This window comes from Chanodichthys erythropterus, chromosome 15, assembly GCF_024489055.1.
Source record: "Chanodichthys erythropterus isolate Z2021 chromosome 15, ASM2448905v1, whole genome shotgun sequence".
NCBI classification, from domain to species: domain Eukaryota; kingdom Metazoa; phylum Chordata; class Actinopteri; order Cypriniformes; family Xenocyprididae; genus Chanodichthys; species Chanodichthys erythropterus.
This window is the reverse complement of record NC_090235.1, coordinates 7,536,433-7,654,697: the sequence shown is the minus strand read 5'-3', so window position 1 is coordinate 7,654,697 and position 118,265 is coordinate 7,536,433. Positions and strand designations below refer to the sequence as shown.

The window sequence follows — 118,265 nt, the reverse complement described above, 5'->3', positions numbered from 1 at the left end:
GATCTTACCAAATGGTGGCAATGTGTCCCATGGCTTTGCTTTCCTGAAAGTACTGCTCCACCCCCAAACAAAAAGCCACACCAACTTCTAACAACCCCTTATTTCACTGAACAGACATGTCAGGTGATATTATATATATTAAAAAAATTAAAGGGGCGGTCTGAGGTCCAAAAAAGTCGAACACCATGCCATAGATAGAGGGTTAAACTAATTAAACATTGAATTAAACAAAATATCTATATAAATAGCCTAATTATGGCTGTTCTCCAGTACAAAGCTAAATTTTGGCTGTTATATTAACACTGAAGTTGAAATTATATATATATATATATATATATATATATATATATATATATATATATATATATATACATATACATATATACACACATATAAAAAGACATATCAAACGCGGGGAAGAGGATAATCTGGCTTCTACTGACTCCTAGTGTCAAAATGAAAAATTTCTTGCACATGGGTGTAGCACTAAAGGAACAGTAGGCAATATAAGGAATAGAGTTAGTAATTGATATTAGGGATCTGACTTCAATATCATTAAGGGAGTTGTTAAAGAGAATGGTTTTTGTAATCAAAAAGCAGTACTTTTCTGTTTTCCTCCATCGAATGCAACAATCTCTTGTCAATGTCAATTAATGTAATTGTATTATAATTGTAATACATTAATGTATTTATATTCTCTCTTACTTGGCATCATGAGAGAAAGTATTTTACACTACTTGCAGCTCTTTACCTCCATTGACTTCCATAGTATGGAGGGGAAAAAAAATACTGTGGAAGTCAATGGGGCCCATCAACTGTTTGGTTACCGACATTCTTCAAAATATCTTCTTTTGTGTTCAGCAGAAAAAAGAAACTCATACATGTTTCGAATGATCAGAATTTTCATTTTGGGGTAAACTATCCTTTTAAACAACAACAACAACAAAATATTTTCTTAGTTTTTGTTTAGGAACATTTGAGGGTTCATCTGTGAATTCTATATTGTGTCTGCCCACCTGCAAGAACACCTTACAGAGACAGATGCCTGTGAAATACATGACCATCTATGAACGTTTACAAGTGTTCATACTTCTTACAACGATCCCCTGGAGAGCTGAATGACAGTGGAACAACACTGCTGGCAGTTCACTAAAAACAATTACCTTAAGATAACACATTTTTCCTACCACTTTCTGATTTATGTCTACCCCCAGCTAATAGCTGCCCAAGGGTGTTGCATATGGGAACCGAGCGAATCGACTTGCCGTCACATGTTTTCTTATCTAGTACAGGGCCCCAAATTAGACATATTTTACCCTCCAGGAAAAAAAAAAAAAAGAAAATTCAGGTTAATACACATTTTGAAACGTGTTACTGCTGAAAGCTGTCAAAAATTCTTGGCCAGCTGAAAGTTGTCTATATTATATTATATATTTTTACAAAACATAGATATAGTTTGAAGAGCTACTGTCAGATGTGCCGATTAAGGGATAGTAAGGGATAATGCAATGCCATAATTTTGGGACAATTTATGGAAAATTATTTGTCCAGCTCTCAAGAATTGTCATTTTGACTTTGATTTTTATTCAGGATCATTATTCAGATTTACCATTTCTTTTATTTTTTGATTAATCAGGATTCTTCACATCTACCTCTTCAGTTTCTGACACATCTAAGATTCTAGGACTAAGAAATAAACAAAACAAAAAGAAAATCATGATAGTACCTTCTGTCAGAAGTAGAATATCATAATACCATCAAATAACATTGTCAATTTTTCACCACTTCCACAAGATACATCAGGGACATCATGCATCTATTTCATTGGAGGGGTGACAGGAAACAAGATACAACATGACCAAATGGGAGAAAAACTTTAAAGCTGCAATATGTAGATTTTCACAGTTAGATGTCACCTATTCAAAACAAAGAGTTTGAGCGCGAATACTTGGGAAATGTCATCTTCAACTCACAGTCGGTGGAAAGGAATCGGGTTGGGACTCGGCAGAAATCATGCTCATGGATGCGATTATTAACGTCACTGTAGTATGAAGCAGAGCAGGGCAGAGTGGTCTGCAAGCAGAAATGAGGCCACATTACTGTTAGTAAAAATAAAGCTGCATTTTATTATGCTATGGTATGGTATGGTATGGCATGGTAAATCATGCATGGTACTCTCGGAAAATTAGGAGAACTAGATTTAAACAATAAGACTAAACGTGTTGAGCTATATAACAATAATCTGTCTATAAATGTAACAAACTGTTGTTCCCTTGTCTAATAAAACATGTAATATTTTAAAGTGTCTTTGGTGTTTCCATGGTTTCTACAAAATAAAACCGGAAACCGAGGATAACGCGGATGTGACGCCATTTACAGGTGACTCCCGGACATGTCCCGTACCCTGGGTAAAATCATGATTTTCTCACGATTTACAAATAGTTGGAAACATTTTGATATTGTAAGTACTCAACTGAACAAAATATATTACACTGGCCTAGTGGTTTTTGGATATTTTACTGCAAAAATGTTACATATTGTGCCTTTAACTACTTATTTTAATTCAAATTTAAGCAAATGTAAGATTTCCAGTAGCTAGAAAATGTTAGGTCTATTGTTTAATTTTGTAATAATAATTTTAAAAAATCAGCTATAATTGGCCGCCAATTAATTTTTCTATCCCATGGGAAAAATGCAACAACATTTACAGTGGGCTCCACAAATACTGACACCCTAGTAAATACGAACAAAACTGACAATTTGTTTTTGCAATTTCTCCATTTAGACTTTCATCGAAATATTCACAAAATCTAACCTTTAATTAAAGTCAAACAGTTGAAAGAAAAAATTCTTATAATAAAACAAATATTTAAATTTTAAATATTAATTTTAAAGTCAGAGCATTTTAGACAAACACCTTTTTACATAAAAAAATACATTTTAATTTGTTTGAAAGTTTCATTTAAAATCCACTCGACAAAAATGTTAAGGATCACATCAGGAGCACAACACGTCTGTGGTTAAAATCATGATTACAGCATCTCTATATATATACTGTTTTGTCACTTCATTTTTAAAAATAGACTCTCATTTTGTTCTTTTCTGTATTTTCCTCTAAGCCAGCCTGTGCTTCTATGTTTTCTCATTTTGCCTCAGACACCCAAAACATCACATAGGAACACTCTGTATTAGCCTGAGAACATCTCAATGAATGCATCATCAGTGGGGTAATGCTTCTGCCAACCACTGGAAGGCAGTTTTGTACAGTTATTTCAACCACTTTCTCTCTGTCGCATATAAAAGCACAAAATCAGGACATCTGCTCTGTTTAGTCATCTTATCATATCCCCTTGGCTGCCCTTATGTAATTCATGAGCAAATGTCAAGTATTCTTAAGAATATGTGTGGAAATGCTTTAATATCGTCTTTCCTGGACATCTGAAAATGTGTTGAACAGGTCGGTGACACCTGGCTAGTGCATATATTTGGTTAAATAAAGTTTAAAGTGTGAAGTATAGTGTGACTCACCTGTGCTTGTCCTTCTTAGAATGCAAACATTTAATTGTTGAGCATACGGATACATTCGATTATGTAGGTACATGCACTGAGATGCAACAACAATTGTGCCCAAACCCGGCGTGACAAGTAATTTGCCAACCCACAGTGAAAGTGAAAATGCTGCACGGCATGAAACAAACATGGGCAATCAAAACATGTCTGATGTTCAAGCTGCGTTCATGTCCTGTAAAAAAGAAGCTCACTAGCGACTAACTGATGGTGCGTGAGCTGTCATGAATGTAGAAAGAGAAATAACGTTAAACGTCTTGTATGAACCCTCCAAAAAATGTATAGGAACTATTAAAACATCTACTATAATAACTCAATTATGAAGTAGTTGATGTTTATATCTTGTTTAGTTACAAAGAATTCAATGTTGCGGAGAAAAATTGTGTGGAGTGAGCAGATCATTTGTGTGTGTGACGGATGGAATTTCCGCCGGTGTTTTGACTACTTTACACATTTTATAAGCTCTTCACGAGTTTCCAGCTGGCCAAAATACCATCACATGCAGGCTATGCCCCGCTACGCACACACAACGAGCGCATTTACCTCAGAAAACAGCACTGTTTTGGATGTTCGGTAAGTTCCGTCTCAAAATAGGCAACACGTCATAAAATCCGACGAAACACGTTGTGAATGTATCCCTATGCCTTAAGGTTCGGTATCTTTTGGTTCGGTGATAAAATTGCCAATCTGAACGCTAACCGGACCAGGACTAAATGTTTTTTTTTTTTCTTCTTTGGTCCGGACCAAATGAACCAAACGAACCGAACTACAAGTGTGAACGCACCCTAAAGTGCCACAAAACTGTATTTATTATTCGAATTTCTTTAATAACTAACGTAGGCTACACAGTTTGAAAGCTGGGACTTTAATATCATAAGTAACCTGCTCTGTCTTGTCTGTCGACATGTTGTCAGTATCCTCTTTGCTCCGCGATGTATTTTTCACTCTGCGTGGCGTGACAGCGCCATGGCTTGTTGGACAAAGCAACAGTAACTAAGGGGGGCGGCCTTGGCACTTAAAAAAGTGGCCGACAAAATGTCCTGTCGTTTATCGAATGTTCGTGGTTGCAGGTTAGTACGAAAAAAACAATTTTGATTTATAGTTTATCGCAGAATTGTCACGTCACACAGTGTGAGGATTTAACGTATTCGAAACAGATTATGTATGATAAATAATATAAGTTAGTGAGAATGATTTTTTGTTAAAAAAACGATCAAACCGCTTCAGAATTTTTAACCTAATAGAAACAACCATCAAGTGCAAAAGTCACAGTTTGAATCACTCTGATTTATTCCAAACATGTGTCTATATATTTAACGAAAGAGGGTAACAGCCCTCCTACATAACCCCACAGTTTTATTGGAATATTAATAACAATACAATCTGAATCGTTTGCTTAATCGTGGGTGTGATTCTTCAAGCACTGGTATAGAAATCTTTGAAAATTAATGAGAAAAAAAATCAGCTTTGAATTAAAAAATGACTATCATATTTTCGTCTCTCTTTGACACAAACACCCACACACACACACACACACACACACACACACACACACTCACTCACACATACAATCATAAAGCACCAACATACAAATGTTATAATGCTGCAGATTCTAAACAGGGCTGCTATGTTTACACTTTGGATATAAATGGATATTGGCATCTCACAAGCACCCAGACAGCAACTTCTAGTGCACTTCAAAAAACCATTCATGATAGAGGCTCATTTAGTTCTGTAATGAAAAACATCATTAATTGTCCTCTCACATAATCAGATAAATGCCCCTTCAGGTTCATAAAGGGTTTTCTGTCTTGTCTTGTTGTTGTTGTCCTTGTTCCAGGGATGAGAAATATTTCTCTGTGTACTTACGATTTGCAAATATCGATGGAGAGCTTGTTAAAATCAACATGAAATCAAAACTGATCCTATTTAGTTTCCTAACACACATTCTTGGTCTTATTGTGAACGATTCACCAGTGCACGTTATTCTAAAGGGAAAAAAAAATTGCTTGAATATTATAACTTTTAATAAAAATGTAACTTTTCTCATTTCTGAAATGACTTTCCCGTTCGGCTGACAGCATCTGTGCGGGCTATTAGTTAATGTTAACCAATAGCCAAACTGGCATTATTGTAGACTACCGTACTAGGTACAATAACGCAGCATTTCTAAAGTCTTGCCATTAGTTAACGCAGCAATTTAATGCCAGTTTACGTTACAATAAAAGTTGTGGCAAAAATAGTAAATAACTCTAGATTTGAAAAGGCAATGTTACCACTGGGATTTGCTGAGATTCCACTGACATTCAGGTCTGACACGCTCACTTAGCGTGATCCTATCAATTCCTGATGCATAAAATCAAGTCCCGCCCTTCATTTTCATTCTTGAATATCCTGTTTTACCTGGAAATGCATTACATTATGGAAGTAAACTGTTTTTATTTAATACCGTTTCATGTTGATTTTAACCTTTAACAGCTGGTGTTTTAATTAAATAAGACAGAAGATGAGAGACTGAAACCAGGTGAGTAATCTTAGAGGTTGAAGAACAGAAAATCCAATTCCCGACCCATCAAAACTTACAAAAATCCATATACTTTGTCCTCAGAGAAATTAACAAGAGGGAAAAAACAGGATATCCTAGTTTTAAAAAACAGGATCAAAAGAATGAAACCAAAGAAAACAGCTAGAAAGGAAAACAATGAAGTGAAATTCGGGAAACTGAACTGTAACCCTTCCCCCATATTTAAAGAAAGAAAAAAAATGAATTCGCACCAAAGTCATTTCAGTTCAACGTGCACACATTTTAGGTTCAGACTCCATCGTCCTCTCACAGAAGTGTAGTCCCCCATTGCAAATCATGGAGAAGATCTGTACTTCTATGCAAAACTGATAGTCGTCTTTATAGTTTCCCTCCATGTTTCCCTTTATGACATGTTGCATAGCATACTTTCTTGGGATATGCATTACATAGTCTCAACAGTATGCCAAACCTCACTGGCTCTCTGTGTGCCACTGAATGACGTGGTGTTAAACCAGACACTTGGACAGGAAGCGGATGGCTGAATCATCTTTCTCTCACTCAGCGTCCATTAATGTAATTTTGCATCCAAAAATGGCCTTTATTTGCAGTATCCCAGAGGTCACTTTGACTGGAGGTGTGGGTAGAGTCATTCCATCTGTCCTCCAGCAATCATTTACATTAATTATTGTCCAGACAAAAGCCGGTCTCAGTCCTGCTTGCAGAGGAGATCAGTAGAAGGAGTTTTAGTGGGTGGCACTGGTCTCGGAGGGGGTGCAGGTTTGGCTCTGCGTGGGCTGCCTGAGCTCCCACCCTCGCTGTCGGTGTTTGTATTGGAGGCAGAGAGGGGTGGCGGCGGCGGCAAACGTGGGAGAGATGATGTGGCGGAGGCCAGTGGCGAGATGCGTGAACAAGAGGACGTGGAGCGAAGGCTCTGGATCCGCCGGCACTCCTGGCACACCCGCACATGCGTGCAGCCGCGGGGCGCCGCTGTGGGGACCAGAGCGGGTGTGCTGCTTGGGACATTGGCACTGAGAGGGTCCTCCAGCAGTCGCTGAGGGCCCGGGCCCATTTCCGCAGCGCCCCCACCAGGTCCTGGTCCTGGTCCTGCTGCGGCACCGGTTAACGGCCCCGTCCCACTGTAGAGTTTGCCGTTGCTAAGACGCATCTCCCGCACAAGCCGTATGGGCCGGGGAGCGCCTAAAGGGAGACGGGCTGGGTGCCGAAGGACGCCCTGTGACGAGAGGGGTCGGCGGCGCCGCAATCGAGAGTTCTTTTTACAGGAGATAACGTTCCTGAATTCAGTCATCATTTCCTGACATACTGACACCTTAGTGAGGAGGAAGAGAGAGTGGAAAGAGAGTCAGGAGGGAAATATATAAATAGAAAGGACCAAATGAAATGATGGCACTGGAGTAAAATGAAAACAGAACATTATTTTCTCATTTACCTAAAGTGGGCATCACTATCACTACATACATTGAGATACATACATTGAGAGTTAGGGCAGTGCTTTTCAACCTTTTTGATTCCAAGGACCCCACTGTCCACAACATTATTTGAAGGCCCCATTATTTTAATGGCTGTTTTATCTTATTTTAAAGCTGCAGTTTGTAAGTTTTCCCTCTTTGTCGCCATCTCTGTTCAAAACCTGCAATTGCAGTTATTTGCGGAATTATCATCTTTACATGGGTTGTGCATCGGCACGGCTCCTCAGAATGGATGAATCTAATGCTTTGAGGAGAATGTGTGGCTGTTAGTCACCACACCAGTGGATACTGTACACATACTTCGGAATCACAGATTGTAGTTAGGGCTGGGCGATATATCGCATGTGATTGTCACACGCATTTCGTCAGTTAAGCCGGTTCCCTGATTGCCGCTAAAACGCCATCACCTGCTTTCAAATGGAGCGGCATTTAATAGACAGAGCCGTAGATCACTGATAAGCCACGCAATATCGCATTCATTATCGAAGGCGATACATCTGCGATAATGAACGCGATATTGCGTGGCTTATCAGTGATCTACGGCTCTGTCTATTAAATGCCGCTCCATTTGAAAGCAGGTGATGGCGATTTAGCGGCAATCAGGGAACCGGCTTTACTGACAAAATGCGCGTGACAATCGCATGCGATATATCGCCCAGCCCTAATTGTAGTCTTGGAAATACGACCAAAATAAGAATTTTCACTGGAAAATGTCACCTGAACAATAAGTAACAAATCTGCCAGAAAAAAAGCATTACAATAAATCCCGCTACCAATGGTGATCAAATCTAACGATCGCTTAGCTCATATCACATCAAACCGTCCAAGTTATTATTATTGTTATACTTTGCTCTCAAATTGTTAATATTAATAACATCAGCATTGCGTGACTATGTTTATTTAGTGTGTATTAGCGTTACCTGTAGATTTCAGTTTCTGTACAGTCTAATCTCTAATTATCCATTTGTTATACAATACAATCCACCATCAAAATGATGAGTTTAATTATTCCAGTTGCCGTGTGAAAAGGCTGTAAATGATGCGCCACCTGTAGCATCCTCACATGATATAGCCTACTAGCTGAGACTCATTCTTTATGTGAACAGACATGACGCAATGACGCAAAGATGAACGGCTGCATGCTCAAATTTACCACAGAAACCTATACAATTAGAAAACATTATTACAAGCTTACCGCTGTGAATCAGGCTAAGGTAAGGAAATAGTTTTAAACAGTGGCTGGTTATGTACTTGCCAAAATAATAATTTTTAACCAAAAAAAGTTACGGACTGCAGCTTTAAATCATTTCAAGTAATCTTGAGGGCCCTTAGGAAGTTTGCTGAGGCCTCATAGTGGGCCTTGGCCTCCTGGTTGAGAACCACTGAGTTAGGGGTTTCTCTGGTGGACTAATAAACAGGTGTAAAAATGCATTTGGAAGATGATTTTATCGAAAGCGACTTACAATGCATTCAAAATATATTTGATTTCAGTAAATGTGCTCACAGGGAAATCTAACCTATGACCTTCGCGTTACTAATGACATGTTCTGCCACCTGAACTACATAAATTACCTATATTGAATAATGTATGCAAAATAAAACTTTCAGAACAAGAGCAACCATGTTTTACTTTCCCATTTATCTAAAATAAAATGAATATAATATGTTTTGTTTTCAAATATTGTGAAACTCAAAGACTGTGATACACTATTATGGTAAGTGTTGCATGGGCATGCATTTTCTTTCAGTTTTAAAAATATTTAATTTTCCATTAAATTAAATTAACATGCTATAAAATGGTCTACAGTAGCATTCATTCATACTCTAAGCAGCTTAATACTTTAAGTAAATTCACATACATGATTCCGGCAGATGTTTTTATCCAAAGCAACTTGCACACACTGCATTCACGGTACATATTTTACAGAGGCATTCCTGGAAATCGAACTAAGGACCTTGTTTTTGCTATCACTATGCTCACTGTTTGAGCTGCAGAAATATGTACGATAAATTGAAAGCTATACAACAGTTACATCATAAACACAGACGGCGTGACTGGTTGGCATTGTGACCTACTCGTGCATGTCTGTGGTTTCGGGCGGGGCAGTACCCAGTACGGGAGTGAGGGCGTACCTCATCTGTCTCGGCTGACCGGCGCGTGGACCACACAAACTCCATAATGGCTACAAAAACAGCTATTATGAGCCCACATATCAGAACCACGAATATCCCGCCGATATTCTCCATACCTAGACCTGAAGGGAAAACATGGCAATGTGAGTAACACAGAGAACCGTCCTTCAACAAACACACTGTGGATCTGATTAGAGATCTGCATTCCTACAGGATTCCAGAGGGATCCTATTAAACTACATTTCTGAGATGTAGGTGGGTGTGGGTGGTATTCCTAAGAGTTATCAGCGGAAAGAATGAAGTCTGGTTCTGAACTGATTGGTTTTGATGAATTGGTTAAAAAAAGCACAATGCAGTGGTGCTTTTACACCACCATGAATAAGTTTCATTTGAGCAAGTAACATCTGTATTCTGTATTTTGAGATATGTTTTTTATGATATTAGGAAGAATAAACAGCGTTGTGACACTAAGGGGAAAAAAAATCTAATCTGGGATGGAGCCTAAAATGAGTCAGGAGCCACTGGGAGTATAAGAGGTAAGAGAAATATCTTCTTACCGTCTATTAATTCTACGTTAATAATAAAAAAAAAAAATCAGTTTCATTTTGGTTTGATTTTGTACGATGATCAATTTTTGTTCTCTGTTGGGTCACTATTAAAATTTGGATCTTGAAGCAAAAACAGTTTAGAACAGGAACTTCTGGCCATCTTTCAACCAGAAATCAGGTTGTTTAGTTGCCAGTGATGCAGAGCATTAATTCATTTATAGAAAAACACCAACTAACAAATTTTGTGTGTGTGCAAGAATAAGAGGAAACCCAGAATAATCCTTGGTTTAGAAGTACCGAATTGCAAAAACATTCATATTATTTTGAAGCTCTATTATTTGACATTTTCTTACAGACCTGTAAATAACCCTGAGAGACTGTAAATGTCACTATCTGGTAAAAAAAAGCTTTGCAAACCACACTAGAGAAATTACACTCATAGGCACACATGCGTGTACATGTCTGCGTACCAAATAGCTACCATTTTCCCTCCATTCCCCTGGGTCAGTGTGAGTCTACAACACACAGAATGCAAATATCACCAGACCACATAAATAAACACTCACAGTATTGGCAGAACTGTGGAGCATCTGTCATTTGAAACAGTTGGATGTACTCCATCCTATATGCAATAATACATCAATATAAAGAACGACAGGAAATCAAATATCCACTGCAAATATTTGTGTGATTTGAGTGAAAGTATTTTTTTTTTTTTTTTTTTTTTTAGATTTAACAAAAATAGATGATTGTTGAATAGCAAAATATATACTTGGGTAGGCTAGGTAAGGCCTACACCTACATTCAGGATTACCACCCTTTTATGACCAATGAATTTCCAAGATTTAAATCAATGTTTATGTTTATAAAAATAATTTTTATTGATAATGCACTTACAAAAAGTAATTTATACACAAATAAATAGTTAAAGCTGCTGTCCGTAAGATTTGCCTCTTAGTCGCCATCTCTGTTTGAAACCTGCAATTGCAGTTATATGCGGAATTATTATCTGTACGTGCGTTGTGCATCGGCACAGCTCCTCAGCGCGGATAAATCTAATGTTTGCTGTCAGTCACCATGCCGGTGTGGATACTGTACTTCAGAATCACAGATTGTAGTCTTGAAGTATGACCAAAATAGGAATTTTCACTGGAAAATGTCATCTGAACAAGTAACATGACACTTTTGTTCTGACCAACTGAGGGGAAAAAGCATTAGCCTACAATAAATCGAGCTGCCAATGGTGATTAAATCTAACTCATATCGCATCACTCATATTGCAAATTATTATTGTCGTTATACTTTGATCTCAAATTGTTAATGTTAACAACATCAGCATTGCTTGACTATGTGTATCAGCGTTACCTGTAGATTTCAATTTCTGTAGCCACTCCGCAGTCCGAAGTCTTTTGCTTTTTGACCACGGATGAATCTCCAGTTGTCACTGATGATTGTCATTTCAGTTGCTGTGAGAAAAGGCTATAAATGATCCACTATCAGCAGCATCCTATATGCAGGGACTGCTTCCTTCTGTTTACAGACGTGAGCTAATGACGCAAAGACGAACTGCTGCATGCTCGAATTTCCCCGCGGAAATTCCACCAGTATAATTTTATTATAAAACATTATTACAAGCTTACTGTTGTGAATCGGGCTAAGGTAAGGAGATAGTTTTGAACACTGGCTGGTTATGTACTTAATCAAAAATTGATTTTGGATCATTTTTAACCAAAAAAAAAATTACGGACTGCAGCTTGAAAATGAGAAAAAAATTATATTGACTTTATATAGAGAAATTTCCATGACCTTTTAAGATTTTATTAATTTCCATGAGTCTCAGGCCTGGAAAAGGACCTGACAGGACAGGACTATCTGTGTATTCGTATTAAGGTTGCCAGGTCTGCACAACAAAAGTAACCCAACGGCCTGTCAAAAGTAGCCCAAAAATAGCAAAATGCGATTTTCTTCATCGGGCGGCTGATTTGGGTGTTGTTTTAAGGGCGTCCGAAATTGTTCGTACGTTGGTGGAAATCAACCCGTGAAAAAAAAAAAAGTCAGCGGTAAAACCGTGGACTTGGCAACACTGATTCATATATCTATCCCTAATCAAAAAATACATTGGTATTCTGATATAACATATGATATTATATAATCTCTTTTAAATATCTTTTCCTTGCATTCATCAGGTTCTAGTATTCTAAAATTGTAGGTTAAAAGGAAAAAAAAAAATAGGATAAAACAAATAGGATACATTTTTGTCCCTGTGAGAATAGCAAAACTTGCTCACACAAATACACACTTGCATACTTGAGATTATAAACATCCAGGGTCGTACCAGAACCCACATATTAAACCAGTACTGTCGGAATTAAGATGTACAGTAACAGAACAGAACATTTTGGTGTGTTGCTAATGAGTATAATAACAGTGTTTCACTCACCTTTGGCTCGATGGTCTTCTTCTTTAGGACACTTCCCCCCCTCCCACCATCGACGCTTTAGGATTTCTAATCTGTTATTCTCTTGCAGCTGGAGCACACCTAACGTGATCTCATCTCTGAATGGTGAACCTGAGAGAGAGACAGAGAATGAAATTAGCTAGTTAAGCTGGCTCCCAGGGTTACCAGCTGACAAGTGTCCAAAACCATCTACTGTAAAACTTTGGCAAGGCTGAGAAATTAGATAACTACCTTAACATAAGAGTTACAGAAGTGAAGTCAGGCTAAGGCTAGCAATGCTACAGGTAGGTTAAAATTAGCAATGCTTCACAGTAAACAGATTTTGGCCTTTTAGACACTTCTACTGACAGGGACAGTGATAGGAAATGACCCAAACTAGTGTTGCCCTCATTAGCACTAGGGTTCAACGTGCCAAAACACATATGCTAACAGATAAGACATGACTCTGAATGTCTTAAGTTAACTGATGTTGTGCAAATGAGTTAAATTAGCCAGCATGTCAGAATGAAAATTAATATTATGATAGGTTAATTCTAAATTATTGGTCTTGTTAGAATAACATCATCCCTCATTAGACATTACTGTATCACAGCTAATCATATCCCGCTCATAACAATGTGACGTGAAAGGATGTGTTCATCAAATTAATAGATGTTAATTTAAATTAGACACTGCAGATATGCACTGGAATGGATCAGCTGTCACTGAATGTTACTTTATTATTCATTCAAAGGCTGTGAAAGTGAAGTATCTTACAGGTGCATGTTTTTACACCTCAGTATAAGCACAATTTTATGTGTCAATATCACTTATATAAAGCCCTGTATTTAACGTTACCATTTTTTTTCTCATGTCATGTAGACTAAGACATTTTTTTGTAACAACCCAGGAAAAACATGCCTGTGGCCCCATTTCTGCAAAATGATAATACGTTGCTTCTTTCACGTTTCGTAATACTTTTTCAAAGTGAAATGTCAAGTGAGTGGGCCTGAAAGCACATTCAGTTTTATCATAAACAGATAAATGTGAATCTGGCAACATTTTAATATGTGGGTTGTTGTATGTATTTCTGCAGTTCGGAAATGAAATAGCCTATGAGTGGCGCTAAAAGGTTAATGTATTAATTGTATTTTAAAATGAATGTACCACCTACTAAACCCTTAAACCTAACCAATAGCAAAAAGCATAGCATTCGCTGAAGCAAACACAGTAAATTATATCTACACGCTGTGCATAATTATTACGCAAGTTGATTTTCTGATCAAATTTTTTTTTCCAAACACATTTTACCAATTCCAAACCATGTCAATCTTAATAACTACTATTAATTTTGTATTTATCATTTATAAGTGATATAAAAAGAGATTTAACTCAGACTGAAAAGTAAAAAAGGATTAAATGCTCATGAAAAGGATGCAATACTGGAAATTGCAAAGTTAAGGCATTACCAATGGATGCTCCACCACAAATGCTCATTGGGTCAGACAAAAACAGGTAGAGAAGAGTGCAAAAGAATTAAGATTAATAATTAAGTGTGAAACCAACAGGAACCCTCTAGTCTCCAGCGCCACCATTTTTCAGAACTGCAACCTACCTGGAGTCTCCAGAAGAGCAAAGTTTCAGGATCTCTGAGACTTAGGTTAGCTAAAGAATCCTAAAAAAATACATGAATACTGTTTTATATAGGCTTTATAGACAGACAGATTGAGAGTGACTCTTGAAGGACCAGCACCACATCCTCTTGTACCATTGTTTGAAGAATTTATCTTCCAAAATCTGGCAGTAAGTTTTGGGAGTTAATTTTTAGTCCATCTCATACCCTGAAGCCTTCTTGCAGAGATGAACTAAAAATTAACTCCCAAAACTTATTCATATTTTACAACACTTCAGCTTGTGATTCTTATTTAGTGGGGGTCAATTTTTAGAATTATTTACCTAAATAAAGTGTAATTTTAACTAACATGAATTAAGTGAATATATTCGAAAATAATATCAATAAATGTTGCAAAAATTGTTGTTCTTTGTTAGTTTATGTATTAACTAGTATTAACAAATTGAACCCGTAAGGTGTTATAAAAGGAAGAAAAATAATCAACTAGTGACTCAAAAGGTAATTTCACGTTTTACAGTCTAAGGGCCGGGACACACCAAGCAGATGGGTGGCTGTCGGCCAGTGATGCTCAGTGAGCATCGGTCGGGCTAGTTTTTGCAGTGTGTTCTACACGTCGGCTTCAATTGGACCTCCGTTGGCTTTAGTCTGGACGACTGAGCATGTTGAATTGCGTCGGGAAAAGAGATCATTCTGATTGGCTGCTCAGCCTTGTAAACCAGCGCACAAGAAAAATGAAATTTATAAAAGCTTAGAAATGTACCTACATCTTTATCTTTTCAGAGCATTCCAGTGCGCAAATAACAGCATGGCTGTACGTAGCTTAATTAATATAAGTGAAGACAAACTGAACAGCATGATTCATATTCAAAATGGTAAGCGAACGCTGCTTTGTTTACAGTTTGTATATTCGCATTCCCAGTTCACGTTCTCTTTTTTGAATGACGAATACAGACTATTGTCATCTGCTGTTGTGCTAACAGTTATTATCATGCAGGCACAGTAGCCGTAGGCTGTAGTTTTTACGGTGTGTTCAAGTGCAACGTTTTTGTCCAAACAAAGTCGACGTGAGCCTACAACACCGTTCCACGGTTCTTTGACATTGGTTTGGTGTGTATCAGCCTTAACCCAGTCTAAGGATGCTGTTTTGACATCATCTACACTCCAGGTTGCTATGGAAGCAGATGGGGGTTGTCCATGGTGACCAGCCTCTTCATGAATGAGTGGATGAGAGGATTTTATCGATTGGCACCAGAACTTTGGAAGGCGACCTGAAGAGATGTGTTAGAACCAGGAGGAGGGAATGAATGTTTGAGCTCCTGGAAGACGTTCTATGACCTGGAGATAGACTTTGAAGACGAATGCTGCTCCTGGGTTCTCATTTCAAATCTAGTTACGGGTTCATGCGATTATGAGCGCATGGTGATATTTTGGAGGACAGTTTAGCTTAGTGGTCATGAGGTTGTTGGACTGATCTTCCTGGAGGACAGAAGATCAAAAACAGCACTGGTAATTTCCTAACCACATCAATTAACCTATTCCAGGTACAAGTTCCCCACCTATGTTTGAAAGTATTTATTAGCATCCCTCTTTTATATGTCCTCTCTCTTATTCTCATAATCTTATCTGCTAAAAGAAGACTGTACTCATTACTTCTTAAAGTTTTGGAGCCATCATTTCTTTTTCAGGGACCAAAAACAAAAGGTTTTTGTTATTCTTCATGCATCATGGGAGTCTACAGCAGCCCATATTGGCACATAGATTGGGCATGTTTTTAATATCCAATCTGCCCCTCAAACCCTCTAACACCACCAACAGTTTTTAGGTGACCAAATGAAAAACAACAAAAAATGATAAAGCTCATAACAAAATGACCAATTCCTGCACTGAATTTAAAATGAAACATAATATAATAGTATATAAATAGTACTAAAATATCAGGATGTGTTATTCTCATTTATTTTATTGCTCCCAGTGTTTTCAATTTCTGTCCCATTTGATTTCCACCATTTTTAATCCTTCTTCATGTTTCACCAAATCCTCCCCAAATTTCATCATAAATATCACAGTCCATGTCAGTAAAGAGCTATTAAAAGGTTTCTGATATACTACACTGTTCAAGTGTAACACATCAAAGACACTAAACATGAAGTAAGGTCATATCTTTACAATTTTGTGAGAAATTGACATGAAACTTGCTATGTATTATTGCCAAGAGCATTTGGTGACAGTTCTACTTCATAAATAAAGTACTTTTTAGTTTTTTTAATAATGTTTTTTCAAGATTAGTTTTCCCCCCTCATAAATATAACCAACACTAAATACCCTGAAACTGCTCGAAACGATGCCACACATGCGATGAGGCTGTATTTAAGCGAAACTTTTTCATATTGACATATGACTTAGAAAAGTATAAATAGTGGAAAATCTACTGTACTAATGATTTCATTTTAATAATCTACTAATGATTGAGTCCAGAACAATGACATTTTAAGCTCTTCTCTCTGTTCTTACAAAAGTTAAAAGTAGCAAGTAGGGATCAAAATTACAGGACAAAAAAGCAATACAATTGCTAACTATTTTGACTGAACAACAATGGAGCTGAATTAAAGAGATTTTGCATTTCAGACATATGCTGATCAGCTTCAAAAGAATGTTGAAAAATATTACAGAATTATTAGCTTCCTTAGAAGTCTTTGGGAATTGGAGCAGTAGGCCTACTGTGCGAAATCACCACATGACGCCAATAACACTTTTACGGCCTATTTCACTTTCACAGCTGGATGTAAGCTTCTTAAATTTTGACTTGACAAGCCCCTTTGCACTCAAGTCTAGAAAACCCTTCTGCATTTTTTCAGTGAATACATTGGCTCAGTGGTGGCCATTATCTCACCCAGCTCAATCCTTTAGCCACAATTAAGACCCCATGTTTTCTCTTTTCCAGCCTTCCACATTGTAACACCCAATATTGAGCATTGAAAGCCTCAATGCAAAACACATATGCCATAAATTTTCCCTTTTCTCTCCCTCATATTTCTGTATGTCAATGAATAATTGCTGGAAATGCCAAATGCCAAAGTCGAAGTCAGAATTGCTTTTTATCAAGCTTTGTGGAAAGTGCCAAGCCATCTATCCAGAAGAAAAATTAGATATGTGCAATATCAGAGCGTGAAGAGATGCTATCATTGTGACATCGGCTTTCTTGTCTGTGTGATGTTATGTGGGCCATCATCATGTTTATTTCTGGCAGAACTAAAACGTTTTTTTTTTTTTTTTTTTTTTTTTATTCAGAGGGATAATGGACAGAGAACAAAAAATGTTCACATTCAAACTCACGCCATACACTTGAGCACCATGGCACCACATGTCAGAGTTTGTGTGCTAATACTGTAGCTAATAGTTTTTGTGCTAATTAGTCACATCTCAGACAGAACTAAAACAGAAATTTTGCCTAATAAACAAACAAATAAATGCTGATTAAACTGGGAGGGCTGTCACTAACTTTTATTTTGCTGATTAATCAAGTAGTTGATCATTTTATGTGGTAATAAAAATAGACAAAGTGAACAATAACCATTAAAGTGACTTAAAATACATACAGTATCTCACAGAAGTGAGTACACCCCATTTTTGTAAATATTTTATTACATCTTTTCATGTGACAACACTGAAGAAATTACACTTTGCTACAATGTAAAGTAGTGAGTGTACAGCTTGTATAACAGTGTAAATTTGCTGTCCCCTCAAAATAACTCAACACACAGCCATTAATGTCTAAGCCGCTGTCCAAAAAAGTGAGTACACCCCTAAGTGAAAATGTCCAAATCGGGCCCAAAGTGTCAATATTTTGTGTGGCCACCATTATTTTCCAGCACTGCCTTCCCCAGAGCTTCACAGGTTGCCACTAGAATCTTCTTCCACTCCTTCATGACAACATCACAGAGCTGGTGGATGTTAGAGACCTTGCGCTCCTCCACCTTCTGTTTGAGGATGCCCCACAAATGCTCAATAGGGTTTAGGTCTGGAGACATGCTTGGCCAGTCTCTTTACCCTCAGCTTCTTTAGCAAGGCAGTGGTCATCTTGGAGGTGTGTTTGAGGTCGTTATCATGTTGGAATACTGCCCTGTGGCCCAGTCTCTGAAGGGAGGGGATCATGCTCTGCTCATTCAAGCAAACTGTAAACTGCAAACTGTATCTCCCCACTGCCGGCAGCACTCATGCAGCCCCAGACCATGACACTCCCACCATCATGTTTGACTGTAGGCAAGACACACTTGTCTTTGTACTCCTCACCAGGTTGCCACAACACACGCTTGACACCATCTGAACCAAATAAATTTATCTTGGTCTCATCAGACCACAGGACATGGTTCCAGTAATCTATAGCCTTAGTTTGCTTGTCTTCAGCAAACTGTTTGCAGGCTTTCTTGTGCATCATCTTTAGAAGAAGCTTCCTTCTGGGACGACAGCCATGCAGACCAATTTGATGCAGTGTGCAGCGTATGGTCTGAACACTGACAGGCTGACCCCCCCACCCCTTCAACCTCTGCAGCAATGCTGGCAGCACTCATACGTCTATTTCCCAAACACAACCTCTGGATATGACGCTGAGCATGTGCACTCAACTTCTTTGGTCGACCATGGCGAGGCCTGTTCTGAGTGGAACCTGTTCTGTTAAACCGCTGTATGGTCTTGGCCACCGTGCTGCAGCTCAGTTTCAGGGTCTTGGCAAACTTCGTATAGCCTACGCCATCTTTATGTAGAGCAACAATTCTTTTTTCAGATCCTCAGAGAGTTCTTTGCCATGAAGTGCCATGTTGCACAAGATCACTTTCACAAACCTTTACATTGACTGTTCCATGCTGATGGACTGACCCATGCCTAACTCAACCCGAGCTGCTGAGTCTTTGGCCATTTTCAAGAAACGTCTGAAGATGCATCTTTTTCGTCAACACTTGACCCATTAATACTAACACTTACTATTCTATATATATATTTGAAAAAAAAAAAAAAAAACACCTTGCTACATGTACTGCAAGAAGCGAGGGTTTAAACTTTTATTTTGAAATTGCATGTTGCGTACCCAAATGAACGTTATAAGCAACCCAAACCTACAGCATGCAGAGATGGAGTTTGGTAACCAAGCTGCGGAGACGGGCTCCATGCATGTAAATGATAACAGTGCAACACTTTGCATGAAACACAAAGCACATCATACGTTCCCAAATGCACATTTCTGGAAGCCCAAACAAACAGTACATGCTGAGTTTGTATGGAGCAGCATTTACTGTGAAGGGAGCCGCTCAGAGGAATTGAAAGAACTGGTAACCTGCATGCATTTAAATAATTAAAACATCACTGAAACCCTCAGCAGCATCCTTTGTGATTTCACAATAGCACTATGATGTATAATGATTTTAAATGGTATTAATATATCATGCAGCCTTTGAAAACGGTCTAATAATGCAGTTTATGGATTCTCGTCCATGGAATGCGCTACTTTGGGTATTTTGCCGGTTAATCGACATGGGCAAATTGCATTTGCATTTAAATCAAGTACTCTAATTTAAATTAAGGAATCGTGACAGCCCTTGAAAAGAGAAAATATTTTAGCATTAAACAACATGACACAATACAAGCAGGAATATGTCTGGATACCAATTAGTCTTATTTCAAAATAAGAAATAAAATCACTAAAGTGTGAAGTCAAAAGTATTAAACTTTTCCCCCGTTTGCTGCCACTTAATGCTAACGGCTGTCTTGCATACTGGCCAAATACTGTATTTTAGACCTCCCTGCTGGACTCTCAACAGTATTTCTACTTATATAACAAGGTTAAAATCAGACCTGGGTTTTATTTAAATCTTTATATCCCACCTGAAGCCTTTCTTTCTTTCTCTTTCTGTTTATTTCTCTGACTTTTACACTTCCGCCCTACTCACCCAGAGGCATGCCGATGCCGTAGCCCTTGGTGTCCAACAGGCCTCCTATCTGAGTGAGGTTGCAGTTGAGGCGTCGGTGGTACTCGTTCATGGTGCTCTCCAGAAGAAAGGCGTACTTGGAGTTTAAAACCCGCGCTATGCCCTCCTCTGTGCTCTTCACGAACACACTGGGCTGCTTGGAGTACATGTAATTCCACATGCGCTGGTATGTCTGGTAGCGCGAGTTCTAAAAGCGAGAGTGCAGAGTGGGTTTGTCATCACAGATGTCATCATTGAAAAAGACAGAAAGAGAAAAGAGAGGTGAAACAGACATAGTATTGGAAGGTGGAGAAAAATCAAAGACAAAATTATATTTGCGGTGACATGAGGACAGGTGAATTAATAAAGAGACATTTTATTGGCAGACACTGAGAGTGAACTAGATTGAGGTAACATATTGAAAGAAAGTGAAAATGTAAGGGAAAGAAATATGGATAATACATTATTAATGTAATAGGGGAAGTGAACTTGGCCTCCAGTGTGAATATAGATGTGGCTGTGAGTCACTAAGCCAACTGCTTGCTGCCATAAACAGGACATGATGCATTATGACATCATTTAAACCACATGCACAAACTAGTCGATTAACTCTACTGCTAATTATTAAACCATTGGATCCATTTTGACTAGTCGTGTATCACTTGATTTCAACTCCAATTGTTTTGTTTTGGTTTTTCATTCTGTATTCAAAATTATTTACATAAGGTAAACACTGACCCGCAGACTAGTCAACCACTTTTCTGAGCAATTAGTCAAAATGAGTAGTCGAGAAAGCTGTATTGGGAACAGATCTACCTACAAGCAAATCTAAAAGGCCTGATTTAAACAGAGCCACACTGAAAGTATTATAAAATTAGTCAAAATCATATAAATATATATACACTCACTGGCCACTTTATTAGGTTCACCTTGCTAGTACCCGGTTTGACCCCCTTTTGCCTTTAGAACTGCCTTAATCCTTCGTGGCATAGATTCAACTAGGTGCTGAAAACATTCTTCAGAGATTTTGGTCCATATTGACATGATAGCCTCACACAGTTGCTGCAGATTTGTCGACTACACAGCCATGATGCGAATCTCTCATCCCACCACATCCCAAAGGTGCTCTATTGGATTGAGATCTGGTGACTGTGGAGGCCATGTGAGTATAGTGAACTCATTGCCATGTTCAAGAAACCAGTTTGAAATGATTTGAGCTTTGTGACATGGAGCGTTATCCTGCTGGAAGTAGCCATCAGAAGATACACTGGGGTCCTGGATGGTCATGGTCCGCAACAATCCTCAGGTAGGCTGTGGTGTTTAAACGATGCTCAATTGCTACTAAGGGTCCCAAAGTGTGCCAAGAAAATATCTTCCACACCATTACATCACCACCACCAGCCTGAACCGTTGATACAAGGCAGGATCAGACTCATCAGACAAGGCAACGTTTTTTCCAATCTTCTATTCTTCCATCATCTGCTGCTGTAGCCCATTTGCTTCAAGGTTCGAGGTGTCCTACATTTAGAGATGCCCTTCTGAAGACCTTGATTGTAAATAGTGGTTAATTGAGTTACTGTTGCCTTTCTATCAGCTCAAACCATTCTCGCCATTCTCCTCTGACCTCCGGCATCAAAACAGCATTTTCACCCACAGAATTGTTGCACACTGGATATTTTCTCTTTTTTGGACCATTCTCTGTAAACCCTAGAGATGGTTGTGTGTGAAAATCCCAGTTGATCAGTAGTTTCTGAAATACTCAGACCAGCCTGTCTGGCACCACAACCATGCCACGTTCAAAGACACTTAAATCACATTTCTTCCCCATTCTGATGCTCAATTTTAAACTCCAGCAGATCTTTTTGACCATGTCTAAATGCAGCTGTCATGTGATTGGTTGATTAACGCAAATAACTAAAGAGCAGCTGAACAGGCGTACCTAAAAAGTGGCCAGGTTTTATACACTACCGCTCCTAAGTATAAAGTCAGAGAGTCTTTATACTTAGGAGGCATTAAATTGATTAAAACTCATGGTAAATACATTTATAACATTACAAAATATTTCTATTTCAAATAAATGCTTCTTTTGAATTTTCTAATACTCAAAGAATGAAAAAAAATCTACCATGGTTTCCAAAAAATAAAAAATAAAATAAATAAAAGGGTCATGTGACACTGAATACTGAAGTAATAATGCTGAAAATTCAGCTTTGCCATCACAGGAATAAATACATTTGAAAATGTATTAAATAGTTATTTTAAGCATAAGAGACTTCTTTCAAAAACATTAAAACACCTTGCTGATCCCAAACTTTTGAACTGTACTGTATAAATATTGTCAGTATTATTAAATATATATATATATATATATATATATATATATATATATATATATATATATATATATATATATATATATATATATATATATATATATATATTAATAAATACCTATACATGCAAAAGGTGGGGCTTGTATAGAACTTTGTGAATGAAGGGCGTTTCAATTCTGTGGAAATCTGAAGCTTTCTGTGAAGTTCTGCCAGCACAGATTCCGTGTGGGCTTGTATATGAGTCACTAGTCCAGTTATCACCATAAACAGGAAGTGATGCATTATGACATCACACGTGCAAACATGGAAGGCACACACATAATTTCACATAAACACATGCTTGCACAAACAAGGACCTACGTACCATGAAGAAGGTCATAGTACTTCCTCCTTGAATAGTCCCATACTGGATATTTGTCTGATCTGCCAAGTCATCAGCAGATTCGATTGGCACCTCCATCCTCTGGACCGTCAGAAAAGCTGCAAGGTTTGCCGTGTAGGAGGAAATGATGATCAGCGTGAATGCCCACCTGTCCCGTGCACACAGGAACACAGCATTTTTTCCATCAGAAATATATATGCACGTATATTAGAGATAGATGTTTACATAAGACACAAGTGTGTACAGATATGCTTACACACAAACATCACTCAATGAAATATTGAAGAATACCTACAGCAGCAATATCAAACAGATGAACTTGGTTTGATCAAATGCAAAATAGCAAGCTATAAAAAAATCAATAGTGTTTGTGAACCCTGTGGAATTATCTGTAATTTGAATGAATTAAGACATGATGAGAGTTAACCACTTAATTGACTAATTCATGCCAGATGTTCTTCTAACCAACGAGATCTAGAAAAAATTAAGTAATACCAAGTTTAAGCTGGTAAATTTGGAATACTTTTAACCAGTTCAACCAGTTCCCCACCAGAGCCAATGTGGTCTACTATCTCTGATCAGGATGGTTTACTGGGTTGACCTCAGCACCACTAACTGGTAGTCCAGTTGATCAGACACCTAATTAGCTTTAACCAGGTAAAAAACAAGCCATGTTCTCAGGCTTGAGCACAAATTATCTACATAATATTCCAAAGAATATTGCTCTGTTTCATGCTCTGTTTGATCTAAAATGTTTAGAAATCCATTGCATTATAAAACTACGTTACTGTTCAAAAGTTTGGGGTGGGTAACCAATGCTGCAATTTATTTGATCAAAAATACTGTGAAAACAGTATGTTATGAAATGTTAAAATGTTATTACTATTTAAAATACCGGTAGTGTTGCTGTTAGCAGTCTGCAGCGCGCTTTCAGAAACCCTCCACCTTCCCCAGCTCCACTTGTATAGATCTGCTATGGGGGTTCATTCATATATATTACATGTGCAGCAGCATGTCTTACATGCTCACAGCAATGTATCTGAATGTACTGGCAGTAGCAATTCTCGGTACTTGCTCAGCAACAGCAGCAGCGTAGCAGATCTATTCCGCCAAGACCGAATACATTTACAGAGCCATATCAATTACCGTGCCAATCTCTATTACCATACCAATCTCCCGAGAGTTGTCATGACAGATTTTTTCTATTACCATACCAATCTCCCGAGAGTTGTCATGAAGATTTGTATTTGAAATACAAATCTTCTGCAACATTTGTTACATGTCTTTACTGTCATTTACGATCAATTTAATGTTGATGAAGGATTTTTTTTAGAAGGAAGTTTGCGAGCCCTTCCCAGCACAGGTATGGAGTGTGGTTTTCGCCGCACTAAATCATGCCCAGATGAAAGGAAACTTCTGAAGTCCTCAGAGAAAGAGCTTTCATGAGACTGGTGAAGCATTTTAAACTTTTCTAAAGAGACTGGCCTCTAAAAATGCACAAACAGGCAGATTAGTTACTTGTCATTTAGTAAAAGCTCTTTATCAAAAATAAAGTACACCAATCGCAGACACACGTCCCTCTAGACCATCACAGAGTTTAGTGTTGTGCTCAGGGGCACAGTGGAGTTAGACGGGCGCTCTCCGGTTTCTGGGTCACCCCTGTGTGGGATTAAAGTTGCATCTATTGTGTTTATTTCACAGCACAGATGATTAAACATTCAGCTTCCACTGCATGCACAGATCGAATCATTTCAGCTCCATTGTTACTCTTCTTGAAAGTGGTTGTTCAACTTAAATGACCTCAACAGCAAGGCGCAAGACAGAAATTGAAGAGATGGAACAGAAGACAGCTTGACTTGATATAGCAGGAAGAGAGCAAAATGAACTGAGAGGTTGGAGACTAATCTTGAAATACACTACAAAAAAGTGAAGCGCAATATATGTCTGCAAGCAAAACAAACATGCCCACACAACTTAATACACTTTACACTTTCAATATGTGAGAAAAGACACACTCACTCTTAATGGACTCTTTACACAGAGAACAGATTTTTGGTGCATGTTAAATTAAAATAATGCATCCCCATGGGTGAAAATCTGCCCCACAGAAAATGTTCACACCAAGTAGGTCATTTTTTTTTTTTTTTTTTGCTTGGCCAAAAAACAAAACACAACACCTACCAACAAATAAGATATGGGTGATTATTCAGCTAGAGGCACTTGGGAAAACGAAACTTCTTTCAACTATTTTAATTATTGGTAATATGCTAGTTTGTATTCTGTACTTGCTAGACAGCAGTCAATTAAATATATAAATATTTATATACATTTAATTAAGTAATTTACATTTAAACATGAAAATAAAAAGAACTTTTCATTTGTCCCTTTTCTCATTTTCATCATGAAATACAGTTTTTTTTTTTGAGGGGGGGGGGGTGCAATGGTAATATTGGTGATAGTGATTCTTTATAATTAAAAATGTATAATTATACACATAAAATTAACTGAACTTACATTCAAGGTTCATTTGCAAAAGTGCGGTATAATTAAGAATAATTTTCATGACGTTTTATTAATTTATTATAAAAGAGAAGTTAAAAAGTCTGGGTTGGGACAAAAGCACACAACAGAGAAATTCTGGAAAATCTATCCATTTAACGATCATATTCTAACACTGAAAAAGTAATTAAAGTGAAACAATACAAAGTTTAAAGCTATTATAATCTATCCTTTAAAAATAGGATTGCATTAAAAAAAAACTTCAACATCCTTATTTGGTACAGAAAAGATCCACAAATTGAAGAATCAACTTCAGTGTTATTTTCGTATTGTTTACTAATATAGTATTCATTAGCTTTCATGTTTAGATTTTAGATTTTAATTTTTTATATGCATACATTATATATATATGTTATATATACTGTATATGTGACCAGTCACGGAAAGTAGGGACACAAGTCGGTTCTGGGGCATTTTGAGTTATTCACAGATTCTGAAAGTGTAGTCTCCAAGCTTTCCATGTGTGACACATGGAAATCTGATAATGTTTGGAGAAGTTGTGGCCATTTGAAGGTAGGCATTCAAGAAAGCTCTATAGGGAGAAAAACGCCTCTAAAGTTGCAGTTCTCACCTGTTCTCACCTGCTGGGAGTGACAATAGGGCTCATTTACATCTCATTTAGATAAGCCATACCCCCTGTAAAGCTGCATGGACTGCATACTATTAATAATAAAGGTTAATGTGCATTATAAATGTCAGTAATTTATCTTTTTTGACTTTTATAAAAATGATTTAGAGGCTGAAATATGTGACTTTTTTTGTCAAAACTCTATTTGAACTTGTGCATTGTAGATTGTTGTAATACACTCCTTTAAAATCTGCCCATCATTTTTAATGTTATTATTTTAATGTTTATGTAAAGAAAAAGTACATATTGATGCTAATTTTATTGGTTATTTGCTGGTTTTCCACATGAAACTTGGTGAATTTACTTTTTTTGCGTCTGAATAGCGCTTGCTCCGTGGGCGTGGCCGCATTAGCAGATAATGAGCTGAATCACAGACTTCTGACATGGCTCTCTTTTCATACAGATTACATAAACACAGAATGTTTGTTTTCGATTTGACTTACACGATTTAAAACCTGACATTTCAACGTTTTTTCAGACACAAGTATAATTTTTTTATGATTAGTATTCACTAAGTTACAGTTCATTTTCTGAGAACTATCAGATTGGACTTCGTTCAGAGGGAGATGAGAGATCACGCATCATGTTAGTTTTCTTTATTTTACAAAAAGCACAACATTTTGTTTTTACTCTGAGTGTACACAAATAAAAGAAGATATTCTATAGTTTCAATTGATATATTACTTATGTCTCTATGACAAAAAATGACGGAGTATTTTAAGTCTGTTTTGCTGCAATGTGAAAAAAATCCTGCAAAATGCGCCGGCGCGTTACCCGACTACAGAGAGGTAATGTCTTATTATTATGCCGCTTTCATCGTCGCTCAGATCGTCTTCAGAATCAGTGAGCGCTTGTTCATAAGCATCCGGCTTGTCGAAGAAGTACTTCAAAACATTTTTGGTGTAACGGCCACGGTTCTTCATTGAATTTTGATATCAGCTAGAGCCGGCCAGAGCGCTGCATAATAAGTAGCCACGCTTCCCAGTATGGAAATACACACAGACAATAACACGCCCCTACTGCGTGCTAGAACCTCTGAAAAACAAGCCGATTTCAACCACAAAATGTATGCTTTTAAATATACCAATACTGCTATCTCAAACACGGAAAGGCTTCTTCATGTTCTCAACTAACAGACTCTGCAAAAAAACGAAAATCACCAATTTTGAAAAAAAATGCTTCTTTCTCATTTTGCTCGAAAGTTGTGCTGCCGACTTATGTCCCTGGTTTCCGTGACGGGTCAGATATATAGGTCAATTACGTGACAGGTCATTTTTTTGCCTTAAAGGGGGGTTCAATGCGATTTCACTTTTTTAACTTTAGTTAGTGTATAATGTTGCTGCTTGAGCATAAACAGTATCTGCAAAGTTACAGCACTGAAAGTTCAATGCAAAAGGAGATATTGTCTTTTAAAGTTATGGCAGTTTAATGCCTACAAAAACGGCCGCTTTGGACTACAACGTGCTTCTTCCCGGGTTGGTGACATCATAAACCCTGCAAAACACGCCCCCTGGGAACACGCAAAAAAAAAAAAAGTGGGCGAGGCCATGTCATGCAGCATGTGGAAGCGGAAGATTTGTGTACACCAGACGCAAGTGACACGATGCGTCAAAAGATAATAGAACCCATTATAATCTGTGATATTTTCTACACTGGATGCGGCGCTGAAGGCAGCTTCCAGAATGTTCAATGCTGGATGGCTATTACTAAATGCACAAAGGCTATTACTGAAAGAAGCATTTAAAAGCCGTGATTGCTGTTCATCTGGGTCTGATTCAAGCTCAATTTGATACAGCAATATAATTAAAGGTGCCCTAGATTCAAAAATTGAATTTACCTCGGCATAGTTAAATAACAAGAGTTCAGTACATGGAAAAGACATACAGTGAGTCTCAAACTCCATTGTTTCCTCCTTCTTATATAAATCTCATTTGTTTAAAAGACCTCAGAAGAACAGGCGAATCTCAACATAATACCAACTGTTACGTAACAGTCGGGGTGTACGCCCCAATATTTGCATATGCCAGCCCATGATCGAAGCATTACACAAGGGCAACCAGTATTGACGTCTGGATGAAAGGCATTAGACAAGGGCAGAATGTCTGGATGTGCACAGATGAATCAACAGACTAGGTAAGCAAGCAAGGACAATAGCAAAAAATGGCAGATGGAGCAATAATAACTGACATGATCCATGATAACATGATATTTTTAGTGATATTTGTAAATTGTCTTTCTAAATGTTTCCTTAGCATGTTGCTAATGTACTGTTAAATGTGGTTAAAGTTACCATTGTTTCTTACTGTATTCACGGAGACAAGAGAGTTGTCGCTATTTTCATTATTAAACACTTGCAGTCTGTATAATTCATAAACACAACTTAATTCTTTATAAATCTCTCCAACAGTGTAGCATTAGCCGTTAGCCACGGAGCATATAGCCTCAAACTCATTCAGAATCATTGTAAACATTAAAATAAACACTTACGCGATTAGACATGCTGCATGACGAACACTTTGTAAAGATCCATTTTGAGGGTTATATTAGCTGTGTGAACTTTTTTTTATGTTGTTTAAGGCAAGCGCGAGCTCTTGGGGCGTGGAGCACGGGATTTAAAGGGCCACACACCCTGAATCGGCTCATTTATAATGATGCCCCAAAATAGGCAGTTAAAAAAATGAATTAAAAAAAATCTATGGGGTATTTTGAGCTGAAACTTCACAGACACATTCAGGGGACACCTTAGACTTATATTACATCTTTTAAAAAAAAGTTCTAGGGCACCTTTAAATTGAGCATACAATATAACCAAAGCCCATGTAACCGGTAACAAATGGTAAGGTGCGTGGCTTTTCTGGACGCTTCAGCGAATCACGATGGCTCTGGATACACTGGGCCAGCTAACTCAGTGTATCCAGTTTTTTATTAGATGAAAAGCTCACAATTAAACCCCATGTAGATAACCTGGTAAAAAAGCTGAGAGTTAAACTGCGTTTTTATTATAGAAATAAGGCTTGTTTTAATTTAAAAGTAATAAAGGAACTTGTTGCTGCTACATTTTTATCTGTTATAGATTATGGAGATATTCTGTATATGCATGCAGCAAAGTGTGTTTTATGTTCACTAGATTCTATTTACCATTCTGCTTTACGCTTTGTTACTAAAGCTGAATATTCTACACATCATTGTACTTTGTACAGTTTATCAGGTTGGCCTCCACTCTCAATTCGTAGACAGCATCACTGGCTTATTTTTATTTATAAGGCAGTGATAGGACTGTTGCCTTCTTACTTATCAGTTTACTCTTTGGTAGAAAACAATAGATACAATCTCAGATCAAGCAATATCATTCTTTTTACTATACCTGCTGTAAAATCTGAATTTGGTAAAACTGCCTTCCGTTACAATGCCCCTTCAACCTGGAATGCTTTGCAGAAACAGTTAAAGCTAGGCACTATTATCCCACTTAAAGCTGCAGTAGGGAGTTTTTAGAAAACGCTGACTTAGCCTGAAAATTTGATCAAGCACAACTCACAGGTCACTCCCCCTTGCTCTCTGCTGCGCTACAGCCCTCCCTCCACAGCCCCCCAGGGCCAAGCAAGCAGGGCCACCGATGACGGCGGATAAACAGTCATGGCACATTCACTGGTACGGACGAAACATCAACAATATGATTTACATTGACTATGGTCTGCCCATACTTTGACTACAAACTTGGTCCTCAAAACATTACGTATTTTGCAATACAGGTAATGTAACTATATGACGTTGCACTATTTCTATTAGTAATAAGTAGCTAGTAAGATAATATAACGGTAATTAATGTTACAGTATGCAAGTAATTATTCTATCGATATGTAATGCTAAATAAGGTTTGCTAGTACATTATTTTAGCAACATGACAAGCCAGTGAATTAGTAGGTTTCAATAGTTGCTTTGCACAGTGCGTGACATTTTATCTGTATGTTATGCGGCTAGAGATTTGACACTGAGTCAATGGGCTCCGACGCGGAATTCACACCCACAGCGACTTCGAGGAGTCAACGGGCGGGGAGAAGAGGAAGCATCAGGTAGGGGATGGGCAGGCCTGTTTTGAAATGATCTTAGTTGTGTAGTTCTTAAAAAATGAAACAAGTCAAGCAGGGATACTTACTTGTCAAGCAGAAATGTGGCTAACTCTGCATCGGTTTTTAATCTTTTCAGGACACGTAGCTCCCTCCACCTCGGAAAAGCCGCTCCGATATTTACCCTCGTTTTATTTTGGGCTCTATCTAATTCTTTCTTTTTGGCTTTTTTATCATCGTCATCTGTCTTTTTCCGTTTACCCGTCTTTATTTTATGAGCAGGTGCCACTCGAGGAATTGGCCGTTTGGATTGTTTTTCCGCCATAAGCAAAGCTGCGGCACACCAGTAATCTTGAATTTGAACACCTGTACGCGCTGGCGCTGTGCACGAGAGGGGTGTGATCAGCGCGCACACGAGCTTAATTGACACTGCTAAGACAATCCTCCTGGCTCTGATTGGTTGTTTCTTACCTGGAGCGGTGTATTTCTGCAAATGGCAGTAGGACCACTGGGAGGAGCCAGAGGAGCTTGATTTTTTCACAGATTATCTGTCACATATTCTACTGTCAGGACATAATGACAGGTTTAACAAATATGTAAAAAATAATTTTTACAAAAGTTACCTACTGCAGCTTTAATGATTTTAAATTATATGTCACAGAAACCTTCAACTATAAGTGTGATTGTATATAGGCTGCTGTTCTGTTTTGTTTTCTGCCTGTCCTGGTTATTATGTTATTGTGTCATATTTTGTTTGTTGTTGTATTTAACTTTTGTTCTTGTTAGGTATTGTTGTATGGCTTATGGGGTGCTGATACATTTTTCTTTTTTAAGTGCTACCTTTCTTGGAGAGGGATCATTTGAAAAAGAGACTATAGTCTCAATATGACTTCCCCTGGTTAAATAAAGGAATAATAATAATAACCAATCTGAGCACATTGCGTATTTCGGAGGGAGTGGCTTCATAAAAGCAGGAAGTCAAACGAGCCGTTCAAATGATAATGGAAACAGAGGTGTGGAATGAAGGTAAAATATATGAAAAATACAGTGTTTTAAAAAAAAAAAACTGTGCCCCAAAAACACAATCAAGCCTAGAAAAAAAACATTGAACCACCCCTTTAATAATAATAAAAAAAAACAAAGATATGACATCCAAAGTATGTATGGTAGTACATCTAGATCACTTTTATTGAATCCAAAAGGTTTTAATTATATTTTGCTACATATAAAGGTATTTTAAATATTTTGAAGTGTCAAAAGGTCATTCGGTTTAACCGTCAAAAGGCCAATACAGTTGTTTCATTTGTGATTAAAGTATCTTAAAATGTAATAAATGTATATATTTTTTTTATTCTGGCATAATTTTATATCATTATATATCAACATTGTATCAAAATTGCAAAATTGTATCAAAATTATGTGTAGAAGTCGTTGCTTTGTTATAAGAAAGAATATCTGGAAAAATTAATTTCACTGATGTCTCGGAGTAACCAATATAAAGGGACCATTTTGGATCAAGTCATGCCTTTAATATCATGTCATTCAGACACCTGCCAAGGACCACATGGTCATGAAGCAAAGTAACTAACTCTCTTTTAACTATTTGAAAAATTCATGTTTTCACTCGCTCATACACATGTCTCGAAACATCAGGTCATTTGGTACAACCGCTATAAAACATGGAAAATGTTGTAATATTTTAAAAACTTGTACTAAATATAAAGTGTTTGATTGTCCCTTTGCTAGCTAGCTAGATATCAGCCTGTTAGAATTGTTTGATAATATCGTCATAACCATAACCAAAATTCGGTATAACCAAAAGTGTCATTTGGTAAAACTGAAATTTTGGTTAAACCCAATGACTTTTTTGGTGACAAATTTTGTCCTTCTTGTAAAAAATTACAAAAGCAGTGTTAATTGATTATAAAAAACATATTCTTATTGTTAACACTTAATTAAGCTAAATTATATCTCCATTATGTTTTTTTTTTTATTAAAAAAAAAAAAAACCCTGTTTTGTTGATATCATTTATCAAACCTTATTCGCCAATGTGTGCAGAACCAGCTTGTGGAGATACTCTGTGAGAAAGAGTGTCTTTAATGCTCACAGATTCACATGCACACTTACTGCATGGTTTCTTACACCTCAAAAGAAGTGTGAACCATCCCCTCACTTACCAAACACCACTGACACAGCGTGTGGACAGGGCCCGGGGCATGATCTCTGAGCCCTGCTGCATGAAACCACCGATCGGAAACCACAGGCTGTTCCCTAGCGTGTACTGATTCTCCAGGAGGTCCTTGCGTTCCCGCCAACATGGGAAGGGGTTGTACCACTCATATGGACTCAGCCTGATGGAGGGAGAGAAAGAAACAAACAATGAAACAGGGAAAGACTACTGTTACCTCAGGAAGAACGCTGGACTGTGAATATAATGATATTCAAAATAGATCTGTGTGTATTGAGTGACAGTGTGGTACCTGGCAGCCAGGAAGAGTACACAGCTAACGGCCAGATAGGCTAAAAGCATAAAGAGCCAGACAGCTGGCGAAAACGGATCCAAGAAGGAGAAATAACCTGGCTTCCTGCCCTGTAGAAAGCACATAAACAATACAAACAATGCTTTCACCACTCCCACAGAAACTCAAAACAGCTAAAAGCTTTTCCTGATACAATTGCTGTTTGTTATTATTTTGTTTAGTGCACCTTTTCATATGCAAAGATTTGGTAAAAGTTTGTTATTGATACAGACAAAATATTATACACAATTTTTTCATTTATGCATTATGCATCAGGCAGGTGCTTTCATCCCAAGCGACTTACAATGCATTAAAGGGATGCATGTCTTCTCAGGAAAGCGACACCCTTACACATTTGCACCATGCTTTGATGTTTAAGCTACTAGAATGCAAGATTTTCTCACAAGATTGTTAAACGGGAAAATCCAACAAAACAAAATCTTACAAAAATTCTTTACTAAACACCACCTGTTGCCCATAGGAATGTCTTACCCTGATTCACTATGGTAAATCTACTATAAGTGTTAATATTTTAGACCTGTCGGGATGGTTTTCGCTGGAAATTGCGTACATATGTCACTTGCCCATGTGTGTCTCGTCATATAAAACACAGAACAGAGAAGATTCTGCTGGCAAAAAGAGAATGCGACAGAGCTCGTAATAAAACAAGAGTCAACATTGGCTTGGCTTTTCAGAGATGGTGAGAACTGAGGGATTTGAAATGTTGTAAAAGTGAGTAATTCATGAGGTGAGTAAGGTATTTTATACCTTACAGATAAACAGCTATAATTGCTATATGTAGCTCTCTAGCAGATTTCATTGTTAAGCATTATCTATTGAGCAGGGTCATTTCATTATGGTTGTTGTAGCACTGTGCTGGAATTTATTTGCAAGGAAGTACCGTGTCTATTAATGGGTTTAGCTACATTAATGTCTTCAGTCAGCTTGAAATCCTTTCCATCTAAACTGGTTCTATCTCTTAAGACTAGTAATGAATGTTTTATGAGCTGTAGGATTTACTCACAGTCACGCAGCGCCGAAACACAACCATATCAATGTTCTTTTTGCAAAAATTCATGCAGATTTGTTTTTTAACCGCTAAAGGAGCAAAAGTTACAAAGTGTACATTTAATAATAATTGAGGAAAAAATGAATAATAATAACAACAAATAAACAATAATAAATAATATATATTATACTAATAATATTAGTAATAATATAATAACAATAACAAAATAATAATAATGTATTATTATTATTATTATTATACATATTCTTGAAAGGTTTTGTGAGATTCAGGGAAGAATATCACATAGTCAATGATAGAGGTGGACAACATGACAAAAATATATCACGAAAAATCTAAAAATTAAACACTAGACTTCACTATATAAATTATACATACAATGATTCTTATTAAAACTACTGAAGTTATTCAGTGAAGAGCAGTAAGACTTTTGTTGTTTGATTAACAATAATGACAAGGACAGCAGGTTTATTACGCTGCTGTCACTTTAATACCTCATGCACGGATCTAACATATTCTGTAGACACGCATCTGGTTTTCTCACAACTGTGTAAGTTCACTTAAAGGTGCCCAAGAATGCTTTTTCACAATATGTAATATAAGTCTAAGGTGTCCCCTGAATGTGTCTGAAGTTTCAGCTCAAAATACCCCATAGATTTTTTTTAATTAATTTTTTTAACTGCCTATTTTGGGGCATCATTAACTATACACTGACTATACACAGCGCACCGCCCATTTAATTTGCCTGCTCCCTGCCACACGAGCTCTCGACTATATTACAGCGCATTTACAAAGTTCACAAAGCTAATATAACCCTCAAATGGATCTTTACAAGATGTTCGTCATGCATGCTGCATGCATGCTTCGAATTATGTGAGTAAAGTATTTATTTTGATGTTTACGTTTGATTCTGTATGAGTTTGAGGCTATGCTTTGTGGCTAACGGCTAATGCTACACTGTTGGAGAGATTTATAAAGAATGAGGTTGTGTTTATGAATTATACAGACTGCACATGTTTAAAAATGAAAATAGCGACGACTCTTGTCTCCGTGAATACAGTAAGAAACTATGGTAACTTTAACCACATTTAACAGTACATTAGCAACATGCTAATGAAACATTTAGAAAGACAGTTTACAAATATCACTAAAAATATCATGTTATCATGGATCATGTCAGTTATTATTGCTCCATCTGCCATTTTTCGCTATTGTTCTTGCTGGCTTACCTTGTCTGTGCACAGATCCAGACATTAATACTGCCTTTCCTTGTCTAATGCCTTGAACATGAGCTGGCATATATGCAAATATTGGGGTCATACATATTAATGTATACATACATACATAAAAATGTTTAACCGGCAAGGATTTAAAACGCATGCAAATAATAAACTTTTGGAATTGTGATTAACTGTAATGTCAAGTGAGTGTAAACCTACCTCAGCTATAACGTGATGTGAATGTACATCGTGTTGTACAGTATGTTAGCACGGAGGTGGCAGAACTGCAACTGATAAAATGCACTGTAGCATACAGTGATATTTCTTCTAAAGAAGATTGTGGATTAATTGTCCACAAACAAAAATCGTGATATCACACACCCCTACACTGTAAAAAATGACCGTGATTTTAACAGTAAAAGACTGTAAAAATGCTGCGGTGAAAAACTGTCAATTGGTTTACAGAAAGTTTCCGTACTATATACGGTGAATAACTGTAATACTGTAGATCTAACGGTACATTATGGTAAAATACCATTAAATTCACAGTTTTTGGAAGTGAAAATAACAATTCATTGTAAAATTTACAGTGAAAAAACGTAAATTGACATTCCCACAATTCTCTGCATGACACTTTACATTTGATATATTTTCGTTGAAATAACTCTGTTTCTTCTTAGTTTTTTCTCATTTTTTTCTAATCAGTTATGTACATTAGGGTTTTATGTTACATCTAATGTTGTTTAAAATTTCATGCATGTTACCATGATGGTGTTTAGTGTTTGTGTGAATGACACTGTGTGCACCTTCTATATGTTAGTGTTGTCCTTCTCAGCTTGTGGAAAATCTGCTTGTGATGAACTTTGATTCATCATGTGACTCTTATCACCACTGTGTTTGGTGACTGTCAGTGTATTATAAAGGTACAAAACAGATATTAGTACTTCATTAGGTTGGTAAATTAACATTATATCAGTTAATGAAATACGTTATTTTACCTTAAATTTAACAGATTTTTTTTTTACGTTGCCACTGTATTTTTTACGGTAAAGTTCTGGCAACCACGGCTGGCGTTTTTTTACCGTAAATTTTACTGGGATTTTTTTTACAGTGTAGTCAATGATAATAAAATAATTTATGATATATAAATACCAATATAGTATGCAATCACAATTCAGTATATTATAAAGGTCTTACTATGTGGACGCGGTATAGGATACTGATTCCAAGGTTCATGAAAGGTTTGGAGAAATCTATGACCTTTTCCCTCTCTGATGTGATTGTAAATCCAGCCACTGCCAGATCTGCTTTCTGCAACAGAGAGAAAGAGGGAGAATTAGCAATACTAGTTTGATATAGTACTCTCAGTTATTTTGCTGACTGATGCAACGTTTTCGGTAACCAAAATTACATTCAAGAGGTATTTGCCACCCATGATTTCCGATAATAGGGAGCTTATTGAAATAAAGTAAAACAACAAATACAGTGTACAGTGTAGATGATCTCGAACAGACATAAAATACAGCAAAAGCCACAAAACTCTATTCCGATTTTGATTTATTTAACACAAAAAATAAGTCTGTGGTGCTCTACTCATGGATTAGCTTATAAAAAAAACCTTTAAAGAAATGGCTGTCATCTTACCGATTAAAATCATGCATACATGTACTTCCTCTATAATTTGAAACCATTAAAATTCAGCCAAGTTCAATCACTGCTGAAATTTGTAAAGATCTAACACACAAGAAAAAAAAAAAAAAAAGAAGACCTATAATCATCCTGATGGACTTCTGGTATAGCTTCAGGGTTTCTATTACATACTGTAACTTGGAGGTGCTTTACTGACAGATAATAACTACCAACCCCCTCGTTTGTGGTGATAATTCAGTGATGTTGCTAAGCACTCATTAGCATACCGCTGTGTCAGTTGTACAATGTCTGACTCGCATCAGGCCTGCAATTTAGTCGCGTGTAGTTTGTGCTCCACATGTATTCCCGTGCTAAACATTGACCTTGGTTTCCAGAAGCACTCGAGAAGAAAAGCGTTTGACATTATCTGAGGTTCATTGATAAAGACAAGGAGTGGCAGAGGAAAGAAAAAAGGAAATTTAGCACAAGGAGAGTGAGCAAAGAATTGAAAAAAAAAGGAAAGTCAAGGCTGGACAGCTGGATGGATGAATGGACAGATAATAAAGGGATGTAAGTGCACTGAAAGAAGCCTGGTTTGATGGAAGAATTTGATATGAGAGTCCTTGGGTAAAAGGAAAGAGATTTATTTATTACAGGGAAGGAGAGAGATAGAAAAACAGGGCTAAAGAGTGAAAAACAGAAAGAGAGAGGGGGAGAAATAAAATGATGGTCCTTGAGAGAAGTAAAAGATACTTGTAGGGGAAGGGGTGATGAGGAATGGTTAAGAACAGAGAGTTGGTAAAGAGAAGGCTTCCAGCGAGGACACAGGGAATATTGTGCCCTTGAGAGATGAAGGGAACGAGGGATACGGAATGAAAAATGAAAGGGGAGAGAATATAAAAGCACAAGAGGGAAAGTTCCAGAGGAAGGAAATGAGTAATAATGAATAAAAAACCTCAGTGTGGCATTATTTTGCCCTTTTTCTTTCCTCCTCGAGGAGGAGGGGGTAATAGTGCTAGGGAGGGAGTAACTATTGTTACAGTAACGCTGTTAAACATAACATTTTCTCTGTAGCGTGATATTAGCTCGGCTGTTTTTAAAGTAATGCATTTTGTAAAGTTATTTTTCTGTGAGGTGCAGTTTCGCAAGATAAAATGCTATTTTTTTCACACTGTGCTTTACAATGAGCTTTACAGTCAAACAAACTCAAACATTCAAAAATCACAACCTTCATTTAGTGTATATATATAAAATGTAATGCTGTACTATATATATATATATATATATATATATATATATATATATATATATATATATATATATATATATATATATATATATATATATATATATATATATATATATATACACACACACACACACAATAATTGAAAAACATGATTGGAGTATTTGTTTATATACTGTAAAAAAATTATTTTCATGATTTGTTATCAACTTTTTTTGTCAAATCAACTTAGACAATTAATGTGGTTCAGAAAACAATATTTTGAGTTTCTATTTATTAAACCAATCTCCATTGTACTAACTCAAATTTTAAATTTCAATGAACTAAAAATTTTAAGGCAACCAGGTAACTTATTTTTTAAAATTATACCAACCATACATTTTTACAGTGTAGAAACTTTAATATTCTTATTATTTTGGAGCCAGATTTTTTATTATTTAAAAAAGAAATTACTCCCATAAAGGGGTCGTGACATGAAAAATCAAATGTGCTTTGATTTTATGACATATAAGCAGTTTTTGTACCATTAAATCATCCTGCAAATTTCACAGCTTAAAACGTCCTCCTCATTATAAACGAAGCATTTATTTAATCAAGCTTCAAAAAATAGCTCATAATTATCACAAATGCAGGATCTGTGATGTCACACAGGGAAATACATTTGCATATAACTGCCTCCAGAGCAAGACATCAACGAATAATTTTACATCATTGTACCATAGGCCACGTCCACTCGTGTTCACTCGCTTAAAGGCTGTGAGTGTTTTGTCGCATCAAAAGTAAATAGAGCCCATTATAATCACTGACACTGTCTACACTGGATACAGAATACAGATGCGCGTTCAGTTTCTGACATACTTTGCGTGCTTGAGTCTGCCGACAACAGGACAAATGGAAGTGTGAACGTTCGCTTTGACACGTCCAGTTTAAACAGTTTCTGTACAGACTTCCGAAGGATCCCAGCATCGGAAACATGGCTTCCTGGATCGCGTCTGAGGATTATATGTTTGTTCGGAGCATTTTGTTTTGTAAACGAGGCACAGTGTTATGGAGAGTTTGCAAAGAAACTTTTGTTGAAAGATGAAGCAGCCAACTGTATTGAATTACAAACCTTAAAGGGATAGTTCACCCAAAAATTATTTTTTTAATTCTGTCATCATTTACTCACCCTCAGGTTGTTCCAAACCTGTATAAATGTCTTTGTTCTGTTGAACACAAAGGAAGATATTTTGAAGAATGTGGGAAACAGGGACCATTGACTTCTATATATATATATATATTTTTTTTTTTTCCTACTATAGAAGTCAATGGTGCCCTGGTTACAAACTTTCTTCAAAATATCTTCCTTTGTGTTAAACAGAACAAAGAAATTTATATAGGTTTGGAACAACTTGAGGGTGAGTAAATGATGACAGAATTTTCATTTTTGGGTAAACTATCCCTTTAAGTAAAAGATTTCATAATGCATTGTCTGTAAATGATGGTTTAATATGGATAATGTTTTCAAAACACTTACTTGCGTGCAATAGCGTGTGGGCATTGATACTTTTTCCTATGCGATGATGTTAGCCAATCATAACAGTGGCCGTTAACTGTCAAGCCTTAAAGAAGCCACCCCTTAAAAATGGATCATTTCACACAGGGGGTCAGAATGAAGGATGAAAATAATCATTGTTCCACAAATATATTTGTTTTTTTGTGCAAAAAAAAAAAAAAAACCTTCATTAACATTATAAGTGAACCACTAGGAACACATTAAAATAATAGAAAAAAATGAATGTCATGAATCCTTAAAAAGCTTTGCTATTGACCCCAAAAAGCTTTAATGTAATTAGCTACATTTTATCAAAAGATAATAGTCTACTTTGTCAACCTGAGCTATTTAAAATCATGAGTAGCTTGTAGCATGTCAAGCAAAGTAATTTCCCTAACACTAGGGGTGATCAATAGCTGTTCATTCTGCTTAAAAAACCCAAGTGTACCCCAGATATCTCTCAATCTGCTTAATTACTGCCTAATTGATTACTGAGAGATAGCTTTGTAAACTACATTCAAAGGGTGTCATCAAACGCTGGTGTCAAGGAAGAGCGTGTGAGCCCATGGAGAGAAAGATATGTGTGCATACACAGTTTACATACACAGTAAATACACCGACACATGACAACTGTACACCGACTGCAGCAGCTGTAATGGTATAATGTCATGGAATAATTAGAGACAGAAGGAACTGATTAGAATGTGTGAGTGTGTTGGTGTATTTCAAAGGGACTTTGCAGAGACCTGCCCACACTGGGGTTAATAGAATGACATTACTGTTCTTATTACTGCCACCATTATTTTTAGCATTAGTGCGAATTGCGCTAATATCTGTAATCGTTACTCTAATGGAAACATCAGCTGGCAATGGCCCAATGTTGAAATCCTGCTAGCTGCATCCAAGCATGTAAACATATAAAAGGCTCTTACAATTTTTAATAAAATACAAATTTTCAAAGACAATACTTTCACCCAAAAATGAAAATTATCCCATGACTTACTCACCCTCAAGCCATCCTAGGTGCATATGACTATCTTCTTTCACACAAACACAATCTGAGATATATTCAAAAATATTTAATGGTAGTGAATGGGGGGTGTGATTTTTCATAAAAATAATCCGTACAGCTCCAGGGGGTTAATATAGGCCTTCTGAAGCGAAGCGATGGGTTTTTGTAAGAAAAATACCCATATTTAAATCTTTATTAACTATAATAACTAGCTTCTGGCAGACGTCCTAACGCATCGATTTGCGGCAGAACAGTAACCCCTGACACATTGACAAACGCGGAAGCACAGAAGATAGAGCAAAACAAAACACCGGTCACGAATTAGAAGTCTAAACAGAGAATTTTAAGGAGAAATATCGGAGGATTTCGATATAAGAGAAGACGAGCTTGAGTTTGTTGCACAGCCCTATTTGTTTAAACCGCAAGAGGTGTCTAAGCTTATGATACTCCTACGTCATACATCGCATCAAGTGTTATTCTTGTGGCACAAGTCGACTTGCGCAGTATGTGGTCATCTGCCGGAAGCAAGTTATTTTAGTTAATAAAGCTTTAAAAATGGATATTTTTCTTACAAAAACCAATCGCTTCGCTTCAGAAGCCATTATTAACCCCATGGAGCTGATTGGATTATTTTTTACGATGAATGGATGCCTTTTTTTGGGCTCCAAAATCTCCCACCCCCCATTCACTACTATTATAAAGCTTAGAAGAGCCAGGATATTTTTAAATATATCTCCAATTATGTTCGTCTGAAAGATGATAGTGAAGATGATTAAATCATGGGATAATTTCCATTTTTGGTCGAACTAGCCCTTTAAGGTATAAGCAGCTTCAATAAAGATAAAAGAAAATAAAGCCTGTATTGTAAAAGCCCAGTCATTTTATTGAGGTTCACTGTGACTGGAAAGCGTCTCTGATTTTACACAATGTGTCCACAGAGCTTAATTATGGACGTGTGCGCAGGCATGCATACCCTGTTGATTAATTCTCCCACCATGCCAGTCCATGACCCATTAGGCTCTGGAGCTCCATACAGGCCGTCATCCACCAGCTTGATCCGGAACGAAAACTTCAGTATGTCTGCCAGCTCCCGCAGCATATCCACACAGAATCCCTCATACTGATCGTTACCCTGGAAGTCCTGGTAATTTGCCTTGCGCATCACGTATGGATTCTCCTATAAAACAGGATGAAGGTAACATTTAACGCTGTACTATTCCACTCTAAATTTCCATACAGTGAAGCACCATAAACTCAATGAAAGTCAAAAGCCATACATTGGAAGTGGCATTTTGATTGGTGTTAAGCCATGAAATGGCAGTAAAATCCAGTGAAACGGTGCTTCCTTAGCCTTGACATGTGAAAGTACTTTTTTGGCTGCAGCTTCTTGGTTTGAATGTATTATATTTTTTGAATGTATTATATCAGTATGATGTTGCCTGTGGATAGCAAACCTTCTTTTTTCTTCTTTTTGCAAGCACATGATGCAAATAAGATGGTTAATAATGAAGGGATGACTTGTGGTTGTTTTGATTTAAAAAAAAACACAGAACAAATACAAGCAGTAAGCTATTTTAAAACAATTAGAGTCAGATACATTTGAATGTTTTAGGGAATTGCTTAAATGTGTTTGTTGCCTGGAAGCAACATTGTATGACAGTGGAATTAATAATAATGCAGTGAATATGGATGCAATCACTGAAGGTGCTATATAAAATATTGCAACTAGTATATATTTTTAATTTAATTTACTCATACACTCTACTTTCATAATGGAACAGAGTGAAACAGTACAATCTATGGGAAAAAAAGCAATAGTTCTTTATGTTATCCATCTTAAATTGAGCATGAGCATGAGCTAGAACAATGTGCACTGATGATTTTTTCACAGTACGACTGGGAAAGTGCATTAAGAAAGTAAAAAAAAAAATGATTTGATGTTGACTTTAACATTACTGTACATTCATAATGCATTCAACAGAGGAATGCAGGTTTGCTTAAAGTGTTAGCCAAATTTCTGACGGCAAAAAATGTGTCTAGTCTGAATTTATGTTTGAGATTGTCAAACTGGAATCTACAAAGCTCTTCATACAAATACAAACTCAAGAAACAACATTATTATACTGTATAAGCTATGTGTAAGCAAGCAAGGCTTATCAGAGTCCATAATAACATTTAAGACACCTTAATGCAGAATTGGGTTTGGAGATGTGCTGTTTAAAAAGACTTTCCTTGGTCATGTGCAACATCTAAATCCATTTGAAGCTTGTACCAGTGAGTGCCAAATCTGTAAAAGCCCCATAATTCACTATTATCTCTTACGTATTGATCTGAAATGCTCAAAAGTTCTTTTTTCATGTGCTGCTAAAGCCACAAAGCCCATGGAGTCATATCTGGAGAAGTTCTTACCAGTATTGTGGTGACGGTGAGTGTCTTATTGGCTAACGTCTCAGACGTGTTGATGTCTAAAGACGTGGAGTTCATAGCCAACGTGTTATTGGAGTACCAGACACCAATCTGCACATGTAAAGTAAAAAAAAAAAAAAAAAATTAGAAGATGCTTCACTGCTTCATTTTAATTAAAAAGATTAAGTTAGAACTACTTACATGATGAACAAATATGCGTTAAATGAACTAAATAATATAAAATCATTTGTGACCCATTTGAAAACATGTTTGATCTCGCAAGGGGGAAACAGGCAGGAATAAACGAGTTCAGTGAATAAGACGAGGGGATGAAGGAGAGATAAAAGAGCATGAAGCGAGGGATCAATACTATGATCAATAAGAGAGGAGTGAAGTGGTGATTACTCCAGCTACCACCCATTCATTAGACCTCACAACCTTTTCCGTGATTCCGGATAAAATCCAGAGTTAGTGTTTGTCTGTGTGTGTGTGTGTGTATGTGTGTGTTACCTCTTTGTGACCCCCCTTGAATTTCTCAAGAATACGCAGCGTGTAATTGGTCCTCTGGCCCTTGCTGTTAAACTCCACGTGGCCCGTTAGGCCATCATACTCTACCTAAAATGAAAGAGAGAGAAGGGGGAAATTTAAACCAAGGGTAACAAACAAGAATGACGAATAGCATTAATTTTGACCTACAATATTAAGGCAGAAATTATAGCACAGACGGAGAAAAACAGAGAGACAGCCAGAGGACAAGTGAGAGGAAAACTTTGAGATGATTAAGAAAGTTAAGGTGAAGTGTCATTTCTGCTCTAACGGCATCACCGATTGCAATTGCAAAAATAATGACTGTTTTCATTATTATTGGCAAGTGAGGTAAACACTTGGAGTTATGGAGACAAACCGAGAATGGAGGATGAGAGGAGGTGTGGAGATGGTGCCAAATGGAGTGGTGAAATGATGGAGTGATGGGCAAACTGCAAAACAGATGGAGGGACACAATGAATGAAAGACCACACTTGTTCCTAGACAAACACAAACATAGTCTAGGATCTAACAGTTTATAATAGCTGCATTAAAATGATAAAATACAAGCAGACCTTCAGACAGGTTGCAATAAACAATGGACATCTGGTGTTAAGGGCACAGTTATAATTGCTTTGAAACTAATGCCAGTTGTAAAATGACTGTGGCTGAGCATAATCATTACAGAGGACGTAAAAGTCATACTGCATTGGTCACCATCAGGGCTGTCGATTGAGGGGACAAGCAGGAACATTGTCCCAGTCTCTGTGACAAGGGCGGCCCATTAAGTACTGAAGCTATTTGTGAAAAAAATAAAAATGGCATTTGTTGCCTATAAAATCAGTCATGGGGCCTGTGAATTGACTCTGCGTTAGAAAATTTTTAATCAAATTATACTATTTATTTATACAATTTATTATAATATTTTTACTAGCATTTTGTGTTATCTATATACAGTATCTCACAGAAGTGAGTACACCCCTTGTAAATATTTTATATCTTTTGATGTGACAACACTGAAGAAATGACACTTTGCTACAATGTAAAGTAGTGAGTGTACAGCTTGTATAACAGTGTAAATTTGCTGTCCCCTCAAAATAACTCAACACACAGTCATTATTGTCTAAACCGCTGGCCACAAAAGTGAGTACAACCCTAAGAAATAATGTCCAAATTGGGCCCAATTACCCATTTTCTCTCCCCGGTGTCATGTGACTCGTTAGTGTTACAAGGTCTCAGGTGTGAATGGGGAGCAGGTGTGTTAAATTTGGTGTTATTGCTCTCACTCTCTCATACTGGTCACTGGAAGTTCAACATGGCACCTCACGGCAAATAACTCTCTGAGGATCTGAAAAAAGAATTGTTGCTCTACATAAAGATGGCGTAGGCTATAAGAAGATTGCCAAGACGCTGAAACTGAGCTGCAGAACGGTGGCCAAGACCATACAGCGGTTTAACAGGACAGGTTCCACTCACAACAGGCCTCGCCATGGTTGACCAAAGAAGTTGAGTGCACGTGCTCAGCGTCATAGAGGATGTGTTTGGGAAATGATAAGTATACACTTAGGGGTATACTCAGTTTTGTGGTCAGCGGTTTAGACATTAATGGCTGTGTGTTAAGTTATTTTAAGGGGACAGCAAATTTACACTGTTATACAAGCTCTACACTCTCTACTTTACATTGTAGCAAAGTGTAATTTCTTCAGTGTTGTCGCTTGAAAAGATATAATAAAATATTTACAAAAATGTGAGGGGTGTACTCACTTCTGTGAGATACTGTACATAGCATTAGCAATTTATTTCATTTCATGTATTTTAATTATTTTATATTGTAAATTATATATGAAATATTTTTACATTTAATTTGTTTCATTTACTGTTGTCAATGCTGTTTTCTGCATAGTTTCACAGTGCTTAACATAGTTAAATGTTTCTTGATGGTGTTAAATGATGCACAGCGATACTCAATGCACAATAATGAATTAGTCAAGGTTTAAATTTATTGCGGAGTAAATTGAAAAGCAACCATCATAAACTGTTTCTTGTATATCGACGCCCAGGGGAAAGATTACAAAAACATTTTTCCTTGGAATAACATCCACTGATGAATTGTGCGCAACAAGACCAAGAATGTATGTTGAGAAAGTAAATAAGGTCAATTTAAATTTCATATTGGCTTTTATAGGCTTTGTTAAAGTCAATAAGCAGTTGCATGCAGAATCCCATCAACATAAAAACCAGATTAAAACGGGCTTCCACAGCTCATCAGAGACGATACAGCCCTAAAGACCAAACACTAAAGTCATCAAATACATCAGAAAATGGCTGCCAAAGGTGTAGCCATGGTGACAAGTACCATGCGCAGGTAGTTCATGAGACTGGTGCCGTGCTGCCAGATGAGTGAGGAAGTGCAACTCAGAGGCTTCACTCCAATCTCCTGACTGCGGTTCAGCTCTCGCACTGCTCCGACCACCACATGCACTGCATCGAACATCAGCGCAGATGACAACTGTAGGTGGAGAGAGAACATGAATGAAACGAGACGAGAGATATGCTGAAGCCAAGGCAGAAAGATGGTGGAGAAGAAAAAGAGAATAAAGAAATGTAGAATTGAGAAAGACAGCAAATGAGGTCATTAGGGGGACAAGGAGACTTCACGTCTGTTAGGGCCCTACAGCAACTGTCTTCCTCCTGAACGTCTAACATAGGTTCCTAAATTACGTTGTGTGGCGCACATTCTATTTGGACACATTTGAAAAAAACCTTCTGGCAGAAATAACATCTCATTATTCCACAGAGTTAGTAGTTACTACGGTTTATAGTTTGCAGTTTTTTTCCCATCCTAAGCAAATCTGGTTTAAATAATGCAGTGGAATGTCAATCAAATTACTGAAATTATGGAGGCTCTTGGAATCTAAAAAGCATTTTTATATGCTAACACAACCAAATATTTCACTGATATACATCTCCTGACAAATGTGGTTTTAATTGTTTGATTTAAAAAATGTTAACGATAATAAGAACCTCTCACACTTCAAGTGACACAGCAAGTAAGTCTGCACTCTTTACCTTGAATTTGACTTGAATTACCCGTTATATTTGTGAGCTGTAATGTTTCTCATATATTTGCATGAAAGTATATAATTGTAAGCTCACCGCTGGACCAGGGTATGGGCTGAGGTCACAACCTTCCCTCCATGACAGGTTTAAGCTTCTGATGAACTCCAGGTAAAAAGGATGACTGCTGTTCAACATGGAGAAGCCAATGATATTTGACTGATCATCTACAACATCATCCAACCTCAACAGAGGGAAATCCTGAAAGAGAGAGCAAGAGAGAGACTAACTTACAAAGTACTGTGGACACAATATTGTGGTTTTGGCACTACAAATACTTTAACCGCTTTAATTAACATCTAGAGAAAAGCCAATTCTTGCTTATTACCAAAGTCCCTAAGACAAGTCAATTCACTCGGCGGCCATCTCTGAAACACCTCTCGGGCATCCAAGTGCAGCTCCTATCTCTTTGAATGGGGAAACATCAAATTCTCTAAAGCTGTTTGCCAAGCTTTCGATTAAATTTCATATTTGAAATCACCAATAAAATCTGACAACAACTGTCTCACAAATTTAGTTTCTAAACGCTCGAACGGTATTTTTCAGGCTGGATCAACCTAATGCGCATGGGCAGTCCTAAATGCGCGTCTCTTGTGCCTTATTTCGCAGGCGCGCGTCTGATTGTTTCTATAGAAACCGGAGCTTCTAACGGCTGCTGCAGTGACACGATGACTTTACCAATCGGCGATTTAGAAGGTGTGAGTTATTCCGCCATATTGCACGTTGCACTTTCTCCCATTAATAATAGGAGTGACGTGTCTTGTGTTATTCTATAGTCTTTGTTATTAAAGGTGCTACAGAGGATCTTTTCGTCGACTGAGAAACCAAAGACTTGTTACTGAGTTTTTGAAATGAGCGCATGCGTAAGAACAACCCCCCTCCTTCACAGCTCATTTCGAGGGAACGACTCCCAAAACTCGTGCACGAATGAAACACGAGTGTTTACCACCGGCATTCGCTGTGTAGTGTTAGTGGATTCATTATGTCCGACTCACCACAGGTAACTCATAATCTGCAGTTGTTACTCCTGTCTCCTGACAAAAACATTGCATGCAGCGCCTGTGAAGTGTGGAAAATTACTGGATCGTGCAGCCGCGCTCGTCTCTCACAAGGAACGTCATGGCAGTGATTGACAAGCCAGAGGGCCAATCGTTTATGCGATGATTGTATTGTGAGGTAGTGCAGTTTGGCCGCCATTTTACCTCCCTGTACTGTGAGCTACTATAAGGTAAGTTTGACAGAATTCTCTTAGCACCGTGTCAGCACTACTTTAACAATATAAATATTTTAAATGGACCATTTTTACGAATATATTATATAAAAGTATTAATAATATAGGAATGGTGCTGTAATTTAGTAAGAATGGTTTATTTTTTAAGTTATTGACGTTCATAGTCATAAGAGACAGTACTGGTGAAAATATGAGAGCAAAATCAATGAATATTAAAAATGTATGGATTCAGACTATTAAAACTGCAACACATTAAATCTGAGAAAGTAGTGAGAGGTCAGAAAAGTAAAATTCCCAGGGTTTTGTCTTATCTTAACTTGGCTTATAATGATTGTAGTGTGTGACCTCTAACGTTATACTAGTATACTGTATAGTGGCCTTCACTATACAACATTTCAATCCTATGAGATTGCAAACATTTTAACAACAGTAATTTTACTGATGAACTCATTTGAAAGTTTTGAAAATAGTCTAGAAATGACAGAAAAGGACGCAAAAGTGGCATTCAACATAATAATGAAACCATTTGTACAGTATAAAATATATTACAGTTAAAGGCACCATACATCACACATTTATAGTGATTAGGTAAATGTGTGCTTAACTCAAATGCAATGTTTACATATTATTCAGAAAAGGTCTAATTTTTTTTTTAAATAACTACATTTGCCTGGCCAGTTTTTCGCAATTACCCACTGCTCCCTATGGGTTTGGGAAAACCCTCATCCATAAATAAATAGTAATTTACTGAAGGCAATATTCAACCCTGCTAGGATTCCACTCAACATAAGTGGTGCCCATTGGGAACGTTCAAGGAAAACATTAAAAATGGGCTCAATTTTTTTTTAGAAAAGCCATTTTTTTGTCCTTGAGTATAATGGCTTTAACCTTGTCTGCTAAATCAGTCAGTGCTTATACTTTCTCACCTATTGGCAAGTGGATAATCCCAAGAGGTACAGTAGGCAGTGAGTCTGTCAATGGAAAAGTCAACAAAGACTTTTTCTATAGCTGTGTAGAAGCAGTGGGAAAGCTCTTGGTGGATCCACCAATTGGTTTTAGATTATTTATCACAAACTTTTGCTTTCTATATGGCAGCTGAAGGAGGATCCAACTTCACCTATGAAGACTCCCATTCAGTTTTTAATTCCAATATGTCTGCAATTATTGATTCACTCTAAAACCTTCTGAAGTCCAGGTGCATTTCAAGTGAAGCAGTGGAATGATCTTGTTATGTCATTGTCCCCTTCAGCAGCATAACATCCTTTTGATTCCTCCTGAGGATCCTTGTCGTATAGTTTATGAATGGAGGTATGACAGATACTGTAACTATTTGTGAAGGGCTTGATAATGGCAAGTGTCTTTCATCTTTAGTCTGCTCTCAATTAAATTGCTGACAATGTGAATCTGACAAGACGATGACCTTATTCAAGAGGCAGACTTAATTTTAGAGACTGCTACTGAAAGCCATCACTCAGCAGCCACCAATGAATCTAGCATACAATTGCAATATTGCCTTGAAGTTGTCTGCATTTGTCCCTGATCTTGGGGAATCTGATCTTTGCCAAAGTCAGATTATTAAAAGCCTATGCTTGAATTTTAATGTTCAAATGAGCTGTTTCATAAGGAGAAGAAAACAAAGACTGAATTTTGTTTTATTACACTTTATAAAATATGTACATTGAAAATTCTTTATGCCATGACGGCACTTAAAAGTGGTGCATTACTAAATTAAAAAAATCACACTAAAATATAATTTAACTCATCTTCTTTCACACTCCTATGTATCTTTAGACTTTTTTTCAGTTGGCACGCTCTTAGCAAAATTGCTTCCTTACTGCAGAGTGAGCTCTGGCTTCCTCCCAAAAACAAAAATAAATAAAAATTTCATAAAAAATGCATGTTAAACAAATTTAATCTCTAAACGTTTTAAATATTAAATATTTGCCATTCACTGAGGCCATATGAAACATGTTTAGACAGTCTCAAATCTTATCTTCCATGATTCAATTTGCCTCACAAGGTCAAATACTTTAGCCTACCTCAACTTGTAACAGTTGTATTAAAATCCCAAGCTCACAGCAGAAGCATATGCGACCTCAAAACAAGGACATAATCCACCTCATCCGCAATGATAATAATAAACGGCATTGATGCGCTTTGCATCTGTGACGAGCTGGTCAATGGCCAGGCTTGCTGTTGCTGTTACTGGATGAAAGTGGGTTAAGGGGAGAAAGTGTAGTGTGTCATTGCACAAAGTGAAAAAAGGGGTTTGTTTACCATTGTGGTGAGAATATACTTGTAGAAGGCCGATGTCATGCCTAATTCTGAGGCCTAGAGAAAGGGAGAAACAGCAAGAGATATGTTGTATGTCAGAGATCTAATCATAACTCATACTACATCTGCACAGTCGAGTCATGTCAGGTTTTTCTATCTATCTATCTATCTATCTATCTATCTATCTATCTATCTATCTATCTATCTATCTATCTATCTATCTATCTATCTATCTATCTATCTATCTGTCTGTCTCAGTTGTGTTGAACACAATAGTCTGGAAAAAATCAGGTTGCAAATTAAAATCCCATTTAAACCTAGCTATAAACTAAGCTTAAGTACTTTGAAAAATGTAAAACAAATGGCATTATATAGAGAGAGAGATTAATTTTTTTAAATTCACCTCATCAGATTGTATTTAAAAAAGAACTGGAAAAAAATTTAATATCCTTAAAGGTGCCCTAGAACCAGTTTTTACAAGATGTAATATAAGTCTAAGGTGTCCCCTGAGTATGTCTGTGAAGTTTCAGCTCAAAATACCCCATAGATTTATTTAAATTAATTTTTTTAACTGCCTATTTTGGGGCATCATTAACTATGCACCGATTCAGGCTGCGGCCCCTTTAAATCACACGCCCCCCTAAATAGTGACAACTCTCTTGTCTCCGTGAATACAGTAAGAAACGATGGTAACTTTAACCACATTTAACAGTACATTAGCAACATGCTAACAAAACATTTATAAAGACAATTTTCAAATATCACTAAAAATATGATATCATGTATCATGTCAGTTATTATCGCTCCATCTGCCATTTTTCACTATTGTTCTTGCTTGCTTACCTAGTCTGATGATTCAGCCGTGCACAGATCCAGACATTAATACTGGCTGCTCTTGTGTAATGACTTGAACAGGGCATATGCAAATATTGGGGGCATACATATTAATGATCCTGACTGTTACGTAACAGTCGGTGTTATGTTGAGATTCGCCTGTTTGCCAGGTCTTTTAAACAAATGAGATTTATATAAGAAGGAGGAAACAATGGTGTTTGAGACTCACTGTATGTAATTTCCATGTACTGAACTCTTGTTATTCAACTATACCAAGGTAAATTCAGTTTTAGATTCCAGGGCACCTTTAAATCAAAAGTAAAAGGACCCCTATATAAGCAAACATACCTTCTTTAATATAAGTATCGACACTGATGCATTAGCATCAATGATAATAGTCGCAACTTTGTCATCACGGATTTCCTTCAGCAAGGGGGTGGGGTCCAAGTTTTCATCGAGCATTCTGACTGAGAGTGTTTCCCGGGATATGAGGAAGTGACGCACAAGCTCCTCCAATCGCAGCAGGCCTGAGGGTGTAGCATAAAACCCCAAATCTTTATACAACTCCTTTATATAAGCATTTTGAAAACATTTTCAATATATATTCCAGGGAATTTGTGAAAAATTAGCAAAAAAAATTTTTTAACAACGATTGTATATCAGAATGGCTATTCAGCATAAATGTCACGTTGGCACATTAAAATAAATGTCATGCAACCATCTAAAACCTTTTAACAGCTTTCATAAACTGTCAATTGCAGTAAACCTTAACTTACTTTCCAACCTGCTTCTCCATATTAAAGTCAGTGACTATCGAATTAAGTGACTTTGAGAGCCATTAAAGTTAATTCTGTATGTACATAAATTTGTGCTCTAAGCCACCACAAAATCCATATGGTGACTTCATTGATTTTGGACTGCAGTCAACAAGATGCACAGCTAACGATAACAGCAGGGTGGAAGTGATGAAAGAGTGCTTTCTCACAAAAACAAACAAAAAATACCCTACCACTGAGTGGTGGTAACCATACTCTCTCACACATCCACATTAGTAAGGAACCAATGAATAGATGAGCACATCTATGCATGCTAATGTGCACAGAGAACTTAAACATGCCTGCACAAACATAACTGCCTGCATCTTAGACTAATGCTCTCTTACACTTGAACATGAGCACAGGCTGCAATAATAAAGCATGGGATAAGCGCAGACATGCAAACAGCAGTAAACAGTGGTGCGTGAAACCGTAGCACCATTACCCAGACCATACCAATCAAGCGAGAGCTGCTTACATCAGCAAGGCATGAGAGATCAACTTGCAGTCAGCATCGTAACGGCTCATATACATTTTACTTTAGTGTGCTAACTACTTCTCATTAAGCTTAATCAACAAAGTATAACAAATACAGTTAATATTTCTTCTTGTTTGTCTGTATGATGACACAATCCTCAATGTGATGTCCCTCCTACTCCTCTGAAAAACATAGGTTCAGTATTTTTGTATACATCAGTGATAATCATCCGACATCACCAGAAAGATAGGTGTGCTTTTTTAATTAAGAAATAAGTTAAGTGCCTCCAATCATGCCTATCCACCTTATTCCTATAACCCCATGACGCTTTGCGTGAATTATGGATGTAATTCCCACTAAGCTGTAAACAATCAGTGAAAGGCTCACTCAATTAACGCAGTAAGTTTTTTTTTAAAAAACTGAGTACAATAAGATGACATTATTCTACTCACTGTTTAAACATTAAACAACATTAAAAGGACATTTAAAAGTGTAAAAGCATCAACAAGACCACAAATGTGCAGCATATGTTGTCTTTTTTTCGTATTATTACAGTGGAATGCAAAGGGAAAAAGAAAATAATCATGAGGAAAAGAATGCAGCGACTGAAAAAAGCTCTTGCCATAGATATTCTTGTTATAACATGTCACATTAAAATACCAAGTGTTACATTATTCTGATGATGCCTGAAAATAAAACATGAAGAAAAATTGACAGCTCATTCAGTCAAACTGAAGGATAAGCTTTAGGGCAGCCTTATGTTTTGAAATGAATTGTTTCAGTCTTTTTGAATGGAAATTCCCCAAACTGGAAATGCCACCCATAATTCAAAACGCAGTAGGCTCGTCAGGAATAAGTTGGATATTAACAGTTATTAAATAAGGTTAAATCATATCAGTTTTATAATGTTACTTTGGCCCTTATGCTACTTTTATTTGAAGGGACAGTGGGATATTGAACGAGATGGGTGATCAGGAAATGTAAATTGTTAATGTTAAAATGTTAAAGGTTAGTTCACCCAAAAATGAAAGTTCTATCATTAATTACTCACCTTCATGTCGTTCCAAACCCGTAAGACCTTCTTTCATCTTTGGAAGACAAATTAAGATATTTTTGATAAAATCCAATGTCTCAGTGAGGCCTCCATTGACAGCAAGATAATTAACACTTCACTCTAAAAAATGCTGGGTTAAAAACAACCCAAGTTGGGTTGAAAATGGACAAACCCAGCGATTGGGTTGTTTTAACCCAGCAGTTGGGTTAAATGTTTGCCCAACCTGCTGGGTAGTTTTACTTAACTCAACTATTGTTTAAAAATTACAGTATTGCTTACTTAAAATGAACCCAAAATATCTTGAAAATTAACATTTATTAATATGTTTAATAAATGAACATTTTACTTTCATTTTAGATTTATTTTAAGTCAGCCATATAGTCATTTTCAAACAATAGTTGGGTTAAATAAAAACTACCCAGCAGGTTGGGCAAACATTTAAGCCAACTGCTGGGTTAAAACAACCTAATCGCTGGGTTTGTCCATTTTCCACCCAACTTGGGTTGTTTTTAACCCAGCATTTTGTGTTTCAATTGCCCAGAAAGCTACTAAAGACGTATTTAAAACAGTTAATGTGACTACAGCGGTTCAACCTTAATGTTATGAAGTGACGAGAATACTTTTTGTGCACCAAAAAAAAAGAAAAAAACTTCATTCAACAATATCTAGTGATGGGTGATTTCAAACACTGCTTCATGAAGCTTCGAAGCTTTACAAATCTTTTGTTTCTAATCAGTGGTTCAGAGTGTATCAAACTGCCAAAGTCACGTGATTTCAGTAAATGGGGCTTCGTTACATCATAAGTGTTTTGAAACGTTTCAGAATTTCAATGGTTCATGTGACTTTGGCAGTTTGATACATGAAATCGCCCATCACTAGATATTGAGGAATAAAGTTGTTATTTTGTTTTTTTGGTGCACAAAAAGTATTCTTGTCACTTCATAACATTAATATTTAACCACTGTAGTCACATGAAGTTTTTTAAATACGTGTTTAGTACCTTTCTGGGCATTTGAAAGTGTTAATTATCTCGCTTTCAATGGATTCCTCACTGAGCCATTTGGATTTAATCATAAATATCCTAATTTGTGTTCCGAAGATATGGGTGTGGAACCACATGAGGGTGAGTAATAAATAACAGAAATTACATTTTTGGGTGAACTAACCCTTTAAATCCAGATTTGAACTTACACTACTGTATTAACTAATGCATGTGTGCTAACTGCTAGGCCACAGCGGCAACATTTTTACTTAATATAATGTCATTATCATCATGCAGAAAAATGAATCCATAAGAATAAAGCTAATAAAAGGTTTAATCTTATAAAAATATGTAATTTGCTGAAGCAGTGGCATCAGCGTTAATAACATCATATAATAGGCACCAAGCCTAAGGATAATGCACTTAAAAATAAAATGAAATGCATTGTGAATCGGCGACTGTGAAATGAATTAGAAAAGGTGCTGTGAACAATGAACAATTCAGCCTGATCTATAACAGCTGAATGAAAGAATGGGCAGTTCATTGTTGATAGTGCCGACGCTTTCCCTGCAGACTTACACTCTGCTTTGGCACAGATCAGGCTGGCCGTCGGATAACTGAAAGAGCGCAGAATGGCACCGATGGCCAAGCTTAAGTCCTCGTTGCTAGGATACAGCGTCACTGAGGCAAAGCGCAGATATGGCAAGCGTGGCGTCTCCTCTGGACCAATCTTGATGTGAGGGATCTGGGAGGAATGGGCAAAAATAAAGAGGAAGATTTAGAAGAATAGACCCACACAGGTTTTTAATGGCAGATGCCAATATCTAAAGCAGCGATTTTCAATCTTGCTCCTGGGGAGTCACAGCACTGCACTTTTTGCGTGTCTCTCTTATTTATTCTGACTTGTAAAAAGTGTTCACGTCCTCGTAGAACTCATAACTTGACCATGCTCCTACTTGTACCATGTGACTGCTGTACCACCTGACCACTGCAGATTTATACTGCTGTTAGTAGTGTTGCTATAGAAATGCATAATTCAGCTCAGATTAGAATGTGTATTGGGTAATTACGACATGCCGTGAATGCAGCATAAACTTAGCATGTCAGATAAGAGAGACTTACAAAATGTGCAGAACATTCTATAAAACTTTCTTAAAAAAACTTCACATTTTTCACAAGATTAATAATAATAGTAATAATAATACATGTTTCTTGAGCACCAAGGATCATGTGATACTGAAGACTGGAGTAATGATGTTGAAAACTCAACTTTGCATCACAGAAATAAATTACATTTTAAAATATATTAAAATAGATTTTTTTTTTTTTTTACTTTGTTTTTGATCAAATTAATGCAGTCTTGTTGAGCATGAGATTTCTTTCAAAATTACAAATTATTCTTTTTTTATGAATTTATGATTACAAACGATAATAACAAATGTTTATTAGAGTGCCTTGTAAATTCAAATTCAGTTCCAACATTTAAATTGAGGTAGCAGACAGAATATTGAATCGCAAAATTAACTTTGTCAAGTCTTGATAAAGACTTGTTAGAAAGTTTAACAAATAGTTTGGTCCATTAACTACTATGTACTTACATTTAAATTAATCATTTGATACAATGCACTTATTGTGTACATACATGTTTCTACATTGTACTTATAATTTAAAAATACCTGCATGTAACTACATCTGTAATTAATTTCTGTAATTACATTTATAATTACACTGTTGACTCATCCCTTACACCTTACCCCTATCCTTAATCCTACCCATACCACCAAAGCTTTCCCTAACCTTACCCGTATCCCACCTCAATAGCTGCAAATGTGTTTTGCAATTCAATATAACCCAGTAAGTACATTGTAATTATTTTTTGATGTAAGTACATAGTTGTTAAGGCCACTTAATATAAAGTGGGACCAATAGTTTTAAGTCTTAAAGGGACAGTTCACACAAAAATGAAAATTCTGTCATTAAAGGATTTGTTCACTGATAATGTTTATGTCTTTCTTTCTTCAGATGAAAAGAAATTATGGTTTTTGAGGAAAACATTCCAGGATTTTTCTCCATATAGTGGACTTCAATGGCTACCAATGGCTGGAAGTACCAAGCAAGTATTTACAAAGCGAACATGCAAAGACTAAGTCAAAAGGCCTCTACAAAAAAAGGTAAAACAATGCATGACCTTTCCAACGTTATTAGGTAATGCATGGCGCATCGCAGAGCAGTGCAAGATGAGCATTTGTCAACCCGTTGGTAGCCGTTGAAATCCACTATATGGATGGAATGATTTCCTCAAAAACCTTAATTTCTTTTCGACTGATAAAAGAAAGACATAAACATCTTGGATGACATGGGGGTGAGTAAATTATCAGGAAATTTTAATTATGAAGTGAACTAATCTTTTAATTACTCACCCTCGTGTTGTACCAAACTCATAAGACTTACGTTCATCTTCGGAACACAAATGGAGTTTATAAAATTCAGTATCATCAGTAAAATAAACATAATGATAATTTACCATAACATGAATATTTCTTTATAACAGGCAAATATATGTCTACTAAACCTTGGTGGAGTCATGTGGAAATATTTTAATGATGATTTATATTATTCAATAACTGGGACATCATGCGGTTCGGGAGATAGGCCTAATAACATGCGTCTGTTGACATGGCTCCAAACAAAACTTCTGGAACAGATAAAAAGTTCCAAGAACGAAGAAAGTATGTTTTTTTTTTTTTTTATATTTTAATTCTTATTTAGTCTTGACAAACCAATACATTCATAAGCAAGTCGTAAAGCAATAACTCCAGTCCAGGTCTCCAAATGCCAAAAAAGTAACTTTCGGTTTACACATTAATAATCAAAAAGTTCTTATGCGTGGTTCATAAGATATGAAAAAATTTGGGTTTAAACAACCTAGCATATTTTATTATTGTTTATCATGCTGTAATTCATTAGTAAATCGCGCATTTAGAAAGCCGATTCGGCTATGTGTTTTAGTTTTTCTGACAGATGGTGCCAGTGCATTACTATTATCAATTAAAATTTGGTTTTAATTTTACTTAATTGTTTTTACTGCCAATTTTTAAAAAATGTTTTAATGGGTTTCCCTTTACATATTTATATGTGTTTTTCATAACTTGCAGTTTGTTTCCTTGATGTTTTTTAATTCCATTAACTATAGAAAACTGGCAGCGCACCTTGCATAAACCATTGTAATTATTGGTTCATGCAATAATAAAGATAGGGGCCCCTTCACAAAGTTTTGCTTAGGGCCCCCGAAAGTGTAGGCTCGGCACTGCTGCTCTTTTTTCTGAACTTTTTGAAGCGGAGGGACGGAAAGCTCTCAGATTTTAACAAAAAGATCTTTATTTGTGTTCCGAAGAGGAACGGAAGTCTTAGGAGTTTGGAACGACAGAGTGAGTAATTAATGACAGAATTTTAATTTTTGGGTGAACTGACCCTTTAAAGCCTTGAAGTGGCCTTACAGACAGAGTGATAGAACAACAGATAGATTATTGGATGAATGTCTGTTTTTTCGTTAAAGCACTGCCTAAAAACCTAGCATTGTTTTATTTATTTTTTATTTAGTAGTTTCCAGGTTTAAATTATATTGAAAATCTGGGATTAAAAATGCTGACCACACTGTGTATAAATATACAATTTAATTATAGTAAATTAGGTGTACACAAAATGAACAAAATTAAAAGCACGTTCATTTTACGAAATATTATATTGTTAATTGGCTGAGTAGGCACCAAAACAGCCAGATATCAGCCAATTAATCATCCTGGCTGATATATCATTCTCTCTATCCGTAAGGAAGGAAGAAGAGAGAGAAAATATGGAAAATTAGGTCAGAGGGAGAGATGCTTTTCAAGCAGCAAAGCAAAGGCACACAGGAAATAATGGCCTGTGGCTGAGGAACAGTGTAAATTTATCATCTCAGGAAATGCTCTCACAGACACATAGGCAAATGCACTTCCTTTCATTCTCACCTCTTTTTCCCCACATATGTGACTGACAGTGGATCCAGAAGCAGGACTAGAGGCAGGACCAATGACAGAGACCACTCCCTTTGGCAAGATCTGACACACTTGGAGGGGTAAAGATATATTATTAGAAAGAGACAGATAAATAAGGCTACAATGAGAGAGAGGTAGAGAGCAGGGTGATAGAGCAAGACAGTGACTGAATGAGAAAGGGACAGGGTAGAGAGAGAGACAGACATTGCAGTGGGCAGAGAAAAAGCCAACATCTTGGACGCCGTCCAGTTCTGTGTCCTGTTCCTAGATGATATATCAAATTAGGAGTCAATGCAAAGCTCTTTTTGATTAATTACATCAATAAGCACAACACAGATTTATGCTCTGCCTACAGGAGATTGCTGCTCTAATTCTACAGAAGAACGAGGAGGAGAGAGAGAGAGAGCACAGGGTGTATATTTAGATGAAAAGATTTCTTTCTTGCTTGCTTTTGAACTGTTGCATTGAAATGTTCAGGGCACTGTGCATGTGTGACAAGGGTATGTAATTCATTTAGCAACAAATGAAAATCCTTTATCCTCCTGTTATATTCACATGCTCTGCTGTGAGTGTGTGTTATCAGTCCATTTCAGTCCAGTGGTAAAGTGAAAGGTGTTTTTTTTTCTTTCTGTATTGTGCTCAATACAGCAGTGCATATTATTCTAAAGAGAAAAAAAGCATGTCTTTCATCCAAATGTAATAACTTTATCCACTAAAAATATTGTTAACCAACAGTTAAGTGGCTTAAATATTAAAGAAAAAAAAAAAATTTGTAGACTATTGTAATAATTCAATTCTGGTTAACAATAATGGTATATTATATTATATTATATTATATTATATTATATTATATTATATTATATTATATTATATTATATTATATTATATTATATTATATTATATTATATTATATTATATTATATTATTATACACTGCCCGGCCAAAAAAAGTCACACATGAATTGGTACATCTGAGTCCATATCTTAAATTCATTGAAAGACTTTGGGAAGTGCTGGAGGAGACTTTACAGTGACTTTTATTTTGCCGAGCAGTGTATATATCATTACATTTAAAGGGCACCTATTATGCAAAATTCACTTTTACATGGTGTTTGACCATAAATGTGTGTTGGCAGTGTGTGAGCAAAACCACCCTAGAATGAGAAAAATCCACCCAGTGTTTTTTTTACAATCTCAATAATTCATAAGCACTGTCTCAGAACGCCCTGTTCTAAGATTGCTCTCACTGTGACGTAGAATTGCGCTAAGCCCCACCCACGTGGTTTGATTGACAATCTGGTTTTGGCATAGACCCCGCCCTCGGTGATCTGTCAACCATCCTCCATTGTTTCAACGACAGCCGGTAATGTCTCCTAAGAAACATACGTGTTCTGTGGGATGTAATAATGAACATAGTAGTTTTCACTTACTTGAAAACGCAGTGGATGGATTTTATTTACGAAGGAAAGGCGCCACTCAAAATTCCAAAATACGTTTATGTTTGCGCGAATCATTTATTGACTGACTGTTTTGAGAACGAGGGTCAATTCAAAGCAGGTCTTGCTTCTAAGTTAATCCTCAAGTGTGGATCGTTGCCTACTGTTCGCGATCCAACGTCACCTCCAGAAGAAGTAAGTGTATTTAATGTTTTTTGAGCAAATAGTCATTTCAGTCGATGTCAGCCAATTCAATAACAAATGCGTCTAAAGTTGTTGTCGTCGTCGTAGAATGTCTGTGTATATAATTTAAACCTTGTTTGTATAGTGTGTATCTAACGTACTTAGCAAACGTTATCACAGTATTTGTGTTTGTAGTTTCAAAAAATTGCGCGAACGTTATCACAGTGTGTGTGTGTGTTGCACATCCATAATTGCAAAGGGGACGCGATTAAAACTATAAGTACATAAATGTATCAAATAACCATTCAGAGACGTCCTGCTCCATTCTCAATTGTGTTTCTTCTGCCGGAGTCTCTTCATCATCTGGGTCTGATTCCGGTTCAAACATGTACGGCTGAATAACATACAAAACAGCGAGTCTCTCATTCTCAGCCATTCTGCTTCTACCGACTGTATATTGCCATAGGTATGCAAGTTACGCCCTCATCCAAAGGCAGGGCGGGGATATGCAGCTCATTTATATTTAAGGTGGTACACTACAAAACAGCTCTTTTTAAAACAGGCTCTAAAAATGACATTTTCAAATGGTTATAATAAATTTAACTGTGGGGTATTTTGTGCTGAAACTTCACAAATACATTCTGGGGACACCCAAGACCAATATTACATCTTGTAAAAAGGGGCATAATAGGTGCCCTTTAAAAAAGAAATCACTCAAACTTGACCTTCAACTTTGACTTTCCATTCAAAACGCATCTTCATTCTGTTATAGAATGCCCTCTTTATAATCAATCAATTTCTAAAGAAGATTAAGAAAAAGATTATAGAAAGAAAAAAAACTAGGCATTATTTTAGACTACTTTTCTTTGTAATTCATCATTAAACCTTGCCAATAGTTAATTTAATTCTGATAATAGAGCTGCATGATTAATCGTTAAAAGATCAAAATCTCGATTCAAACACTCACGCGATCTTACTCCTAAATGACAGCGATTCGTCTATGTCTATTAAACCTTTGACAAATACAATCACAGCAAACATTAAAATCTGCATTTACACTGTCGCTGACCCAGAGAGAGCAGCTGTTGTGGTGTTAAACAGCTTAAAAAACAGTCTTTTCAACAACACATTATTAACAGTTCTGTTAAAATAATTCAAATGATCACAGAAGTACTGGGATAAAAGACTATAGTTTTAATATGAACACTAATGTCTATGGTAGCGATAAAAATATAGCAAGTCACCTTTTAAAAGTAACTTGATGCACCAGTGTTACACCAGTTGTTGTAAAAAATTTATTTGTCATTGAATCATTCATTCAAGAGATTCATCCAGTAATGAAACAAGTGAAGTCTTTATGAGTGAGTCATTGAATCATTCATTCAGACCGATATACAACAAATTATAACAAGTAAATCATATCAAATTAATTAAATATTTTTAAAATAGACTGCAGCTATTAAAATTTTGTCAGAACCTCTTGTAAATTACATGTTTAGTTATTTTATTTTGAATTTTGGGAGAACCGTGATCTCCATTTTTTCTCCCTCCAAAAAAACTGATTCTCAATTTATCCAGAATCATGCAGCTCTATCTGATAACAATAATATAATATAATATAATATAATATAATATAATATAATATAATTAATATAATATAATATAATATAATATAATATAATATAATATAATATAATATAATATAATATAATATAATATAATATAATATAATATAATATAGCAAATGGCAATACTTGACCTTTAGCCTTGACTTTTCATTCAAAATGGCCACTTTCTATAAGCTAATCAAATAAAAACATGTATGACCCTATAATTTGTTCTTGTTGAATTTTCATTGAAGTTGTTTTAGTCAAAATATTTTACATTACAGAATTAAAATTAATACCAGTGTGTGTAGTCATTTTGTTAGACTCACTTGTGTCTGTAGTCTCGTATTGAGAGTCTCTCTGCAGCTCAAAGATGTCGACCTCCACGCGTGCTCGTGCCGGGCCTTCCATCGCACTGTTGATGTTCTCTCGGGCCAAAGCCAATGCCAACCGCTCTCCACGTCCACATGCTGACTGATCATCTAAAATAGCAGCTGAAGAGCAACAATCTGGAATTTAATTGCATTGAATTTAATTAAAAGTTCTTGATGTTGATGATTGAAGTTTCGTTTGTTATTGCAAGATGATGGAGTTACTCATCTAGATTGAATAGAAACAAGTTTGCAAAGAATGTCGCATGTTGTGATGTTAACTGATTAGATTGTTCTATTGAGCGCATTTTGTTTGGAGGCTTGCCAGAGATTAATTGATGTTTTATTGTTCGCAATAATCAAGATGAACATGCTGATGCTTGAAGCAATCAGTCACATGCTGTGAACAGCCAAGTATAAGCGACTTTGAAAAAGGTTCCTGCTTGAAGCCGATAATATTGCTTAATTTCGCCTGAACTCTGCTCTAAAGTCAGTGGTTTCATCTAATGACTTAATCTTAGTTTTTAAAAAAAAGTCCAAAAAGAAACGATCCCAGCATATCTGAGATTATCGCTTCACACTCTCTCTTCTATAACAGGTGTTTACTTGAAAAAGATTAAGCCTAGTAGGAGGTCAGTACTTCAGAAAACGTATTTAAACATTAAATCAAGAACGAGCTTTGTAGTCACTATAAATGTGGGCTTCAGGTTGATGCTTGCCTCCATTACAAGTAAAGCATTTAGGTTATCTGGAGACTGTACCAATGCAGCTGATTTGCTCATTCCAATTAAAAGAGTTTTATTTTTTCACATAGCCTCTGTAAATAAAGCTGGAAGAACTGAGGCAGAATTAGACCTCTTGATGGGTAGGAAGTGGACTAGGTTGGTACCGCAGTTGAACCTTATTGCAAAGGTAAAGGCCAGCAGTACTATTACCACTAAGGGCCCTATCATACACCCGGTGCAATGTGACAGCAAGTGTTTTTTGCTAGATTTAGCCCGACCCAGTTATCATTTACACGTCCAGAGCCCACTTTGTTTACATAGCAATTGTAATCACACTCATTTGTTTGTCCATGGGCGTGTTGGTCTGAAAACGAGGTGTGTTCAGGCGCATTGTTGGCGTGTTGCTATTTTGAGGCAACTGAAAACGACTGTGCCATTGACCAACAAAAACCTGGTGTAAATCAATGGCGCAGTATTTTTTTATTACTATTATTATTATTTGAACGGCGCGTTAGTAATATGCGCCTATAGGCGGGTGCACAACATGCGTACACTCAGCTTGTTAGACACACAGGGATGCGCAGCACACAAACATGAAAATATTAAAAATAAAAGGATTACAATGTAAATGGCAATCTGCCATGGTGCAAGCGTACTTGGCTTTTAAAGGGAATGGGAGATGACACTGATTGGTTTATTGCATGTTATGCCAAAAACACACCCATGACTCAAAAAGAGATTGGGTACAAGCCTTTTTTTGACCATGCGCCTTTTGCTGCAAACATTTTTTGTTGTTAAACTAGAAAAAGTAGATTCGGACGCACCCTAAGTGCACTTGCGCCATACGCTTCAGGTCATGCGCTTAGATCATTAAAATAGGGCCCTAAGTATTAAACTGGCCTTACATGTTTGTTCTACAGACATGAATGATACCTTTAAACATGTGGCTTTTTGAGGATATTTTCTCTGCAATGCCCTTTTTTGGTGCATGATAAAACAGGAAAGATGAGCCCCTAGTCGGGTGGGCTCTTTTGACTTGGGCCATAAGCAGTCACCTAGAAACAGCCTAGTAATTGGGAGATAATGTGAAGATGCACTTTTGTGTTGTTTAACAGGAAGTGGCCCATGGTCTCTCACCCATCCTGACAGCTGAGAGAGCGGGTGTCTGGCTGTGAGAGGACGGGGCCATGGTCAGCAGCAGCAACAGCAGGAAGAGGAAGAGGAGGTGAATCGACAGCAGCAGCGCTGGCAGAGCCGGCATCTTCCACTGCTCCTCATGGAGAAAGGTCGTCTGGCTGCCTGCACCGCCACCTAGAGGACAGGTACAAGATTACACATGAGAAATCATCAACTGACATGTTTTAATCTGATCCAGATTAAAATCAATATACATTGTGCATCCCAAAAAGAAACATATAGCATGTTGAGAATGGCACTATTCTACTTTGATTTTGTAGGATACTGTGCACAATGTTAAAGCGTTTGGATCGTATGCGTTGTATGTTTTATGCGTTAAATACTCGGATGACCTACTATGTTATCCAAAATGTGCAGCATACATTTTTACACGAAAGTGGATTAAAAAACACAAAATAACAGCAAAGATAACTAGATGCTAGAAGTTGAATTAAACATGCAACATTTTAACTTTATTCAATGCAAAACTGCAACAATGAGGTCATGTGGAAAAGTTTAGCATTAAATAATGCATACTATTTTTGGGGGGAAATAGAAGAAAAAACAAACCCCAATTTATTCAGTATACAGTATATAATGCACAACAGGCAGTAAGCAGCATGCTATTATTCCATTCTAAACATAGCCCTTGATTTAGTTTAACTTGGCTGTTGTCCACACCACTCTGTCCATGTGTTGCATCACCCACTTAAGCTATTAAAGGGTTCCTCGTTGACCATTTTGGTTTGCAAGCAGCACAAACATGCCACTTTTAAACATAATATGCCTGTTTTTTCAATGCCCTTCACTAACACACAAACAAACACAGGCATATATTCCCATCCACACATCGAGAAGGAAGATACACACACACGCACACACACGCATTAGATGCCTGTTTCTTGTCCCAGTGCTATAATGTGAGCCATACACAAAATGCTTTGGCTCTGTGATGTGATAAAATATTCAGGACCATTGCAAAAAATGTGTGGCTGCTGAAAACATATTTGCAACGACTTACTGAGGTTTTATTGTTAACTTGCCACTGAAAACCAATTTTTTTTAAAAACATGATGGATGATTCAGAATGGTAATTTTAACAGATAAAATATTAAGGTATCTGATCTATTGTGTTTCTGTACTAGAAACATTGATTCACATAGTAATTATGGGATGCTATATAGTTTACTAAACAATAACATGAGCTTAATGGGTGTTTTTCCAAAACTTTTCAGGCAAGGAGGAAAGTTTAGACTTACACGAGCATGAAAATGAACTGACCTTTCAAGTCAAATGTGTTCAGGTCACTATAGGCCTGAACAGATAAGCCTGAATTATGGCTGCTGGCGCATGAATAACATGCCATGTGTGATGGGTTACTTCGCATATGCAACTCACAGATAAAGCAATCTCAGAAGAGGTGCATGTTTGGAAAAATAGGCATGTACATGGAACAACAATAAATGAATTACCAGGGAAATCAAAAATGTACAAAAATAGACCATGACAGAAATTTTACAACCCAGTCTGTCAAAGTGACGTACAGTATAATGATTATTTGTCGCGCAACCTCGGCACATGCCACATGCGGCAATATAAAACAATTCCCCACAAGAAAACCCGCAACATAATACAGAGAAGCAGAGAGAATTGAATGCAGCCAGAAGAAACAGACTCAGAAATGGCTTTGGGAGACAAAGAGGAGAGCGAGAAAGATTGAACGCTTGACGAATGCAGCATAATAGAGCTGAAAAGACTCCGGTCTGGTGTGTGTGTGCGTGTATGGGCCGCACAAAACAGAGACACAAGTCAAGCTAAAGATCAAGAGCCTCATCCCTAAAGCCGCCGTCAATCCTGGGCTGCCTGTGTTTGAGTTTGTCAACAGCTTGATTTGTATTGGCCTTCCTCAGCTCCGTGAAGTAAATGTTTATCTTTCCTGCCAATAAGGCCCTTTGAATGCATTCAAATTGAAGTCTGAATGGAACCAAAATGAAGTGAGCGGACCAAAAAGGGAGGAGAGGACAGAAGAAAGACAGCTGGGATGAGATAGAGAAAAGAGAGAAAGCAGAAATAGTGTGGAGAGAAAGATGAAAGTAAACCGAGAGAGATGGTGAGAGGGGAGAGAGTAGGAAGAAAAAGAAAGTATTAACACACACAAGTAAACACCACATAAGTCGACAGCATGCTGAATGGGCAGAAATTCAAGCTTGGCTGTTTCAGTTATTTAACTGTTAGCTTTCCTGCATTGAATTTAACAGTCAATGTAATTGCCCGCAAGCTTGCTTAATCAATGGACTTTTGCTTCCGCTCTCTAATAACAATATATAACCACACATCCTAAGACTGATGCATGAGCATTCACAACCTGTTAACACTTTACATATTTCTTTCAGTGGCCTGAGTTCCAGAAGTCTTTTTCCTTTTTTTTAATTATGCAGTATCTCACAAGCTGCTGTACAGAATATCAACACGGCTATGGAAGCAGGCCTGGACATTAGGGCTGGGACAATACTATCGATAAATCGCAGTTCATGGATCGTTTCTGATATTTTCCACATGCATCGCAAATTGATTCTGAGCTTAGTTTTAACTGCAGGTGGCACTCTAGGCTATTTTTTAAACGCATGATCAAATGCTCACGAAGAGGATTGCTTGAGCGTTCGGCTGAGTCTGACAATGTATTTGCACCTCAGAATGCTTTTATGACACGAGATTGATGTAAACAGCCCAATGCAAACACACCCCTGTAACTTTTTCGAACTTTATGAATGATTATTTTATCAAAGGTTCAAGTTGTGTGTGTAAGTAATTGGAAGGAAGCAGAGTACGTCTGTTTCTAAAGCACGCAGTGCCATCTGCTGTTGAAAACTAAGCTCAGAATTGATTCAAGAGAGAATCGCAATAGAGTGTCCCAGGGATGACGCGTTTTTGTAGGCCAACCCGGAAGTTAGCGGCGCACGGGTTCCCTCGGTTGAAAGCCTATGCATTTTTCCCATAGACTTTTGGAAAAATCGCAGAAAATAAACTCTGGGTTTAACAAAGGGTTATGACACTTACACGTTTTGTCTATCAAGATAATCTTTACAAGTTAACACAACATTTATAGATTTTGAAGCCTAAATAAAGTCGTCAGATATAAAAAGCTAACAGTAGGATATAAACGGACTACAGCACACCATGGTCGCGGATCAACGTTGTCACCATCAAGCTTCCTCAAACTTTATTTAGAAAACAACTTTATTTAAAAACATGCTCGCTGATTATGATCTGCGCTGTTATTAATACTTATCCACTTTTCCATGAGAAATGCTGTCCAAATGTCCCGTTTTTAATGATGACGTCTAAAGTCCCCGCCAAAGGAAGTAGTCCCTTTTAGCAATTTGTTAGCAACCGCCGATTTTAAACTTTTACTGTGTCTTAAAAAAAATCACAATTGGGTTATAACTGGTGTGTTTTATGTCATAGATCAAAACGTGCAAGTATTTAGAGGCTTTGTTAACCACAGACCTTATTTCAGGCGATTTAGCAAAAACCCATTAAAAAAACCCATAGACTTGACGGCGTTGGAAACGGAAGTCCTAAAATGCTAACTCGCTTCCGGGTTTTGCCTACAAAAATGCGTCATCCCTGAGGCACTCTATACATACAGAAAATATCAAAATCGATCCAGAATCATTTCTCGATGCGCAATGCATCAATTGCCCCAGCCCTATTGAACATAGAACTTAACCCAAGCTTCAATGGTAATTAATTACATAATGGTAATTAATTATATAGTGATTATATATATATATATATATATATATATATATATATATATATAACTCAGCCTTGTTCACATTTCCATTGAAGCAGCAGCGTCTTTGATTGATGAATCTTGCGATAGCATTGATTGTGTTGTATACTTAAACATAAATTTTGCCATGAAACACAGTTGCTATTAAAGCATTTATCATTGTTTAATAACCCTTATAGTTTATATTAAATCTCCATGTCATTTGAATTACATTTTTACTTCAGAAACTCAACTGGTACGTATGACTAGAAACAAATCCGTTTCTTAGATGGGTGTGTGACAAATGCTAAGCATCAGGCCAGTGATAAAGCATAAGCTATTCCATACATCTACTATTCTTGGCCTTAAAGAAAGTCTTTTAGTGCCGCCTCTAGATGCTCTTTTGAAAATTAAGAAGAATGAAAGGCTCTGACCTCGCTGAGCTTCTGATCGAAGGCAAAGATAGCACTTAAGACCATGCTTTTAAGGCTTTGGGGATTCTTAAGTACCAAGAGACTCAAACAAAATAAAACTACAAAAATTGTCAGGTATTGAAGAAGACAGTTTTTGACTAAATCACAGAAAATATTCCAGCCAGACACTGCTCCCATGCTGTCAAATCCAATATCGTAATTCTCACATTACACCGCAAACACTGTCCTGCGGTTTCATTCGGATTTACTTTGGAACAGCCACTCTAAGCCAACTGGCTATGATCCTTCTCCACAGGCTGTTAGAAAAAGAAAAAAAGATGGTAAAACAGTGTTTCTAATATGCCTGTCACTCTGACTGTAATGTGTCTCTGTGTTTGGGACATTAGTGCGGCTCATCCTGTGAGGTTGAGGCAAATAAAAAGGTTTGTTTGTCTCAGAGGCAGCTGTGCCATGGCATCCTTGCTGCCTCGGATACTATAATGAAGGGATAATCCTCTCATTTAGCCATAGACAGGGGATATATTTTACTCTGTTTTTGTGATGGGTGAGGTGTATGTGTGTGTATAACAGTGCATTACACAGCAGCAGAATAAACATTAAAACACTATCAGGATGAAGGAGTAACTGTGATGAACAGCTTGGGATGTTTGGAAGTGTGACAGAAAAATAGAGAAGTTCACAGCGTCATCTGGACAGAGGGTGGATGGCGTGTAGAACAACAGGGATGATATAAAAAAAAGTAAGTCTGAAGCTTTCAAGCTTTAAAAAGGATGTACTATTAAAGCAGTCCATACAGCTTGATCTTCTGAAGCTCTGTGTGAGGAACAGACTGAAATGTATAATGTTGGCATAATTTCTGGATTAGCTATGTCTTTAAAGAGTGGATTTTTATTTTTTTTTCTCCAGATGAACCATATTTTGACCAAACATTGTTTAATGCAAGAACCAAAATACAAAATAAATAAAATTATATATATATATATATAAAAAATCATGTTTTTCCACACTAAATAAATACAATTTATATGTAATTTATATGAACCAATAAAGCAATATATGATAATAAAAAACAATATACTATATATTTACTTGATCTATCTATTTAAAAGTTTGGGGGTTGTATGATATTGGGGGAAGTAATATATGAAGCATAAGCAGCATAGATCAAAAATACAGTAAAACAGTAATATTAAGAAATTTAAAATGACAGCTTTTATATTTTAAAATGTCGTTTATTCCTGTGATGCAAAGCTGAATTTTGAGCAGCCATTACTCCAGTCTTTAGTGTCACATGATCCTTTGGAAATCATTCTAATCATTTCTAATTTTAATTTGGTGCTCAAGAAACACTTCTTCTTATTATCAGTGTTGAAAACAACTGTGCTGCTTAATATTTTTGTGAAAACCGTGATACATTTTTTTTTTTTTTTTTTTTTAATATGCTGATTCAGTCTTCATGCAAAGAAAAATAAAAGGAGTATCTGATCAAGAACAGACATCACAAAACAGGAACAGGAATAAGTCAAAGAATATGTTTATCAGTGACCTCAACAGATAGATTTAGACCCTGCTCATGTTTCAGCATAGGTCTGCAGTCTGTGCAGACAGAATGTGCATCTTTAGTTGGTGCCTCAGGCTTGTGCTCGTGACCATCATCTCCAGTTGTGAAAGGAGGCATCATCTGTCCCAACACAAAACAAAAGTGACTTCACCGTACTTCTTCACTCTCAACCACTGTTTCTCTCCAGACCTTTTCCTTGTCACCTTCACAAATTGTCGGCCCAAGGCTACTTGTGCCATGCGCTTTCCTGCAAACAAACCCCCTCCAGATGCTTTGCCTATTATGAGAGAAGCTAAAAATAAACACAGGGCTCATGCAGCTCACTGTCCTCTGTTGCAGATGCTCTTATATTAACTGGCTGTTTTTATCTGGTATTATCTTAATTTTTACACATTCCAAAAAAGTTGGGACAGGTAGTAATAAGAGGCCGGAAAAGTTAAATGTACATATAAGGAACAGCTGGAGGACCAATTTGCAACTTATTAGGTCAATTGGCAACATGATTGGGTATAAAAAGAGCCTCTCAGAGTGGCAGTGTCCCTAGAAGTCAAGATGGGCAGAGGATCACCAATTCCCCCAATGCTGCGGCGAAAAATAGTGGAGCACTATCAGAAAGGAGTTTCTCAGAGAAAAATTGCAAAGAGTTATCATCATCTACAGTGCATAATATCATCCAAAGATTCAGAGAATCTGGAACAATCTCTGTGCGTAAGGGTCAAGGCTGGAAAACCATACTGGATGCCCGTGATCTTCGGGCCCTTAGACGGCACTGGATCACATACAGGAATGCTACTGTAATGGAAATCACAACATGGGCTCAGGAATACTTCAAGAAAACATTGTCTGTGAACACAATCCACCGTGCCATTTGCCGTTGCTAGCTAAAACTCTATAGGTCAAAAAAGAAGCCATATCTAAACAGGATCCAGAAGCACAGGCGTTTTCTCTGGGCCAAGGCTCATTTAAAATGGACTGTGGCAAAGTGGAAAACTGTTCTGTGGTCAGACGCCATGTCATCCGGACTAAATAGGACAAGGACAACCCAAGTTGTTATCAGCACTCAGTTCAGAAGCCTGCATCTCTGATGGTATGGGGTTGCATGAGTGCGTGTGGCATGAGCAGCTTACACATCTGGAAAGGCACCATCAATGCTGAAAGTTATATCCAAGTTATAGAACAACATGTGCTCCCATCCAGATGTCGTCTCTTTCAGGGAAGACCTTGCATTTTCCAACATGATAATGCCAGACCACATACTGCATCAATTACAACATCATGGCTGCGTAGAAGAAGGATCCGGATACTGAAATGGCCAGCCTGCAGTCCAGATCTTTCACCCATAGAAAACATTTGGCGCATCAAAAAGAGGAAGATGCAACAAAGAAGACCTAAGACAGTTGAGCAACTAGAAACCTGTATTAGACAAGAATGGGACAACATTCCTGTTCCTAAACTTGAGCAACTTCTCTCCTCAGTCATCAGACGTTTGCAGACTGTTATAAAAAGAAGAGGGGATGCCACACAGTGGTAAACATGGGCTTGTCCCATCTTTTTTGAGATGTCATGAAATGCCATGAAATTTAAAATCAGCTTATTTTTACCTTAAAATTATACTTTTTCTCAGTTTAAACATTTGATATGTCATCTATGTTATATTGTGAATAAAATATTGAAATTTGAAACTTCCACATCATTGCATTCTGTTTTTATTCACAATTTGTACAGTGTCCCAACTTTTTGGGAATCGGGTTTGTAGATAAATATATAACCTACAGAATAGAGGAGGAAGCAGAGATGAGAATAAAGCAATGAGTGCATTTAAATGTACAATAAAGCACCGATAACTAAACAGTTAATTATGAAAACCTGTATGTCCCCCTTATTTAACACTCCTGATACATATCATCAGCTCATTAAGTGAGAGCTTCATGAACAACTGTGTTAGATAAGAGAGACAAACAAAATGTGCAGAGTGGTGAAAACCACTGCTAAAAGAGCACTGTTTAAAGCGGACATTATATTACACACAGATTTATTAAGCGTAATATAATATTATGCATGATAAGAATGTTCAAAATAATATAATGTGCAATCAAATCATGTGTTTTTAAATGCAAATGAGCTCCTGCCTCCTTTGCAGGATAGCACTTAATTTACAGCTCCTGCAAGCATTGGATACTCTTACTAACCACATACTAACAAGACATCTGCTTGGTTTTGATTATCATCTATATCTCTCAATCACACTCATGGAGATTGAAGTTCTTCTTCATCATGAAAGTTTATTATCTGCATACATTTTAAAGTTATATCATACGGAGCCCCTCACATGACATGCAGGGGAAAAAAGTAAATTGTGCGCACATCAAAAGCACACACAGAGTGCTAGCTGTCAGATGGCACGCCTTGTGAGTATTAAACTAACTTCTCTTTCATGTCTTGCTGTGTTTAAACGGTCAAATACACACAAGGCTATGTCAAAAACACAAAGTTCCCTTTAAAACAAACTTTAAGTCCCTTTAAAACAAATCGGTTCCTTTGGAGGCCATATTCATAAAATAACTATTTCCAGTTACTAGATATCTATATCTATCTATATGTAACTGTTTGTAAAAACAGTAACATATTTCATAAGTCAATGCATTACTATTTCTCCCATTTATACATGTACAATTAGACCATCCCTGCCATAGTAGTATTGAAACCACCTACAAAATTACTTTTTTCCAATCAAAAAAAACAAACATTGTGATATAAAATGAACTAATGTTCTCTCAAAACACATGAATCCCCTTTAAACCTCTCTAAAAATTCATAAAGACAAAGGAAACCAAAATTTCTTACATAATTACCACCATACTTCAGTAATGTTTTTCACATCCCCACACCTCATAAGTGAATCTCAAAATCACAGTATCATTAAAGGGTTCATATGACACTATTTTACAAGTTCATTATTTTGTTTAACATGCTTTAAAGGGTTAGTTCACCCAAAAAGGAAAATTCTGTCATTTATTACTTACCCTCATGCCGTTCCATACCCGTAAGACCTTCGTTCATCTTCAGAACACAATTTAAGATATTTTAGTTGAAATCCAATGGCTCAGTGAGGCCTGCATAGGAAGCAATGTCATTTTCTCTCTCAAGATCCATAAAGGTACTAAAAACATTTAAATCAGTTCATGTGAGCACAATGGTCCATTATTAATATTATAAAGCGACGAGAATATTTTTGGAGTGCCAAAAATAACAAAATAACGATTTATTTAGTGATGGCCGATTTCAAAACACTGCTTCATGAAGCATCGGAGCATTATGAATCAGTGTGTCGAATCATGATGAATTTTCATTTTTGGGTGAACTAACCCTTTATTGTTTAAAAAACACATTTGTCACATGCTGTACTTCATTGCAGCTCTTCTACTCCCAGTCTGTCAGAAACTTCTGTTCCTCCTTCCAAAATGCTCAGAGTGCTCTGATTGGCCAGCTGACCCAGTGCGTTGTGATTGGCCAAACACCTTAAGCATGTGTCAGAAATGTAATACCCCTTACCATAATCGCAAGCTTCAGCTTCCAAGGCTTCTAAAGCATTTGTAAACATATAGTTAATAATAATGTCGTTGGTTTTACCGTATCGGTCTGAGCCTGGGTCGGATTCTGAAAATGCGCATGATAAAGCCGATCGATCAAAACCAACTTTGCAAGCATGACTTGCATGATGTTTAATTAGTCTTTGTATATAGCCTGCGTTGTTCTCCCAGGTTCAGGAAGCTGTCATCTGTAAAATGTGCTGTGCACAAGCAAACTTTTGGGTTGTACTGCCCAGAAACCGCTTCATATATAAATCTTAACCGTTTTAATTTTTACCTACATTTTTACTTTCACATCCAAACAACACAGTGTCTCTGCGACATAATGACAGCACTTCAATTCACTGAAACCTCACTTCTTCTTTTTTTGCATATGCCTTTGGATGGCATTATGCTAAAATTTCACATTTTTATGTGGATGTTTGAAGAAGTAATATTTGGACTCTAAGCATTTTAGGTAGTTCTGGATCAAAGTTCTCTGTTAGATGGAATACATTGCTTTGTGGAAGACTATGAGCTTTGTAGCTTTGCAGACAACATACACATACAAACATATACATTAAAGGTGCCCTAGAACCAGTTTTTACAAGATGTAATATAAGTCTAAGTTGTCCCCTGAATGTGTCTGTGAAGTTTCAGCTCAAAATACCCCATAGATTTTTTTAATACATTTTTTTAACTGCCTATTTTGGGGCATCATTAACTATGCACCAATTCAGGCTGTGGCCCCTTTAAATCGCGTGCATTTTTCGCTATTGTTCTTGCTTGCTTACCTAGTCTGATGATTCAGCTGTGCACAGCTCCAGACGTTTATACTGGCTGCCCTTGTCTAATTCCTCGAACATGGGCATATGCAAATTTTGGGGTCATACATTTAAATGATCCCAACTGTTACGTAACAGTCGGTGTTATGTTGAGATTCGCCTGTTCTTCGGAGGTCTTTTAAACAAATGAGATTTATATAAGGAGGAGGAAGCAATGAAGTTTGAATCTCAATGTATGTCTTTTCCACGTATTGAACTCTTGTTATTCAGCTATGCCAAGGTAAATTCAGTTTTTGGTTCTAGGGCACCTTTAAACACTAAAGGAAAAGGAAAACATTAAAAAGCATCTGTATAAAAAAACACAGAAAATGAGGAAGAATAGGGTGAGCAGGAGGGCAAGAGCAACATTTCTGAACAAGAGTATTCAAGGATATGTGGAGACAAAGAACAGACATCAAGCACTTGAGGCCGTGATGCAGTGTTCAACATTGTTGTTGTCATACCATTTTATGAGCTGTTCAACATTAAATATTTACATTCAGAGGCAATTAGTGGTTCTGGGAACGACAACCACCGAGGTGCCAAGGACATCCTTTTCTTTTAATTAACTTTCCCTCAGGAAAATAATGGGATGTTTCAACCCCACTATCATAAATGATGACATGATTAGACAATATAGCTCATCTCTGATAGCGCTGAAAGCATTTATGGATAGCATTAAAGCATGTCCAACTTGTTATTTTGCTCCTTTATTTCTAGAAAGTGCTCCTCCGGCTAGCTTCTCCACCCAAACAATTAATAATCCCTAAGGTGGATGGATGATTAAAAATTAGAAGTGGGAGCCCCCGTTTCAAGTTTTTAAATGAGCGGCCTCCCTCATTTGAGCAAAGTCAGGAGGAGGCTGATGAGACTAAATTTAGCAGGGGAGGCAAGAAAGAAAAGCATTCAACCTCCCACCTAGCAATAATGTCCTGCCTTTGCTGCCTGTGAGGATTCAATTTGCCAAAACAGTCAAATATTGCTGCAAAATGCCAGCTGTGCATTTAATCATTGTTGCTGCAATTATGACACACAAATGTCCTTTAAAAGTCAAGCTTTGGTGCACGAGTCATCCATAAAATACAAAATAGATAAAGATCGTTTCCCTTTCTCTTCCCGTTATTGAAACAGGCAATTTTTACAACTGCGATCGACTCTACACTGCTTGCAATTAATGTTGTTGAACCTGTAGTTAGGCAAATATATGACCATTATCAGAGTGATACAGTACATTAATCAGGAGAGAAAACAGATAAAATGTAATTACATTCATGCATTTGGCAGACACTTTTATCCAAATCGACTTACACTGCACTTAAACCATACATTTTATCAGTTCCCCAGGAATTGAACCCACAGCACTGCCGTTGCTAGCGGCATGCTTTGTTTTCGAAAGGAACGCACAAATACTGCAGAGGCAAACCTGCTGACAAAAGGGCAACAGTTCAAGCTACTAGAAAAGAAATGGAGAGAGTGGATAAGTCTAGTAATAAGTCAATTATTCAGCCAGTATTTGGGCATTTTGAGATTATTGCCATTGACCATGCACAGTTGGCCAAATAATAGAAATGAAACTTCTTCTTTTGTCAGAAATATATCTTGTTAATAGACAGCAAACAATATCTCGATTAAATGTTGTCTAAAATAAGAACATGTAATGTCTATTATATTAAAAGCTCATGTCATATTTTCTTTTTTCTGTGGAACACAAAATGTTTTTGTCCATACGACGCAAGTCAATGGGGTCCAAAACAACAATGTGAGTAAATTATGACACAGTTTCCTTTTTGTGTGAACTATCCCTTTAAGTTACTTATATGTTGGTATTAAATTGGCCATCCTGTTGTCTTGATATTAACGGCATGAGCCACTGAAAAACCTACATCAGATGACCAATATTGTCATTTTGCAGGTACAAGCTTTCATCACTTGCCACTTTAGATTAGTCTGCTCAATAGACGATGTGTAACAATAAACTTTGGAATTGACTGTTTATCAGATCTGGAGATTTTTGTTTACTTAAATTGATGTCTGTGGGAAATTGATGGGTTTTATGTTGCAGCAGGATGTGTTGTGAACATCCCCTCCATATCAACTCTTTAGAGTATGGCTTACAGCCATACCACCCTGAGCATGGCCGATCTCGTCTGGTGGCTCAACTTCCTGATGTCGATATAAGCAGATGGTAATGATAGCGTGATACAGAAGCACTAGCTCTTAGCAGTCACACTGCCAAGACTGCAGGTGTAGGATTCAAGATTACGACGCCTACAGTAGATAAGCGAAATGATTGTGGATTACACATGTATCAGTGGGTCCCAGGTAACAAAGCCGGATTCCAAATGTAAAGCCAGATTACAAAACATAAAGCCGAGGTGGTGACATTAAGCCCGGTTTCTAGCTAGAGGAAAGAAATAAATAAATTTCCAAGAGGTGGTTTCATTACAAGCTCTGTGAAATCTACCTAAAACTTTTATAATTTTTGTTATGGATGGAAAGCAATGGATTTAGTCTCTTAATAATTTGAGCGCTTCCACTACCTTCATCGTGGTGCTGTACTTTTGGTTGAGTAATACTGTTGTATTTGCCCATGGAAGTGAAGAACACACTCATGCTTGAAAGACTCCATCGATTGACCTATAACATTGATATGTTACTATTCGTATTCAGGGCATTTCCTGACATCAAGGAAAATAAATTGTCAGTAAGAGAGGTTTCTATTCTTACTAATATTCTAATTCATATTAATATTCTTATTCACATGGTTGGATAATCCTCCCTGGACCTTTTATCAAAAACTCTAAAGGGCAGTAGGGCACCTGCTGAGCTCGGGTGACTCGGCTGTAAAATCTCTTGAACAGATGGTATTTTTTTTTTTTTTTTTTTTTTTTTTAAGGTTATTTCAAGCATTTTTTTCCCCTTCCAAATATTGGTAACTGTTCAGAGTTTGAAAAGCAGTAAAATCTTCTTAAATAAAGTAGCATGTTATCATAGTCAATGATTTGTGAGAATAGCCTTAAAGGGGACCTATTATGCCCCTTTTCACAAGATGTAATATAAGTCTCTGGTGTCCCCAGAATGTGTCTGTGAAGTTTCAGCTCAAAGTACACAGATCATTTATTATAGCTCGTCAAATATGCCCCTATTTGGGTCTGAGCAAAAACACTGCGTTTTTGTGTGTGTCCCTTTAAATGCAAATGAGCTGCTGCTCCCGGCCTGCTTTCCAAAAGAGGGCGGAGCTTTAACAGCTCGCGCTTCGGTTTCTCAACATTAACAAAGCTGGAGAATTTCACACAGCCAAAATGACGATTGTCTGTAACAGTGTTCAGCCTTACATTGTTAAAACCAGAGTCAGACGCTGATGGAGAGACTCAGGAAGAAATTACAACTTTTAGAATGCATCTGGACATTACTGAATGGTTAGTGGATAAATTTATGTAGTTGCTGTGGAGTTGATTCAACTCATCGACTAGCATGTGCCAGCATGTTAATATTTTGTGCAAATCCAGCATTGAGCTAACCCTTGTTTGTGAAGCAGTCCGGCGTAACTAATTAATTAGCAAGAAAACTAGTACACTGCTCCTTAAAACTGGGGGATTTCCACTGAAAATAAAATAAATCCATAGCGCTCTTGTCTCCTCTGAGGCTGGGACTCTAAATAGTGTTCAGTGCTCATCTGTGCAGCCAATGACAGAACAGTTAGAGCAAAGCTTGCTAACTTTTGCCTTGGCGTTAGTGGTACACCGTTGCCGCTTGCAAAAACAAAATGGTGGCGCCGTGGGTGTAAACGTGCAAATTAAGGGGCAGTGATATTATAATAAGATCCCCTTCGTATGTCACTATGGGAGAGAAATCTGAGTGGCTCTTTTTTAACATGCTTGCAGAGAAATGCTTACCAAAACAAAGTTACTGGGTTGTCATTTTTCACGTTTTCTGGGTTGTAGATGCACAGGGTTACCCGATTGTACTTAAACACAGAAAAAGTCAGATTTTCATGATCCTCAAACCGTAATAGACCAATGTAACATTTCAGTATTATATTTTTCATCTTTACTAACTAATCATCTCATATCTTCGGTTTCTATGCTCTTGTCTGCTCTCATTAAAAATCACTGGAATTTAATATCTTTATGCAGGGCCAGATCTAGCCAGCTCTGATTTTTGAGAGGATGTTTTCTGTCATTGTTAGGAACTTAGCTGTTTTCTCCTTTCCGTTACCTGTGATTTCTTCTCTGTCCTCTAAACGAAGTCCAAAAATTGTTCTAAAATTCATTCATAACATATTTTCTTGTTTTTTTCTTAAAGAGAAACTAAAAGCACTAATGTATATAAACTCAAAAAAGGAACATTTTTTCAGTATACTGTATTCTAAAAATTATAATGCAAAATCCAGAGATCTTTACAGATCTTTGTTGGAAAGGGATTAAACAATGTTTTTCATGCTTGTTGGTACATGCACCTGTGGAACAGTCCTGAAGACACTAACAGTTTACAGACGTGGACAATTAAAGTCACAGTTCTAATAACTATCTCTAAATATCTCAGAATTCTGACTTTATAACTCGCAATTACAACTTCATATCTCAGAATTCTGACTTTTTATCACGCAATTGCGACTTCATATCTCAGAATTCTGACTTTATAACTCGCAATTGCGACTTTATATCTCAGAATTCTGACTTATCACGCAATTGCGACTTTATATCTCAGAATTCTGACTTTATAACTCGCAATTGTGACTTTATATCTCAGAATTCTGACTTTTTATCACGCAATTGCGACTTCATATCTCAGAATTCTGACTTTATAACTCGCAATTGCGACTTTATATCTCAGAATTCTGACTTTATAACTCGCAATTGCGACTTTATATCTCAGAATTCTGACTTTATAACTCGCAATTGCGACTTCATATCTCAGAATTCTCACTTTATAACTCGCAATTGCGACTTTATATCTCAGAATTCTGACTTTATATCTCAGAATTCTGACTTTATAACTCGCAATTGTGACTTTATATCTCAGAATTCTGACTTTTTATCACGCAATTGCGACTTTATATCTCAGAATTCTGACTTTATAACTCGCAATTGTGAGATATAAACACGCAATTGTGAGTTAAAAAGTCAGAATTCTGAGATAAAAAGTCGCAATTAATCTTTTTTTTTTTGGCCTTTTTTTGTGGCTTTTTTTTTTTTTTTTTTTTGGCGGAAACGGGCTTCCATACTAATGTACAGTATATAAACTCAACAAAAAAAAAGAAACATTTGTTCAGTATACTGTATTCTAAAGATATAAATGCAAAATCCAGAGATCTTTACAGATCTTTGTTGAAAAGGGATTAAAGAATGTTTTTCATGCTTGTTGAATGAACCATAAACAATTATGGTACATGCACCTGTGGAACAGTCCTGAAGACACTAAAGGGGGTCGCACACCGGACGCGAAGCTCGGCGCCGCACGGCGTCGCGTCTCTGACAACTCGCAGGTATCGCACACCGGCCGCGCACATTATATACGCGCAAGCTCAATTTTGACTCGACTCCTGATAGAAGAGCTGCATAATGGGAGTGTTTTAAGTCAACAGGGAAACGTTACATGCCTATGCTTTAATATTTCGCACTCAGGTTAGTGTACATGGAAAAATGGCACAACAAAGCAAAAGGAAAGAAAATGCTACGTTTATTATACATTTTTAGACTTTATTCAAGCTGTTAAACTAAGAATGTGAAACGATGTATCTTACAGCACAGGGTGAAGTCAGTATGTACATTAACGACGATTTGAGAGAAATATAATATACATTTAATGTAAAACAATGTACATGGCGCTCTGTGACGCGGCAGGATTTTAAACAACTTCCTGAGTCGTTGCTGGGCACCGCAGACAGGCGCCGAATGTTGCCGCCAGTGTGCGTACTCTCATAGAAAACAATGCGTTCGAATTTTAAAGACATGGCGCGGCACTGCGCCGAGCTACGCGTCCAGTGTGCGACCCCCTTAACAGTTTACAGACGTGGACAATTAAAGTCACAGTTCTAATAACTATCTATAAATATCTCAGAATTCTGACTTTATAACTCGCAAGTGCGACTTTATATCTCAGAATTCTGACTTTATAACTCGCAATTGCGACTTTATATCTCAGAATTCTGACTTTTTATCACGCAATTGTGACTTCATATCTCAGAATTCTGACTTTTTATCACGCAATTGTGACTTCATATCTCAGAATTCTGACTTTTTATCACGCAACTGTGACTTTATATCTCAGAATTCTGACTTTTTATCACGCAATTGCGACTTTATATCTCAGAATTCTGACTTTTTATCACGCAATTGCGACTTCATATCTCAGAATTCTGACTTTATAACTCGCAATTGTGACTTTATATATCAGAATTCTGACTTTTTATCACGCAATTGCGACTTCATATCTCAGAATTCTGACTTTATAACTCGCAATTGTGAGATATAAACACGCAATTGCGAGTTAAAAAGTCAGAATTCTGAGATAAAAAGTTGCAATTAATCTTTTTTTTGTGGCCTTTTGTCTTTAGTGGCGTTTTTTTTTTTTTTTTTTTTTTGTGGTGGAAACGGGCTTCCATACTAATGTACAGTATATAAACTCAACAAAAAAAGAAACATTTTTTCAGTATACTGTATTCTAAAGATGATAATGCAAAATCCAGAGATCTTTACAGATCTTTATTGGAAAGGGATTAAACAATGTTTTTCATGCTTGTTGAATGAACCATAAACAATTATGGTACATGCACCTGTGGAACAGTCCTGAAGACACTAACAGTTTACAGACATGGACAATTAAAGTCACAGTTCTAATAACTTAGGGCACTAAAGAGACCTTTCTACTGAAAAACACCAGGAAAAAGATGCCCAGAGTCACCTGATCACCTGCGGGAACATGCCATAGTTCTGCTGCAGGGAGGCATGAGGACTGCAGATGTGGACAGAACAATAAACTGCAATGTCCGTAATGTTAGACGCCTAAGACCGTTTTAGGGTCACAGGAAGGACAGCTGATAGTCCTTGCAGTGCCAAACCACGTGTAACCATATGTCACCCAAGACATGTGTGAGAATTTGCAAGTGCCTTGGTGGAAGAGTGGAGTAACATCTCACAGCAAGAACTGGCAAATCTACTGCCGTCCATGAGGATGAGATGCACTGTAGAACTTGATGCAGCTGGTTATATTACTTTTGATATTGACCCCCGCTTTGTTCAGAGACTCATTATTCTATTTCTGTTTATCAAATGTCTTTGAAATTTCACAGGAATAAATTACATTGTAAAATATATTAAAACAGAAAATAGTTATTTTAAATTGTAGTCATATTTTACAACATTAATGTTTTACTGTTTTTTTGATCAAAGACTTCTTTCAAAAACAAAAAAATCGTATCAACCCCAAACTTTTGATTGGTACCGCATACATTTCTAAATGTAGTGCATTCAGTTTTAATGCGTTTAATAAGCAGACAGACAGACAGACGTCTGTCAGCCACTCAGAATATCCATTTGAACATTGCAATAAATAATGCTTAAAAATGTCAACACTGCAAGCATTTGAGGAAAAATTTGTGGTGGCATAGCCCGCCCTACCACCTTGCTAAATCCATCCCTGTTGTGATTTACATCTGTACAGACTCTTTCGGACCAAAATTGCTGATAGACTTATTAACTTCAGCCTCTCAATCCTTTCACCTGTGCCATTCCCCAGTTGTCTCCTTTTCTCTCTCTGTCTCTTAGTATGGTGTTAAAGGTGTGAAAAGGGTGCTCTGAGGGGGAGGCAGTGACAGGAAGAGGTCACAAAGGCCAGCCAAGACAGTGTCGATAGCGTTTCCCTCCGCTTCTTGGGAGCAGGTGGTGTTGAGGTCCGATGCTGCCTGCTGATAACTTCTGCCTTAGTGAGCCGCCTGTGTCTTTGTAGTATACATCTCTCGCCTCCCTGAACCATCTACAGTTTAAAATCGCACTCAATGCTAAACAAACCCTCTTGTTAGTATTTAGATTTGCTTGTTGGGCTTTTGGATTGAGTCTTCAGTGTCTGCCTTTTTAAAAACCGAAACATTTTCAAGTGCATATCAGTGGTAGGTGTTCTAAATAAATAATGCATTAAAGATTGGAGCATTTTGTGCGTCTACTCTGATTTTCTGAGCACTGCACCAATAAGCACTAAACTGCCAGGCAATCAGTGCAGTTCTTTTGAAAATTGTCTGCACTGTATCTAGCTCTGTCCTGCACAGCTATTTTCACTTGTCACTTTGACAGTGGCGCTGACGAGCTTCATATACGCCTGGAGTCAAACCCTCTCCCTATCATACCATACTTATCTAAATGTTTTTTGCTCTTCAGAAAATCGCTTTGTGTGTACTCCAAAGGCGAAGCATAATTGACTATGCCTTTATTACTCTCTGCTGTGATGAAAGCTTTATAGCTAATTGCAAATTATAAAGCGGACAGTTTCGGTTCTAAAATCTGATTGGATGAGCCCCATTTGAAGCTGTCATATGTTCAGTGTTCAACTGAACACATCAGTTTCATTGAATGATTGGCAACTTTCTGCAGATAGTAATAATGAACTTTATTAATGGAAGAATTGTTGATTGTTATGATTATCATTAGTAATACATTAAATTATTCACTAAACATCTTTCCACATATTACAGTTGCCTCCATCATGCCTAACAGCAGTTAAGGTCGCATCATACCTAACTCTTATCCATGGTGTAATCTCTGTAAAGCATATTGTGGTGTTTTGCTTTAATGACTCTGTTCCAAAACATAGGGAGCTGACCGCTAATGTAGCATACTTAGTCAAATGATATCTCATTAATGCAGCTTTGTGCATAACACAGGGGAAACTCAATTCAACAAATACAGAACTAATACAGATTTCTCATGGTGGAACACGGGATGGGATGGACAGGAATACTACCTGGTTTTGCCTTTAGAACTGCCTTAATTCATCATGGCATAGATTCAACCAACAAAGTGCTGGAAACATTACTCAGAGATTTTGGTACATTTGACTTCTCAAAAGTTACTGCAGAGTTGTTGGATGTGAATTTTCCATCCCAAATCTGCTCTATTGGATTTAGATCTGGTGACTGTGGAGGCCATTTGAGTATAGTGAACTCATTCTCATGTTCAAGACAGTTTGAGATGATTTGAGCTTTGCGATATGGTGCGTTATCCTACTGGAAGTGGCCATCAGAAGATACATTGTGGTCTTAAAGGGATGGACATGGTCAGCAACAATACCCAGGTAGGCTGCAGCCTTTAAATGATGCTCAGTTAGTACTAAGGGGCCAAAAGTGTGCCAAGAAAATATCCTCCACACCATTACACCACCACCAGCAGCCTGAACTGCTGATACAAGGATCCATGCTTTCATGTTTTTTACACCAAAGTCTGACCCTACCATCTGAATGTCATAGCGGAAATTGAGACTTGTCAGACCAGAAAATGTTTTCCCAAGCTTCTATTGTCCAATTTTGGTGAGCCAATGCGAATTATAGCCTTAGTTTCCTCTTCTTAGCTGACAGGAGTCGCACCCGGTTCGGTCTTCTGCTGCTGTAGCCCATCTGCTTCAAGATTTGACATGTTGTGCATTCAGAGATGCTCTTCTGCAGACCTCGATTGTAATGAGTGCTTATTTGAATTACTGTTGCCTTTCTATCAGCTCGAACCAGTCTGGCCATTCTCCTCTGATCTCTGGCATCAACAAGGCATTTTTGCCCACAGAATTGCTGCTACCTGGATATTTTCTCTTTTTTGGACCGTTCTCTGTAAACCCTAGATATGGTTGTGCTTGTGCATGAAAATCCCAGTTGATCAGTAGTTTCTGAAATACTCAGACCAGCCTGTCTGGCACCACAACCATGCCACGTTCAAAGTCACTTAAATCACCTTTCTTCCCCATTTTGCTGGTCAGTTTTGACAGCATATCATCTCATGTTTGCATTGTTACTGCGTGATTGGCTGATTAGATATTTGCATTATGGTGTAGTTGACCAGGTGGATAGATGGATGGATAGATAGAGCTAAAACATAATTCTAAATATTTGTATTCATTACAAATAAAAATTAATTCAATACCAAAAACTAGTGATTAAAAAAAAGTGTCAATATTTAAAATAGCCAAACTATTGCCATACCTTTTGGAACAACCTTCACACAGTATTATGTCTAAAATGCTGCTCACCAAACAAATAAGTAGCTCATTAGATTTTTAAACAGAGTAAATAACTGACTTTTTCATGCTGAATTCCAGTCATCCTGTTTCCAGTAGCAACATGAGCGGTGCCGCACCTGATGTACACCAGCGTTCCTAATTGCCTGTTACGTTTGACCATTAGAGGAATAAGAAAGAGACAGTCATAAGCTTTGAGCACCCACTTGCACGTGCCTTCAGCAAAGAGGTTAAATAGGGTTAATATACTGATCAATGCCTGTGTCCCTGAGGTTTTTACTCTAAATGTCAGATGCTAGCACTAAAGATGTGCTATAAAACATCTCTTCCAACATGCACTAACAGACACCAGGGAGAAAGATTATTTGTTGTTATTTTATCTCAGCTACACTTATAGAATGAAGATTATGAAGATGATTTTTCAACATCCAAAGCAAAACCATTAAAATTGTGTAGCAGTAAAAAATACTGAAAGTTTCAAAAGCCTCAAATTCATTTTAACCTGTGATGCTGGCGATAAATTTCAGTAAAGCAATTTTTTTTTCTGCTATGCTCAGTCTGCACAGAAAGATGAGGTCAGTTTTCAAACATCTATGGTACCAGATGGGGTTTTGATAGGCACTTTCAGGATTACCGTCTGCTCTGATTCATTACAGTCAACATGAAATCAAAACTGACCTTATTGACTTTCTTAATACGTGTTACTGGGTTGCAAATAAAATGGGTTGCGAATACAGCTGCATGTTGATGGATCTCTTACTAGAGACATTTTTCACTGAAATAATTTATACTAATTTGACCCTTCTAGCTGACACAAATGACCCCAAGATGTTTTATGTCTTAAAATAGGGCTACTAAACTCAGTCATGTAAGGGCAAAGGGTTCTGCATATTATTCATTCCACCCATGCAGCACAACATTTGATCTGACTAATTAGCTAATGCCTTAAGCCAAGGAGGCAAATGACTCATACAGTGCACTGCTTAGTCAGAACAAGTGATACAGACGTATGGCCAACCTGGTTTAGCCTTTACAATAGACATACATCAGACTTACTGCCTACAGTAAGTAAGTCTTCAATGTGACAGTGAATCTCTTCTAAAGATTAAAGACAGTGTTGCTATTTTAAATGACCTGAATCAGTTTTTTTTGCTTTGAATTTTAGGTTGCAATATAGATTTATGAGAAAATGTACATATGAATATATATGTTTATGCAAACAATATAGTTGCATAACACAGCTAAAAGTATTCAGGACAATTAAAGTCAAACAAAATTAAAAAAAAAGTTTGAAATGGCACAGCTTGCATGAAAACTTGTTAATTCGGACCCTCCTCAAAAAAGTCCTCTTGCAAGCAGCAGAAAACTATCATGTGCAGCAGAGTGAATGAAACTTGCGTCTACTGTATGTGCGTTGCATGAAGGCGTTTTTTTCTGCTGCTTGAATAATATTCTGCAAGCAGCAGAAAACTGACTTCATGCAACGCACATACAGTAGACGCAAGTGTCATTCACTCTGCTGCACATAATATGTGCACAATATATTGTCAACCTATGTTCTGTTTTCTATCATGCCCTGTTCACATTTGTGTTGACGGAACAATCACACTTTGGTTCAGACAGCACGAAATGTGCCCCGCGTGAAAGCTACGGTGACTGGGAGGGGACATGTTCGGTAGTTTTGACAAATTAACTCATGAGAATGTAATAATATATCGTGACCACAAGATATTATTTCTCATGTGTGTTTCTCATGTGAATCTAATTTTAAACTTGTTTTATCATTTAAAATGAATTTTTTTTTGTTTTGCTTCAAAAATGTGTGTGATTTTTTTTTTTAAATAAATTTATTTTTATATTATTTTCATAAAAGTGTTGCTTAAATGTCTTAATTTTTTGAGCCTTTGTATATTGAATAATATTATTAGAAGGTATGCTTCTGTCTATCTGTTATCTCACATAAAGCCCTTTGTTGACTATAAAGTTATAATGAAGAAGATCATTACTCGGAATGAGTACATCAGAACTACAGTATGCTGTTTTATTATTCTTGAGTGAGAGCATATTTTCTAATTGCTATTTGTATGTGAGCCACAACCATTTTTTCCTTTCCAAAATCACCAGATACCCCTGAAAAAAAAAAAAAAAGAAAAAGAAAAAAAAAAAGTTGGTAAGCTCAATCTACTTGCTTTAAAATTTAGGTAGGTTATGTACCTTGAAAATAAAAGAAAGACTGAATCCTGGTGAATGTTAATGTAGAGATGGACAGTGTAGTTTGATCATGGCTTGTGGTGTCTGGTTGCCAAGTGCAAAGACAGAAATAGTGTCTTGAATTTGATGCTGTTACTGTAACTGTTGTGGAGATTTCAGCAATGATGCACAATAAAAGTATAACAAAGAGCCATTAAATGAGATTGTAGAACATAGTGAGTGAATACAGACATCATCCTCAATGCACTGATTTTTATCTTCAGGGGTTAATCATGACTGATCATAGGTCAGACTTTTGCTGCAAGATTATAAGGGGTGCATTCACAGGGCTTAAAGGGGAAAAAAAAAACCTGACAACTTTTTTTAGATTAAGGCATATTCCTTTATTTAAAGGGTTATTTAACCCAAAAATGAAATTTCTGTCATTAAGTACTCACCCTCACGTCATACCAAACCCTTAAGACCTTCATTCATCTTCAGAATCCAAATTAAGATATTTTTGATGAAATCCGAGGGTTTCTGAAGCATACATAGGCAGCAACGTCATTGCACCTTTTGAGGTCCAGAAAAGTAGTAAAGACATCGTTAAAATAGTCAACATGACTACAGTGGTTCAACCTTAATGTTATGACACGACAAGAATACTTTTGTGTGTAAAAACAAACCAAAAATTTAAACAACTTTATTTAAAGGGGGGGGGTATCACACACAGTTTCTGCCAATCTCATGTTAATCTTGAGTACCTATAGAGTAGTAGTGCATTCTTCATATCTCCAAAAAGTCTTTAGTTTAAAGGTGCCCAAGAACATGTTTTCAAAAGATGTAATATAAGTCTTAGGTGTCCCCTGAATGTGTCTGTGAAGTTTTTTTTTTTTATTAATTTTTTTAACTGCCTATTTTGGGGCATCATTATAAACACGCCGATTTATGCAGCGCGGCCCCTTTAAATCTCGTGCTCTCCACCCACGGAGCTCGTGCTTGCCTTAAACAGCTATAAACAAAGTTCACACAGCTAATATAACCCTCAAAATGGATCTTTACAAAGTGTTCGTCATGCAACATGTCTAATCGCATAAGTAGAGTATTTAATTGGATGTTTACATTTGATTCTGAATGAGTTTGATAGTGCTCCGTGGCTAACAGCTAATGCTTCACTGTTGGAGAGATTTATAAAGAATGAAGTTGTGTTTATGCATTATACAGAATGCAAGTGTTTAATAATGAAAATAGCAACGGCTCTTGTCTCTGTGAATACAGTAATAAACAATGGTAACTTTAACCACATTTAACAGTACATTAGCAACATGCTAATGAAACATTTAGAAAGACAATTTCATATCACTAAAAATATCATGATATCATGGATCATGTCAGTTATTATTGCTCCATCTGCCATTTTTCGCTATTGTTCTTGCTTGCTTACCTAGTCTGATGATTCAGCTGTGCACAGATCCAGACGTTTATACTGGCTGCCCTTGTCTAATGCCTTTCATAATTTTGGGAACATGGGCTGGCATATGCAAATATTGGGGGCGTACACCCCGACTGTTACGTAACAGTCGGTGTTATGTTGAGATTCGCCTGTTCTTCTGAGGTGGAGATGAGATTTATTTAAGAAGGAGAAAAACAAAGGAGTTTGAGACTCACTGTATGTCATTTCCATGTACTGAACTCTTGTTATTTAACTATGCAGAGGTAAATTCAATTTTTGAATCTAGGGCACCTTTAATCATATTTATAAACGATACATACGCTGTACTGAGTATTTCCGAAAACAGCCGAGCGCCTGGAGTGGTGTACTCTAAGTGGAGCTAGAGTCACGAGTATGTGCAGCTTTTGTGTACAAGCTATCAATGGTCAGCTAAACAACTGTATTTAAACACACAATACACCATCGCATTATCCATGGATAACTTTTGAATAACTATAATGAATATAGTGTATGAATAATGAATAATGAATTTATTAGTTCACTACAGTCATGTTGTTTACATTATATGTGGCGCCTATTGCCAACAAAACAGACATTTGAAGCAGTTTTACTCACCACCTGCTGTTCCGACTCATAACCGGGATCATTATCGCTGTGACTGCTCCATCTTTCAGTTTCAAATGATCTGTAAATCCAGTGTGGAACTGGGCCTTGTTTATGAAACCATACACACAAAAAAATGTTTGGTTAAAAACAACCCAAGTTGGGTTGAAAATGGACAAACCCAGCAATTGGGTTGTTTTAACCCAGTGGTTGGGTTAAATGTTTGCCCAACATGCTGGGCAGTTTTATTTAACCCAACTAATGATTAAAAATGACTATATGGTTGGCTTAAAATGAATCCAAAATAGGTGAGAAATTAAAAATCAGACACATAATTACTAGAGGCAACAATAATAATCAAAAGGTGTACATTTATTAATAAGCAAATAAATACATGTTTATTGTTTATTATTCATTATCTTATTAATAAATAAACATATGAATAAATGTTAATTTCCAGCATATTTTGGGTTCATTTTAAGCAAGTTAAATAAAACTACCCAGCACGTTGGACAAACATTTAACCCAACCACTGGGTTAAAAGAACCCAATAGCTGGGTTTGTCCATTTTCAACCCAACTTGGGTTGTTTTTAACCCAGCATTTTTTAGAGTGTAAGCGCCAATCCTGAGAGCTCGAGCAGCCACGGAAAAACACGAGATATTCTCCATTCATTTTAACCAATAAAAATGTGATTGTAACTATCAGTTTCTGTGGTTATTTTAATATCAAGAGCGCATCAATGTAATGCGTGAGAACAAATCTCTCAGCTCCACTGAACGCTGGGTTCTTTGGGAAGCAAGGTTATCTTTTCCTCACAACCAAATCACACTTCTTTGGTGACATTGTTGATTTCGTGAAGTCCTGTGACCTGTGCAGTGCTGCCAATGACTTCCGTAAACCCAAACGTACGTTGATAGGCATGCTTTTGCTCTCTCGCTCTGGTCGACGTGTGTGTGCTACCTTCCGGGACAAGTGCCCATACAAGGAATTCTGCCCCCTCAGGCCGATACTCGAAAAAAAAAAAATCCAAAACCTGTGACGATTTGGAAGAGAATTTTTGGAACAGAAATACTCCGCCATACGTCCAAATCATGTTTTGAAACTTTGGCCATGTTTAGCATAAGAATCCAACTCTTTAACAATGTAAATAAGTCAGAATACATGAAATAGCATTATACCCCCCCTTTAACAATTTGAACTGTTGTCATATGTAGTTGACAGTGAACGCAGTTCAGTGCTTCCATGTTCTACATCAGAACGGCAACTCATTATTGGCTGGCTCCTGCATCAGCATCACACACATGTGTTGTGCTGCTCACGTGTACAGCCAATACTGAGCCAGCGTTTGGTCTTAAGGGTTTGGGGCGACATGAGGGTGAGTACTTAATGAATTTAATTTTTGGGTGAACTAATCCTTTAAATACTCGTTACACAAATAATCAACCATCTTGTATTTTGAATTTGGGGAGCATTTTCATGGCATTTTTGCCCCAAGCCCGTTAATTTCTGACCTGATCTTCACTGATCTCATACATGGGCTCTCTGCAATCCAATTGACAGAATTCTTTCGTTGTGACGGAGAATTTTAACCTCTGCATTCAGAGCTCTCGCAGTGAAATATCTTGTGGACTGGTGTCTCGAAGGGCTAGTGATTGAGCATCCATTATTAGACTTAATGCCATGATGTAATTAGTTTTGCTGTCCGTCAGTCAGACGGATGATGCACAAACTGTCAGGACACTTCAAACTGTTTAAACAATGACATTGGTTAAATAAAAGGCCACTCTAGTCCTTTTAATCAATTCTAAATCAAATTTCAGGACAGAATTAAAATGATGTTTCCCAATCCTCTGTCACTTTACAAACTCATGCAATACAATTTTGCTGTTGGGTTACACAAACAAAGCTATGTTGAAAAAAACAAACAAAAAAAACAAAGCCATTATTCTGGTTTCAATACAAACCTTATTGATAGCATTTCAGTGATTACAGTAAGGCAGAATGAAAGTACATGTGGACATAAACATCATAAGTGTTTGAGTATTTTATTAAGTCTTGTGGCTATATTGTTATAAGTGACTTATTTTATAAGAATTATTTACGAACCTCACTGACCATCTGTGTAGCATTATATCCAATCTTTCAAGTTGGTTGTCATGACTCTTTAAATATTTAAATTGTTTTTCTGTTTTACAATATTACTGTGTTTATGAAACACTTTCCTACATTCTCAGTCTATTATGTGAACGGGGGGTTGTTCACCACATTTAAGAAACTATATTGAGTCTATAACACACGTCAAAACTCTACAAAGCACAACAAGCGTATCAGTGAGAAAAACACATTTAAACCGCACACACACCGGGACGTTTGACTGCACATCACATTTTTGACATTATAGATCCTGCTTGCAGTCGTAATGCAATAGACCCTTTAAATATAAGGGTCATATACAATAAAAGAGCCTGCACTGCGACAGGAAATGAAATAAACACAAAAAACCTGTGCCTACCTTACAGAACACCAAAGGTGGACTTGTGAGTAGGATTATCTCTTTGAGTTAAAGTTCATTTTGTTCACATCTTAAATTTATGTCCTATAGCACGTGCTAGTCATGTGTGCATTAATTAAGATTCAAGAGGAAAGATTATGATAGGCTAGTACTGTTTCGAGAAAGAAAACATCACATGTAAAATGAATCCTATTTTATAGCCCACTTGCAATTTACATTTAATGTGTTTATTGCTAATAAATTACTAAATGCTAGGAATGAATAAATGTAAATGAACACAAATTTGCATTGCATTTACAACCTGTGAAAACAGGGGGTGCTGCAGCACCCCCAGCGCCCCTACTTCCCGTGCCCCTGCTCATTATTTCACTTTCATGTGAGGATCTGGCCTCCGTGCTGCGTCTACTCTTCTGGCAGGATCCATATTACGCACTTCTGAACAAACAGGGAGGGGGTCCTTGGGAGACGTCCCCAGGGACGGTCTTTGCCGAGATGCGTATGTGTGTACGTGTGTGGACGGAGGTTTGCGAGAAGTGCTGAATCACAGACACACAGCAGTAGAGGCGGCAGACGGCTCACTGAGATTCTGTGTTAATCACACTCACGTACACACGCAAACACAAATACATAGCTGCAAAAATATACTCCCTTGTGACACCTTTTGTCAAATCAGGCATAAAGTAGGACACTTCTGTAGTACAGACCTGCATTGGCTGATGCCCAACCTCTGTCTCTCTCTTTCTCTAACTCTATTTAATACACTTACCCAGGCCGAGCAGCCAGAGAACAGTGCATTTAAAAAGCAAATGGATCAATAAATAAGGACACCCAAACATGGATCTTACTCCAACACATGGATCCACACCGCAACACCTCTGCTAATCCGAGTGTTGCAGCAAAGCCTTGTTCTCCAAGAATATATGGCTGTGTTTCAAAACCTAGTGAGCTGCCTCCCTAGACAGTATTTTTGGGCATCTTAGGCACGTTTGAATGTTCAAATATTCCGTCTAGGTTTCTAGCTCGCTTCAAATACAGTCTATATGTGAAAAAAATGCCTAGATCACCAAAGACAGAAAGGATGCACATATTTGGTCCCATTGTGTTGCGTGTGGATGTTATATTTTGATGATGAGTAAAATAGTGAGGCGCACCAGTTGCACTGGCCTAAGGACGGCCCTGGTTGTTCCAAACCTGTACATTATCATTCAAAATTTGGGGACAGTAAGATTTTTTTTTTTTTAAATAAATTAATACTTTTATTCAGCAAAGGAGCATTTAATTGATCAAAAGTGAGCATTATAGACAAAAATCTTACCCCAAACTTTTGAACAGTAGAGTATGACTCTCTTCCTTCTGTCAAACACAACCAGATATGTTTGGCATGGGTGCAATCAAACTAAAAACAAAATAATAAACTGTTGACTGGTGACATTAAACCTGGCACAGCGCATGCTGATTGACTATATTTAAATGCCCACAAATGATTTGAGAGCTACAGCACTTTTTTCTGTACATAGACAGATCTACAATTTTGGTCTGTTCCACAGACAAAGGTATCTTATGGTTTTGTAAGGAATATAGTGCAACATTCATATAGACTGAAAAGCAGTATATGAATTGTACTTAACATCTCCCAAAATATTTGGATGATTTTTTTTGTACTATTTCTGTTGCATCACTACTTAAAACAACTATGCTTTATTTCCATTGTGTGTGTGTTTTCTACCAGCCAAATCTGTGAGTTCAGACTGTAGAGATGTAGATGATGGCCATTTATAGCTTTGGTCTGTAGGGTTAGGGACATTATTCAACAGGCTCACTTAAAAACACACAATAACACACACAGAGCAGAGAGGTCAAAATGTATCAAAGTACGCTGGGTACATTCACACATAAACACACACACACACACACCAAAAAAACACATTTGCCACAACCCAGCTGTACCCTTCCCTATCTCTCTCTCACACACACATACACACACAGCTGCCAGGCCCTGACACCAATCTCATCTCTCTAGCTTCTGGTCTGCTGTTGCCACGGCAGCAGTCACAGAGAGAGAGAGAGAGAGAGAGAGAGAAGTAAAAGAGGGAACAGAATGCAGCGAAAGGGACAAAAGAACATGAAGATGCAAGTAAATAAGTAAAAAAGTGAAAAAGAATGAGTGAATGTTGCAGTAATTAAAGTGTGAATGAATATCAACTTTTTTTAGTCATAACTGAAAAAGTGAATACACACATGAAAGACAGAATAACTGAATACCTTTATTAAAAAATAAAAAACTGAGTGAATAATAGAAGAATGAAAAGTAAATAAATATGAACACGAGCAAGCAAATAAAAAATAGAGTAAATGAATAAACAAAGAGTAAGTACAAAAATGAAATTGAATTGAGTGATAAAAACAGCAATAAAACAAAAATAATGAATAATTACAGTATGAAGGCAAATGAGTGATTGCGTGAATGTGGATTATTAAAGAGTTACTGAACAACTGAAAAGTGAATAAATAAAACAGTGGTTGAATCATTAAGTAATATGCAGTACTGTGCAAAAGCCTTAGGCCATTAGAATGTAGTTTTAGCAATGACTATATATAATGATTTCTCAGTCTCTTTTAGAATATAACCAGAAAATACAGTACATTTGTATGCAGTATTAAAAAAAAAAAAAATCAGTTAAAACAGCGGTAACACTTTAAGGTTCATTAGTTAACTACATTAGTTAACATGAACTAATAATGAACTGCACTTCTACAGCATTTATTAATCTTTTTTGATGTTATTTTTAACATTTACTAATACATTATTAAAATCTTGTTAACATTAGTTAATGCTCTGTGAACTAACATGAACAAACAATGAACTTTATTTTCATTAACTAACATTAAAGGTGCCCTAGAGTTAAAAATTTAATTTACCTTGGCATAGTTGAATAACAAGAGTTCAGTACATGGAAATGACATACAGTGAGTCTCAAACTCCTTTGTTTCCTCCTTCTTATATAAATCTCATCTCCACCTCAGAAGAACAGGCGAATCTCAACATGACACCGACTGTTACGTAACAGTCGGGGTGTACGCCCCCAATATTTGCATATGCCAGCCCATGTTCCCAACATTATGAAAGGCATTAGACAAGGGCAGCCAGTATTAACGTCTGGATGTGCACAGCTGAATCATCAGACTAGGTAAGCAAGCAAGAACAACAGCGAAAAATGGCAGATGGAGAAATAATAACTGACATGATCCATGATATCATGATATTTTTACTGATATTGTAAATTGTCTTTCTAAATGTTTCATTAGCATGTTGCTAATGTACTGTTAAATGTGGTTAAAGTTACCATCGTTTATTACTGTATACACGGAGACAAGAGCCGTCGCTATTTTCATTATTAAACACTTGCAGTCTGTATAATTCATAAACACATCTTCATTCTTTATAAATCTCTACAACAGTGTGTAATGTTAGCTTTAGCCACGGAGTACTATCAAACTCATTCAGAATCAAATATAAACACCCAAATAAATGCAATACTCACATGACCCGAAGCATGCATGCAGCATACATGACAAACATCTTGTAAAGATCCATTTGAGGGTTATATTAGCTGTGTGAACTTTGTAAATGCACTGTATTATAGAGTCACGAGCTCGATGGACAGGGAGCACGAGATTTAAAGGAGCCGCAGCCCTGAATCAGTTCATATTTAATGATGCCCCAAAATAGGCATTTAAAAAAATTAATTAAAAAAAATCTATGGGGTATTTTTAGCTGAAACTTCACAGACGCATTCAGGGGACACCTAAGACTTATATAACATCTTGTAAAAAAATGTTCGATGGCACCTTTAACAAAGATTAGTAAATACAGTCACAAATGTATTACTCAAGGCCAAGAAACCTTTCAAAATCTGATGAGAAGTTTTTCAGATTTTCATTTTTGAGAAAATGGAAGAAGTCCAGGAGGTCACACTAAATACTGATTTCTGCTTAAAGAAACAATTTTGTTCAGATTTTTTTTTTTTTTGTGTACATAAATATAATAAATATGGATGGTCATTGCTAAAACAACAAAGCTGGTGGTGACCTAAGACTTTTGCACAGTACTGTATATATATATATATATATATATATATTACACACACTGTATATTAGAGCTGTCAAGTGATCAGCATTTGTAATCTAATCAATGACATGATTAATCTAATTAATCGCACATCAAATTTGGCTGAGAAACGATACCGTTAATGTTTTTTATTATTATTATTACTATGAAAATATGATTTTTGAAATGAAATTATACTCTAAATAAGAAACTACAACTGCCAGTAGGTGGCAAATATCTCAATGAACAAGTCATTGAGTCATTCATTCATTTGATTCATTCAAACAACTGATTGATTCAGTAGTGAAGTAAATGGTTCTCTTTATGAATGGTCCATTGAATCATTAGGCTTGTTTGACTGCACAGACCAATCGGTGTATGACATCAAAGTACAGCAAGAGCCATTAGAGACGGCTCCATATGCTCCGTATGAATCACTCTAAAGTTACTTTGATGTTACACCGATTGGAGTGTGCAGCGCCACATGGTTCACCCAATTCATTCAAAACGCGGATTCAGAAAAGAAATGCCACTGTGTTTTGCGCTGAGATGAACAGAACTGCCTTGTTTTTATATTTTCGTTGGCAAGATTGAGCAAAACAGACAATATTTTGTCTAAAATAATACATTATTAACTTCTTATTTATTGGACTGTTGAATAAAATCAGTATCACATTTGCACTTGTACTATTCTGGACAAAAAAACAGCACTCGTGTGAAATTGCAGTCGTTGCATGTGATGTAAATATGAGACAAAAACTCAAACAGGCAATTATACATATACATTATAACTATTCTAGGCTCCATTATGCTGTGAGTTGTTGCCCTGTATCCTATCATCATCAATCAACTGTATGAAATGTCAGATGACCTACGTAGGTCTGGGGCGGAGCAAGTGCGTTAAAAGTGTTAATAATTTTAATGTGTTACTTTTGACCGCAATTAATTCATCGGTAACACTTTACAATAAGTTAAAGGTTAATGTATTAACTAACATGAACTAACCATGAGCAATACATTTGTTACCGTATCTTTGTTAATGTTGGTTAATGAAAATACAGTTGTTCATTGTTTGTTCATGTTCATATTTGGTTAAAAATAAATACAAAAATGAAAGTAAATGAATATGAAAGAGAAATGATTGAAACAAATGAATCACTGAATGAGTGAATGGCAGCTACCAGCAGTGTGATTTTGAGTAGCCTCCACAAATGTGTTTATATGTGAGTATATGCTGTTAAAAATACCCTCAGTCTGGTGGAGCATCTCTTATTCTTAAACGCATCAATCAGTAGACAGTGTTTCAAAGCATGACATTTTTGTAAGGAAGATCGATTGTACATGACGTTCTTTTATTTTTCTTCTCCTTGCCACTGGGGGTCAAATATTTGCAATGTTTTCCTTTAACTGCAGCAAAAGAGAAGCAGCCTGTTCCTACACACATTAATCAAAAGAAACGGAGTTGTTTAACGCAACTGATGTTTGCACTTTCCTGCTATGTCCTTTCAAGCTGAAGTTCTTGGCCTTCTCCCTGTGTGCATGTTTCATTTCCTGTCCAATTTGGCTGTTATGAGCAACATCTACATGATACAAGCACAACAAACAAGCTAAGCAAACAAGCAAAAGAAAAAGCCGGTGGGAATGCAACACAACAATATTGTTCAAATATATATTTTTTAGCAAACATTACGACATAGGTAGCACAAAAATGCGTCATCCATGTGACCTGCTGTGCTGACACACTTTCAAAAACTTGTGCAAGTACATATTTGTTCTTATTTACAAGTTTACCCCATCTGCTCTCCCAGAATTGTTCCATTCGATTACTTTATCATAGTTTACTCTCATTGATTTCCTTCTTTCATATCCATTATGTGGCTTCTCTTTTATTTTTATTTCTGTCCCTAAAGGGTTCAGACAGCGTTAATCCTTCTCTTCTGTTCTCTTGCCCTCCCTCAATCTCATTTCTTTCTTTCTCTCTCTCTCTCTCATAGTGTTGATCATTAAGATAACAGATTTAGCTTGTCTCTCACTTATAATAGATATCTCCAGGACAACAAGCTGCATGCCAGCTCTGTCAAAAATGAACACGTTTTAGACCTGTGCGCGCACATACATACACACACAAACACTTGATGCCAGTCTGCCAACAAATCTCTGTAAAAAAAGATCTGCTCACAGCCATAGAGTCTGTCAGTCATTTGTGTGGAACAAACCCCCAAGCTGTTCCTGCTGGTAAAGACTGGGACGATGTCCACAAAAATGTTATTTGATGTTACAAAAAAAATAAATAAAATCATATTAATCACACTTTCACTTATTGATCAGATCGGGACTTTAAACTTTACACACATTACTTTTTAACAGTAGCGCAAGCATCACTAATACTATATCTGAAGCTTAGTTTTAGGGATCGTAAAAAAAATACCCTTAAGTATTAAATTTCACTGTTCATATTATTTGTGCTAGACCTGAATAACACCTTGAATCATGCTTGCGGGGAAGATTCTGAGAAAAGGTGAGCCATTACTTTTCTAAGCAATAAGAATTACAGTCTTCACTTAGTGAATGATAAAACAGGTGACACAATCTTGTACTGAACCACATCTGAATATCATAGAGACTTGAGGGTGGACTCTTTTAAACCTGGGATACACTGCACAATTTTAGCAATCCCATAAGATCATTACAAATCACACTGTCTGACATGGATCTATTAAACTTGGGTATGACAAGCATGTAGACTGTGCGATGATGACACCTGACTCGTAGGCTACGATGCAAGTTTCTATAGAAGAATAAATCATCAGCAGCATGCGCTAGTGGATAACAAAAAGACCATGTCGAATCACATTTTGGCAGATGTAGTTTTTATGTGTGCTGAAAAGAGGAAGCAGTGAAAGAAGAAGGGGAAAGAGCTTGAGGTAAGCGCCGTGTTTAAGTTTTAGCACGTGTAACGTTGATTTCATGTCGCATTTTTATTGGCTGGTCAGTAGACGTAAGTCGTAGCAGCAAACACACGGTGTTGATCATGCTGAATTTCTGACACTGTCTTTAGCCGCAAGACCAGTAAAGCGGCCATCTTTGAACCTCTCTCACTGTACGAAATAGGACCACCAATTAAGAGCCATGAACACAGAAATTGGCACGATTGTTTCACAATGGCAATCTTTCATCAGGGACAGCCAAAAATCGTGCAGTGTATCCCGGGCTTTAGCCTGTGCCAGTAAACAGCCACCAAGCAACCACACAAAACACCCTAGCATCCACCTAGAACATCCTCCAAGCAACCACCAAGAACACCCTAAGGGGCCGTTCACACAGAACGCGTCTTTGCGTCTAAAAACACTAGACGCGGCGCTCAGGAGTGGTTTTAAAAAGCGCAGCGTAGAACGCGAGGGTCTCGAGACGCGCTTTTGAGACGTGAGGCAATAATGACAATAACGGAAATAATAGAAATAGGCAAACAGCAGAATGGACCCTTCGCTAAACCCCGCCCTCCTTAGTTACTGTTGCTACGCCTGTCAGGCTTTCGCGTCTGGCAAGTCATTTACAGTGTGTATGCACCGGTGTCAGACATTTTCAAGGAGATAATTAGTCATTTTTGGCGAACAGGTGAATTATCTGAGAGAGCAAGACAAAAGGGACTGCAGTATGCATTCAAGGGATATATCCATGACATGCAACCGATTAGAAAATAATTTGATCAAAATTTAAGCTAAAGCTCCCAGCACGAGCAGAAGCCGCCTCATATGCTGACCATTCAAATGGGAAACACACAATTTATTGAGGAAAAGCTTTTTTCATCAATGTTAGCCTGACCATTTTGCAATGATAACATTCTCCCGCTTATATTTTTAGCACGCCATGCTAACGTAACTCCGTCTTGCCTTTAATCATTTTATTTCATGGTCAAATATATGCATTATGAACAAAGAACCGTCATTATTTCCGAGCAATGATGTGCTGAGTTAGCTATCTAGCTAAGCTACCCGTCAGATTGTCCTACCCGGGCTTACTGCATATGCATACATCAATATTACATCATTGTTGTCATGATAAATAACACAAAATTACTGTATATGCACTATTATAGTGCATATTACAGTGCGGAGGCGGGGCAAGCGTTGCTAGCTTCTGTTTACAGTAGCAAGTTGGCATGACAACTGTTTTATATGACGGCAACATGGCGGAGGGGGCGCTCATTTTTATCTTATTTTCTTTTTTTTCCATGTCAATGGACCCTTCGCTAAGCCATGCCCGAAAACCGCCACAGGCCAATCGTGGTTTAGGAACTATTACTAGGCGCGGGAGGTCTGTTTTGGAACTGACATTGATGAGCGGCGCTGCGTGTAAAAGTTGAAATTCTTTTAACTTGACAAAGCGTCTTAAAAACGCGGCGCTCATGTGAGAGGCGCTGCAAAAGACGCAAGACGTGAGCATAACGGTCATGTACGTCCATCAAACTCGTGTTTACATAGAAAAACAATGGGAAAGTAGCGCATTGGAATAGAAAACAAGTTCTGTGTGAACGGCCCCTAAGGCCGTGTCTCCACCAGAGCGTTTTTCCAGCTGCTAGCGTACCTTTTCAATTGTTTTCAATGGGAACGCTGCGTTTTTTTAAACGCAAGGAGCGTAACGAGGCGCTGAGCATCTTTTTCACGCTCAAGCGCTGAGAGCTCTGCGTTTTTTTACTGGTCACCTCGAGTTGAAGAAAGTTCAACTTTGAGTAAAACGCTGCGCTCATCACTGTCACTTTTTAGCCAGCCGTCCAATCAGAGTGGAGGAGGGGTGGGACAAATACTACACCGGCCAACCGTCACAACATTCTTGCTGTACAACAAACAACAAACAGAATGGAACAAAAGGGATGAGAAGTAATTCCACATCGTGTCAACATTTTAAGTCTGAAACAAATTACCTGTAAAATCAGTTATAAGTAACAGTGCCGCAGATATTCCGTATCATAGCAACAAAGCGTCTCAACGGAAAAAAAACGCTGCTCAGCTGAAGCGCTCACAGATAGGCCTTTTAAGCAGAGCGCCTAGCGTTTTCAGCTGGCTAAAAACGTTTTGGTGGACAGATGGCCTAACACCCTAGCAACCACCAAGAATATCCTAAGAACCTATTAAAAATACCCTAGTAGCACGCATAGCCACTCCCTGGTTACCATTCACATGGCAGCAAATTTTTCTAAGACAAGCACCACTCATGTTTTCTTCAGAAAATGTGAAAATGCAGTTTTTTTTTTTTTTTTTTATAGTGTCATTTTAATACGGAACACAAAGGTGATGACAGACGCATCATTGTGAGGAATCACAACCTCTCAAAACTGCTTTACCATGTGCAAATCTTCAGATCAGATCTTAGGCTTTAGAGTATTCATAATGTTCGCCTTGTCTTGAAATTGAGTCTCAGTGTGGCTTGTCATGTCACAACCAATTAATCTGGTGAAACTGCCACGAGGAATCTAGCTCACAAAATAAAGAGACAAAAGGAGAAAAACTATCTACGGACAACTGGTCACATCCTGCGTCTTCATTCTCATGGTTTTTATCTTGACAGCATTTTGAAACATTTGAACATTGGGAGATCTGCACCTTGCTTCGAAACAACAGCTGTTTTTTTTTTGGTCTGCAGGCAACAGCAGATTATATTGGAAATTGGATATTGTACACAGCATGTAAATAAATAATTCAAAAACAGTGTGTGACAGACAGTATTGTGCGGCTAATGAATTCTTGCCATAGTGGATGCCATATCGTTTCAAACAGTTCTCTCCACTGTTGGTTCCTGCAACTACAGTAGTTCAGTTTTGTTCCATAGATATACATATGCAACAAGAATTACAATATTCCTATAACATGTTTATGATGCTGAGGGTGTTGCGCGGTGTTAACTTGTATGTTATCATAAAGAAAATGTTTACATAATCTTTCTTTATAATATAATAATTTTCTCCACTTCTGAAGCGAATTTCTTATTTGACAATGTAACCACAGTCGAGTGGGTGGGGAAGAATAATTATATTAACCAATAATAGACCAATTAACCAAATCCAATCAGTTCTGATTATAAAATCAAGTGTCGGCCCACATTATTTCATGCTAAAAATTCTGTTCACGTTCACCTTAAAATGTCACAATGGGTAGTTAAATGCATTGCAAATGACATTTTTATTTTCTCTTTAAAAAATCTGCAAAGTTTAAATACAAGTGTGAGGAGAACAATGACTGACATCTGACGCCCCCACAGTGTTAACAGCAGACTTATTATGAGCCGATCGCCTTGCGCAAGACCTCAAGTCAAGCTTAATTATGATTAAAAAGCTTTTTTTATGCCCTGGATGAAAAAAAAAAATGTCTCAAATGTGACATTATTTCAGCTCTACCTCTTTTGTAGTCAAATTAATGTATGTATGGTACATGTGTAACAGATGTGTCAAGCAACTTGAGCTCATATGTGATGGATCTGGACTGCGGTATTCCTGCTCATATTCTAACAGCCCATTTCTGCTGGTGTTAGGAGAGGTTAGTAAGCTTTGGCACTCATTTAATGTGATCAAAGTACGGATTAAGACTCATATAGGATCACAACACTGGGGCTTTTCTAGTCCCCCTTTTAATGGCAATAAATAAAGTGTATCCAATGGCTAGATCTCAGCTTTGCCCCTCATATTGATCCAATCAACTTTAACAGCAGCAGAACATTGTAAATCACCATTCTTTCAGATCTTAAAAAAAGATTTTAACAGAGATTCTTCACTTTAGAGCAACTAAACCAGAGACACTTGATCCCCAGGATTCAAGGTGAGGTCAGCGTTTCATTATAGAAGATATTAGTGACGGTGGGGATGCAACTTGACTCTTGGCTGTGCAATGAACCACTCAACTCATCAGAGTTTGTAAAGACCACTAAAAGCTCATCCACTGAACAGAATCAATGCAGAAAGGCCAGTACATATGCTCATTGATCTGAACATCACATGGATGAGTTGAGCTCATGTGAGGCAGATAAGATGATCTTGTAAAGATCTGATCTCCATCGACTAAAGTCTGATTATTAGCTGTTAGCTCTCATCAGCCTAGCTTGCAGAAAATTATTCATTGATTAAAAGGCATTTTACATTTCTTTCTTAACTCTTTCCCCACCAACATTTTTTTTTTTTTTAATTCCCAGCCACTGCCAGCATTTTTGATAAGTTTCATGGCTCCCAGAATATTTTGTTGTATGAATATCTGAACATATAATATATCAAAAGAAAGAACAGAGCCTCTGCTTACAAATAAACACATTTAATTCTAGCTTCATGCACTGTTTTTTTTTTTTTAATCAACACTTGAATGTGGGTAAGTTTCATAAATAAAAAAACATTTTGAAAAAAAAGCTGGGAAAATTGACATCCGGACTGGATTTAGAATGATGATCTAAACACAGATGGAGTAGATCAAGTCCATCAACACCCCCAAAGCTTCACAATCCTATACCTCTTGCTGGGTTGACATTTCATTCTGTAACATTGGGCAGCTTTGATTTAAATGCTGTTTAAAGTTTGATCGCGTTATTTTACATCTGTTGCTCATTTCCGTTTCTTTTTTTGATCTTTCAGAAATCATTATAATATGCTGAATTGGTTCTCAAAAAAACATTTATTATTGTTATTATTATTATTAATGTTGAAAAAATTGTGCTACTTAATATTTTTGCATTTATTTTTATATTTAGCATTTATTTGAAATCAAAATCTTTTATAACATTATAAATATTTTTAGTGTCACTTGATCAATTTAATGCATCATTGTTGAATAAAAATATTAGTTTCTTTTTTAAAATAATAGCTTGCTGGCAGATATTGTTTGCACAAAATATAAATAGAAACAAATAGCATCTTGTTTACACGAAGTGCAAATAGATGCTATTCACACAACATTTACTTACAACGTAGTATGCAATTTGTACTAAAATTAAAAATCAGAGGACAGAGTTTGTGACAATAGCCTTTGCTAACAAGACACTGCCATAAAATGACCTCTGATCAATGACGTGTGGCGTATGCAAAACAATAAAATAAGGTAGTGTGTGCTGCTAATAGTCATGCATGACAAAGTGCTAAGATTTTTGTGTACAAGCTTGGAAAGAAGAGCCTCTATCAGCTCTCACTGAAAATGAACTGGAAACAGTGTAAAATGGCCTCAACTGACTGACTTGGACAAGGCTTAACAGAATAGTAATTGGGAAAGTCTTCTCATTGATTTTTTTTTTCATACTAAAAACAAGAAATACAGCAATATTACTGCCAAATCCTGATGTATACAACCTCCACAAGCACTTCAACCCCGTTTGTGTCCCTGGTTTGAGCTGCTTCTACGCCAAAAGCAAACATGACTCATGTTTATGTATGAGACCCCAACATTGAGCACTTCAAAGAACAGTCCAGCCACACACAAAAAAATTCTCAAGATGTCCTCCCTGTGCCTGTTATGTACAAACAAATCTGAAACCCACCGAGCCAACTAGCCATGTCTCTTTACACGGTCTTTGCCACCCACATCAGTAAATATGCTTTTAAGCTATGGCAAAAATGTTGCAGACGACAGCACATAAGTAAAATACTGTACCACACTAGTAGAGTAAAACAACTGAGAAAAACCTGACCCGAGGCAGACCTGTTGAAATTAGACCCGAGTCCAACCTGATGGCATTTATTTCCGAACCTGACTGGACCCGAACGTAAACGGCATTGACTTGTGCACAGCCCGCAGTCAGTCAGTCAGAAAAAAAGTGAGATAATGTTGTCATAGAATTGTACTTGACATGAATGCGTAAGTACGCGCTGAAGTGCTGAAATGTCAATCACTCATCACTTTAACCTCAATACGTCCAATACCTTTGGCAGAATGTTATTTACACAACCAATAGATGATTAAAGTTTATTTTAATCCATGCTGACGGTGCTCGTTGAAACGTTTGGCAAAAATGGAGCAGCTAAATTTATGCAGAAGCAACCGTGCGTAGAGTCCATTGCACGTAGAAGTGGGGATTCAGAGAGTACTTAGTGAAAAAAGTGAGATAACGTTGTCATAGAATTTAAATGATACAAATTTTTAAATGCCTACCATAGTTTAAAAGATTTCGGGTCTTCTTGGGTCCATTACCCGAGACTACTAATATTGGCACTCGTCGAAGTTTTAAACCTACTCAGGTCTCAGGTTTTCAGATCCCAGTGGACCCGTGAAGACCTCTAGCCTGAACTGCCCGTTGAGACTTACCTTTGAACCAACTGATCTAGGCAATGTTTACATCTATTCTATGTTACTATTTCACCCTTGTGTGTTTACACAGCCTCTTCAAAAGAATTTCATTGGGTTATTTCATACTTATGCATTATAGAAAATACTTGTACAAACTTAAAATCATGCCAAAAATCAGCACACAGAACATAACCTTAAAAAATGTGCACAACTTTTACAACCAATATTGCATTATATTTAGCACACCATGCCTGCCAAATTATCACAGATGCTCTGGCCAGATACGTGGTCATGTAACAGTTTGTAAAATTGCTTCAAACTAACTTTTAGCCTAAATTAATGATATAACCAAGAGAAAAATAAGCATTTTAGCACCATGAAAAGCAACACTGGATTTTCTTCCAGATCTATTTGTCAGGCTCATAATGTAATGTCATTTTAAGCAGCTTAAGGAATCACATCATCAAGGCTAGACTAAAACAGATATGCTGAGAAATATGATTGATATTGAGATAAGCTAAGACCAAAGGTAAGAGGTAAGGTAAGTGAACAGAGTGAAGGGAATATAAAGCTAACACTGAACAAGTATGAAATGTCAGTGGCTCATTAGAGGTAGACATCATCATTAACCAAATCAATTACCTTGGCAAATAAGCGAACTGTGTAGCACATTAATGTAAGGGGCTTGTTTACACATACTAAACTGTTGCATTACTTCGCCTTCATTAACATTTTAAACGTTTTTACACAGCAATGTAAATGCATTAAATTGTTTATGCATATTAACCAGATTGCTGTCTTTAGCAACCAAAGTTTTATGCTTGTTTACCAAAGCCAGTCAGTGACCTGGTAATTTAATGTGATCTGAAAATCACTACATTTAGTTCCTTTAAGAATGGTGCTGATAAACTTCAGCTTAAAAGCATAAAAATACTATAGCTCTCTAGTGCATTAACATTTAGAGATTGGAATTGTAACCATTTTGATTCCTTTAAAGATTCATTAATAAAACTGTTAAGGGGGGAGGAGTTGCAATTCGTATTGCATTTTCTGCCCTGAGCAATCTGTTGCGGATTTTAATAGAATTGGATCAAATAAAATTGATCAGATAAAAATCAGCCCATATGAGTTACTATACACTACGTTTTTGATTCTTTACAATTAATCAGCTCAGGTTAAAAATTGATTTGGTTCAGTAATCAGACTACACTGGTCAATGCACAATGGAAAAATGTATGTTCAAGAATCGCTAAAAACCAAATCATCTGATTCAGGTCCGTTACTTGACTGCACTTTTCCACCGAAGCAAACAGAACAGTGGACCAAAATACTAAGTACTACTGTATTTCTGAAAAATTCCTGAATAAATTATCCAAATTAGCCTGTTGTTTTTAGTGAAAAACATTCAGTATAGTCTGACTCCTATGGTGCAAAATCTTTTGTTTTGAGTATTTTTTAAATTTAAAAAAGAATCCAGTCCTGCCTATACAGTATGCATGAAATGTTTGAACTTTTATTCAGCAAGGAAGCATTAAACTGACCAAAAGTGAGAGTAATTTTTTCAGATAAACGCTGTTCTTTTGAATGTTCTATTAAATGTTTCTACAGAAATATTAAGCAGCACAACTGTTTTCAACATTGATAATATTAATGTTTCTTGAGCACCAAATCAGCATATTAGAATGATTACTGAATGATCATGTGACACTGAAGACTGGACTAATGATGTTGAAAATTCAGCTTTACCTCAGCTGGAATAATATTTCATAATATTATTGGATTTTTTTTTTTTTTTTTTTTTTTTTTCTGTATTTTTAATTAAAAATATGGTGAACTTAAGAGACTTCTTTCAAAAATCTGTAAAAATCTTACCAGCACCAAACTTGAACAGTAGTGAATGCATTTATTGTCAGCAAAATTATAGAAAAAGACTGTTGTATGATTACAACATTGATTTAAGTTATAAAAACATTCTTGAACAGAAAGATCATATTCATAGAGATGTCATGGTGTAACATTTCTACACTGCAGACAGACCTTTTTAAGCTCTTAAAGAACACGATTACATTAAAGCACTGTCAGTGTGCTGACATTTTGATTTCACATAGGTGTAGGAGTTTCTTTTTGTCTGTATGTAAACATACTTACCTTACTATCTTTCTAAAGTACCATTGTTGTTGTACAGTCGATAGTCTATAAAGTTAAGAGAGTCCCCTGCTGAAGGCTGCCCTTTTCCCTGACCTGAGAACAGTCTCTCTGGTTTTCAATCATGCCTTCCTTAAGTCCGAAGCAAAGCTAAATCTGCGCCCAGGCCTGTGCTTCTACTTATTTTCCAACTCATACCTCAAGCTGACAGCGGATCGATACGTTTTGATTGGGTGCCATCATGGCTCCGCCAGGCCCCAGCTTAAAGAGGTCTGCGGCCACTGGGAAATTTGCTTGGTACTGAGCATCCTTGGAATAACCTCCCCAGATTAGAGCTGCGTGCCGCGGGCTGTCAGAGCACGCTCTACTTTGAGTCTAAAGCTGGAGATGAGAAAATATGAAACAAAAGATTAACTAGCAATCCCTGTTATATTTTTCAAATTGTACAAATACACATGGGAAACCTGAGTTGGCTGAGACAGAGGATGAGATGGGGGCCCCCGGGGACTACCATCTAGGAGGACTCGGGTCTGAATCCCTCATCCTTCAGGTCTGCGTCCCAAATTACTCTGGTGTCACTAGGGAGAAGCCAATCTCTTTATATCTGTATGTCTGTGCTGGAAAACAGCAGGCACTTTCAATATATATGTGTGCAAAAGGCCCTCTAATGGATGCCAAGTATAGAAATGGGTTTATAATGAGGAGAAGCTTAAATTATGTAATGTAAGCAGAAGGTTAATTAAAATAATGTAAGCCTTATTTCACAAAGACATAATATGGAAAAAGTGCTAATATTACAGTGCACATGGTTTACTTTATAATGATCAAAGACCAGAAATATCGTGTGCGTCTCCCACCGAAGGCATTCATTTACACTAGAAAATTGCTGATAGATGTGAAATGACCCATCGTGATGTTTTATAATGAGGTTCTTTTCTTCTGTGGTGGAACGATGATGACATTGTCCACCGAACATGCTTAGGCGGGTGGAATTGTATATGTATAGCAGACTAATACCCTAACAGTCTTATAATAGGATTAGATTCCCTGAAGGATTTAACAGCAAATTATTTCCATTAGGTAGTGTATAGGCCAATTGTTTAGATCGTATGCTAAACTTCATTTCACAGGCATTAAGAATGTATGCGCAACCAAATGCCAAACATAAATGCAGAAGCTCGTTTACCTGAAGGATGCTGTTAATATCTAATGTAGTGTATAAAAAAATGATGAAAGCATGATTAAAGCAGGCAAAGCAAACATCTTATGCTCTGATACTTAAATGTTATATAGTTCTTAGTTTTGACAGCAGCGGTGCTTTAATTAGCATGACGACTGTGTGGTTTTTAGCTGCGCACACTTTCTCGAAAACGCCATGCACATTCAGATAAGACATAATTGCCATAAGCATTGCATCTTTAAGATGGTGTAGCAAGTTAGGAATAGTCAAACTTTTCAAACTGCCTCTAGAGAGCCCAGCATTTTTTTCCGTTTGGTTGCAGTCCTTGTGTTCAGCCTAAAACCAGCCTAATTACACACGCTTCCATAATACCAAATAGCCACATTAGTCATTTAGGCAACCTACAACTATTAGAAGTTTTACACATCACTAACATAGATTCTCCACCAATTTGTGATCTTTGCATCAAAAAAATATCTAATTATCTTGGAATAGTGGCATACTCCCATAATGGTAGTTTAATCCATATGCTAAACTTCCTTTGACATTATTGTTTTTCTCAGCCTTACTGTCATCCAGCAGAAGCAAAGATTTGTCTCTTTAGGTTCTTTGATCTAAAACTTAAGCCTCTGGGTAGGTGGGGTTGGTCTCCCTGCTCGTGTATACATTAGACAGCACATATTGATTTTTTGTGCTGCTCATCCCAAAAGGCCTCTATTTTCCTTCCCCCATCTGCTTTCCACACATGGAGATGAATTGCGCTCCAAGGCCGGTTTTGATGAACCTGTGATTGGCTGTCCTTAGCCTTGGGATCTGTGGGTGTAATTAAAGCCAGGAGTCATCCCGCCTCACAGTGAATGAGATGGCCCCTAGTGCCTGTCCTGTAGAAAAATACATGTACATTCACCGGACCAAAAACTGCCAAGAACAAGATTCATGCTAGCTCTGAGCTATTTGAGGAAAAGTGAAGGCTTGGATAGCGGTAGAGATTCATGTATGGGTCTAAATATAGATATGAAGACCAAGACCTGACAAGGTCAGGAGAAAATCTATAGAAGTGCTTTTTTTAATCAATAAAAGTTTTTAATCTATCAGTTGTAAGCAACTGAGACCTGTTGACTTTGGACAACTGGTCACTCAACCTGTAGGGGAACTAGGCAGAAGGTATAAAAGATCTGTGCCAATAGGAGGACGTACAGAGAAAGAGGTAAGGTCAGATCACACTAAGATGTATTAAAAGCCCTGCATTATCTGAGGGTCTCCTGAATCATCTAAACAAGAAGTGTTTGAAAACTACGGCTTTATGCTATAAACACAGCACCAAAATTGCAACATCTCGAACGAGGCAAGTAAAAAGAAGATTGGAGTATATCATGACAAGAAATTCATTGCCATCAATAGGATAGAATAATTACTCAATGGTGACAGTCTGGTGATTATGATTGAAGCATATTTTTTGTTACACAGTTTTTAGTTCCAGCAGAGCAGGATTCATTATTAATAATGTACTTTGATATTTAGCAAAACACTTTTGTATTCCTACAGTCAAGATGTGGTTTTAGAATTAGATTTCTATTTTATACATACAAAATGTAACTCATTGATATGATTACATTATTTTGTATGGAAAGTAACTATTTTGAAAATAGAACATTGTCCTTTTATCAAATGAAACCGTTGAAATGGGCTATGAATCTCAATATTTACATACAAATAAACTAGGTAAAGCAAGTGAAAAGCAACTACTGTAAAGCATTTTTTTTTATTACACTGAAAGTGCAATTTAGAAATTAATGACTAAATTCTACATGGACTGAAAACTTAAAATAATTATATATATATATATATATATATATATATATATATATATATATATATATATATATATATATATATATATATATATATAATTATAAATATATAAATATATATACAAAACTATAAAAAAAAAATAATAATGACATTTCTATAGTTTTAAAATATTTCGGTAGCGATAAATGCAGCTGTTTGAGAGTGTAAAGTCTGAAACACATTTTCGTTCTTTGGACATTGACTTTTTTTTCCACGGACAAGTTTTGACAACTGATTGATAGAACTATTTCTACTGTCACTAGATAATAAGCTGCTTTTGAAAGGTGCAGGAAGTGATTTCTGGGAAACGTTGTTGATATTTGAAATCACCAAAACAAACACACTTTTACTCAAAAGGATCACACCCCTATCTTGATGCCTCTACATTCATGTACACACTATGCAACACAGGCAATGACTATGGTGGAGTCTGCTGTGCCTGCTGATTATAATATAACATTTTTCTATGTTATATTATAATCACTATTGTAATAAATCCAGGAGGTGCAGGCAAAGCTTATTAAAGCAGGGCTTTAGTATTTGGACAGCATTGTTTCATATAGTGTCTGTGTGCTCTCCCTCTCATTCATATAAACACAAGGGGACCCAGCACTGACTACAGTGATGGATTAGCTCTCAAGCAATGGTCCTCCCTCTTTCTCTCCCTCTCATCTCTCTGTGGCACAGTCTGTGACCACAGCAAGAATATATGTATATCTGACCCCTGAATTCTACATGGACTGGAAGAAAAAGCCAAATGGAAAAAAAGAGACTTGAAGAATAGAAGGAATGGTGGCTGCAAAGGCAAATGGAGATGGGAGAGGACAGAAAAAAAAAATGTCTTGTTCAATTGAACACTGTTGACTAAGCTTTGTTGTTCCAACAATACCAGAATACCTGACCAAAGAGCCCCACAAAGCTACAGATGACAGATGTATTTGTCCAGTGTCACTGTTGATAGCTGTTTGTATGTCAGGGTTTCCACAGGCATGAAAAACCATATTAGTATCAAAGAAATTAAAAAAATCTTATTTACAGAAAAATTAATAATTTATTTATGTATACATATGCACAACAATTAGTTCTGGTACTGATTTTACCAGTATCACCACGGGAACACCATTTGTATCACTCCGCTTGCAGCATTTCTCTCACTGCGAGTGTCATGGCGGACAAGCAAACACCATAATTTTACAAATACTACTGTTGTTGTGTCATGGAATGTAGTTTTAAGTTTTTTTTAGGTGAGCATGTAGTTATTTAGACCTCAAATATTCTACTTTTATATACATAGCACCTATTTGACAATTTGTTTAGACCAGGGGTCGGCAAGTAAGTTTGGCATCGGGCCACAAAAAAAAAAAAAATTGCCACTAGATGGTGGGCCAGAACATAGTCAAAGGATAATTTAAGAAATTAATTGATGAAAAATGCAACTAGAATTGCATTTGACAGACTGTTACAGTGTCTTTTGTAACTAGTATTGAGCGGTTACTCTGTGTTAAATCCTTTAGTAGGACAGTCATTAACAAAAAGCCACATTTGTGTGGCGGTGTCCGAGTTTTACCCTGGATAAATTAATAAAGCAGAGTAGTGACACGTGACCTAGCAAGTATCTTCATTCACCAACTTGCAACACAGACCGCCTTGCTGAAACACACATATGTGGGAGATGCGGAATGGATAAATATAACTCAAAAAATAAAAGAGGACTTGAATAAGCCCATTAATGGCATGTTTGAGTCATGCTCTTAACGAACTATGTTTTATTTCCTCTTTCCATATTGTGAATAATAAATGTATATCATTTTAATTTACTTGTTACACAATGGAGCCTAAATTATTGTAATAATTATTTGACGTAGCCTACTTTTACACTCAGAATTATTCCTTGGCATCCTCACATACTAAACTGCTTTTTTTTTGTAAATTGATTGTGTGCTGGAGGTACGCTATTACGTTGGGTGAAGAGTGATGTTAACATTTATGCTAGCTGGTGACGAAAGAAAATGGCCCTATGCATTCATCCTACCTAGTTTTGTGAATGCAAAGCCAGTGTGTCTTATCTGCAATGAAGTTGTCGCTGTTTGCAAAGAATATAACGCCGTGTCTACACCAGACGCGAGCGGCGTGATGCAACACGTCAAAATATAATAGAACCAATTATAATCAGTGAGGGGCCATTCACACAGAACGCGTCTTTGTGTCTAAAAACGCGTGAAGCAGCGCTCAGGAGTGGTTTTAAAAAAAGCACAGCATAGAACGCGAGAGTCTCGAGACGCGCCTTTGAGACGTGATGCAATAACGGAAATAATAGAAATAGGCAAACTGCAGAATTTACAGATACACGTTTTGACATGGAAAAAAAGAAAATAAGATAATAATGAGCGCCTATTCTGCCATGTTGCCGTTATATAAAACAGTTGTCATGCCAACTCGCAACGCTTGCCCCGCCTCCAAGTTCTTCTGATTGGTCCACTGTTTTGGAACTGACATTGATGAGCGGCGCTGCATGTAAAAGTTGAAATTCTTTTAATTTGACACGGCGTCTTAAAAACGCGGCGCTCATGTGTGAGGCGCTGCAAAAGACGCGAGACGCGAGCATAACGGTCATGCACGTCCGTCAAGCGCGTGTTTACATAGAAAAACAATGGGAAAGTAACGCATTGTAATAGAAAAACACGTTCTGTGTGAACGGCCCCTGATATTGTCTATACTGGATGCGACACGCCATAAATTCCCGATAGTAAACGGATTCCCCGTTCTATTTCTGATGTAGTCCAAGTGCTTTGCAACGGTCAGTTTGTCACGTTCAGTACAGCTTTTAGCTGTTGTGGCGCGACGGACGTGACGCGAAAAAAGTCGCATCTGGTGTAGATATGCAGTGATAATATTAGACGGCACCACGAGACAAAGATCTATTTCAGAACCAGCCGCTATCAAAATAATGTGGCTTCGATATTATTGCTGTTTCCAGGACTGTTTCGACCACTTTTAGACGTTTTTGGAGATGTAAGCTCCAGACCGTCAGCGGCCATTCAGCGCTTATGTACCTGCCGAGAATAGCTTCATCTCAGCCAGTACTTCAGAAATTTGCCGCTGGCTCTTATGTAGATAGTGTTTAAACTAGTGCAGTCAGTCGATTAAAAATAATTAACTAATTGATCGCATATTTTTTCTGTAATTAATTACGATTACAACATTGGAGTTTTTAAAATTAACTTATTTAAGACTGGTCTTATGAGGATACTCAACAAAATGGGCATTTTGACATAATTCTGTGTTGTTGTTTAATAAGTTCATGACTTTCACAGACAGTACATTCTCGTTTGTCTTGTGGTTCTTGAATGGGTTAAAAGCATCTGCATAAGAGCGTGATCATAATGTAGCGCTAGCCAAATTATGACAAAAAAATGGATGTTGCGTTAATTCCATTAAATATTTGTAACATATTAAACGTGTTAACGTGCTAATTTTGATAGTACTAGTTTAAACATGGAGTATAATTCACTTTTTGCTAGTTTGAAAATAATTGAACCTGCGGCCTGGTGTCTGCAGCCAAATAACAGTCATGCTGTTATATCGCACGACTATAAGTGATGTCACACCAATGAAAGTTGGCTTCATTGCACTTTATTCAAAATTTTTATTAATTTTGTATGCATGTTGTGAAGTTGTGCCTGTAGTGTAAAACTAATGTATGTGTTCCAAGTCCCAATTGTATCATTTGTCATGACGCAATGAAATCATAACATGCTTGCACTTATTATTTCCAGCCTATAATTCATTAAATCATGTGGGAAGTATTAGCTATATTATTAGATGTTATTTTGTGGTTTTTAGTAAAAATGGCTAAATGGCTTTCCTCTGCAACCAAGGAGGATATTGTTGAAATGGCTAAATCTGGTCAATCAATTTAGGATATTTCTCATGTGCAGGATGTGAATGGTCACAATGTCCACAGAATTATTTCAAAGCACCATGAGACCACTTCCATGCAGAATGTAAAGTGCTGTGGCTGGTCAAGGCAGACTATGTGATCATTTTGACAGGAGGATGAAAATCACCTGAATGTGGGACCAACGCAAAACAGCCTCTAAAGACCTGGATTAGACCTCCAACCTCCAGTTTCATCTTGAGCTGTAAGCCAGCGACTAGATTGAGAGGTTGTGTACTTGAAAGAAACAATTTATTAGTTTTATCTACTGCAAAAAAAGAAAAAAGAAAAAAAAAACAGAAAATAAGTAGAGTTGGGGTATTCGAACTCGAGTCCAGACTAGAGTACAAATTTTAGCAGGCTTGTTTACGTTCATCACTTTCAGGTTCTGAACGCTACCTCATTTTTGTTCACGTGAGCCTCACGACGCATACGTGTAATGCTGATGCAGGAGCTGGTCAATAATGAGTCAGCGTTCTGACGTAGAACCTGGAAGCGTTGAACATAAACAGCATATTTCCAGTGTGTTTCGCTTTCAAAAGCGCAAGCCCTTACACATCGTGCTGTGTGAAATAGTCAAGTCACGTCACCTTTATTTATATAGCGCTCTTTACAATGCAGATTGTGTCAAAGCAGCTTTACATTGATAACTGGTACATAATTTTTGCTGCACAGCAGCTCTTCAAGAATAGTGTCAATGCAGGCAGATCAAAGCACTGTTGAATAAATGTCAAGAAAACTGTTGAATATAAAATGTCAAGTCAAATGTCAAGTGTCCCCAACAAAGCAAGCCAAAGGCGACAGCGGCAAGGAACCCAAACTCCAACAGGTGACATCAGGTGGCAAACAAGTGGCAAATAGGTGTTAAAATGGAGAAGAAAAAAAACCTTGGGAGAAACCAGGCTTAGTCGGGGGGCCAGTTCTCTTCTGGCGAACAGTGCTTTGTTATGAATCAGGTTGCTATCATAAGTCTGATAGGATCGCAACATGTCATGTGTATGTTGCTGTGTTTGGTAATTCTGAATGGATCCTGTAGTAATGCAGTCAGGTCAGAGCAGTTGGTTTAGGGCAGGGGTACCTAATCCTGTTCCTTGAGATCTACATTTTGGATCAGGGTTGAATCTGAACTCTGCAGGTAAGCAGATCTCCGGGAACAGGATTGGGCACCCCTGGTTGGTAGTGTTTGTTTTTTTTGTTTGTTTTTTTTTGGCATCTCCATGTGGTCCTGTTCGATATTGCAATTTGACTTGTCTAAAAGGTAAACATGCTCTTTGCTGTTGCACTGTACACATACTATACACTAATAATTCTAGGGAAGGGTTTTTTTTTTGTAATTTTTTTTCATGGGTGCTTTGGTGTACATACATTTATGAATTTTGGACTTATCAATTGGTTATTTGGTGTCCTTTTGGAGTCTCCAAGTGTCCTTTTTTCGAAAGACAGCTAAATTTACTTTGAAAAAAGCATGCAGAAAATACAGTATTGTTAGAATCACCCTTCAATCTGACGGTTTACTTTGCTGGATATAGCTTAAAAAAGCTATAAAAAACATTTTAATATTTTTTTCTTATGATAAATTTTTAGTGGCTATAAATTTGAGAGTAAAATTTGTATACAATTACAAAAATTAGTATAAAATGAAAAAAAATCTATAAATCACAGATGACTGGTAATGTCATGGAAATTCATTTTTCTAACTTGGAAACCCTGATATATACACCAGCTAGTTATCAAGATAGTTAGCATATGTGGACAACAAAATATATTTAATATACTTGTTCGCCATGCTACTGAATGACTAAAGCTAGTGAAGTACAAATAATAGATCATTCTTATTCTTTCTTATTCTAAGGTTTTCACCTTTTTGTAGGCAGAACAGCAGAAATTCCAGATCTGTCTGAGCAGACGTTATGATCCATTTTGCAATCTGTATGTGTTGCAATGTCTCCTTTTGTATGAAGCCTTCCCTGCGAGACTTCTCTGGAATGAATAAGCAAAATATGAACCTGCAATTCGCAAGCAATATAACCTGGACGTGCTATGATCAAGAGTGCAACAGATGTTGACCAGTATGGCAGCTACTGACCTGTGCAGTGCCAGGACTACAGATAGGAACACATGGCATTTTGGGAAAGGGCCCAATCTGACTGAGACTAGCAATACCTTTAGCAACCACAGACTTTCAACAGGAGGCAGCCAACAGGTGTCATTCCACAAGAAAGCACATGAGTAAGACATTTACAATGCTGGACATTTACAAACTACATTGCTGTAGGAACAAAACTGCCCTTTTAAATGATTAAGATCAATGTTTGTGGTAATTTAATCACTCGAGCCCTGGCCTAAAACGAATTCTTCCAAAGAAACACCTCCATAGTGTTTCCTTTTCAACATTTGTCAGTTCAATTGTCATTTGAGATGTACATCCTCTTTAAACGGTGGGCCACCACACAAAACCCCCATTTTTGTCCAGATTGCTGTCCTGTCAGCATCATTTTTCATCTCCCCAAAGCTTATTACCAACCAGGCAACAAGTCATGGTCAGCCCACAGTAAACCACAAAACCTTCTAGTCATTCTCAAGCCCAGCTAACAGCTTTGAAACAATTAACCGGACAGGATGCTCCAACCCAGTGTTACACAAGCACTTTTTTGTATCCCATTCCATGCAATTAACTGTAAATAAAAGTCTATTTTTTCCCCTCCATCTCCCCAGAGCAGAATATCAATATAGCTTTTCAATTATTGGCCGGCCCCAAGTGAGGTCCAGACACTGATTGAGCAAGTGATGGAAAAAAGGCTGAGAGAAGAGACGGAGACCACAGCTGTTCAATCTGGGGGGCAAAGCAGGAAAAAAAACCACAATCATCTCTCACCGCAACAGCATTGTCAGTCACATTTATTACGAATAGCTATTGTCACAGCTTACTCCATGAACCTCTCCATTGTACAAAAACTTCACGCCGAAGACACATGCATTAGTGCAGTTTTGACTGGCAGAGAATAAATATGCCACTCTACTGTGCTTGTTTAAAAAGACATGCCACAAAATGCTTTTTATCTTCCATTGAGCGCATCTACATCAATTTGCAGTCATTAGCGCACAACCTCCGAAAACTAATCATGGTCTTATGTCACCCTATAGCCTACAAGGTACATGCACACGAGAACATTAGGCTTGTGACACCTGCTACATACGTGCCTCTACAAACACGCTGTATCTGCAGCAGAACATATATTTGTCCATTACAGAAAACAAGCTATGCACTATGCCCAGCACAGAAGCCTGTGCCATTAACCTTGACTCATTTTTACGTTCGCGTATCGTACACATTCAAGTCAAACACCCACCCAGACATACACACATAAACAGATGATAGATAAGCACAGCTACACAGGGGATTGAACACCATATGGAGCCAAAGTCAAATACACACACGCACACATGACTGCACACACTCGCACAGACAAGAGGAGAGAGCGCGATCTACTCACAGAATGAAGCAGACGACACCGGGAGCTAATATCAAAGGATTGGCACGGATACAAGCTGGCTGCGTCCCGTCGGGAATGCTGACAGATTCCGGGGAAAAGAGGAGGGAATATCCGAGGACACCTCTGAAACTGGATGGGAAAGGGGGTGGTGGAGAGGGGGGGGTGAAAGAAGATCTCACGCTTTTTTAAGATCGGAGGTTAGGCTTCAGAAGATTTCCGTCTCTTGTTCTCGTTGCCTGGCTGTCCTTGTGGAATCTTTTGCCAAACACTATCAGGTTCCTGATTTTGACTTGAGCTACAACAGCATTTTGTCTGGGGTAAACAGGAGTATAGAAGAAAAATCAGTCGGGAAGGCAAATAAAAAAAAATCCAGTAGAGATGAAATAACTCAATTCCCTCCTTTGCTCTCCCAGAGGCATGAAGAGGGGGATGAAAACGGAGATGGAGTGACAAGATAAATACCTAAAACTGCAAAAATGAGAAGGCAACAGAACATTCTGTTTCAGCTAGGGAAAAAAACGCTTCTCCCTCCTTTTTTTTCCCCACCCTATCTCAGTCACTGCAATGTGTTACGATCTCCCTTACAGTCTTAAGGGTCATCTGAAAAAAAAAAAAAAAAGAACAAAAAAAAAAAAATCTAATTTTCAAGATGAAAAGAAGGCGAAAATGGAAAAAGAATCTTAACTTATCAAAAGGTAGGAGTTAGCGACGATCTGTGGCATCTGGCCCCCTCCCTCCCCTTTTCACTTTCTTTGGTCTTGTTCTCCTTCTGTCTTTCAATTTACCTGAATCTGAATAGTGAAATAAAAGCCATGTGATAAAATGTTCTTTGTTTGCCCCAGATTGCAGGTGAACAGCCTTGTCAATCCAAGGCACACCATCTGATCACTCTTTCTTGTGATTTTTCTTTCTTTTCTAGACCTACACAGTAAAACTGTTGAATGTGAGTCTAAAAGTTGAAGTCTGACTGAGGTCTAGCACAAAACAATCCCCAAATCCATTTGGACAAACGGGGGGAAAAAAGCAAACACCAAACACCATAGATCGGTAGAAGATCGTTGTCGGAACCGACCTCCAATCTTATCCTAAGTGGTGGGGTTCTTGAACGTATCCCCCAGAAAAACCACTTGAACCTCTCTAGTTCTCCATTTTCAGCTGCCTGCCAGGCAGGAAGTTCAATTATCTCCCGTTGAATGATATCGCTTAGGATCCTCTCTGTGCGATATGAAATCAAAGGATCTTGGTGTGATTGGATGACACTTATTCCTTTGGCCCCTCAGGGTTCCGTTCCAACTTAAAGTGCTAGATGGTTTTGGAGTAGTAAACGTCAAGTGATTTAAAAAAAAAAAAAAATCCTAATCAAGGATTTGTTCTTTCTTTTCGGTCCTACTTCCTCAGACGACTTTTTAACGGCAGATATCCTCAAGTCTCTGCGCTCCTGTCACTGCGCTTTTGCTGGCAGGAAAGTAGGTGC

At 37.2% G+C, this 118,265-nt stretch overlaps 1 protein-coding gene across 1 annotated transcript; it reads right to left on the bottom strand.

Annotated features, from left to right (window-relative positions):
- Positions 1-6,797: 6,797 nt before the first annotated feature.
- Positions 6,798-63,772, bottom strand: LOC137037100 (glutamate receptor ionotropic, kainate 5). Its single transcript, XM_067410895.1, has 19 exons — positions 63,649-63,772; positions 61,745-61,909; positions 58,164-58,261; positions 54,736-54,901; positions 51,176-51,354; positions 49,997-50,050; positions 46,528-46,689; positions 45,728-45,880; positions 43,357-43,461; positions 42,850-42,957; positions 41,414-41,617; positions 36,217-36,330; positions 32,734-32,843; positions 32,431-32,604; positions 22,984-23,149; positions 20,269-20,494; positions 12,700-12,828; positions 9,655-9,833; positions 6,798-7,418 (listed from the first exon to the last, which is right to left on the bottom strand). Exons 1-19 carry the CDS (start codon positions 63,770-63,772, stop codon positions 6,798-6,800), a joined length of 3,237 nt encoding a protein of 1,078 aa, XP_067266996.1.
- Positions 63,773-118,265: the final 54,493 nt, after the last annotated feature.

What these genes read in the sequence shown, in the direction of transcription:
- LOC137037100 (XM_067410895.1), bottom strand. Translation starts at nt 63,772, where the DNA reads ATGCCGGCTCTGCCAGCGCTGCTGCTGTCGATTCACCTCCTCTTCCTC. An exon ending in ATACGAGACTACAGACACAA is followed by an intron (nt 58,262 to 61,744) that starts GTGAGTCTAACA and finishes TACCCCTCCAAG; the next exon opens with TGTGTCAGATCTTGCCAAAG. An exon ending in TCAAGGGGGGTCACAAAGAG is followed by an intron (nt 42,958 to 43,356) that starts GTAACACACACA and finishes TTACATGTGCAG; the next exon opens with ATTGGTGTCTGGTACTCCAA.